We start from the raw sequence: 110,751 nt of genomic DNA, 5'->3' as shown, positions 1-110,751 counted from the left end.
CAGAAATAACTTGTCTAAATAACTTTCTATTTCCATCAAAACAAAGTACACTTTTGATGGAAAAAAGCTATATTTATTTAAAAGACATGAAATAACTAGGATGTGTGTTTGTGAGAGTTTATCACTGGCAGTTAACCACTTAATTCACGGTAATGGCTCCTGAGTGGCGCAGCGGTCTAAGGCACTGCATCTCAGTGCTAGATGTGTCACTTCAGACACTGGTTCAACTCCAGACAGTAAAACAACTGGCTGTGATTGGGAGTTCCATAAGGCGGCGCACAATTGGTCCAGCGTTGGCCGGGGTAGGGCGTCATTGTAAAATAAGAATTTGTTCATAACTGGCTTGCCTAATGAAATAAAGGTTCAATTAAAAAATAATAATGGAGACACAATGTGGTTAAGGAGGGGTGAAAGAGAGGGAGAGGGGGGGCATTCCTGAGTAGGTGCCGAAGCCAACCTTATCCCTAGCATTCCCCATCACATGCCGCTGGCTGCTATGGAGATGAGCACAGTGGTGTCATCATGTGAGGTATTTATAACTTGTTCCCCACTTCCTTAGAAAAGCAGAATTTAATATACAGGCAGTGTACATACCTGAGTGGCTAATAAAGTTGCATTCACTCTATTCTATTCTATTACAGTTGAAGTCGGGAAGTTTACATACACCTTAGCCAAATACATTTAAACTCAGTTTTTCACAATTCCTGACATTTAATCCAAGTACAAATTCCCTGTCTTAGGTAAGTTAGGATCACCACTTTATTTTAAGAATGTGAAATGTCAGAATAATAGTAGAGAGAATGATTTATTTCAGCTTTTATTTCTTTCATCACATTACCAGTGGGTCAGAAGTTTACATACACTCAATTAGTATTTGGTAGCATTGCCTTTAAATTGTTTTTAACTTGGGTCAAACGTTTCGGGTAGCCATCAAGAAGCTTCCCACAATAAGTTAGGTGAATTTTGTCCCGTTTCTCCTGATAGATCTGGTGTAACTGAGTCAGGTTTGTAGGTCTCCTTGCTCGGACACGCTTTTTCAGTTCTGCCCACAAATTTTCTATAGGATTGAGGTTTGTGATGGCCACTCCAATACCTTGACTTCGTTGTCCTTAAGCCATTTTGCCACAACTTTGGAAATATGCTTGGGGTCATTGTCTATTTGGAAGACCCATTTGCGACCAAGCTTTAACTTCCTGACTGATGTCTTGAGATGTTGCTTCAATATACCAACATAATTTTCCTTCCTCATGAAGCCATCTATTTTGTGAAGTGCACCAGTCCCTGCTGCAGCAAAGCACCCCCACAACATGATGCTGCCACCCCTGTGCTTCATGGCTGGGATGGTGTTCTTTGTCTTGCAAGCATCCCCCTTTTTCCTCCAAACATAACGATGGTCATTATGGCCAAACAGTTCTATTTTTGTTTCTTCAGACCAGAGGACATTTCTCCAAAAAGTACGATCTTTTTCCCCATGTGCAGTTGCAAACCGTAGTCTAGCTTTTTTTATGGCGGTTTTGGAGCAGTGGCTTCTTCCTTGCTGAGCGGCCTTTCAGGTTATGTCAATATAGGACTTGTTTTACTGTGGATATAGATAATTTTGTACCTGTTTCCTCCAGCATCTTCACAAGTTCCTTTGCTGTTGTTCTGGGATTGATTTGCACTTTTCTCACCAAAGTACGTTCATCTCTAGGAGACAGAACGTGTCTCCTTCCTGAGCGGTATGACGGCTGTGTGGTCCCATGGTGTTTATACTTGCGTACTATTGTTTGTACAGATGAACGTGGTACCTTCAGACATTTGGAAATTGCTCCCAAGGATGAAACAGACTTGTGGAGATCTACAATTTATTTTATGATGTGCTGGCTGATTTCTTTTGATTTTCCCATGATGTCAAGCAAAGAGGCACTGAGTTTGAAGGTAAGCCTTGAAATACATTAACAGGTACACCTCCAATTGACGTCAATTAGCCTATCAGAAGTTTCTAAAGCCATGACATAATATTCTGGAATTTTCAAGCTGTTTAAAGGCACAGTCAACTTAGTGTATGTAAACTTCTGACCCACTTTAATTGTGATGCAGTGAATTATAAGTGAAATAATCTGTCTGTAAACAATTGTTGAAAAAATTACTTGTCATGCACAAAGTAGATGTCCTAACCGACTTGCCAAAACTATAGTTTGTTAACAAGAAATTTGTGGAGTGGTTGAAAAATGAGTTTCAATGACTCCAACCTAAGTGTATGTAAACTTCCCACTTCAACAGTATATTCTAGGGAACAATCCATCAGACAGTTCAGCCTATGTAAGTTGTCCCTTACTGTCTGTTTCATATCCAAATGACAGTTTAATTTTATTATTTTACCTTTATTTAACTAGGCAGGTCAGTTAGGAACAAATTCTTATTTTCAATGACAGCCTAGGAACAGTGGGTTAACTGCCTTGTTTAGGGGCAGAATGACAGATTTGTACCTTGTCAGCTCAGGGATTTGAACTTGCAACCTTGCAATTGCTAGTCCAACACTCTACCCTGCTATCTAGCATTTCATGTGAGAAAATGCCTTTTATAATTGCTATGCCTGACTAGTTTACCGTGTTACACAATGATAATAACTCATGATTGAACATGACTCTGTAGCCTCCTCCATTCTGAAACAATAGCCAACGGCTCTGTTTCTTCTTCTCAACTCAAAGAAAACATTCAGTACTGCTAACATGTGACACAGAGAGAGAGAGAGAGAGAGAGAGAGAGAGAGAGAGAGAGAGAGAGAGAGAGAGAGAGAGAGAGAGAGAGAGAGAACTCTTATTCCTAAGTTTCTATTGCACTGTCTTTCCATCTGTTATTATTATCTCTTCTATGTACCTACCTGATAGTCGGTGGTGGAAAAAGTACTCAATTGTCATACTTAGGTAAAAGTAAAGATACCTACACCCCAACACTCATCATTTACAAATGAAGCATTTTATGTTTAGTGAGTCTGCCAGATCAGAGACAATAGGGATGACCAGGGATGTTCTCTTGATAAGTGTGTGAATTTGACTATTGTCCTGTCAAAATGTAACGAGTACTTTTGGGTGTCAGGCTAAATGTATGGGGTAAAAAGTAAATTATTTTCTTTAGGAATGTAGTGAAGTAAAAGTAAAAGTTGTCAAAAATATAAATAGTAAAGTAAAGTACAGATACCCCCAAAAACGACTTAAGTAGTACTTTAAAGTATTTTTACTTAAGTACTTTACACCACTGCTGATAGTTTATTTTTTTATTTATTTATTTATTTATTTAACCAGGTAGGCTAGTTGAGAACAAGTTCTCATTTACAACTACGACCAGGCCAAGATAAAGCAAAGCAGTGCGACACAAACAACAACACAGAGTTACACATGGAATAAACAAGCGTACAGTCAATAACACAGTAGAAATAAAGAAAGTCTATATACAGTGTGTGCAAATGGCGTGAGGATGTAGGCAATAAATAGGCCATAGTAGCAAAGTAATTACAATTTAGCAGATTAACACTGGAGTGATAAATGAGCAGATGATGATGTGCAAGTAGTGATACTGGTGTGGAAAAGAGCAGAAAAGTAAATAAAAACAATATGGGGATGAGGTAGGTAGATTGGGTGGGCTATTTACAGATGGACTATGTACAGCTGCAGCGATCGGTTAGCTGCTCAGATAGCTGATGTTTAAAGTTAGTGAGGGAAATGTAAGTAAGTCTCCAGCGATCATGACCCATTTTATTGCTCCCCTGCTATAGGCAAAATCTAAAACAGGAAACGCCCGTGCTCAGGTCCATCCAACGCTGGTCCGACCAATCGGATTCCACGCTTCAAGATTGCTTCGATCACACGGACTGGCACATGTTCTGCATAGCCTTGGACAATAATGTTGATGTATACACTGACTCGGTGAGTGAGTTTATTAGCAAGTGTATCGGAGATGTGGTACCCACTGTGACTATTAAAACATTTCCTAACCAGAAACTGTGGATTGATGGCAGCATTTGCGCTAAACTGAAAGTGTGAACCACTGCTTTTAAACATGGCAAGGCGACAGGAAACATGACTGAACACAAACAGTGTAGCTATTCCCTCCGCAAGGCAATCAAACAAGCAAAGCGTCAGTATAGAGACAAAGTAGAGTCGCAATTCAACAGCTCAGACACGAGACGTATGTGGCAAGGTCTACAGTCAATCACGGATCACAAAAAGATTGAAATGATCCACCCACACAGACAGCTAACCATGTGCTAACCATCTGCTAACCATGTGTATGTGACCAATAACATTTGATTTGATAGTACTAACCCCCCCATCTCTTGCTGTTTCCCCCAGATGCCTTTACCTTAAATATTACCCTACCCTGCTGTTTCCCCCAGATACCTGACCATACATACCACCCTACCCTGCTGTTTCCCCCAGATACCTGACCATACATACCACCCTACCCTGCTGTTTCCCCCAGATACCTGACCATACATATCACCCTACCCTGCTGTTTCCCCCAGATACCTGACCATACATACCACCCTACCCCGCTGTTTCCCCCAGATGCCTTTACCTTAAATATACCCTACCCTGCTGTTTCCCCCAGATACCTGACCATACATATGACCCTACCCTGCTGTTTCCCCCAGATACCTGACCATACATACGACCCTACCCTGCTGTTTCCCCCAGATACCTGACCATACATACCACCCTACCCTGCTGTTTCCCCCAGATGCCTTTACCTTAAATATCACCCTACCCTGCTGTTTCCCCCAGATACCTGACCATACATACCACCCTACCCCGCTGTTTCCCCCAGATGCCTTTACCTTAAATATACCCTACCCTGCTGTTTCCCCCAGATACCTGACCATACATACGACCCTACCCTGCTGTTTCCCCCAGATACCTGACCATACATACCACCCTACCCCGCTGTTTCCCCCAGATGCCTTTACCTTAAATATACCCTACCCTGCTGTTTCCCCCAGATACCTGACCATACATATGACCCTACCCTGCTGTTTCCCCCAGATACCTGACCATACATATCACCCTACCCTGCTGTTTCCCCCAGATACCTGACCATACATAATACCCTACCCTGCTGTTTCCCCCAGACACCTTTACCATAAATTTCACCCTACTCTGAATTTTTTTCTGACCATGTCTCCTTCAAATGCTCAGATAAAAAAAAATTGCGCTTCTTACGCCACATGGGGATGAAACTAAAAACTCTCCCTGTCTCCCCCCCTTTCTCTCCCACCTCTCTTTCGTCCCCCTCTCTCTCTCTCTCTTTCGTCCCCCTCTCTCTCTTTCGTCCCCCTCTCTCTCTTTCATCCCCCCCCTCTCTCTCTCTCTCTCTCTCTCTCTCTCTCTCTCTCTCTCTCTCTCCCTCTCCCTCTCCCTCTCCCCCTCTCTCACTCTCCCCCCCCTCTCACTCTCCCCCCCCTCTCACTCTCCCCCCCCTCTCTCTCTCGCTTTCTTTTCTAAATCTAGGATCTCTGAGCTGCATGTGCAAACACATTTAAAGATTGACACGCAAAGACGCAAGGACACACACACACGTACCCTAGTCCATGCTGGTCTGATCAGGTCCAACTCAGGGTGTGTGTTTACCTGAATGACACCTGAATCACCACACTTGAGTCCAGACAGGTGTGTACAAGACTGGTGATCACACACACCTGTGGCACACCTTACCTGGCCTTGTGGGGTTTCCAGTGGGTCTGGTATTGAACTGAGTGGTGTTTGCGCTCTTCCTAAACTCTGTGTGTCAGATAACAGCACAGCCACTATTCACCCGAGTACACACACACACACACACACACACACACACACACACACACACACACACACACGTCCTTACACGTGCCAATATCACGTTACTGTACAGAAAACTGTGTCAGTGTGAAGGACACGTCAGTGTGAAGGACATGCCAGTGTCAGCAACGAAAGTATTTCACCAAACCAGTCATTCTTCATCACTTCCTCCCCACTCATCCTCAGACAGTTCAAAATGTTATTTCACTGTCCGTCTACCTGAGCTGGCGTAACCATGGCGGTGTTAACACCATCAGGTAAGTAACACGGTAGCAGCCAGTAATGTTACTGGTTTGGAGAGAGGATAAGGATGATATGTACCACTGCTCTGACCCAGCTGGGATGGGTCCCTCTGGAAGACCGTGTGCATCCCTGATTAGAATGAAACTACAATGATTCAAGGTTGGATGAATTGTGTGCGTGAGAGTGACTGACCAATGTTGCAATACCAAGACTGACTCTTGTCTATCCCTTTCTCTCTCTGACTCTAGAACAGTGGTCAGCGACCCACTTCCTGGAAAGCTATCGTGTGGCTTTCTCTACTTTTCTAGTATAGAACGCTAATTACCTGCTGTGCCATGCTAAATTGTGACTTAACTAAATAGAAGATGCAGAAGGGAAGAGAATGAAGCCCAATGGATTAAAACAAAACATGCGGTATTATTTCTACACCTTAACAGTTTATATAGGCATGTACTTCATTCACAAAATAGGAACATAACATAATCAGACTAGAGAAATAGATAGGAACATGAAAACGTAATCAGACTAGAGAAATAGATAGGAACATGAAAACATAATCAGACTAGAGAAATAGATAGGAACATGAAAACATAATCAGACTAGAGAAATACATAGGAACATGAAAACATAATCAGACTAGAGAAATAGATAGGAACATGAAAACATAATCAGACTAGAGAAATAGATAGGAACATAACATAATCAGACTAGAGAAATAGATAGGAACATGAAAACATAATCAGACAAGAGAAATAGATAGGAACATGAAAACGTAATCAGACTAGAGAAATAGATAGGAACATGAAAACATAATCAGACTACAGAAATACATAGGAACATGAAAACATAATCAGACTAGAGAAATAGATAGGAACATGAAAACGTAATCAGACTAGAGAAATAGATAGGAACATGAAAACATAATCAGACTAGAGAAATAGATAGGAACATGAAAACATAATCAGACTAGAGAAATAGATAGGAACATGAAAACGTAATCAGACTAGAGAAATAGATAGGAACATGAAAACGTAATCAGACTAGAGAAATAGATAGGAACATGAAAACATAATCAGACTAGAGAAATAGATAGGAACATGAAAACATAATCAGACTAGAGAAATAGATAGGAACATGAAAACATAATCAGACTAGAGAAATAGATAGGAACATGAAAACATAATCAGACAAGAGAAATAGATAGGAACATGAAAACATAATCAGACTAGAGAAATAGATAGGAACATGAAAACATAATCAGACTAGAGAAATAGATAGGAACATGAAAACATAATCAGACTAGAGAAATAGATAGGAACATGAAAACGTAATCAGACTAGAGAAATAGATAGGAACATAAACATAATCAGACTAGAGAAATAGATAGGAACATGAAAACATAATCAGACTAGAGAAATAGATAGGAACATGAAAACGTAATCAGACAAGAGAAATAGATAGGAACATAACATAATCAGACTAGAGAAATAGATAGGAACATGAAAACATAATCAGACTAGAGAAATAGATAGGAACATGAAAACATAATCAGACTAGAGAAATAGATAGGAACATGAAAACATAATCAGACTAGAGAAATAGATAGGAACATGAAAACATAATCAGACTAGAGAAATAGATAGGAACATGAAAACGTAATCAGACTAGAGAAATAGATAGGAACATGAAAACGTAATCAGACTAGAGAAATAGATAGGAACATGAAAACATAATCAGACTAGAGAAATAGATAGGAACATGAAAACATAATCAGACTAGAGAAATAGATAGGAACATGAAAACGTAATCAGACAAGAGAAATAGATAGGAACATAACATAATCAGACTAGAGAAATAGATAGGAACATGAAAACATAATCAGACTAGAGAAATAGATAGGAACATGAAAACATAATCAGACAAGAGAAATAGATAGGAACATGAAAACATAATCAGACTAGAGAAATAGATAGGAACATGAAAACATAATCAGACAAGAGAAATAGATAGGTGGACATATTCTGAATTTGATTACATTATCAATATAGTATATAGTGTAGGCCAGCATCCCGGAGTCACCTCTTCACTGTTGACGTTGAGACTGTTTTTTTGCGGGTAGAATTTAATTAAGCTGCCAGTTGAGGAATTATGAGGCGTCTGTTTCTAAAACTAGACACTCTAATGTACTTGTCCTCTTTCTCAGTTGTGCACCGGGGCCTCCCACTACTCTTTCTATTCTGGTTAGAGCCAGTTTGCGCTGATCTATGAAGGGAGTAGTACACAGCATTGTACGAGATCTTCAGTTTCTTGGCAATTTCTCACATGGAATTTCCTTCATTTCTCAGAACAAGAATAGACTGATGAGTTTCAGAAGAAAGGTCTTTGTTTCTGGCCATTTTGAACCTGTAATCGAACCTACAAATACTGACGCTCCAGATACTCAACTAGTCTAAAGAAGGCCAGTTTTATTGCTTCTTTAATCAGAACAGCAGTTTTCAGCTGTGCTAACATAATTGCAAAAGGGTTTTAGAATGATCAATTAGCCTTTTAAAATGCTAAACTTGGATTAGCTAACACAACGTGCCATTGGAACACAAGAGTGATGGTTGCTGATAATGGGCCTCTGTACATCTATGTAGATATTCCATTAAAAATCAGCCGTTTCCAGCTGCAATAGTAATTTACAGTATTAACAATGTCTACACTGTATTTCTGATCAATTTGATGTTATTTTAATGGACAAAAAAATTGCTTTTCTTTCAAAAACATGGACATTTCGAAGTAACCCCAAACTTTTGAACGGTGGTGTATGTATAAATATATATGTATATATACAGTTGAAGACAGGAAGTTTACATACACCTTAGCCAAATACAGTTAAACTCTGTGTTTCACAATTCCTGATATTTAATCTTAGGAAAAATGTCCTGTCTTAGGTCAGTTAGGATCACCACTTTATTTTAAGAATGTGAAATGTCAGAATAATAGTAGAGAGAATTATTTATTTCAGCTTATATTTCTTTCATCACATTCCCAGTGGGTCAGAAGTTTACATGCACTCAATTAGTATTTGGTAGCATTGCCTTTAAATTGTTTAACTTGGGTCAAACGTTTCGAGTAGCCTTCCACAAGCTTCCCACAATAAGTTGGGTGAATTTTGGCCCATTCTTCCTGAAAGAGCTGGTGTAACTGAGTTAGGATTGTAGGCCTCCTTGCTCGCACACGTTTTTTTCAGTTCTGCTAACAAATTCTCTATGGGATTGAGGTCAGGGCTTTGGGATGGCCACTCCAATACCTTACATTTTACATTTTACATTTTAGTCATTTAGCAGACGCTCTTATCCAGAGCGACTTACAGTAGTTGTCCTTAAGCCATTTTGCCACAACTTTGGAAGTATGCTTGGGGTTATTGTCCATTTGGAAGACCCATTTGCGACCGAGCTTTAACTTCCTGTCTTAAGATGTTGCTTCAATATATCCACATAATTTCCCTCCCTCATGATGCCATCTATTTTGTGAAGTGCACCAGCCCCTCCTGCAGCAAAGCAACCCCACAACATGATGCTGCCACCACCGTGCTTCACGGTTGGGATGGTGTTCTTCGGCTTGCAAGCCTCCCCCCTTTTCCTCCAAACATAACGATGGTCATTATGGCCAAACAGTTCTATTTTTGTTTCATCAGACCAGAGGAAATTTCTCCAAAAACAATATTTTCCCCCATGTGCAGTTGCAAACCGTAGTCTGGCTTTTTATGGCAGTTTTGGAGCAGTGGCTTCTTCCTTGCTGAGCGGCCTTTCAGGTTATGTCGATATAGGACTCGTTTTACTGTGGATATAGATACTTTTGTAGCTGTTTCCTCCAGCATCTTCACAAGGCCCTTTGCTGTTGTTCTGGGATTGATTTGCACTTTTCTCACCAAAGTACGTTCATCTCTAGGAGACAGAACGCATCTCCTTCCTGAGCGGTATGACGGCTGTGTGGTCCCATGGTGTTTATACTTGTGTACTATTGTTTGTACAGATGCACGTGGTACCTTCAGGCGTTTGGAAATTGCTCCCAAGAATGAACCAGACCTGTGGAGGTCTACAGTTTTCTTTCTCAGGTCTTGGCTGATTTCTTTTGATTTTCCCATGATGTCAAGCAAAGAGGCACTGAGTTTGAAGGTAGGCCTTGAAATACATCCACAGGTACACCTCCAATTGAATCAAATGATGTCAATTAGCCTATCAGAAGCTTCTAAAGCCATGACATAATTCTGTTTAAAGGCATAGTCAATTTAGTGTATGTAATCTTCTGACCCACTGGAATTGTGATACAGTGAATTATAAGTGAAATAATCTGTCTGTAAACAATTGTTGAAAAAATAACTGGTGTCATGCACAAAGTAGATGTCCTATCCGACTTGACAAAACTATAGTTTGTTAACAAGAAATTTGTGGAGTGGTTGAAAAACTAGTTTTAATGACTCCAACCTAAGTGTATGTAAACTTCCGACTTCAACTGTATATATATATAAAATCCTGCTTATCTTAATGTCCATAATAAACTATTAATATTTGTAATAATGTAGGTAGTTTATGCAAATGATTGTTACCTCTTACCAGTATTGCCATTACAAAAATTACATAAAGGCAAGCAATTATTATTTTAGCAAACAATTGTGATTCATCCTATATTGTCCCTAACATCTTTCCTCCCTAGCAACATACACACACACACACACACACACACACACACACACACACACACACACACACACACACACACACACACACACACACACACACACACACACAGACACACACACACACACGCACACACACACACACACACACAATATCACTCAACCTATCAGGAATCAAGGTAAGAGCCAAGTGTAGACTGTGTGAAGTAACAATGTTTATTGTAACAGGGGCAGGCAAACGACAAGGCAGGCAGGGGTCGATAATCCAGAGTAGAAGAAAATGTACAGGACGGCAGGCAGGCAGGCTCAGGGAAAGGCAGAGTAGTCAGGCAGGCGGGTACAGGGTCAAGACAGGCAAAGGACAAAAACCAGGAGGCTGAGAAAATTAGAGGTTGAGAAAGGACAGGAGCTGACAGGACAAATGCTGGTAAGCTTGACAAACAAGACGAACTGGCACAGACAGACAGACAGACAACACAGGTATAAATACCCAGAGGACACCTGGAGGGGGTGGAGACAAGCACAAGAACAGGTGAAACAGATCAGGATGTGACACAACCCCTTTCCCCCACAAACAACCATACACTCAGATGCTCAACAGTTGTTCCATCCCAGAGCCCAACTCAAGAAAGGCCTTGATTATGAATGCATATACAGTTGCAGCTGTATGAGAAGACCTGCAAATTTAGCAAAAATTGGTGAAAATGGGGAGATTTGATTAACCACTGTCACGTCCTAGGTGATGGAGATCAGATATACCCCCTTCCTCTGAAACACCCACACGCGGTCCCCCGTTGACCATATTCCAAAGTATCTCTGCAGTCAGACCTTTGATGATTTAGTGCCACCAGGGCCACAATAATATGCTCCTTCTCAGAATGTCTGAGTGTGACCCCTTCCCCATGGGTCACTGCAGCCAGCATTGCCACTGCCTGGGTGGGGCCCCCCCACCGGAATCCCCACCGGCTAGGTACAAGGTCATCAAGGTTCTCATTAGCAGCTTTGAGAATTTCCTTGTATATTATGCTCTCCCATCAAAGCCAAAGCATAAAGGCTTTGGCTTTGTAGGACCAACCCTGCCAGGCAGGCTCAGAATCTTAATGCTGCTGCGGTGCTGCTTTAGTAGGTCTCTGATCACATTCATATTTCTGATTTGGCTGCTTATTCGCTACTTACAATAGGCCCATAAAACAGATAATGACTTCTCCTTAGTGGATGGGTCTTTCAGGTGGGTGTCTAGAGTATAGGGTTGGGGACCATTCCATCATAAAAAAAAACAATAAATAAATACATATTAATAATATATTTTAAGTATATCCCATATCTGCACAAAATTGAAAGCTCTCTCTCATAACCCAAACACACATGGACTCTGGGATTTGCAACCATTATCCTTTTTCATTCACTTAACTCCACACTTTTCCAAAAACAAAAACACACACCCCACTTTCCATCACAATACATGCGCACACACCCACATACTGTGCCTTCTATGTCCTCCATGTTTTATCTCCACCATTTTGGTTGAGCACTATTGTGTTCCAGTTCCTTATATTTGAAGATATATTATTTTGCTAATTATTCTTTCTTCTAATGCTGTCTTATTAATTGATGAAATACTATACATGGAAAGCCTAAACAAATACTTTTTCAACATTCCCTATCTAGAACGGCATAGTGTAGTTGTAGTTAATTTTTTTTAACAATTGTTGTATTTTATTGCTTTTCTATATATTTTTTTACTACAATCCCTACCATGTCCAGTATTGTGTGTTCTATTATTCGACTCCTCTATGTGAACTTTGTAATATTTACAATAGCCATGGAGTGGTCTTTGTGTCTCTGAGCATTTGGTTGTCAATATGCAGTTTATCGACTACTAGAGCTACACGCTTCCCTTTCATTCTATTTTCCTTGAAGATTGGATATAGAACTTTGAGCCGTTCTACAATTACCTTTGGGAACTGATCATTCATGTCTATTTTCGTACCAGCAAGTTTTTTACCCAGGCTTTTAACCATTATTAAGAAAGCAAATGTCTTCTTAAGACATTGGTTCCCAGAAGTATTGCGATGTCGCGCCTCTGGGTTTAGAATCTATATGATAATTGTTTGGTTAGCTAGCTAACTAAGCTAGCTACTGTCATCAGCCAGATTAGCATCTGAATTTGAATTATTTGGAGTGTAATGCAGTTGTGTTGGGACAATGGTATGAACATACACTGAGTACACAAAATATTAGGAACACTCTACTAATATTGAGTTGCACCCCCTTTTAATGTCAGAACAGCCTCAATTCGTTGGGTCATGGACTCCACAAGGTGTCGAAAACGTTCCACAGGGACGCTGGCCCATGTTGACTCCAATGCTTCCCACATCTGTGTCAAGTTGGCTCGATGTTCTTTGGGCTGTGGACCATTCTTGATGGGAAACTGTTGAGCGTGAAAAACCCAGCAGCATTATAGTTCTTGACACACTCAAACCGGTGCGCCTGGCACCTACTACTGTAACCCATTCAAAGGCACTTAAATCTTTTGTCTTGACCATTCACCCTCTGAATGGCACACATAAACAATCCATGTCTCAAGGCTTAAAAATCATTATTTAACCTGTCTCCTCCCCTTAATCTACACTGATTGAAGTGGATTTAACAGGTGACATCAATAGATGGGTTAGCTGACAACATCACGCGTGCTTCATTGGGGCAGAAGTCCGTGTGTTGTTGTGATTCTGGATGGCCAGATGGCTAATAACAATTACAAAGAATCTGCCATGTGGGGAATCGTAAGTGGTTTGTTTCAGCTAGTTTAATCTTGTTCTTGATTTTGAGGTGTTTTGACTGATTTCATGTCAATGATAATATGGCAAAAATTCGCTAGCTAGCTAACCAACAACTGTAATTATGTATTTGAGAGACAAGTGCTCATTGTGCAAATGTATTTATGTTTTCAATAAACATTGGAGACCAAATATATGTTGTCAACATTCTAAGCCAACCGTGTCTGTCTTGCCCCACATGTAGGTTTTGTTGATAAAAAAAATCAACCAGTCTATATGGGATCATAGCTTTCACCTGGATTCACCAGGTCATGGAAAAAGAATTGGTGTTCCTAATGTTTTGTTCACTCAGTTTTGTAATCACGGTGCTTGCTTAGCAAGTACCACTAGTTTTTAATAGCAATAAGGCACCTCGGTGGTTTGTGGTATATGACCAATATACCACATTGAGGGCTGTTGCATTGTGCCTAAGAACAGCCCTTAGCTGTCGTTTATTGGCCATATACCACATCCCCTCATGCTTTATTGCTTAATTATGTGGTGGAATTTTTAACACTTGACCTCAGAATGCAATTAGCTGCACTTGTATGACGTAAACGCTGTGGTGGTATTGTATTTGGTAAGCTTGTGTTCCACACACTTCAAAACTAGTTTAGTGTAATTTACAAAGACTGAGCGGGATTTTTTTATTGCTGTATCATAGCCTACTGATTCAATATTTCTTTCAAAGTGCACACACTAATTATACATTTATTCAATGCGATGCTTAGAGTATTCATTATTATGTATAGCTTATTGTTTTCTATAGCCCATTGAATGCAATTAGCTGTGTTTGTATGATATGTTGATCAGAAGTAACAAAGTGTACATTGGCTCATCAGGCTAGGTTCACCAAGTGTCCAGTAGCTACAACAGGAATCCACTGAGGTGAAGCGTCCTGGCTACACAACTCATGAAGCCAATGCAGTAAATGACACTAATCTGATCCTGTCAATTCATTTTACCACATCCACAAAGTTTTTAATGCTTATCAATTTGCACAAAGTATCAAAATACTAAAATACTACACAGGACTCTTAAAGAATTTCTTTAAAATGTTAATTGTGTTTTTTTGATCACAGAAACAATGAGGAAAATATAGAAAAATAATGAAATGTTAATTATATAAAGCATCCCGTGTAATCATCTGCCAGAGAGCAGCCATAATCAGCCCGAGTCCCAAGTAATACATTTGGGCCAGATAAGTCTCACCGGAATCGGCCCGAGGTCCATCCCCGCATCCTAGCCATAAGTAATAGTGCCGAAGGCGGCCCAGACTCGGGCCACATGACGTCGGCCGAGTCTGACTCTCAGCCGAGTACCATTCCTCTTGATTCGTCCCATACCTGACGCAAACTCAGGACCTCTGCTTTGCTAGCACACGTGACCACCCTCCTGAGGCATCTTACCAGTCGGTGCCACGCGAAAAGCAAGCTGTTCGCTGGCGCAAGTGGGGACACTTCAGGCTGAGGAGTGTGCTACACTAGCTAGTTAGTACACGATAGCTAGCACAACACTATCTAGCTAGCAACACAACACTGTGCACCACACTCCACGCACCCTAGTCTGCGGTCCACAGATAGCCCCTACTCAGCTAGCCTAGTTATCTGTATTCCAGTCTGTCTATGTAGCCAGTTGGCACTTTGCTATGTTAAATGCGTTATTTGTTCTAATGAATATCTCCAATTCATGAATGTTGAATGTCAAAACTTAATCTGATAAAGCACTGAAAGGGCAGTTACCCACTCAATTCAACATGTATTTTCCCTCACTAAAGTGGTTTATCTTTATGACTAGCTAGCCCACTATAATATCTGCAGACTGCAGTAACGACACGCTGCTCCCACTATAAGTTGCACTCACTACAGTCCGTGTCCAGTGCCATTGAAATGAACAGTAAGACATGTGTTGACTCATACTGCAGTTTTTTTTATTATTCCTTTCCATGAGAGAACTGGATGAATGCCACACACCACAAACTCAAGTGAAAGAGGTGGCTGCAGCTATGGTCTACAACAGTCTCCACCATGACAAGAAAAGGCACGCACTGCTGTGAGGGATCCTGCCCAACCCAAATGCTTCAAAAGGCATAATTACACAAGAGGCTGTCTGTTTTGACAGGTGTTTATCAAACAGAAACCACCAGAACATTAACCCTCACGAGATAGACTAAAAAGTGAATAAAAAGTGATTTTGTTTGATTGAAAATGTTTTCTCATAAACTAATGATTCATTACATGTTGGCTACATATTTTGTTTCCTGATATGATTGAATAAATCCTGACTGCTGTCTCTATACCAGTCTTGTTTTGCACATGCATTGCCAATACCGCTCCAAATACACTGCCATTTCCATGCTGTAATATAATGTTTTTATTTTTATCACATTTTTTATATAACCTTTATTTAACTAGGCAAGTCATTATGTATCTCATTAATCATTCACATAAACGTCTGTGTGTGCTACATTGTTATATGTTTTCCTGCGTTGACAGTTGCAATGGTCAAAATAACAAGTGTTACAAATGTTTTTTCTTTGATTTTGGTCTTGGTGCCAGTTCCACAAGATGTGCACTTTGCAGGGTTTTCTATCGATATAATATTACCGTAATTTCCGGACTATTGAGCGCACCTGAATATAAGCCGCACCCACTGAATTTAAAAAAAAATATTATTTTGAACATAAATAAACCGCACATGTCTATAAGCCGCAGGTGCCTACCGGTACATTGAAACAAATGAACTTTACACAGGCGTTAACGAAACACGGCTTGTAACAAAAATAAATAGGCTTTAACGAAACACGGCGTGTAACAAAAATAAATAGGCTTTAACGAAACACGGCTTGTAACAAAAATAAATAGACTAACGAAACACGGCTTGTAACAAAAAATGTAAAATTAGCAGTAAGCTTTAGTTGTCTTTTTGCACTGAGTCAATTCCTCACGCTGCTGTTTCCAACGTCTTATCATCGACTCATTAAGACCAAGCTCCCTTGCAGCAGCTCTATTTCCTTTTCCAACAGCCAGATCAATCGCCTTCAACTTGAAAGCTGCATCATATGCATTTCTCCATGTCTTTGCCATGATGAGGGTGACAAAATGACTACCGTAATCAGAATGATGGGAAGTTTGAGAGCGCTCGATTTAATCTAAACAGTAAACAAAAAAGTTGTTTGACCTTAACCCGTTCGGCAATTTCATTGGTCTAATGAAAGCTTCATGCCGCCAAAAAACTGAGCACTTCACATAATGTGTTTTTTTGAAAAAAAAAATTGAAAGCGGGAAAAATCCATATATTAGCCGCGTCATTTTTTAAGCCGCGAGGTTCAAAACGGCTTATAGTCCGGAAATTACGGTACTTGTTGATGAAAAGAAAATCATATCATGTAATATAAATACACACACACACACACACACACACACACACACACACACACACACACACACTCACACACACATAGTTGTAGTGTGTTGATGATCTATGCCACCCCAGGTTTAAACAAGAGCATGGGGAGCTCTGCCTAGTAATACAGCACAATACAGATTATTAGAAGCGGTTTCAGTTGGGTAGGGCAGCTAGCTCAAGACCAAAAATGTACAAGTAGGCTAGAAAAAATGGACAAAAATCATTCCAATCTCGATTAAAATACAACGGCTGTTTAGTGTAAAGGAAATAATGGCTCTAGGACCATGCGGAGTGTCACTCAGAGAGGCTGCCAGCCTGTTCGCTTTGTCAGTCAGCCGTTTAGGCAGTGCGTGTTGCTTTGAATTGATGTTGACATTTGAACTCGGCCTTGAAAGCCTCACTGCCAGCTGTTTTATGCACTGGTTACTTTAACATTGATGTCGGCATCGGCGGCGAGAAGAAAATAAGCTTCACCTAAAGTAAATTGAATTAAATTTGCGCATCAAATTGCCTACCAAATAGCTGATTGTTGAGTTGCAACGGTCAGTGAAAAGCACTTAAATAGGTATTTTGCATTACTTCAAACCACAATCTTTGGAAAAACATAGTTCAGAAAACAAATGGCTAATGCTGAATAGAGAAGACAAAGAAAAAAACGAATATGTTTCTAGTTATCAAAATGCTCAACTCCAAATTAAGCGAACAGTACCCTATCTTATTGGTACCAGAAGACATCATCAGTCAAACCCCTGGTGAGAAATTCAATGTCTTTATCATTGGATCAGTACCACTAACCACGTTTCCATCAACAGTTTTTGAGTAAAGTCATACCATATAAAAAAAAAAATCAAGACTGCTGTGATGGAAACAGGAAGTTATGGTATATGTAGCGCATATAGCTAAAAGTTTGTGTTCCTTGCTCCAACAGTGCAGTAGTAGGGTAGTAGGGGTTAGCTAGCCCCCTGGGGTAAGTGATGCTTACCTTCATGTTGATGATTACCTGGCACATAAGAAAAGTCACAACCAGGCTGATGGAAACATGAAATGCTGGTATAATTTTAAATGCCAACAGACAATTTGTTTGTTCAACATGGTGAGATCTTTTTGTGTTTTTTAAATTAATTTTGTGAGAAATGGCTGTGGAAACATACAGAAGAGTATTAAGGCCAAGAGAGGAGAAATAAAATGGAGTGGTCGTGGTATTTGTGGCAATATTTAGAGAATAAAATGGCAAAATAATAAAGACACCATTTTGACAATGACGTTGCAGTTATATTTCAAGATGAATGTAGGTTGCATGTCTCCTTGGCTCCCTGTTACTGTGCCCACCACTGTTGAAATGCCTGAGTTAGATGACCTGGTGAAAGTATACTTTAGAATTGGCTTTAGTAACAAGGAAATCCTTGCTCTTTTAGCACATATAAGTATTAGGATCAGGAAGAGGTTGTGCCACAGATTATTTTCAGATAGAGGGACCGTGGTTACATATAGGTAGAGATGGGTGGCTTGTGTGTGTATGCAGGTGTGTGTGGAGGCGGTAACAAGTAAGGGCAAAACAAAAGAATGGCCATCAATCTAATGATCTGATACACTAGTTCAAACAGGCGTCACTGCGCAGTGTGCACTCACGATTATCAATCATCTAATCAGGGGTGCAACTTTGGTTTTTAGAAGTGGGGGGGACATAATTGTATTATTCTTAATTTTTTTCTCCAGTTGGATAAACTCTCCAAACAGCCCACTCAACTGCTCAGAGGTGTCCACATGGTCCTAAAGCACACCGTTACCTAATTTTGTATGACATTCCAATGATAAGACTGGGGACAAAAATGCAATTTCAGAATGTGTGTGGGGGGGACATGTCCCCAGTGAAATTTACACCCCTGCATCTAATGACTCTCTCTCTCACACACACACACACACACACACACACACACACACACACACACACACACACACACACACACACACACACACACACACACACACACACACACACACACACACACACCAAGCTCCCCCCGGCAATTTCAGACTATAGACATACACGTCCATGGTGCGTTATGAGCACCAACAAAAAAACGTTCTTGGCACGGTCATTGAATGCGAAAAGAACTGGGGTTGAGTCCCTGTCAGTCTGCCCTCCGAATTCGCTCTACAACGCTCTGTTGCGTAGCCTAGGGGTAAACACCTTGCAAAAACATGTCTGCATAATGGCATCTATTAACAACCTTATCCATGATGCTTTACTAACAGCAGTGATTCCCCCTTAAGGAAACTATCCTTCTAACGACTATAGGCTATTAGGCTACGGGAGTACATTGTCTTGGGATCCTGGTGGAGACCTGTGGCTCTGCCCATGTGTCTCCAACACAACACTGTCCCAAGTCAAGTTGCTCTCCAAATTCGCTAAAACACCACGATTTTTCAGTCTGTTAGAAACCTATAGTGATATTTCAGTCCGTTAGAAACCTATAGGGATATTTCAGTCTGTTAGAAACCTATAGGGATATTTCAGTCCGTTAGAAACCTATAGGGATATTTCAGTCTGTTAGAAACCTATAGGGATATTTCAGTCTGTTAGAAACCTATAGGGATTTTTCAGTCTGTTAGAAACCTATAGTGATATTTCAGTCTGTTAGAAACCTATAGGGATATTTCAGTCTGTTAGAAACCTATAGGGATATTTCAGTCTGTTAGAAACCTATAGTGATTTTTCAGTCCGTTAGAAACCTATAGGGATATTTCAGTCAGTTAGAAACCTATAGGGATATTTCAGGCCGTTAGAAACCTATAGGGATTTTTCAGTCTGTTAGAAACCTATAGGGATATTTCAGGCCGTTAGAAACCTATAGCGGCCCACTGAGACCTATAGCTGCCCACCCGTAGGCTAATTTGACGTTACAATGGGCAAGTGAAAGTAAACTATTGTAATGTCACTCTCCATCTCCACCCCTGACGTGGAAATGCGGTACCCTAGGAAGGAGACGGACTGTTGGAAGAACAGACATTTCTCAGCCTTGACGTACAGGTCATGCTCCAACAGTCAACCAAGCACCATGCGCACCAGGGACACATGCTCGGCGCGTGTAGCGGAGTATATCAGAATGTCATCAATATACACCACTACACCCTGCCCGTGCAGGTCCCGGAAAATCTCGTCAACAAAGGCCTGGAAGACTGATGGAGCATTTATCAACCCGTACGGCATGACGAGGTACTCATAGTGCCCTGAGGTGGTACTAAATGCCGTCTTCCACTCGTCCCCCTCCTGGATACGCATCAGGTTGTAAGCGCTCCTGAGATCCAATTTTTGTGAAGAAGCGCTCCCCGTGCATTGACTCGATTGCACTGGCGATGAGAGGCAGCGGGTAGCTGTACCTCACCGTGATCTGATTGAGCCCACGATAGTCAATACACGGGCGCAGACCTCCATCCTTCTTCTTCACAAAAAAGAAACTCGAGGAGGCAGGTGAAGTGGAGGGCCGAATGTACCCCTGCCCCAGGGATTCGGAGACATATGTTTCCATAGCCGCCGTCTCCTCCTGTGACAGAGGATACACGTGACTCCTGGGAAGTGCTGCGTCTACCAGGAGATTTATCGCACAATCCCCCCGTCGATGGGGTGGTAATTGAGTCGCCTTCTTCTTACAGAGGCGAGAGCCAAATCGGCATATTCTGAGGGGATGCGCACGGTGGAGACCTGGTCTGGACTTTCCCCCGTAGTCGCACCGATGAAAACCCCTACACACCTCCCTGAGCACTTTCGTGACCACTCCTTGAGAGCCCTCTGTTGCCACAAAATAGTGGGGTCATGACAGGCCAACCAGGGTAGGCCCAGCGCCACGGGAAACGCAGGAGAATCAATAAGGAAGAGACTGATTCTGTCCTTGTGACCCTCCTGCGTAACCATGTCTAGTGGAGCGGTGGCCTCCCTAATCAGCCCTGACCCTAATGGTCAACTATCTAGGGCGTGCACAGGGAAGGGCATATCCACAGGAACAAGGGGGATCCCTAAACTATGGGAAAATGAACGGTCAATAAAATTCCCAGCTGCGCCTGAATCTACGAGCGCCTTATGCTGGGAATGCAGGGAAAATACAGGAAATGTAATAAACACATACATGTGAGCAACAGGGGGCTCTGGGTGAGCCTGGTGCCGACTGACCTGGGGTGACACGATAGTGCCCTGCCTGCTGCCTCGACTCCCTGAGGAACCTCCCCAGCACCGACCAGCAGTGTGCCCTCACTCCAGCCACCCTAGTCATAGACTGTTCTTTCTGCAACCGCACGACAAGCGGTATCGGTGCGCCAAGTCTAGGTCCAAAAGGCTTATTGTCAGCTTCAACCCCCAAGCCAAAAGACTCCCGAACAGCTAATCAAATGGCTACCCGGACTATTTGCATTGACCCCCCCCTCTTTTTTTTACTCTGCTGATACTCGCTGTTTATTATCTATGCATAGTCACTTTATCCCTACCTACATGTACAGCTCAATTACCTCGACTAACCTGTACCCGGCACACTGACTCTACCGGTACCCCCTCTATATAGCCTCCTTATTGTTATTTTATACTTTAGTTTATTGTGTAAATTTTTTCTTAACTCTTATTTTTCTTAAAAGTGCATTGTTGGTTAAGGACTTGTAAGTAAGCATGTCACAGTAAGGTCTACATCTGTTGTATAGGCTCATGTGACAAATAAAATTTGATTTGATGATGGCAATTGCTAACCAACACTTCAGACTAAACTTTTTCAATACCTGATTCGTATACCCATTGTTGCCTTAGTTAGCATTTACTGCTAGATATTATCAGCTAAAATGTCTTTCCTACCCTACAGGCTAATTATTCTGTGAGCTGATCCATGTCAAAACCAGTTGAGAGCTGCATACTCTTGCTGCCGGCATATTCTGCTGAAACTAGTCTGTGTGCTGCGCCCATTTGAATATATTTCACATGCTTTGTGATTGTTAAGGCTACTTTGTGTACTTTCTCTATTGTACTACATAACAGATAAGTCATATACCTCCACTACACTACTTAGATACACATCAGTAGGGATTAAGAAGTCAGTAAGCAAAGCCCACGGAAAAAGTGGGTAAACAGCTTATACCTGCCCTCCACTACACCACTGGCCCTTTGTGTTTTACAAAAAGTGCACTCTCTTATATGAGTGCACAGGTATTACGGTTGCTGTCCTTTCAGAATCCCCAACCTGTCTAACTAAGTTTGACAATGAGCAAACATGCCTATGAAATATATAAAGGCTGTTAAGATATTGTTTCAAGAAAGGAGTGTATATATTTGGCCTGGCGAAGCGGTTTTAGGCGCTGACTGAATGGAAACTGATATTTATGAGGTTTTTACTCTGCTGGTCTCAGGAAGAAATGAAAAGTCTCACTGTCCGAGACTGATTCAAGACAGAGCACAAATGTATCCGACACCAAGACACTCAATATGTGGTCTTGGTCTGGACTACTACAACACTGGGGCCAGGGCCCCTAGGCACATACCCTGTGTACCCGGTCGGTAATTTGGTGATGATTAGGCCTTCCACAAGTTTTAGATAGCTGGCTAGAATACCTTACCTAGCAATCAAAAAAATGTTAGCTCACTTGGGCTAATTGAGTGACTGTCAGTGACTGGCATAACAAGTGGATACACTACACCATTTTCTGCTACATATTCGTCGCCAGACCCACTGGCTCCAGGTCATCTATAAGTCTTTGCTAGGTAAAGCTCCGCCTTATCTCAGCTCACTGGTCACCATAACAACACCCACCCGTAGCACACGCTCCAGCAGGTATATCTCACTGGTCATCCCCAAAACCAACACCTCCTTTGGCTGCCTTTCCTTCCAGTTCTCTGCTGCCAATGACTGGAACGAATTGCAAAAATCGCTGAAGTTGGAGACTTATATCTCCCTCACTAACTTTAAGCATCAGCTATCTGAGCAGCTTACCGATCGCTGCAGCTGTACACAGCCCATCTGTAAATACCCCTCCAATTACCTACCTCATCCCCATATTGTTTTTATTTACTTTTTTGCTCTTTTGCACACCAGTATTTCTACTTGCACATCATCATCTGCACATCTATCACTCCAGTGTTAATTTGCTCAATTGTAATTACTTTGCTACTATGGCCTATTTACTGCCTTACCTCCTTACTCCATTTGCACACACTGTATATATACTTTTTCTATTGTGTTATTGACTGTACTTTTGTTTATTCCACGTGTAACTCTGTGTTGTTGTTTGTGTTGCACTGCTTTGCTTTATCTTGGCCAGGTCGCAGTTGTAAATGAGAACTTGTTCTCAACTGGCCTACCTGGTTAAATAAAGGTGAAATAAAAACAAATATTTTTTATTTTATTTTAAATAACACCTCACCATCAAAGGTCACACAAGCTGAGCCCCGCATACTTTAACATCACAGGGAATCTTACTGCATAGGACACATACTGGTCCACTATAGACCTTAACTGTGAGGCACCTCATTTTCGAGGAAGAACAAGTACTGTACAACAGAAAGAAGGTAGCTAGACAGGCTGGGAAGTTTCACCACCTGCTGGCCAGCACCAGTACTGCAAGGTGGCCCAGACACTGGGAACACACAGGTAAACCTTAAACATCAAGTCACTTGGTTTCCATGACACTGGCCAATGATGTGAAAGCATTAAGGTATCAAGCATAGAATAAGAATGACTACAATACTACAAGACATTCCCTTTCAATGGTCTATGATTAAGATTTTATGGGATCGCGCACGTGCTGGAAACACTTCCAGTTCAGAGGTCGGAGCAGATGATTGGTCAGCCCTTTATTTGGCAACCAACGGTGACCTCAGACTGATCCCAATTCACACCCTATTCCCCAGCCTGCACACTACTTTAACCCCTAACACCTATGTGGCTCTGGTAGTGCACTATATTGAGAAATAGGGTGTATTTTGAGACACAACCTTCGTAAAAGGTCATGTTCAAGCAAGGTTGTGGTCAATTCCATTTCAATTCCAGTCAAATTAAAACAATCATTGATCAACGTGTAATAAACCTCTGTCCATGAGGTAGAACTGGTTGAGGAGGAGCTTGAGGCTATACTTACTGTATACTCTCACATGACATGACCTTCAGGGTCGACAAGCAGCTTATGAATGCATGTAAGCCAAACTATCTATTCACCCTTCACTAAAACGTAAAGCTGGTCCTTGTATGCTGTCAGGTACAGCAAGCACCTGCCTTCCTGCACACACTATGTCTCTGTCCTAACAATTCTGCCCACATGCATGCAGGCAAACAGACTTTCTTTCTCTTATCAAATCTGACAAAACACACCTTCTTAAGACAAACTGTACCTTTCTTAAATCTATGTTTTTGGACATCAAGAATACAGCACATAATGTGATGGACATTAAAATGTAATATTGAAAGTGCAACCGTGCCATCTTGTGCTATGACATTATCAACACCCGGTAGGAGTCCCCCCCATTTCACTCCAGCAATGGTTTAGTCCAGCATCCCCTCGATTGGGTCTTCTTTGCACAGTCCACCCATCCAACAATCCAAACACTCTTCTAAATGATGTGTTAACAAAATAATGTTTCTTCCATGTAGTCTTGGTGATATCTTCCAGATTCATACCATCCATTTTATAAATGTTGGGTGAAAAATCTGTACAAAACCATTATGTTCCAGTAGGTCCCAGCTCAGATATAGTCTTTTCCCAGTTCAGGTCCTTCCTCAGCCCTGGTCCATGTAACACTCAGCTTTTAGCACAGTTAAATAGCCACTCTGTGTGAACCACTCTATGTGGTTCTTCCGTGCAACTGCATGTATGGTTGTGTGTGTGCGTGTGTAACTTGCTGATGATTAAAAGACCAGGCTGGAGGGTGCGACTACGGAGATGAGTGACAGGAGTGTGTTTACATGGTTATGCTGTGGGCCGTTTCTATAGCTACAGGTATGCATTGGGATGCTGTTAAACAAAAGTGTGATGTTGCTTAAGGCATCATATAAGATGGCTGGTTTCTTCTCCTGAGACAATACTGAGTTTATGAAATCTAGTCACATAGAAGACAGCTCTAAACAGGTGCAGAAATCTGCTTGGCTCACCTCGTTATGACTCATTCTCCAACAGAGACAAAGGGTCAGGGGTTAAAAGTGCCTGAGCAGAATGTACATTCGCATTTTAGTCATTTAGCTGTTATCCAGGGCTACTTACAGTAGTGAATGGATCATTTTATTTTTTAAAACTTTTTCTCATACTGGTCCAACGTGGGAATCAAACCCACAACCCTGGCGTTGCAAGCACCATGCTCTACCCACTGAGCCACTCAGGACGTACCAAATGTCATGGTAAAGATTAATGTTGACCAGACCAGATACCTACCAAAGTTCAGGGTGTCATTCTCCAGGTGTTCTAACACACTGGCGTGTTGTTCGTTGCCTAGGGGACAGTTCTGAGACTCGCTGAGAGGACTGGCCTGAGACGTCTTGGGAATAAAATAATAGATTTACCAACATCTGACTGATTATGCATTACTGAACATATTTAGATAATAATATTTGACGTTTCACTAGATAAAACAGTTTTAATCTCTCACGTTTCAGTTTATTCATCTACATCTGATAACCGTTTGTTGGTACTGTCACATTGATTGACCTTCTGATCGACTGATCAGTTTTGATGACCTTTTATTGGCCTCTGGCTGCAGGTGGATTGTGTGCTGTTCTGGGTCAATATTGACTAGCCGTGCTGGGAACATCAGTCCATCTCCCTGACTGTAATACACCACACAGCACACCATTCATACCACACCACAGCTTAGTACCCCACCACAGAGTACCACACCCCACAGTACGACACCACACCATTGTACCACACCACACAATACCACACCACACCACAGTACCACACCACATCCCACACCACAGTACCACACCACAGTACCACACCACACAGTACCACACCACCCCACAGTACCACACCACCCCACAGTACCACACCACACAGTACCACACCACCCCACAGTACCACACCACACAGTACCACACCACACCACAGTACCACACCACAGTACCACACCACAGTACCACACCACACCACACCACAGTATCACACCACAGTACCACACCACACCACAGTACCACACCACACAGTACCACACCACACCACAGTACCACACCACACAGTACCATACCACACAGTACCATACCACACAGTACCACACCACACAGTACCACACCACAGTACCACACAACACAGTACCACACCACACAGTACCACACCACAGTACCACACCACAGTACCACACCACACCACAGTACCACACCACACCACAGTACCACACCACCCCACAGTACCACACCACACCACACCACAGTACCACACCACACAGTACCACACCACAGTACCACACCACACCACACAGTACCACACCACAGTACCACACCACAGTACCACACCACACCACAGTACCACACCACACAGTACCACACCACACAGTACCACACCACACAGTACCACACCACACAGTACCACACCACAGTACCACCCCACACAGTACCACACCACATCACACAGTACCACAGTACCACACCACACAGTACCACACCCCACAGTACCACACCACAGTACCACACCACATCACACCACACCGGCAGAGAGAAGACACTCTGGTCTAGAGACTGGTTGTTACAAGTAGTGCACATCCATACATCTGATTCAGATTTCATCCCTCCCACCATCTCCTCCCTCCCTCCAACCTGGTGAAGATGGGTAGCTGCCAAAAGTTCTTCCTGTGGAGCTTTGAATGCCACTGAGGAAGGGGGAGAGAGAGGGAGGGGGAGAGAAAGAGAGGGAAGGAGGGGGAGAGAGAGGTAGGGAGAGAGAGAGAGGGAGGGGAGAGAGAGGGAAGGAGGGGGAGAGAGAGGGAGGGAGTGAGAGAGGGAGGGAGAGAGAGTGTAGAGGAGGGAGAGGAGGGAGGGAGAGAGAGAGAGGGAGGGGGAGAGAGAGGGAAGGAGGGGGAGAGAGAGGGAGGGAGGGGGAGAGAGAGGGAGGGAGTGAGGGAGAGAGAGAGAGGGAGGGGGAGAGTGAAGAGGAGGGAGGGGTGGAGAGAGAGGGAGGGTGGGTGGGTGGTAGGATAGGGGAGAGAGACGTAGGGTAGAGAGAGAGAGGGAGGGTGGGTGGTAGGATAGGGGAGAGAGACGTAGGGTAGAGAGAGAGAGAGGAGGGTGGGTGGTAGGATAGGGAGAGAGACGTAGGGTAGAGAGAGAGAGAGGGAGGGGAGAGAGTGGAGAGGAGGGAGGGAGGGAGAGAGGGAGGGAGAGAGAGAGTGAGGGAGGGATGGAGAGAGGGAGGGTGGGTGGTAGGATAGGAGAGAGAGAGAGACATAGGGTAGCGAGAGAGAGGGAGGGTGGGTGGTAGGATAGGAGAGAGAGAGACGTAGGGTAGAGAGAGAGAGAGGGAGGGTGGGTGGGTGGTAGGATAGGGGAGAGAGACGTAGGGTAGAGAGAGAGGGAGGGTGGGTGGTAGGATAGGGGAGAGAGACGTAGGGTAGAGAGAGAGGGAGGGTGGGTGGTAGGATAGGGGAGAGAGAAGTAGGGTAGAGAGAGAGAGGGAGGGTGGGTGGTAGGATAGGGGAGAGAGACGTAGGGTAGAGAGAGAGAGAGAGAGGGAGGGAGAGGAGGGAGGGAGGGAGGGAGAGAGGGAGGGTGGGTGGTAGGATAGGGGAGAGAGACGTAGGGTAGAGAGAGAGAGAGGGAGGGTGGGTGGTAGGATAGGGGGAGAGAGACGTAGGGTAGAGAGAGAGAGGGAGGGTGGGTGGTAGGATAGGGGAGAGAGACGTAGGGTAGAGAGAGAGAGAGAGAGGGAGGGAGAGGAGGGAGGGAGGGAGGGAGAGAGGGAGGGTGGGTGGTAGGATAGGGGAGAGAGACGTAGGGTAGAGAGAGGGAGGGTGGGTGGGTGGTAGGATAGGGGAGAGAGACGTAGGGTAGAGAGAGAGAGAGGGAGGGTGGGTGGTAGGATAGGGGAGAGAGACGTAGGGTAGAGAGAGAGAGAGGGAGGGGGAGAGAGTGGAGAGGAGGGAGGGAGGGAGAGAGGGAGGGAGAGAGAGAGTGAGGGAGGGATGGAGAGAGGGAGGGTGGGTGGTAGGATAGGAGAGAGAGAGAGACATAGGGTAGCGAGAGAGAGGGAGGGTGGGTGGTAGGATAGGAGAGAGAGACGTAGGGTAGAGAGAGAGAGAGGGAGGGTGGGTGGTAGGATAGGGGAGACGTAGGGTAGAGAGAGAGAGGGAGGGTGGGTGGTAGGATAGGGGAGAGAGACGTAGGGTAGAGAGAGAGAGAGAGAGGGAGGGAGAGGAGGGAGGGAGGGAGGGAGAGAGGGAGGGTGGGTGGTAGGATAGGGGAGAGAGACGTAGGGTAGAGAGAGAGAGAGAGAGAGAGGGAGGGAGAGGAGGGAGGGAGGGAGAGAGGGAGGGTGGGTGGTAGGATAGGGGAGAGAGACGTAGGGTAGAGAGAGAGAGAGGGAGGGTGGGTGGTAGGATAGGGGAGAGAGACGTAGGGTAGAGAGAGAGAGAGAGAGAGGGAGGGAGAGGAGGGAGGGAGGGAGAGAGGGAGGGTGGGTGGTAGGATAGGAGAGAGAGACGTAGGGTAGAGAGAGAGAGAGGGAGGGTGGGTGGTAGGATAGGGGAGACGTAGGGTAGAGAGAGAGAGAGAGAGAGGGAGGGAGAGGAGGGAGGGAGGGAGAGAGGGAGGGTGGGTGGTAGGATAGGGGAGAGAGACGTAGGGTAGAGAGAGAGAGAGAGAGAGGGAGGGAGAGGAGGGAGGGAGGGAGAGAGGGAGGGTGGGTGGTAGGATAGGGGAGAGAGACGTAGGGTAGAGAGAGAGAGAGAGAGGGAGGGAGAGGAGGGAGGGAGGGAGAGAGGGAGGGTGGGTGGTAGGATAGGGGAGAGAGACGTAGGGTAGAGAGAGAGAGCGAGCGAATGAGAGGGGGAAAGGTTGGAATTTGTTAGATTACTTGTTAGATATTACTGCATGGTCGGAATTAGAAGCACAATCATTTCGCTACACTCGCAATATCATCTGCTAACCATGTGTATGTGAGGGGGTGAAAGAGAGAACGTGTGTTAACCCTGTCAGTCCTGAGACCCCTGCAAAAATGACAGACTTTTTCTGCATGTCCAGCCCTACAATTAGGTATTTTAAAGAAATGATTACCATTCGGACTCCACATTCAAGATCTGCCCTTGTCTCACAAACACCTCTCTAGCTCAGCCCCCGTTAAACACAGTGTTAAAAGGGGTTAGAAGTCCAAAATGCACTGGCTTCACGGTGGGACTGTAGGTGAGGAGGACAGAGGAGAACAGAGGAGCAGGGAGGTGGCAAAGTCAGGGGTGGTGAGATGCCACAGACAGGAGGGCAGGGTAGAAATGAACAGAGAGGAAGGAGGGGGGACAGGAGGGCATGGTAGAAATGAACAGACAGACCAGAGGACAATAATCATGTCTGTGTGAGAGGGAGAGAGAAAGGGGGGGGGGGTCAAGGGGAGGCAGAATGTGAACAGACTGAGGGATGGAGGAGATGGGAAACCATTACTCACTGTCCAGAACTTGATGAAATACTGCAGTACGTGGCTGCAATGAAGAAACAGAAAAATCCCACACAGTTGTTCACCCTGAAAGAGAGACTTTGATAAATCCAATTTTGATAAACTCTCATATCTATTGAGTGAAATAACACAGTGTGCCATCACAGCAGCAAGATTTGTGACAACCAGTGAAGAACAAACACCACTGTAAATACAACCCATATTTATTTTTATTTATTTTCCCTTTCGTACAATTTTCACATCGTTACAACGCTGTATATAGAGATAATATGAAATGTGAAATGTCTATTCCTTTGAAACTTTTGTGAGTGTAATGTTTACTGTTCATTTGTTATTGTTTATTTCACTTTTGTTTATCTATTTCACTTTCTTTGGCAATGTAAACATGTTTCCCATGGCAATAAAACCCTTAAATTGAATTGAATTAAATTGAAATTGAGAGAGAGAGAGTGTAAACGTGTTTTACATGCCAATAAAGCCTCTTTAGAATTGAAGAGAGAGAGAGAGAGAGAGAGTCAAAAACGAAGTTGAGTTATGACCTTACTTCATCTGAACATTAGAACAGTTTGGAGTACACTTACACGTCATTGTAGATGTTTCAGGGCAGTTATCTAAAGGAAAGGTACCTCTTTGGAGGGGTTGGCAGGACGGGTTAAGATGGTGTTCCAGTAGGACCACACAAACATGATGAAGGACAGCTGGAAGAACACCATGTAGATGACTGCAAGAGCCACACACAGTGACAGTCAGACACACATTGCAGAAAAAACAGTCAAAACATCCAGGACAAGTCTACGAAGGGTTGCATTTTGTAGTAGTTTCTAAATTGACTCTGAACTGAGTGTGTGTGTTTGCGTGTGCCACAGAGGTTCTCCGCACTGCAAAAGCTGAATCTCTCTTCTGTTCTCATCCTCCTAGATCTATCCGCTGCCTTGGACATCGTGAACCATCAGATCCTCCTCTCAACCCTGTCAGGGGCATCTCAGGCTCTGCACGCTTCTAGGACCTCTCCTCTTCTCTCTACACACCAAGTCACTCAGCTCTGTCATATCTTCACACGAACTCTAATATCATCAACATATGACTAGGACGATAAAAACCACAGGTATCCAAGCTAAGCCCTGTTGACAATATCGCAGTATGTGGGTGGGCGCCATCTTTACTCTCCCATCTGAAGGGTTTCCACTAGATAGCACCAGTGCTTAATTTGAGCTGGATCCTGCCAGAACAGGATCCGGCACATCTCAGATTTGACTGTTTGTTCAGGCACGTATTTGCTCAGATCGGGTACCACTCAGATTTGACTTGACCTCTCGCAGCATGATTGATTAATTATTTCACTGTTCGCACTGTTGACATTCTAATAAAAGCGATCAGCGTTAAGGTCCCTACGTAATCACGTCACGTAGCCTAATCAAGTCATCTCCCTACTGAATCTGAAGCGTGGGAAAGCCAAATAAAAAATGTATAAGAAAAGACAATCGAGTTTGACATTTTTCAAGTCAAAAATCCAGAGCAAGATGGTGAATTGAATCCAGAACGAGCCAGAGAACTGTCCGTGCCGGAGGAGCAGAGTGAGGGGCAAACTGTTCCTGATAGCGATGCTAATCCCGCCAGTTCAGCATGACCACTGGCACCTCCACTAGCTAGTAGGCCTGCTAGCGAGTCAGACTCAGCGGGAGAGGGAGACGGGGAGCTGGGGGGAGGGGTGCAGCGCATCCACCGACACAGCAAAAGTATAACCCCTGGCTTGTCATGCAGAATTCAAAGTTGGGCTGTACAACATGCAAAAAGGTATGGCGCTTGGGTCTAGAAACACCTGGAGGGATTAAACTAGCAAAAGAGTGGGTGGAATGTACAGTAAATGAACATCCTACGCATCAGATGTAAAAAAAACCCAACAACAGTAAAAAGATTTTTGAACATGCCTGAACCAAGGCGCATTTTGTGGCAGCAAGCCTTGTAGACAAGGCTAAAGAAGACACCCAGGTTAACACTCAAGACAAAGAAGAAGAAAATAGAAACTACAGCCAAAGTCTTCAGAACAGCCTTAGAAGGAGGCTAAACATCACAGCCACATGTCCGCTCATGGCTTTGAGCAACAAGTTGACTCTCAGAAGTTAAATGGACTTGACATGGGGAGAGTAATTGTGGGTGGTTTTGAAAACTAAGGCAGGACATTTTTTTCCCTTTAACTTGTAATCTGAATATGTGCTTCATATTATCACATAGGCAGGCCTATATATTCGCATATGTGTGTTCTGCTGTAGCCTACATTGATTTATTTCATTTGAAGTTATATTCTGACATTGCGCTATATGTTCTATTGCTACATTGATGTCTTGAAAATTATATGAAATTCGGGTCTTGTAAGCCCCACTGCGGGTGTTCTGCAATGTCTTCTAAAAATGTTGTTGTACATTGATGTCTAGAAAATTAGGCTACATGAAATTCGGACTTGTGTAAGCCCCGCTATACTCAAGTATGTAGGCATACTGCAGTGACGTCTAAAATACTTTGACTTAATTAGCACCTTGGAGAGTGCTGATATTTTATAGTCATTATTAAGAAGGCAAATTGGACGCCAGTTATCGATGAGCAGCTCTTCTTTTTTAGGCTAAGGTATCAGTGTTATTAACCCATGACTCATTGTTGGAGGGAGAAAATTGTTTTTATTACTCTCTAAAAAGACTTCAAATAGGAAGGGAGCTACTTGTTCAGAAAATCATTTGTAAAATTCTGAAGTAATTCCATCAACACCTGGTGATTTATTGCTCTTTAGATGTTTGATAGACTCTATAATCTCTTCAACTTTGATGGGTTCATCACACTGTTTAGATTCTATATCACTGATAGAGTGAACATTATTCAGTGAGTTAAAAAACATATCTGTGGATTCCTGACAGTACGTAGAGCTATACAATTTTCTGTAAAAATTGCTACAGTATTTAGCGATACATTTTTGGTCACCTGTAATAACACCATCAATGTTTAACTTATGGATAGTGTTATTTGTAGAGTGAAATATCTCAAGTCTAAAGAAATAGGATGAATTCTGTTCTCCCTCCTCAATCCATTTTTTCCTAGATCTAATAAAGGTTCCTTCTGATTTTAATCTATATATATTATCCAGTTTATTTAATCTATATGTATTATCCACTTTATTTAATCTATATATATTATTCTTGCAATAAGATTTTTCTTCACAAGCCCTTTCCCAAAAGTCTGAGAGCAGATCTTTAACCTCAAATTTAACTATATCATTATTTAATAATGAGCTATTTAGCTTCCAGTAGGATGCTCTACCAAGGTTAGTGTCAGGGGTAAATATTTTGATATCAATGTAAATGGCCCTATGGTCTGTGAGTGGAGTAGTACAAATATTTGTAGTAACACACTCACTATCAATACATTTGGATATAAGCCAAAAATCTATTCTGGATTGTCTGGAACCTGTTTTGTTTCTCCAAGTGAATGATCTGTCGGCTGGAAACCTCTCTCCATATATCAGTAAGATCAAACTTTTCCATAAAAAGTATTAAACCCAAATTCTGATTGGTTGGCCTACCTGGGGGCCATCTATCAGTTGAATTGTCTATAGTAATGTTAAAGTCCCCTCCTATCAATAATAACAAATTGGGAAATGTAGATAACCAATTAAGTATATGTTTCTCTATAGATTCAAGCAACTCATCATTCTCATGTTTGGTGTTGTACCCGTAGAAGTTTACAGTAATGAGCGTAATGTCATTGTAACTGATCACAAGACAAATAAAGTGACCAAAGGGGTCACATTCCGAATGTAGAATATTACCACCAAAGGTATTTTTCATTGTAGTGACACCAGCGGAGCGTTCAGATCCATGGGAAAGCCAAATATCGTTGCCCCACTGCGACCCCCAGAAGTTGGCATCAGCCGAAATTGAGTGAGACTCTTGAAAAAAGCAAAAATCTGTTCGAAATTGCTTAGCAAATAAAAATAAGGCCTTGCGCTTCACATTGTTTCGTAACCCCCTAGCATTAAGAGAAACTATAGACAAAGACAAAACAACAAAGATTATATAAAAGTATAAACTGTAGGATGAGTCAAAGACGTAGGAGCAGTGAGCGTAAACGATAAGGAACCGAGATCTGCACCATTTAAGTCAATTTAAAGTGAAAATAGCTTATTCCATAATCTTTGAGCTAGACGTTATCCGGCTTTGAAATTCAACTCAACTGAAAAGACCAAACCAAGGGTTCTTGTAGTAAGAGAGACTAAAAACCCTCTTTAGTGTAATCAGGAATTATTCTGAGAAATAAAATACAAAATAATAATTTAAATAAAAGGGTACCTACTATTTTAAGTGCATATGAAAACTGATCATAAAAAAAAATGGAATAAAAAATGTTTTACATATACATGTTCCTAAGACCTTTTTAACTTGGAAATAAGTATTAATAACTAAATAGAACAATACCCATGTAAAGTCAGAGCAGACCTGTATGCCCTTTAAAACAGTATCTTAGTTACTGTGTAATATGAAAAATAAATACAGCTTTCAGTCTTCTTCGTAAGTTTGTAAACAAAATAGGCCTTCTGGTCATACAAGAACAAACTAATAAATTGAAGTACCTGAGTATTCTGAAAAATAGTCATCTGATGCTTGTTAGTTAAACAATACCTGAAAAATGAGAATTCCATGGCTGAAACATTTGAACCTTTTCCTTCTGGTGAGATTTTAGGGAGGAACATGGATTTCTGAACCGTTGATGAAGCCTTGTCCTCTGACGAAGTAAGCAGCCTTTCCCTCATTTAGCCTTACTACTTGCAAAACGAATTAAAGAAGTCCTGGATGCAATCATTGATGAAAGACAGTCTGGCTTCATGAGGAACAGACATATTTCTAACAATGTCAGACTAGTATTAGACATACTTGACTACTCAGACCTAATAACCGAGGATAGCTTCATATTATTTTTAGATTTTTATAAAGCATTTGACACAGTAGAGCATCAGTTCCTCTTCCACTCCCTTGTGAGACTTGGCTTTGGGGATTTTTTCTGTAAGGCTATTAAGACTCTCTATGAAAATGGTAACAGCTCTATCAAATTGAAATATGGCACCTCACCTAGATTTGAGTTAAAGAGAGGAATTAGGCAAGGTTGTCCAATCTCTCCGTACATGTTTTTATTAATCATCCAACTTCTTGCAAATTATTTAAATAATATTCCTGTACAAGGTATTTCCATAGCTGGTAAAGAAATTATTATAAGCCAGCTGGCTGACGATACTACACTTTTTCTGAAAGACGCTAACCAAATTCCCATATTGATCAATGTGATACAATCCTTTTCCAAAGCATCTGGTATATCTTAACATTAATAAATGTGAACTCATAGCTGTCAAAGATTGTGTGACACCTTCATATTATGGTATTCCAGTAAAAGAAGAACTTACATATTTAGGCATATCCATTACAAAGGATCAGATGTCTAGAGGCTTACTAAATATTAACCCTCTTATTAAAAACCCCCAGAAGAAGCTAAATCAATGGCTAAAGAGGGACTTATCTTTAAAAGGTAGAGTCATAATAACCAAGGCTGAAGGTATCTCTAGACTAACATATGGCACTATATCTTTATATCTTGACAGTAAAATAAGCAAGGAGATAGACCAGATGCTTTTCAACTTTCTGTGGAGAAACCGTACCCATTACATTAGGAAAACTGTTGTAATGAACACTTATGAGAATGGTGGGCTGAATTTTCTGGACTTTACTACCTTAAATAATACTTTTAAGATCAAATCAAATGTATTTGTCACATACACATGGTTAGCAGGTGTTAATGCAAGTGTAGCGAAATGCTTGTGCTTCAAGTTCCGACCATGCAGTAATATAGTGCAAAGGAATGAATACGAATATGTACATAAAAATATATGGATGAGTGATGGCCGAACGGCATAGGCAAGATGCAGTAGATGGTACAGGGCACAGTATATACATATGAGATGAGCAATGTAGGGTATGAAAACATTATATGAAGTGGCATTGTTTAAAGTGGCTAGTGATACATTACATCAAGATGGCAAGATGCAGTAGATGGTATAGAGTACAGTATATACATATGAGATGAGTAATGTAGGGTATGAAAACATTATATGAAGTGGCATTGTTTAAAGGGGCTAGCGATACATTTAATTACATCAAGATGGCAAGATGCAGTAGATGGTATAGCGTACAGTATATACATATGAGATGAGTAATGTAGGGTAAGTAAACATTATATAATATAAAGTGGCTAGTGATAAATTGTTTACATAAATTTTTCCATTTTAAAGTGGCTGGAGTTGAGTCAGTATGTTGGCAGCAGCCACTCAATGTTAGTGATGGCTGTTTAACAGTCTGATGGCCTTGAGATAGAAGCTGTTTTTCAGTCTCTCGGTCCCCGCTTTGATGCACCTGTACTGACCTCGCCTTCTGGATGATAGCGGGGTGGACAGGCAGTGGATCGGGTGGTTGTTGTCCTTGATGATCTTTTTGGCCTTCCTGTGACATCGGGTGGTGTAGGTGTCCTGGAGGGCAGGTAGTTTGCACCCGGTGATGTGTTGTGCAGACCACACTACCCTCTGGAGAGCCTTCCGGTTATGGGCGGAGCAGCTGCCGTACCAGGCGGTGATACAGCCCGACAGGATGCTCTCGATTGTGCATCTGTAAAAGTTTGTGAGTGTTTTTGGTGACAAGACAAATTTCTTCAACCTCCTGAGGTTGAAGAGGCGCTGCTGCGCCTTCTTCACCACGCTGTCTGTGTGGGTGGACCATTTCAGTTTGTCTGTGATGTGTACGCCGAGGAACTTAAAACTCTCCACCCTCTCCACTACTGTCCCGTCAATGTAGATAGGGTGCTGCTCCCTCTGCTGTTTCCTGAAGTCCACGATCATCTCCTTTGTTTTGTTGACATTGAGTGTGAGGTTATTTTCCTGAAACCACACTCCGAGGGCCCTCACCTCCTCCCTGTAGGCCGTCTCGTCGTTGTTGTTGATCAAGCCTACCACTGTAGTGTCGTCTGCAAACTTGATGATTGAGTTGGAGGCGTGCAATGCCACGCAGTCGTGGGTGAACAGGCAGTACAGGAGAGGGCTGAGAACGCACCCTTGTGGGGACCCAGTGTTGAGGATCAGCGGGGTGGAGATGTTGTTACCTACCCTCACCACCTGGGGGCGGCCCGTCAGGAAGTCCAGGACCCAGTTGCACAGGGCAGGGTCGAGCCCAGGGTCTCGAGCTTAATGACGTGTTTGGAGGGTACTATGGTGTTAAATGCTGAGCTGTAATCAATGAACAGCATTCTTACATAGGTATTCCTCTTGTCCAGATGGGTTAGGGCAGTGTGCAGTGTGATGGCGATTGCGTCGTCTGTGGACCTATAAGCAAATTGGCGTGGGTCTAGGGTGTCAGGTAGGGTGGAGGTGATATGGTCCTTGACTAGTCTCTCAAAGCACTTCATGATGATGGAAGTGAGTACAATAAACAAAATACTGCATAGTTTCCTAGGAACGCGAAGCGAGGCGGCCATCTCTGTCGGGTGCTGGAAGTGGTCAATTGGATAAAACAATTCCTAAGAAGACCCACTTCTATATGGAATTGTATTCCTCATCATGTCTTCTCTACTTTTGGTGGCCTTAACTTCATCTTGTTTTGCAATTATAATATTGACAAAGTTCCAGTGAAACTTTCTGCTTTTCATCGGCAGGTTTTCTTGTCTTGGTCCTTAATTTATAAACACAATTTTTCTCCACACAGATATTATATATGGAATAATCGGGATATGTTGTATAAAAATACTTATTTGTTTTTAGAATATTGGTTAACGGGTAAATAATATCCTATTGGTGAGCCGACTGGTAAATAATATCCTATTGGTGAGCCGACGGGTAAATAATATCCTATTGGTGAGCCGACTGGTAAATAATATCCTATTGGTGAGCCGACTGGTAAATAATATCCTATTGGTGAGCCGACTGGTAAATAATATCCTATTGGTGAGCCGACTGGTAAATAATATCCTATTGGTGAGCCGACTGGTTAATAATATCCTATTGGTGAGCCGACTGGTAAATAATATCCTATTGGTGAGCCGACTGTTAAATAATATCCTATTGGTGAGCCGACTGGTAAATAATATCCTATTGGTGAGCCGACTGGTAAATAATATCCTATTGGTGAGCCGACTGGTTAATAATATCCTATTGGTGAGCCGACTGGTAAATAATATCCTATTGGTGAGCCGACTGGTAAATAATATCCTATTGGTGAGCCGACTGGTAAATAATATCCTATTGGTGAGCCGACTGGTAAATAATATCCTATTGGTGAGCCGACTGGTAAATAATATCCTATTGGTGAGCCGACTGGTAAATAATATCCTATTGGTGAGCCGACTGGTAAATAATATCCTATTGGTGAGCCGACTGGTAAATAATATCCTATTGGTGAGCCGACTGGTTAATAATATCCTATTGGTGAGCCGACAGGTTAATAATATCCTATTGGTGAGCCGACTGGTTAATAATATCCTATTGGTGAGCCGACTGGTTAATAATATCCTATTGGTGAGCCGACTGGTAAATAATATCCTATTGGTGAGCCGACTGGTAAATAATATCCTATTGGTGAGCCAACTGGTAAATAATATCCTATTGGTGAGCCGACTGGTAAATAATATCCTATTGGTGAGCCGACTGGTTAATAATATCCTATTGGTGAGCCAACTGGTAAATAATATCCTATTGGTGAGCCGACTGGTAAATAATATCCTATTGGTGAGCCGACTGGTTAATAATATCCTATTGGTGAGCCGACTGGTAAATAATATCCTATTGGTGAGCCGACTGGTAAATAATATCTTATTGGTGAGCCGACTGGTAAATAATATCCTATTGGTGAGCCAACTGGTAAATGCAGAGGGTCTTTTACTCAGTTATAAGGAATTCTTATCACTTTACAAGGTCCCTGTAACACCTAAAGATTTTGCCATTGTTTTAGATGCCATTCCCTCAGGTGTTGCTCTGTTATTCAGGAACATGTCAAGACCTGACCCTCAGAGCCTACCTTCCATTGACCCTGTTGACTCATCAGTAGGACAGATTTGTTTCTCTTTTGGTCCATTCAACAACAGAGCGATACGAACCTTGTTTCAGCAGGATGTTGTATCTATCTATACCTTATGTCATGCCTTATTGGAATGGATTTATTGATAATATCTGTTGGAAAAAAGTTTGGATGTTGCCACACACATACCTACTATTCACAAAATGAAGGAAGTTTCCTTTAAAATGATTCATAAATATTATCCTGCCAACCACTATATGAAGAAGTTTAAGGAAAACATCAACTCAAAGTGCTCCTTTTGTAATGACCACCCAGAGACAGTGTTGCATCTTTTTGGGGATTGTATTCATGTAAGAAAACTGGCAAGACATCAGTAGATTTATCATTGAACACATTTATGAAGGTCTTACACTATTGTGGAGAGATGTTACTGCTTGGATTCTTTACCTACGATATGAATAAGATGAAACATTTTTATTTAATTAATTTCATTATTCTTTTGGCCAAATTTCATATTCACAAATGTAAATTTACTAACAAAAAAACACATTTTCTTTCCGTACAAAAAGAAATTGAACTGTATTTTAAGACAATTAAATACTCTACTAACAAAAAAGCTGTTAGAATTATAAGTGTATGTATTAAGGTCTTTGTGTAATGTGATATTGTACCCCCTAGCCCAATTGTCCATTGTATATAATCTATATATACGTGTGTTCCCTCATGTACTCTCTGTATTGATTTGTTGTTAATTAGTAATAAAACCTTGGAGTGTGCTGTCTGTTTCACCACCATAGATAGTAGGTTACTTGGCTGCTACGTTGTTTTGGACACTTTTTTCCTCACTGTGTTCCGGGCCCTCTCGATTTACAAATTAAGCACTACTATATCGTAAAAATGCATGAAATATATATATATATTTTTTTTTTTTGGGGGGGGGGGTCTCAATTTAAGGTTAGCAGTGAGGTTAAAGTTAGTTTAAAATCACATTTGAAAGAGATAGATAGTAGAAATGGTCGGGGATTATAACTTCGTAGCTGTGGTATCTCGTGACGACCCCACCCCATGGGAGACTGCGTGACGTCACCGACCACGCTCCCCTGTGCATTTCCCTTCGTCTCCCGGTAGAGTGTGCAAGTGTCCCACACTTACAGATATATATATATATATATATATATATATATATATATATAGTATATCTGTAAGGTTTACACCTGTTGTATTCCGCGCTAGTATATCTGGGGTGTATTCATTACGCCGATTCTGTTGCAAAATGTTGTCTGTTGCGAAACCGATTACATGCAACGGTAGGTCCCTTTCTGTTTCGCCCTGTTCTCTGTTTGCTTCCGTCTGGTTCTTAAACGATAAACGGTAATGAATAAGCCCTGGCCCGAAAATAAAATAAAAGGAGAAGCTTTGGAGTTCCAACTGTGTTGCATGCTTTTATTAATCTCTTGATTTTTAGTTTAGATTTTGGATGCCTTTGTAAAATTAACCTTAATCAGGTCTCTAGACATATCCTACTAATCTAGGCGTCTATTTTATTAGGATTGTATATTATATTCGTTTTAGACCTGGACCTAGAGTACCTGCTTTATAATCCTTCAGTCTGCTTGGACTATTCCTTCCCAATCACTACTGATTGGTGTCCGCCAGGAGGCAGCGCGTCGGTTTACTAGTGTAACATTAACCTTTGGCAGGACTGAAAGCAAACTGAAAGGAATATCCTCCACACACAGGAACTGCACATTTCGCCTAATCTATTTTCAAAATCCGAGGCATAACATTTCTTCCTATCGACATTTTGTTCTTAAAGATAAAATATTTCGTTCACTTTATACAAAATACGATTAACTTTTCTTTTTTTTTTCGATTAGAAAGTTCTCGATTAGAAATGGATGTTCAGAAGTATTTGCTACGCATTGGGTACGAGGGACCTGCTTTGCCAACGCCGACCTTGGACGCGCTCCAGCGTGTACACCGCTGTCATCTGAGGACTGTCCCGTTCGAGAATCTCACCGTCCACAGCGGGGGGCGCGTACGACTCGACCTCCCGCACCTCTATGATAAAATCGTTAACCACCGCCGCGGAGGGTTCTGCTTCGAGAATAACGGTCTGTTCTCCTGGCTTCTGTCAGAAATGGGATTTGAGGTCAACATCCTAGCGGGACAAGTGAGAAACGCCATCACAGGGTTGTATGGCCCGCCGTTCGACCACTTCATCTCGATGGTGACGCTCGAGGGGCATCGGTGGCTGTGTGACGTGGCATTTGGTGGATCAGGGTTCGAGTTCCCCATGTCCTTAGAGACGGAAGAACCTCAGAAGCAGGGCCACAGAGTGTACAGGATCAGACAAGCGGGAGAGATGCACTTTCTGGAGTGGCAAGATGAAGAGAGAGAAACTGGGCTCTGGACTGAGCTATACAAGTTCACTCTGGACACAAGACACAGAGGAGACTTCATAGAGATGTGTGACTACCATCAGAGCTCCCCTAGCTCCATCTTCTTCTGTAAGTCTCTCTGCTCCATCCTGAAGCCTACCGGGAGGCTCACCTACATAGGCCATAAACTCATCACCACCCAGTTTCCCTCAGATGAAGCTGGGACTGTGACTAAAACCACCAGAGAGCTGACTGATGAAGAGATAGCTGACATACTAAAGGAGGAGTTTGGAATAATGCTGGAATCTCAACTTGTCCCAAAGGATGAAACTATCACACCACCCCTCTACATTTTTTAAAATGTATTTTTTCTTCTTCATGATAAACAACAAGACAGAAACAAATTGTCAGTTTGATTTAATAAATTAATATACATACACTTAAGATGTACAATGGTCATTGCATTAATCCAAATCTGTCCAATTTCAGACAAGTCTGCATCCAAAGTATTTACATATGTACAATCCTCAGGCTGCACTTAACACTTAGCAAGGCATGAACATGACGGGGAGAGGGGGAGAGAGGGAGAGGGGGGGGGGAAAGAGAGAGGAGAGAGAGAGAGAAAGAGAGAGAGAGGGGGGGAGAGAGAGAGAGAGGGGTGGGGAGAGAGAGAGGACACGAGATGGGTGGTTTCCAAAAGTACATTTGACTACTCTGGGATAGAGTTAGGCGGCGGGACAGAGCTGGTTCCCCTAGCCTTGCGTTCGTAGTTGACAAGCCGCTGGCCAACCAGGTACCTGCAGGAAGGCAAAGAGGGCACGGGGGTTAAAAAACAGTCACATGTCAATCACAATACTAGAGCATTTACCTAGTTTGTGTGTCAGCTGCAGATCAAGACCTTGAATAGTTCAAATGAGGTGTGGAAGTGCTGGGCTGGAACAAAAGCCTGCATATCCTGACACTCCCTGGGATCAGGGTTGTACTATCGCTGAACAAGGAGCTTTGAAGGAACAGGCCAGGTATGGAGATAGGGGTGGGTGCTTACTTGTCGTTCTTGATGTGTTCATAAAGGCGTTTGAACTGTCGTATCTGGAAGGAGAGGATGCCGATGATGGACACTACCATCAGGAGGAATGGGTAGATCCTCCTCTGTATCAGAATCTGCATCTCTGGGGTCATACCTGACAGACCTGACAGACCTGCCACACCAGGAGGGGTACAGATCTATTAGTAGAGTTATATCTGGAGTCACAACAGGAGGGGTACAGATCTATTAGTAGAGTTATATCTGGAGTCACACCAGGAGGGGTACAGATCTATTAGTAGAGTTATATCTGGAGTCACACCAGGAGGGGTACAGATCTATTAGTAGAGTTATATCTGGAGTCACACCAGGAGGGTAACAGATCTATTAGTAGAGTTATATCTGGAGTCACACCAGGAGGGTAACAGATCTATTAGTAGAGTTATATCTGGAGTCACACCAGGAGGGGTACAGATCTATTAGTAGAGTTATATCTGGAGTCACACCAGGAGGGTAACAGATCTATTAGTAGAGTTATATCTGGAGTCACACCAGGAGGGGTACAGATCTATTAGTAGAGTTATATCTGGAGTCACACCAGGAGGGGTACAGATCTATTAGTAGAGTTATATCTGGAGTCACACCAGGAGGGTAACAGATCTATTAGTAGAGTTATATCTGGAGTCACACCAGGAGGGGTACAGATCTATTAGTAGAGTTATATCTGGAGTCACACCAGGAGGGTAACAGATCTATTAGTAGAGTTATATCTGGAGTCACACCAGGAGGGGTACAGATCTATTAGTAGAGTTATATCTGGAGTCACACCAGGAGGGTAACAGATCTATTAGTAGAGTTATATCTGGAGTCACACCAGGAGGGGTACAGATCTATTAGTAGAGTTATATCTGGAGTCACACCAGGAGGGGTACAGATCTATTAGTAGAGTTAGAGCTAAACACTTCATACTCACCCACAAGTGTGCATGCAAACACTTCCCATGAATATGCACGCAAACAAACAAACACGTGCACACACACACTGCACACACGCACTGTTGACTGACCTACGGCAGGAACGACCCCGGCTGCTACGACGTAGGGGACACACAGGGACAGCAGCAGCACCGAGATGACAGGGGCAGCCAGCTTACAGATGATGAAATGGAGGTCGATGTTCCTGATGCCGTTAGCATACACCTGACAGGAGGAGAGGTGGCGATGTTACCCCTCGCTGGTCACTTTACACAGGGTCAAAATGTATTGTTCACGTAGGGGGAAAAGGTATTTGTCACAAGTGCTGAATACAACAGGTGTAGTAACCTTACAGTGAAATGCTGAATACAACAGGTGTAGTACCTTACAGTGAAATGCCGAATACAACAGGTGTAGACCTTACAGTGAAGTGCTGAATACAACAGGTGTAGACCTTACAGTGAAATGCCGAATACAACAGGTGTAGACCTTACAGTGAAATGCTGAATACAACAGGTGTATTAGACCTTACAGTGAAATGCCGAATACAACAGGTGTAGTAGACCTTACAGTGAAATGCTGAATACAACAGGTGTAGTAGACCTTACAGTGAAATGCTGAATACAACAGGTGTATTAGACCTTACAGTGAAATGCTGAATACAACAGGTGTAGACCTTACAGTGAAATGTTTACTTACAAGCCCTTATCCAACAATGCAGTTAGGAATATATTTACAAAATAAACTAAAGTGAAAAAAATAAGTAACAGAAGAAAATGTCATAACAATAACGAGGTTATATACAGGGGAACCGGTACAGAGTCAATGTGGAGGCTATATACAGGGTGTTACGGTACAGAGTCAATGTGGAGGCTATATACAGGGGGTACTGGTACAGAGTCAATGTGGAGGCTATATACAGGGTGTTACGGTACAGAGTCAATGTGGAGGTTATATACAGGGTGTTACGGTACAGAGTCAATGTGGAGGCTATATACAGGGGAACCGGTACAGAGTCAATGTGGAGGTTATATACAGGGTGTTACGGTACAGAGTCAATGTGGAGGCTATATACAGGGGGTACTGGTACAGAGTCAATGTGGAGGCTATATACAGGGGGTTACGGTACAGAGTCAATGTGGAGGCTATATACAGGGGGTTACGGTACAGAGTCAATGTGGAGGCTATATACAGGGGAACCGGTACAGAGTCAATGTGGAGGTTATATACAGGGGAACCGGTACAGAGTCAATGTGGAGGTTATATACAGGGGGTACTGGTACAGAGTCAATGTGGAGGCTATATACAGGGGGAACCGGTACAGAGTCAATGTGGAGGCTATATACAGGGGGTACCGGTACAGAGTCAATGTGGAGGTTATATACAGGGGGAACCGGTACAGAGTCAATGTGGAGGCTATATACAGGGGGAACCGGTACAGAGTCAATGTGGAGGTTATATACAGGGGAACCGGTACAGAGTCAATGTGGAGGTTATATACAGGGGAACCGGTACAGAGTCAATGTGGAGGCTATATACAGGGGAACCGGTACAGAGTCAATGTGGAGGCTATATACAGGGGAACCGGTACAGAGTCAATGTGGAGGTTATATACAGGGGAACCGGTACAGAGTCAATGTGGAGGCTATATACAGGGAGTACTGGTACAGAGTCAACGTGGAGGCTATATACAGGGAGTACTGGTACAGAGTCAACGTGGAGGCTATATACAGGGAGTACTGGTACAGAGTCAACGTGGAGACTATATACAGGGGGTACTGGTACAGAGTCAATGTGGAGGTTATATACAGGGGGAACCGGTACAGAGTCAATGTGGAGGTTATATACAGGGGAACCGGTACAGAGTCAATGTGGAGGTTATATACAGGGTGTTACGGTACAGAGTCAATGTGGAGGCTATATACAGGGGGTACTGGTACAGAGTCAATGTGGAGACTCTATACAGGGGGTACTGGTACAGAGTCAATGTGGAGGTTATATACAGGGGAACCGGTACAGAGTCAATGTGGAGGTTATATACAGGGGAACCGGTACAGAGTCAATGTGGAGGCTATATACAGGGGGTACTGGTACAGAGTCAATGTGGAGACTTTATACAGGGGAACCGGTACAGAGTCAATGTGGAGGCTATATACAGGGGGTACTGGTACAGAGTCAATGTGGAGGCTATATACAGGGGGTACTGGTACAGAGTCAATGTGGAGACTATATACAGGGGAACCGGTACAGAGTCAATGTGGAGGCTATATACAGGGGGTACTGGTACAGAGTCAATGTGGAGGCTATATACAGGGGGTACTGGTACAGAGTCAATGTGGAGGCTATATACAGGGGGAACCGGTACAGAGTCAATGTGGAGGCTATATACAGGGGGTACCGGTACAGAGTCAATGTGGAGGCTATATACAGGGGGTACCGGTACAGAGTCAATGTGGAGGCTATATACAGGGGGTACCGGTACAGAGTCAATGTGGAGGCTATATACAGGGGGTACCGGTACAGAGTCAACGTGGAGGCTATATACAGGGGGTACCGGTACAGAGTCAATGTGGAGGCTATATACAGGGGGAACCGGTACAGAGTCAATGTGGAGGCTATATACAGGGGGAACCGGTACAGAGTCAATGTGGAGGTTATATACAGGGGGAACCGGTACAGAGTCAATGTGGAGACTATATACAGGGGGGTACTGGTACAGAGTCAATGTGGAGGCTATATACAGGGGGAACCGGTACAGAGTCAATGTGGAGACTATATACAGGGAGTACTGGTACAGAGTCAATGTGGAGGCTATATACAGGGGGAACCGGTACAGAGTCAATGTGGAGGCTATATACAGGGGGTACCGGTACCGAGTCAATGTGGAGACTATATACAGGGGGTACTGGTACAGAGTCAATGTGGAGACTATATACAGGGAGTACTGGTACAGAGTCAATGTGGAGGTTATATACAGGGGGTACCGGTACCGAGTCAATGTGGAGACTATATACAGGGGGAACCGGTACCGAGTCAATGTGCAGGGGACAGGTTAGTCAAGGTCATTTGTAAAGTGACTATGCATAGATTATGAACAGCGAGTAGCAGCAGTGTACAAACAAATGTAAATAGTCCGGGTGGCCATTTGATTAATTGTTCAGGAGTCTTATGGCTTGGGGGTAGAAGCTGTTAAGGAGCCTCTTGGACCTAGACTTGGGGCTTAGGTACCGCTTGCCGTGGGGTAGCAGAGAGAACAGTCTATGACTAGGGTCACTGGAGTCTTCGAAAAAAGATTGGGCCTTCCTCGACACCGCCTGGTATAGAGGTCCTGGATATCAGGAAGCTTGGCCCCAGTGATGTACTGGGCCCTACGCACTACCCTCTGTAGCACCTTACGGTCAGAGGCCGAACAATTCAATTAGTCACAACGGAAAGAGTTGGTCAAACTTCGTGTGAGATTGATCATTGTATAAGGGATAATGGCGTGGTGTAGGGTAACACACCTGCTCTATGACTGTCTTCAGCCACCACTGTGGACCCATGAGGGTGATGGCAGCGATGATTTTGGCATGGAGCACCCCCAGAGCCCAGTCCTACACACAATATAAAAAAACTGTGACCTTTCCTATCACACACACACCACACACACACAAAAGATACCATATAAAAAAAACTGTGACCTTTCCTATCACACAGACACACAAAAGATACCATATAAAAAAAACAGTGACCTTTACTATTACACACACACAGTACCTGCCAGGGGTAGAAGAGAGGCGTCTGGTCCAGAGGAACACGTAGGGGAGCAACGATGACCAGTTCAAACAGCAGGCCCAGTAGTAGAGGGATAACACCAGCCACCAGCAACGCTACTACCAGGGTCTTCAGAATCTACACACACACACACACACACACACACACACACACACACACACACACCAAAGGTAAGACATGATTGGATGTTGAAATATAAATGATAATGGCATGAAGATCTTGACCCTGGACATACAGCCACCTCCATAACCAGTACAGCCTACTACAGTCCATCTTCCTCTATACATAACTAGTACAGCCCACTACAGTCCATCTTCCTCTATACATAACCAGTACAGCCTACTACAGTCCATCTTCCTCTATACATAACCAGTACAGCCTACTACAGTCCATCTTCCTCTATACATAACTAGTACAGCCTACTACAGTCCATCTTCCTCTATACATAACCAGTACAGCCTACTACAGTCCATCTTCCTCTATACATAACCAGTACAGCCTACTACAGTCCATCTTCCTCTATACATAACCAGTACAGCCTACTACAGTCCATCTTCCTCTATACATAACCAGTACAGCCTACTACAGTCCATCTTCCTCTATACATAACCAGTACAGCCTACTACAGTCCATCTTCCTCTATACATAACCAGTACAGCCTACTACAGTCCATCTTCCTCTATACATAACCAGTACAGCCTACTACAGTCCATCTTCCTCTATACATAACCAGTACAGCCTACTACAGTCCATCTTCCTCTATACATAACCAGTACAGCCTACTACAGTCCATCTTCCTCTATACATAACCAGTACAGCCTACTACAGTCCATCTTCCTCTATACATAACCAGTACAGCCTACTACAGTCCATCTTCCTCTATACATAACCAGTACAGCCTACTACAGTCCATCTTCCTCTATACATAACCAGTACAGCCTACTACAGTCCATCTTCCTCTATACATAACTAGTACAGCCTACTACAGTCCATCTTCCTCTATACATAACCAGTACAGCCTACTACAGTCCATCTTCCTCTATACATAACCAGTACAGCCTACTACAGTCCATCTTCCTCTATACATAACCAGTACAGCCTACTACAGTCCATCTTCCTCTATACATAACTAGTACAGCCTACTACAGTCCATCTTCCTCTATACATAACCAGTACAGCCTACTACAGTCCATCTTCCTCTATACATAACCAGTACAGCCTACTACAGTCCATCTTCCTCTATACATAACTAGTACAGCCTACTACAGTCCATCTTCCTCTATACATAACCAGTACAGCCTACTACAGTCCATCTTCCTCTATACATAACCAGTACAGCCTACTACAGTCCATCTTCCTCTATACATAACCAGTACAGCCTACTACAGTCCATCTTCCTCTATACATAACCAGTACAGCCTACTACAGTCCATCTTCCTCTATACATAACCAGTACAGCCTACTACAGTCCATCTTCCTCTATACACACCTCCAGAAAAGAGGATTTGGTCATTATTAGGATCCCAATTAGCCGCTGCAAAAGCATTCGCTACTCTTCCTGGGGTCCACATGAAACAGGACATGATACATAGTACAGAATATAATTAAAGGACTGAAACACAAATCTAAAAACATCACAGTCTATATATTACTACATACAAACAATATCTAGCTGTAATACATACAGCACTACAGTGCAAATTACAATACAAGATGCATAAAATGGCTGTCTCTCTTCACAGTCCCCTTTGTGCAGTAAGGTGTTCTTTTATCTGGGTTTTTTTAAACTGTTTTTATTACTAGCCTGAGTTACCTGGGTTACCAGAGAGTTCCATGTAGTCATGGCTCTGTTTAATACTGTGTGTTCCCCAGCATCTGTTCTGGACCTGGAGACGGTGAAGAAAACTTTGGTTGCATGTCTGGTGTTGCAGTCCGAACTGTGAGCCAACTGCTTGGACAGACAGGTCGGTACCTTCAACACCTCAACACCTCACACCAAGACCAACTGTGATGCAGTCAATCTCTCCTCATCTTTGAGCTGTAACTTCCCCTCCGTGTACATTAAGTGAGATACGTGCTGCTTTGTTCTGGACCAACTGTAATTTACCTATGTCCTTCTTTGCCGCACATGACCACACAGCTAGGCAGTAGTCCAGGTGTGACAAAACTTAGGCCTGTTGGTCATGTCTGGTCGACTGAGATGTCAAGGCAGAGCAACACCCCATCACGGACAGACCTCCTCCCATTTTAGCAACCATAGAGTCGATCTGTTTTGACCATGACAGCTTGCTATCTAGGGTTACACCTAGCAGTCGTCTCCTCAATGTGCTCAATAGCCACATTATTCAACAATAGGTGTAAACAAGGTTTAGCGTTGAGGAGACGACTGCTAGGTGTCAGTCTGTTACATCTGGAGTATTTCTCTTGTCTTATCCGGTGTCCTGTGTGAATTTAAATATGCTCTCTCTAATTCTTTCTTTCTTTCTTTCTTTCTTTCTTTCTTTCTTTCTTTCTTTCTTTCTTTCTTTCTTTCTTTCTTTCTTTCTTTCTTTCTTTCTCTCTCTTTCTCTCGGAGGACCTGAGCCCTAGGACCATGCCTCAGGACTACCTGGCATGATGACTCCTTGCTGTCCCCAGTCCACCTGGCCGTGCTGCTGCTCCAGTTTCAACTGTTCTGCCTGCGGCTATGGAACCCTGACCTGTTCACCGGACGTGCTTGTTGCACCCTCGACAACTACTATGATTATTATTATTTGACCATGCTGGTCATTTATGAACATTTTAACATCTTGACCATGTTCTGTTATAATATCCACCCGGCACAGCCAGAAGAGGACTGGCCACCCCTCATAGCCTGGTTCCTCTCTAGGTTTCTTCCTAGGTTTTGGCCTTTCTAGGGAGTTTTTCCTATGGAGTTTTTCCTAGCCACCGTGCTTCTTTCACATGCATTGCTTGCTGTTTGGGGTTTTAGGCTGGGTTTCTGTACAGCACTTTGAGATATCAGCTGATGTACGAAGGGCTATATAAATACATTTGATTTGATTTGTCTCCAAAATGATGCTTTTAGTTGAGATATTTAGCGGCAGTCTATTGCTAGATACCCATCCTAAAACTGACTGGAGCTCTCCGTTGTATTTTACTGTTGAGTTGTCAGCGTACATAGACACAGAGTCGACATAGACACAGAGTCGACATAGACACAGAGTCGACATAGACACAGAGTCGACATAGACACACAGGCTTCATTTCAAGGCCGGCTGCCACACTTAACTGAATTTGCACGAGAGAGGAAAACCCTCTGGGGCCACTCTTACCATGAGGCTCCACTCCTGGACTTTGACCATGATGATGGTGCGTCCCTGGGGCATCCAGGCCAACAGCACGGTGGCACCGCGGATGGACAGCCAGCACACGTACAGACCACACGCTGCTGTATACAGCTCATGGATCTTCGAGCTGCCTGTCCAGAACGACATCAGCCATCGGCCCGCAAACACTTCACCACACACATTAAAAACAGAACCATGGCCTTTAGTGTCCTTTCCAAACATTCAGGTTAGTCATTCCAGGTGAGATTCCTTTACAACTACTCCAGTATTTAGATCAAATAAGTCCACTTATTTCCGCGCAGTTCAATTAGATTTAAAACAATACTAAGAAGGTGTGTCGATAGATGAGAGAGATTAGTGTTGGGGATGCTATTCTGAAAATATAGCTTACCAAGCTACCAATTACTTCACACTGGAAGAAGTCAAGCTACCCTTAAGAAAAATATAGTTTACTGAACTAAATGTGAGAGTTCAGTGACCAGTCGGAGGAAGACGATGCGACAGCACCCTCCTCAGGGGATTGGTACTCAGTGTAAAGGGGGATTGGTACTCAGTGTAAAGGGGGATTGGTACTCAGTGTAAAGGGGATTGGTACTCAGTGTAAAGGGGGATTGGTACTCAGTGTAAAGGGGGATTGGTACTCAGTGTAAAGGGGGATTGGTACTCAGTGTAAAGGGGGATTGGTACTCAGTGTAAAGGGGGATTGGTACTCAGTGTAAAGGGGGATTGGTACTCAGTGTAAAGGGGGATTGGTACTCAGTGTAAAGGGGATTGGTACTCAGTGTAAAGGGGATTGGTACACACCTGGGCCCACTAATTGCTTTGCGTTTTCCTCTATATAGGAGTGCCAGGAGAGGAGCTGGGTGAGGACGTCAGTGTTTCCTACCTCAGAGAAAGCATCTGTGACTGGGTACCTGTCTCTCTGTTAACCTAGGCAGGTTTTAGGTAGACAGACGCGTTCCTCCTGTAACTGTTACGTGTAGACGACAGTCTAAGACAGGTTTTAGGTAGACAGACGCGTTCCTCCTGTAACTGTTACGTGTAGACGACAGTCTAAGACAGGTTTTAGGTAGACAGACGCGTTCCTCCTGTAACTGTTATGTGTAGACGACAGTCTAAGACAGGTTTTAGGTAGACAGACGCGTTCCTCCTGTAACTGTTATGTGTAGACGACAGTCTAAGACAGGTTTTAGGTAGACAGACGCGTTCCTCCTGTAACTGTTATGTGTAGACGACAGTCTAAGACAGGTTTTAAGTAGACAGACGCGTTCCTCCTGTAACTGTTACGTGTAGACGACAGTCTAAGACAGGTTTTAGGTAGACAGACGCGTTCCTCCTGTAACTGTTACGTGTAGACGACAGTCTAAGACAGGTTTTAGGTAGACAGACGCGTTCCTCCTGTAACTGTTACGTGTAGACGACAGTCTAAGACAGGTTTTAGGTAGACAGACGCGTTCCTCCTGTAACTGTTACGTGTAGACGACAGTCTAAGACAGGTTTTAGGTAGACAGACGCGTTCCTCCTGTAACTGTTACGTGTAGACGACAGTCTAAGACAGGTTTTAAGTAGACAGACGCGTTCCTCCTGTAACTGTTATGTGTAGACGACAGTCTAAGACAGGTTTTAGGTAGACAGACGCGTTCCTCCTGTAACTGTTATGTGTAGACGACAGTCTAAGACAGGTTTTAGGTAGACAGACGCGTTCCTCCTGTAACTGTTACGTGTAGACGACAGTCTAAGACAGGTTTTAGGTAGACAGACGCGTTCCTCCTGTAACTGTTACGTGTAGACGACAGTCTAAGACAGGAGTAGCCGTCTGTTGTTTTGCATTCCCTTTTCAGCCACGGCCTTTTGGTCGACGGATTAGTTTATGTTTATTTGTTTTGTTACGCTGGTGTTTCAGCGCTGGACGTTACCTGTACTGGAGTTATTTACTCGTTCGAAAGAAGACCCGTTTAGTAAACGATACAAAAGAAAAGGAACCACAAGCACTGCCTCGGGTCTGTTCATGTCATACCTCCCACCGGTTTTAGGGTGCTTCGGACTAGCTGATCTGTTCGAGTTCATTTGAAAACAAGCTACTTTGTGATAGGTTATCATATCTAAACATATCCCTACAGAGTCAGATGTTAACACAATGTGTAATTTAGCCTATTAAACAAACAAAAAAAATAAGTTTCAACTGAGAACTAGGCCAGTCTAATGCTGAAAAAAAACTAAAAACTTGTGTGTAGTTCCAGTAGTTAGCTACATGTAAAAAAATAAGTTATTCATTACTGAAAACACTACCAAGATTTCCGTGGAGGCTGGTGGGAGGAGCTATAGGAGGACGGTGTCATTGTAAAGGCTGGAATGGAATAAATGGAACAGAGTCAAACATGTGGCTTCCATATCTTTGCTGTGTTTGATACCGTTCCATTCAAGCCCTTAGTGACCCCATCCTCCTATAGCTCCTCCCACCAGCCTCTACTGCAAGATTTGAATTTAGTTCAACTTCCCACTGAAAAATATAGTTAAATTACTGGTTGAACTACATGTTGTTCACGACTCCCCCAACAATGACTTAAGGTTGATGTCTCACCTGGTAATATCAGACACACCAGACTGGAAACCAGCAGGGTGACACACATGAACCCGATCAGCAAGACGATCTACAGACAGGAGAGAGACATTCAAGTGGTTACATGTCCTGAAGGGGAAGCGTAGGGGTCGGTGGTAGTGTGTAGTGTAACTGACCCTGAAGGGGAAGCGTAGGGGACGGTGGTAGTGTAACTGACCCTGAAGGGGAAGCGTAGGGGTCGGTGGTAGTGTAACTGACCCTGAAGGGGAAGCGTAGGGGACGGTGGTAGTGTAACTGACCCTGAAGGGGAAGCGTAGGGGTCGGTGGTAGTGTGTAGTGTAACTGACCCTGAAGGGGAAGCGTAGGGGTCGGTGGTAGTGTGTAGTGTAACTGACCCTGAAGGGGAAGCGTAGGGGTCGGTGGTAGTGTGTAGTGTGACTGACCCTGAAGGGGAAGCGTAGGGGACGGTGGTAGTGTAACTGACCCTGAAGGGGAAGCGTAGGGGTCGGTGGTAGTGTAACTGACCCTGAAGGGGAAGCATAGGGGTCGGTGGTAGTGTAACTGACCCTGAAGGGGAAGCGTGAGGGTCGGTGGTAGTGTGTAGTGTAACTGACCCTGAAGGGGAAGCGTGAGGGGTCGGTGGTAGTGTAACTGACCCTGAAGGGGAAGCGTAGGGGTCGGTGGTAGTGTGTAGTGTAACTGACCCTGAAGGGGAAGCGTAGGGGCCGGTGGTAGTGTAACTGACCCTGAAGGGGAAGCGTAGGGGTCGGTGGTAGTGTGTAGTGTAACTGACCCTGAAGGGGAAGCGTAGGGGTCGGTGGTAGTGTAACTGACCCTGAAGGGGAAGCGTAGGGGTCGGTGGTAGTGTAACTGACCCTGAAGGGGAAGCGTAGGGGTCGGTGGTAGTGTGTAGTGTAACTGACCCTGAAGGGGAAGCGTAGGGGTCGGTGGTAGTGTAACTGACCCTGAAGGGGAAGCGTGAGGGTCGGTGGTAGTGTAACTGACCCTGAAGGGGAAGCGTGAGGGTCGGTGGTAGTGTGTAGTGTAACTGACCCTGAAGGGGAAGCGTAGGGGTCGGTGGTAGTGTGTAGTGTAACTGACCCTGAAGGGGAAGCGTAGGGGTCGGTGGTAGTGTGTAGTGTAACTGACCCTGAAGGGGAAGCGTAGGGGTCGGTGGTAGTGTGTAGTGTAACTGACCCTGAAGGGGAAGCGTAGGGGTCGGTGGTAGTGTGTAGTGTAACTGACCCTGAAGGGGAAGCGTAGGGGTCGGTGGTAGTGTAACTGACCCTGAAGGGGAAGCGTAGGGGTCGGTGGTAGTGTAACTGACCCTGAAGGGGAAGCGTAGGGGTCGGTGGTAGTGTAACTGACCCTGAAGGGGAAGCGTAGGGGTCGGTGGTAGTGTGTAGTGTAACTGACCCTGAAGGGGAAGCGTAGGGGTCGGTGGTAGTGTAACTGACCCTGAAGGGGAAGCGTAGGGGTCGGTGGTAGTGTAACTGACCCTGAAGGGGAAGCGTAGGGGACAGTGGTAGTGTGTAGTGTGACTGACCCTGAAGGGGAAGCGTAGGGGTAGGGGTCGGTGGTAGTGTGTAGTGTAACTGACCCTGAAGGGGAAGCGTAGGGGCCGGTGGTAGTGTAACTGACCCTGAAGGGGAAGCGTAGGGGCCGGTGGTAGGGTTGGAAACCGATAGGTCCTCCCTGCTGTAGTATGGCCTGATGGGCTGCATGAAGCCCCTCCCCCACAGCAGGGGCGGGGTTAGCGTTGTTGTTGTTATGGTGACCGGGAGCAGGGTTGTTGTTGACAGGCTGGTTAGCATCATTGTCTTCCTGTTCTCCGAGCAGGTAAGAGTGGAGGTCTCTGAAAGGGGGGAGAGGAGGAGGTGAAAAGGAGAAGGTAGAGAAAGTGACCTAACAAATATATACTTCATGTTACGGGTCTGTAGCTACAATGAAAGAACACTTTGGGAGTGTGTGTATAGGTATAGTGTATAAGTGTAGTGTATAGTGTGTATAGGTGTAGTGTAGAGGTGTAGTGTATAGTGTGTAGTGTATAGTGTGCATAGGTGTAGTGTATAGTGTAAATAGGTATAGTGTATAGTGTGTATAGGTGTAGTGTGTATAGTGTATAGGTGTAGTGTATAGTGTGTATAGGTATAGTGTAGTGTATAGTGTGTATAGGTGTAGTGTATAGTGTGTATAGGTGTAGTGTATAGGTGTAGTGTATAGTGTGTATAGGTGTATAGGTATAGTGTATAAGTGTAGTGTATAGTGTGTAGTGTATAGTGTGTATAGGTATAGTGTATAGTGTGTATAGGTATAGTGTATAAGTGCAGTGTATAGTGTGTATAGGTGCAGTGTAGAGGTGTAGTGTATAGTGTGTAGTGTGTAGTGTATAGTGTGCATAGGTGTAGTGTATAGTGTAAATAGGTATAGTGTATAGTGTGTATAGGTGTATAGGTGTAGTGTATAGTGTGTATAGGTGTAGTGTATAGGTGTACAGGTATAGTGTATAGTGTGTAAAGGTGTAGTGTGTATAGTGTATAGGTGTAGTGTATAGTGTGTATAGGTATAGTGTATAGTGTGTATAGGTATAGTGTATATAGGTATAGTGTAGTGTATAGTGTATAGGTGTAGTGTATAGGTGTAGTGTATAGTGTATAGTGTGTATAGGTGTAGTGTATAGTGTGTATAGGTGTATAGTGTGTATAGGTATAGTGTATAAGTGTAGTGTATAGTGTATAGTGTGTATAGGTATAGTGTATAGTGTGTATAGGTATAGTGTAGTGTATAGGTGTAGTGTATAGTGTGTATAGGTGTAGTGTATAGGTATAGTGTATAGTGTATATAGGTGTAGTGTATAGTGTGTATAGGTGTAGTGTGTATAGGTGTAGTGTATAGGTGTAGTGTATAGTGTGTATAGGTATAGTGTATAGTGTCTATAGGTGTAGTGTATAGGTGTAGTGTATAGTGTGTTTAGGTATAGTGTGTATAGGTGTAGTGTATAGTGTGTATAGGTATAGTGTATATAGGTATAGTGTAGTGTATAGTGTATAGGTGTAGTGTATAGGTGTAGTGTATAGTGTATAGTGTGTATAGGTGTAGTGTATAGTGTGTATAGGTGTATAGTGTGTATAGGTATAGTGTATAAGTGTAGTGTATAGTGTGTAGTGTATAGTGTGTATAGGTATAGTGTATAGTGTGTATAGGTATAGTGTAGTGTATAGGTGTAGTGTATAGTGTGTATAGGTGTAGTGTATAGGTATAGTGTATAGTGTATATAGGTGTAGTGTATAGTGTGTATAGGTGTAGTGTGTATAGGTGTAGTGTATAGGTGTAGTGTATAGTGTGTATAGGTATAGTGTATAGTGTCTATAGGTGTAGTGTATAGGTGTAGTGTATAGTGTGTTTAGGTATAGTGTGTATAGGTGTAGTGTATAGTGTGTATAGGTGTAGTGTATAGTGTGTATAGGTGTAGTGTATAGGTGTAGTGTATATAGGTATAGTGTATAGTGTGTATAGGTATAGTGTAGTGTATAGTGTGTATAGGTGTAGTGTATAGGTATAGTGTATAGTGTGTATAGGTGTAGTGTATAGTGTGTATAGGTGTAGTGTATAGTGTGTAGTGTATAGTGTGTATAGGTGTAGTGTATAGGTGTAGTGTATAGTGGGTATAGTGTATAGTGTGTATAGGTATAGTGTATAAGTGTAGTGTATAGTGTGTATAGGTGTAGTGTATAGGTGTAGTGTATAGTGTGTATAGGTGTAGTGTATAGTGTGTATAGGTGTATAGTGTGTATAGGTATAGTGTATAAGTGTAGTGTATAGTGTGTAGTGTATAGTGTGTATAGGTGTAGTGTATAGTGTGTAGTGTATAGTGTGTATAGGTGTAGTGTATAGGTGTAGTGTATAGTGGGTATAGTGTATAGTGTGTATAGGTATAGTGTATAAGTGTAGTGTATAGTGTGTATAGGTGTAGTGTATAGGTGTAGTGTATAGTGTGTATAGGTGTAGTGTATAGTGTGTATAGGTGTATAGTGTGTATAGGTATACTGTATAAGTGTAGTGTATAGTGTATAGTGTGTATAGGTATAGTGTATATAGGTATAGTGTAGTGTATAGTGTGTATAGGTGTAGTGTATAGGTGTAGTGTATAGGTATAGTGTGTATAGGTATAGTGTATATAGGTGTAGTGTATAGGTGTAGTGTATAGTGTGTATAGGTATAGTGTATAGTGTGTATAGGTGTAGTGTATAGTGTGTATAGGTGGTGTATAGTGTGTATAGGTGTAGTGTATAGTGTGTATAGGTGTAGTGTATAGTGTGTATAGGTGTAGTGTATAGGTGTAGTGTATAGTGTGTATAGGTGTAGTGTATAGTGTGTATAGGTGTATAGTGTGTATAGGTATAGTGTATAAGTGTAGTGTATAGTGTGTAGTGTGTATAGGTATAGTGTATATAGGTATAGTGTAGTGTATAGGTGTAGTGTATAGGTGTAGTGTATAGGTATAGTGTGTATAGGTATAGTGTATATAGGTGTAGTGTATAGGTGTAGTGTATAGTGTGTATAGGTATAGTGTATAGTGTGTATAGGTGTAGTGTATAGTGTGTATAGGTGGTGTATAGTGTGTATAGGTGTAGTGTATAGTGTGTATAGGTGTAGTGTATAGTGTGTATAGGTGTAGTGTATAGGTGTAGTGTATAGTGTGTATAGGTGTAGTGTATAGTGTGTATAGGTATAGTGTATAGTGTGTATAGGTATAGTGTATAAGTGTAGTGTATAGTGTGTATAGGTGTAGTGTATAGGTATAGTGTATAGTGTGTATAGGTGTAGAGTATAGTGTGTATAGGTCTAGTGTATAGTGTGTATAGGTGTAGTGTATAGTGTGTATAGGTGTAGTGTATAGGTGTATAGGTGTAGTGTATAGTGTGTATAGGTGTAGTGTATAGGTGTATAGTGTGTATAGGTGTAGTGTATAGGTGTAGTGTATAGTGTGTATAGGTGTAGTGTATAGGTGTAGTGTATAGGTATAGTGTGTATAGGTGTATAGGTATAGTGTAGTGTATAGTGTGTATAGTGTATAGTGTGTATAGGTGTAGTGTATAGTGTGTATAGGTGTAGTGTATAGTGTGTATAGGTGTAGTGTATAGGTGTATAGGTATAGTGTATAGTGTGTATAGGTGTAGTGTATAGTGTGTATAGGTGTAGTGTATAGTGTGTATAGGTGTAGTGTATAGGCGTAGTGTATAGTGTGTATAGGTGTAGTGTATAGGTGTAGTGTATAGTGTGTATAGGTATAGTGTATAGTGTGTATAGGTATAGTGTGTATAGGTGTAGTGTATAGGTGTAGTGTATAGTGTGTATAGGTGTAGTGTATAGGTGTAGTGTATAGGTGTAGTATATAGTGTTTATAGGTATAGTGTAGTGTATAGGTGTAGTGTATAGGTGTAGTGTATAGTGTGTATAGGTATAGTGTATAGTGTGTATAGGTGTAGTGTATAGTGTGTATAGGTGTAGTGTATAGTGTGTATAGGTGTAGTGTATAGGTGTAGTGTAAAGGTATAGTGTATAGTGTGTATAGATATAGTGTATAGGTGTAGTGTATAGTGTCAATAGGTGTAGTGTATAGTGTGTATAGGTGTAGTGTATAGTGTGTATAGGTGTAGTGTATAGTGTGTATAGGTGTAGTGTATAGGTATAGTGTATAGTGTGTATAGGTGTAGTGTATAGTGTGTATAGGTATAGTGTATATAGGTATAGTGTATAGTGTGTATAGGTATAGTGTATAGTTGTAGTGTATAAGTGTAGTGTATAGTGTGTATAGGTGTAGTGTATAGTGTGTATAGGTATAGTGTATAGGTGTAGTGTATAGTGTGTAGTGTATAGTGTATATAGGTGTAGTGTATAGTGTGTATAGGTATAGTGTAGTGTATAGGTGTAGTGTATGGGGTGTAGTGTATAGTGTGTATAGGTATAGTGTATAGGTGTAGTGTATAGTGAGTATAGGTATAGTGTATAGGTGTAGTGTATAGGTATAGTGTATAGGTGTAGTGTATAGTGTGTATAGGTATAGTGTATAGGTGTAGTGTATAGTGTGTATAGGTGTAGTGTGTATAGGTATAGTGTGTATAGGTGTAGTGTATAGTGTGTATAGGTATAGTGTATAGTGTGTATAGGTATAGTGTATAGGTATAGTGTATAGTGTGTATAGGTATAGTGTATAAGTGTAGTGTATAGTGTGTATAGGTGTAGTGTATAGTGTGTATAGGTATAGTGTATAGGTGTAGTGTATAGTGTGTATAGGTATAGTGTAGTGTATAGGTGTAGTGTATAGTGTGTATAGGTATAGTGTATAGGTGTAGTGTATAGTGTGTATAGGTGTAGTGTATAGGTGTAGTGTGTATAGGTATAGTGTAGTGTATAGGTGTAGTGTATGGGGTGTAGTGTATAAGTATAGTGTAGTGTATAGTGTGTATAGGTATAGTGTATAGAGTGTATAGTGTGTGTATAGGTGTATAGTGTGTATAGGTGTAGTGTAAAGTGTGTATAGGTATAGTGTATATAGGTGTAGTGTATAGTGTGTATAGGTGTAGTGTATAGCTGTAGTGTATAGGTATAGTGTATAGTGTGTATAGGTATAGTGTATAGTGTGTATAGGTGTAGTGTATAGGTGTAGTGTATAGTGGGTAGTGTATAGGTGTAGTGTATAGTGTGTATAGGTGTAGTGTATAGTGTGTATAGGTATAGTGTATAGTGTGTATAGGTATAGTGTATAGTGTGTATAGGTATAGTGTATAGGTGTAGTGTATAGTGTGTATAGGTGTAGTGTATAGTGTGTATAGGTGTAGTGTATAGGTGTAGTGTATAGTGTGTATAGGTATAGTGTATAGCTGTAGTGTATGGGGTGTAGTGTATAGTGTGTATAGGTATAGTGTATAGGTGTAGTGTATAGTGAGTATACGTATAGTGTATAGGTGTAGTGTATAGGTATAGTGTATAGGTGTAGTGTATAGTGTGTATAGGTATAGTGTATATAGGTGTAGTGTATAGTGTGTATAGGTGTAGTGTGTATAGGTATAGTGTGTATAGGTGTAGTGTATAGTGTGTATAGGTATAGTGTATAGTGTGTATAGGTATAGTGTATAGTGTGTATAGGTATAGTGTATAGTGTGTATAGGTGTAGTGTATAGTGTGTATAGGTATAGTGTATAGGTGTAGTGTATAGTGTGTATAGGTATAGTGTAGTGTATAGGTGTAGTGTATAGTGTGTATAGGTATAGTGTATAGGTGTAGTGTATAGTGTGTATAGGTGTAGTGTATAGGTGTAGTGTATAGGTGTAGTGTATGGGTGTAGTGTATAGTGTGTATAGTGTATAGTGTGTATAGGTATAGTGTATAGTGTGTATAGGTGTAGTGTATAGTGTGTATAGGTATAGTGTATAGGTGTAGTGTAAAGTGTGTATAGGTATAGTGTATATAGGTGTAGTGTATAGTGTGTATAGGTGTAGTGTATAGCTGTAGTGTATAGGTATAGTGTATAGTGTGTATAGGTATAGTGTATAGTGTGTATAGGTGTAGTGTATAGGTGTAGTGTATAGTGGGTAGTGTATAGGTGTAGTGTATAGTGTGTATAGGTGTAGTGTATAGTGTGTATAGGTGTAGTGTATAGTGTGTATAGGTATAGTGTATAGTGTGTATAGGTATAGTGTATAGTGTGTATAGGTATAGTGTATAGGTGTAGTGTATAGTGTGTATAGGTGTAGTGTATAGTGTGTATAGGTGTAGTGTATAGGTGTAGTGTATAGTGTGTATAGGTATAGTGTATAGCTGTAGTGTATAGGTATAGTGTATAGTGTGTATAGGTATAGTGTATAGCGTGTATAGGTGTAGTGTATAGGTGTAGTCTATAGTGGGTAGTGTATAGGTGTAGTGTATAGTGTGTATAGGTGTAGTGTATAGTGTGTATAGGTGTAGTGTATAGTGTGTATAGGTGTAGTGTATAGTGTGTATAGGTATAGTGTATAGTGTGTATAGGTATAGTGTATAGTGTGTATAGGTATAGTGTGTATAGGTATAGTGTATAGGTGTAGTGTATAGGTATAGTGTAGTGTATAGTGTGTATAGGTATAGTGTATAGGTGTAGTGTATAGTGTGTATAGGTGTAGTGTATAGTGTGTATAGGTGTAGTGTATAGTGTGTATAGGTGTAGTGTATAGTGTGTATAGGTATAGTGTGTATAGGTGTAGTGTATAGTGTGTATAGGTATAGTGTAGTGTATAGTGTGTATAGGTATAGTGTATAGGTATAGTGTATAGTGTGTATAGGTATAGTGTATAGTGTGTATAGGTATAGTGTATAGTGTATAGGTGTAGTGTATAGTGTGTATAGGTGTAGTGTATAGTGTGTATAGGTATAGTGTATAGTGTGTATAGGTATAGTGTATAGTGTGTATAGCTGTAGTGTATAGGTATAGTGTATAGTGTGTATAGGTGTAGTGTATAGGTGTAGTGTATAGTGGGTAGTGTATAGGTGTAGTGTATAGTGTGTATAGGTGTAGTGTATAGTGTGTATAGGTATAGTGTATAGTGTGTATAGGTATAGTGTATAGTGTGTATAGGTATAGTGTATAGTGTGTATAGGTATAGTGTATAGGTGTAGTGTATAGGTATAGTGTATAGGTATAGTGTATAGGTGTAGTGTATAGTGTGTATAGGTATAGTGTATAGGTGTAGTGTATAGTGTGTATAGGTGTAGTGTATAGTGTGTATAGGTGTAGTGTATAGTGTGTATAGGTATAGTGTGTATAGGTGTAGTGTATAGTGTGTATAGGTATAGTGTATAGTGTGTATAGGTATAGTGTATAGTGTGTATAGGTATAGTGTATAGTGTGTATAGGTATAGTGTATAAGTGTAGTGTATAGTGTGTATAGGTGTAGTGTATAGTGTGTATAGGTATAGTGTATAGGTGTAGTGTATAGTGTGTATAGGTATAGTGTAGTGTATAGGTGTAGTGTATAGTGTGTATAGGTATAGTGTATAGGTGTAGTGTATAGTGTGTATAGGTATAGTGTAGTGTATAGGTGTAGTGTATGGGGTGTAGTGTATAGTGTGTATAGGTATAGTGTAGTGTATAGTGTGTATAGGTATAGTGTATAGTGTGTATAGGTGTAGTGTATAGTGTGTATAGGTATAGTGTATAGGTGTAGTGTATAGTGTGTATAGGTATAGTGTATATAGGTGTAGTGTATAGTGTGTATAGGTGTAGTGTATAGTGTGTATAGGTGTAGTGTATAGCTGTAGTGTATAGGTATAGTGTATAGTGTGTATAGGTATAGTGTATAGTGTGTATAGGTGTAGTGTATAGTGTGTAGTGTATAGGTGTAGTGTATAGTGTATAGGTGTAGTGTATAGTGTGTATAGGTGTAGTGTATAGTGTGTATAGGTATAGTGTATAGTGTGTATAGGTATAGTGTATAGTGTGTATAGGTATAGTGTGTATAGGTGTAGTGTATAGGTGTAGTGTATAGTGTGTATAGGTATAGTGTAGTGTGTATAGGTGTAGTGTATAGTGTGTATAGGTGTAGTATATAGGCGTAGTGTATAGTGTGTATAGGCATAGTGTATAGTGTGTATAGGTGTAGTGTATAGGTATAGTGTATAGTGTGTATAGGTGTAGTGTATAGGTGTAGTGTATAGTGTGTATAGGTGTAGTGTATAGGTATAGTGTGTATAGGTGTAGTGTATAGTGTGTATAGGTGTAGTGTATAGTGTGTATAGGTGTAGTGTATAGTGTAGTGTATAGTGTGTAGTGTATAGTGTGTATAGGTGTAGTGTATAGTGTGTATAGGTGTAGTGTATAGTGTGTATAGGTATAGTGTATAGGTATAGTGTATAGTGTGTATAGGTGTAGTGTATAGTGTGTATAGGTATAGTGTGTATAGGTGTAGTTTATAGTGTGTATAGGTGTAGTGTATAGTGTGTATAGGTATAGTGTATAGTGTGTATAGGTGTAGTGTATAGTGTGTATAGGTGTAGTGTATAGGTGTAGTGTATAGTGTGTATAGGTGTAGTGTATAGTGTAGTGTATAGTGTGTAGTGTATAGTGTGTATAGGTGTAGTGTATAGTGTGTATAGGTGTATAGGTGTAGTGTATAGTGTGTATAGGTGTAGTGTATAGGTGTAGTGTATAGTGTGTATAGGTATAGTGTATAGTGTGTATAGGTGTAGTGTATAGTGTGTATAGGTGTAGTATATAGGCGTAGTGTATAGTGTGTATAGGCATAGTGTATAGTGTGTATAGGTGTAGTGTATAGGTATAGTGTATAGTGTGTATAGGTGTAGTGTATAGGTGTAGTGTATAGTGTGTATAGGTGTAGTGTATAGGTATAGTGTGTATAGGTGTAGTGTATAGTGTGTATAGGTGTAGTGTATAGTGTAGTGTATAGGTGTAGTGTATAGTGTGTATAAGTGTAGTGTATAGTGTAGTGTATAGTGTGTAGTGTATAGTGTGTATAGGTGTAGTGTATAGTGTGTATAGGTGTATAGGTGTAGTGTATAGTGTGTATAGGTGTAGTGTATAGGTGTAGTGTATAGTGTGTATAGGTATAGTGTATAGTGTGTATAGGTGTAGTGTATAGTGTGTATAGGTGTAGTGTATAGTGTGTATAGGTATAGTATATAAGTGTAGTGTATAGTGTGTATAGGTGTAGTGTATAGTGTGTATAGGTATAGTGTATAGTGTGTAGTGTATAGTGTGTATAGGTGTAGTGTATAGTGTGTATAGGTGTAGTGTATAGGTGTAGTGTATAGGCCCTATACTATAGGGTGTATAGGTATAGTGTAGAGTGTGTATAGGTGTATAGGTATAGTGTATAGTGTGTATAGGTATAGTGTATAGTGTGTATAGGTGTAGTGTATAGTGTGTATAGGTGTAGTGTATAGGTGTAGTGTATAGTGTGTATAAGTGTAGTGTATAGGTGTAGTGTATAGTGTGTATAGGTGTAGTGTATAGTGTGTATAGGTGTAGTGTATAGGTGTAGTGTATAGTGTGTATAGGTGTAGTGTATAGTGTAGTGTATAGTGTGTATAAGTGTAGTGTATAGGTATAGTAAATAGGTGTAGTGTATAGTGTGTATAGGTGTAGTGTATAGGTGTAGTGTATAGTGTGTATAGGTGTAGTGTATAGTGTGTATAGGTGTAGTGTATAGTGTGTATAGGTGTAGTGTATAGTGTGTATAAGTGTAGTGTATAGGTATAGTAAATAGGTGTAGTGTATAGTGTGTATAGGTGTAGCGTATAGTGTGTATAGGTGTAGCGTATAGTGTGTATAGGTGTAGTGTATAGTGTGTATAGGTGTAGTGTATAGTGTGTATAGGTATAGTGTATAGTGTGTATAGGTGTAGCGTATAGTGTGTATAGGTGTAGCGTATAGTGTGTATAGGTGTAGCGTGGATAGACCCACAATAGGTATCCAGCGCTGACGGTCCAGGCCCTGACCAAACCTTTGAGCCACTGGCGTGTGTGACCTTGTTCCAGGAGAGCTGGCAAAACCACCTGCAGTAGCAACAGCTCCAGAGACAACTCACTGACTGGAGCATCACTGGAGGAGAGAGGAGGGGGGAGAGGAGAGAGGAGAGGAGAGAGGAGGGGGAGAGGAGAGAGGATAGAGGAGAGAGGAGGGGGAGAGAGGAGAGAGGAGGGGGAGAGAGGAGAGAGGAGGGGGAGAGGAGAGAGGAGGGGGAGAGAGGAGAGAGGAGAGAGGAGAGAGGAGGGGGAGAGAGGAGAGAGGAGGGTGGAGAGAGGAGAGGAGAGAGGATGGGGAGAGAGGAGAGAGGAAGAGAGGAGGGGGAGAGAGGAAGAGAGGAGGGGAGAGGAGAGCGGAGGGGGAGAGAGGGGAGAGGAGGGGGAGAGAGGGTAGAGGAGGGGGAGAGAGGGTAGAGGAGGGGGGGAGAGAGGGTAGAGGAGGGGGAGAGAGGGTAGAGGAGGGGGGAGAGAGGGTAGAGGAGGGGGGAAAGAGGGTAGAGGAGGGGGGAAAGAGGGTAGAGGAGGGGGGAGAGAGGGTAGAGGAGGGGGGGAGAGAGGGTAGAGGAGGGGGGGAGAGAGGGTAGAGGAGGGGGGAGAGAGGATAGAGGAAGGGGGGAAGAGAGGATAGAGGAGGGGGAAGAGAGGGTAGAGGAAGGGGGGAGAGAGGATAGAGGAGGGGGGGAGAGAGGATAGAGGAGGGGGGAAGAGAGGATAGAGGAGGGGGGAGAGGGAGAGAGGTGGGTGAAGGTATATCACTTACCGGGCATACATCTATATCTAGGCATTTTGATGCTGGGCTGGAACAAAAACCTGCACACACAGCAGCTCTCCAGGACCAGGGTTGGTGACATTGCTGGCCACAGTTGAGCCATGTGAGTGTACCTGTAAAGCGTGACAGTGTAGGACAAGAAGGAGTGTACCTGTAAAGCGTGACGTTGTAGGGGAGGAAGGAGTGTACCTGTAAAGCGTGACGTTGTAGGACAGGTAGGAGTGTACCTGTAAAGCGTGACGTTGTAGGACAGGAAGGAGTGTACCTGTAAAGCGTGACGTTGTAGGGGAGGAAGGAGTGTACCTGTAAAGCGTGATGTTGTAAGGGAGGAAGGAGTGTACCTGTAAAGCGTGACGTTGTAGGACAGGAAGGAGCGTACCTGTAAAGCGTGACGTTGTAGGGGAGGAAGGAGTGTACCTGTAAAGCGTGATGTTGTAAGGGAGGAAGGAGTGTACCTGTAAAGAGTGATGTTGTAGGACAGGAAGGAGTGTACCTGTAAAGCGTGACGTTGTAAGGGAGGAAGGAGTGTACCTGTAAAGCGTGACGTTGTAGGGGAGGAAGGAGTGTACCTGTAAAGCGTGACGTTGTAGGACAGGAAGGAGTGTACCTGTAAAGCGTGACGTTGTAGGGGAGGAAGGAGTGTACCTGTAAAGCGTGATGTTGTAGGACAGGAAGGAGTGTACCTGTAAAGCGTGACGTTGTAGGGGAGGAAGGAGTGTACCTGTAAAGCGTGATGTTGTAAGGGAGGAAGGAGTGTACCTGTAAAGCGTGATGTTGTAAGGGAGGAAGGAGTGTACCTGTAAAGCGTGACGTTGTAGGACAGGAAGGAGTGTACCTGTAAAGCGTGACGTTGTAAGGGAGGAAGGAGTGTACCTGTAAAGCGTGACGTTGTAGGACAGGAAGGAGTGTACCTGTAAAGCGTGACGTTGTAGAACAGGAAGGAGTGTACCTGTAAAGCGTGACGTTGTAGGACAGGAAGGAGTGTACCTGTAAAGCGTGACGTTGTAGGACAGGAAGGAGTGTACCTGTAAAGCGTGACGTTGTAGGACAGGAAGGAGTGTACCTGTAAAGCGTGACGTTGTAAGGGAGGAAGGAGTGTACCTGTAAAGCGTGACGTTGTAAGGGTGGAAGGAGTGTACCTGTAAAGCGTGACGTTGTAGGACAGGAAGGAGTGTACCTGTAAAGCGTGACGTTGTAGGACAGGAAGGAGTGTACCTGTAAAGCGTGACGTTGTAGGACAGGAAGGAGTGTACCTGTAAAGCGTGACGTTGTAGGACAGGAAGGAGTGTACCTGTAAAGCGTGACGTTGTAGGGGAGGAAGGAGTGTACCTGTAAAGCGTGACGTTGTAGGACAGGAAGGAGTGTACCTGTAAAGCGTGACGTTGTAGGACAGGAAGGAGTGTACCTGTAAAGCGTGACGTTGTAGGGGAGGAAGGAGTGTACCTGTAAAGCGTGACGTTGTAGGACAGGAAGGAGTGTACCTGTAAAGCGTGACGTTGTAGGACAGGAAGGAGTGTACCTGTAAAGCGTGACGTTGTAGGACAGGAAGGAGTGTACCTGTAAAGCGTGACGTTGTAGGGGAGGAAGGAGTGTACCTGTAAAGCGTGACGTTGTAGGGGAGGAAGGAGTGTACCTGTAAAGCGTGACGTTGTAGGACAGGAAGGAGTGTACCTGTAAAGCGTGACGTTGTAGGACAGGAAGGAGTGTACCTGTAAAGCGTGACGTTGTAGGGGAGGAAGGAGTGTACCTGTAAAGCGTGACGTTGTAGGACAGGAAGGAGTGTACCTGTAAAGCGTGACGTTGTAGGGCAGGAAGGAGTGTACCTGTAAAGCGTGACGTTGTAGGGGAGGAAGGAGTGTACCTGTAAAGCGTGACGTTGTAGGGGAGGAAGGAGTGTACCTGTAAAGCGTGACGTTGTAAGGGAGGAAGGACTGTACCTGTAAAGCGTGACGTTGTAGGGCAGGAAGGAGTGTACCTGTAAAGCGTGACGTTGTAGGGCAGGAAGGAGTGTACCTGTAAAGCGTGACGTTGTAGGGCAGGAAGGAGTGTACCTGTAAAGCGTGACGTTGTAGGACAGGAAGGAGTGTACCAGTAATGCGTGACGTTGTAGGGGAGGAAGGAGTGTACCTGTAAAGCGTGACGTTGTAGGGGAGGAAGGAGTGTACCTGTAAAGCGTGACGTTGTAGGGGAGGAAGGAGTGTACCTGTAAAGCGTGACGTTGTAGGGGAGGAAGGAGTGTACCTGTAATGCGTGACGTTGTAGGGGAGGAAGGAGTGTACCTGTAAAGCGTGACGTTGTAGGGGAGGAAGGAGTGTACCTGTAAAGCGTGACGTTGTAGGGGAGGAAGGAGTGTACCTGTAATGCGTGACGTTGTAGGGGAGGAAGGAGTGTACCTGTAATGCGTGACGTTGTAGGGGAGGAAGGAGTGTACCTGTAATGCGTGACGTTGTAGGGGAGGAAGGAGTGTACCTGTAATGCGTGACGTTGTAGGGGAGGAAGGAGTGTACCTGTAAAGCGTGACGTTGTAGGGGAGGAAGGAGTGTACCTGTAAAGTGTGACGTTGTAGGACAGGAAGGAGTGTACCTGTAATACGTGACGTTGTAGGGGAGGAAGGAGTGTACCTGTAATGCGTGACGTTGTAGGGGAGGAAGGAGTGTACCTGTAATGCGTGACGTTGTAGGGGAGGAAGGAGTGTACCTGTAAAGCGTGACGTTGTAGGGGAGGAAGGCGTGTACCTGTAATGCGTGACGTTGTAGGGGAGGAAGGAGTGTACCTGTAATGCGTGACATTGTAGGACAGGAAGGAGTGTACCTGTAAAGCATGACGTTGTAGGGGAGGAAGGAGTGTACCTGTAAAGCGTGACGTTGTAGGGGAGGAAGGAGTGTACCTGTAAAGCGTGACGTTGTAGGACAGGAAGGAGTGTACCTGTAATACGTGACGTTGTAGGGGAGGAAGGAGTGTACCTGTAATGCGTGACGTTGTAGGGGAGGAAGGAGTGTACCTGTAAAGAGTGACGTTGTAGGGGAGGAAGGAGTGTACCTGTAATGCGTGACGTTGTAGGGGAGGAAGGAGTGTACCTGTAATGCGTGACATTGTAGGATAGGAAGGAGTGTACCTGTAAAGCGTGACGTTGTAGGGGAGGAAGGAGTGTACCTGTAATGCGTGACGTTGTAGGGGAGGAAGGAGTGTACCTGTAAAGCGTGATGTTGTAGGGGAGGAAGGAGTGTACCTGTAAAGCATGACGTTGTAGGGCAGGAAGGAGTGTACCTGTAAAGCGTGATGTTGTAGGGGAGGAAGGAGTGTACCTGTAAAGCATGACGTTGTAGGGCAGGAAGGCAGGGAGGAGGAGCTTGATCATCCTGATGGGCAGCCACAACATCAGGAGAACGATAGAGCCAAACACCACCTAGGAGAGGACAAACATCATACACCTTTAATGATCAGCACACAATCAAAGCAGAACCATAGCTGGATGTGACTACTTTTTACCAACAAATCTGTCTGTAGATGGACGGACCACAGACAGGGTGAACCTGCGGAGGCAGCATTTTTATTTACTGGACATTTAAGAACTTTACAGGACCCATATGCATTGTTTGCGTGTGCTGATTAGGGCGTCCACCCACGGTTGTCAGAATGACTGAAACCACATTTAGTTTATGGTAATTCATCTTAACAGAACATGCCAGTCGGATGAAACGGCGTGCGTCATTCTTACCGAATTCTGCTGAGCAATTTGAAGATGTTAGAATATACAGGTGGTTTATCCATAAGGCTTGGGGAAGCTTTCCTTACAGTAGATTTCATTCAATTGCCAAAATTATATAGCCTAATTAGCTTATTCCTGTCTATACAGAAGAAGAAGAAAAAATCTATATAACCTACTACACCAAACAGCATGTTTTGGCCACAGAATATCATGAACTTGTATAATATGCAGATTGTTTTAAATCGCATAGCCCACAGTCGGAAGGACCTGCAATTTATGCAGAGAGAGCTGTAAATACCAAAAAGATGAGTGATGAGTTTCGACTGTCAGTGAAAAGCAGAGAGACCCAGACAGGCATATCGTAATATTTAAAAATACAAATCGCGGAAAAACAGTTTGGAAAACAATTGGCTATTGCTGTAAAGAGAAGACTCCAATCTGTCTTTTAGTAATCAAAATGATCAACTTAATTGAGCGAAAAGTAGCCTATCCTATTGGCACCAGCGGAGAACATGGGCCGTAACCCCAGTGACTGTGCATATTCACTGTCTTTATCATTGGGTCAGTTTTGGACAGTCATTTCCTCCTCCAGGTTAGATGGGACGTCATATTGAATTTGTGTCTCCTCTTCTCGTAGGCCTAATATATAGATCAGACAACATTGTCTTTATTGATCTGTTTGTCAGAAGAGTAGGCTTCTCTGTCATTTGTCATATTAAAAAATATTCTGCTAATGTCTCCAGTCATATAAAGTGTAGCAGAATTGCATAAAATGTGTTTATTAAAAAGGCCAACATTTTCCTGTACAAAAGAAGATATGTAGCCTAGGCCCACTAAGTCACTACACCCTGCATTCAACAGTATTTTTGCAGCTGTGATTTAGTTATATTATTGTCCTAAATTATGACTATCCAATCTACTCATCACATTATGAATAGTAGGATATCTTACACACGTCTGCAAATGGAGGATGCATGAAATGGTTTATTATAATGGTGCATTTTTATGGTGAAACAGCTTCCCCAAACTTGAAACCCACATGCTGCATATGTTAGAATAACTGGCCACATTTACTTTTCCTCATCCAACAAGTAACGAACAGCAAAATTCCTAGCCTATGTCAATCTACTATCCGCCATAGTAGAAAAGTTGACCTGTTCTATTGGTCAGCTTATCGTTCTGTGCGAGAATGAAATATCCTGCTCCAAAACAGACGCTGGGACAGTTGTGGGACGATAGATCCATAATTCAGACAACCAGTAGTCCTAGGCTACACCCCAAAACGTAAAAAAGCTCATGCAACAGATCAGAACGTTTAGCATAAATGTTGATAAGCTATTATTTCTTCACATTATAAGTGTGGCAATGCACACAAGGCAGTAAGCTATGCACGAATTTTCGCTCCATAATGCAATTAGCGGAAAACACATTTTGTGCAGTTTTATGTGGCAGCAGGTAGCCTAGTGGTTAGAAATGTAGAAAGAGGAGATCTAAAGATGCAACAACTAGCATTGGTTGCTAATATGACTAGGATTGTTCCTTTGGCTACTGGACAATGAAAATCAATAGAACATGAGAGAAACAGACAACTGGTTTCAAGCTTTCCCTCATTCAAATCCAAATCAATTTATAACATTTTTGACGCGTTTTTCTGGATTTTTTTGTTGTTATTCTGTCTCTCACTGTTCAAATAAACCTACCATTAAAATTATAGACTGATCATTTCTTTGTCAGTGGGCAAACGTTCAAAATCAGCAGGGGATGAAATACTTTTTTGCCCTCACTGTACAGTGCATTTGGACCCCTTAACTTTTTCCACATTTTGTTACATTACAGCATTTTTCCAAAATGGGTTAAATAAAAATCTTTGCAAATGTATAAAAACTAAAAAACATTTTACAAGTATTCAGACCCTTTGCTATGAGCTCAGGTGCATCCTGTTTCCATTGAGCATCCTTGAGATGTTTCTACAACTTGATTGGAGTCAACCTGTGGTAAATTCAATTGATTGGACATGATTTGGAAAGGCACACACCTGTCTACATAAGGTCCCACAGTTGACAATGCATGTCATGCAGAGCACAAACCAAGCCATGAGGTCGAAGGAATTGTTTATAGAGCTCCAAGACAGGATTGTGTTGAGGCACAGATCTGGGGAAGGGTACCAAAACATTTCTGCAGCATTGAAGGTCCCCAAGAACTCAGTGGCCTCCATCAATCATTGAATGGAAAAAGTTTGGAACCACCAAGACTCTTCCTAGAGCTGGCCGCCCAGCCAAACTGAGCAATCGGGGGAGAAGGGCCTTGGTCAGGGAGGTGACAAAGAACCCAATCATCAGATTCACAGAGCTCTAGAGTTCCTCTGTGAAGATGGGAGAATCTTCCAGAACGACAACCATCTCTGCAGCACTCCACCAATTATGGAAGAGTGGCCAGACGTAAGGAAGCAACTCCTCAGTAAAAGGCACATGACAGCCCGCTTGGAGTTTGCCAAAAGGCACCTAAAGGACTCTCAGACCATGAGAAACAAGATTCTCTGGTCTGATGAAACCAAAATTGAACTCTTTGGCCTGATGCCAAGCATCCCGTCCGGAGGAAACCTGGCACCATACCTACGATGAAGCATGGTGGTGGCAGCATCATGGTGTGGGGATGTTTTTCAGTGGAGGGGACTGGGAGACTAGTCAGGATCAAGGGAAAGTACAGAGAGATCCTTGATGAAAACCTGCTCCAGAGCACTCAGGACCTCAGACTGGGGCGAAGGTTCTCCTTCCAACAGGACAACGACAGTAAGCACACAGCCAAGACAACGCAGGAGTTGCTTCGGGACAAGTCTCTGAAAGTCCTTGAGTGGCCCAGCAAGAGCCCGGACTTGAACCCGATTGAACATCTCTGGAGAGACCTGAAAATAGCTGTGCAGCGACGCACCCCATCCAACCTGACAGAGCTTGAGAGGATCTGCAGAGAAGAATGGGAGAAACTCCCCAAATACAGGTGTGCCAAGCTTGTAGCGTCATACCCGAGAAGACTCGAGGATGTGATCGCTGCCAAAGGTGCTTCAACAAAGTACTGAGTAAAGGGTCTGAATACTTATGTAAATGTCATATTGTAGTTAAAAATTATTATGGGGTATTATCTGTAGATTCCTTTTTATTTATTTAATCCATTTTAGAATAAGGCTGTAACGTAACAAAATGTGGAAAAAGTCAAGGGGTCTGAATACTTTCCGAATGTACTGTACTTACCACAGACAGGATGAACCTGCGGAGGTGTCTGTAGATGTACGTACCACAGACAGGATGAACCTGCGGAGGTGTCTGTAGATGTACGTACCACAGACAGGATGAACCTGCGGAGGTGTCTGTAGATGTACGTACCACAGACAGGATGAACCTGCGGAGGTGTCTGTAGATGTACGTACCACAGACAGGATGAACCTGCGGAGGTGTCTGTAGATGTACATACCACAGACAGGATGAACCTGCGGAGGTGTCTGTAGATGTACGTACCACAGACAGGATGAACCTGCGGAGGTGTCTGTAGATGTACATACCACAGACAGGATGAACCTGCGGAGGTGTCTGTAGATGTACATACCACAGACAGGATGAACCTGCGGAGGTGTCTGTAGATGTACGTACCACAGACAGGATGAACCTGCGGAGGTGTCTGTAGATGTACGTACCACAGACAGGATGAACCTGCGGAGGTGTCTGTAGATGTATGTACCACAGACAGGATGAACCTGCGGAGGTGTCTGTAGATGTACGTACCACAGACAGGATGAACCTGCGGAGGTGTCTGTAGATGTACGTACCACAGACAGGATGAACCTGCGGAGGTGTCTGTAGATGTACGTACCACAGACAGGATGAACCTGCGGAGGTGTCTGTAGATGGGTAGGTGGATCATTTCCTGGACTGGGTTGAAGTCTGGATCGTTTAGGTTTCTCAGAAACCACAGGACCCCAGGCCTCAGCACCTGATCCAAAACAGCACCACACTATAGTCAGGAATTAATCAACAGTACACTACGACAAACCAGTCAATAGCTACGTTTCCATTCAATTGGTAACAGATTTAAGTGAATATTCTAAAATCCGCATAAAGAAAGTATGCACATTTTCCGGATATTAAGCAGTGCGTGATGACGTATAAGTTAGTTTTTCGCATACATTTTCATGTACCGAATAAAAGCCTAAAGTTGAATGTGTTTCCATCGCATTTCAAACAAAACTGTTGTGTTAAATAGCGAAGGTTTGTGGCACGTGCGCTCTAGCCAACAGCTCACGGATACTGTGCAGATAGGCTGGAGAAGCATCATCACGTCACCAGAATAAGACACTCAGTATTTATTGGAAAGGAGCATCAATGCTCATCGCTGTGCACTTTCACCACATTGTGAAGTTCATCATAACATTTTACCTGTAAACGAATAAACTACATGCTTTCCCGAGTTGTAGTGGGAGGACCACACAACATACACTACATGGCCAATAATATGTGGACACCTCATCCAACATCTCATTCCAAAATTATGGGCATTAATATGGAGTTGGTCCCCCCTTTCCTGCTACAACAGCCTCCACTCTTCTGGGAAGGCTTTCTACTAGATGTTGGAAAATTGCTGCCTGGACTTGCTTCCATTCAACCACAAGAGCATTAGTGAGGATGGGCACTGATGTTGGACGATTAGGCCTGCACGCTTCAGCACTCCCGTTCTGTGAGCTTGTGTGGCCTACCACTTCGAGGCTGAGCCGTTGTTGCTCCTAGATGTTTCCACTTCACAATAACAGAACTTACAGTTGACCGGGGCAGCTCTAGTAAGGCAGAAATGTTACTAGCCACGTTGAAAGTCACTGAGCTGTTCAGTAAGGCCATTCTACTGCCAATATTTGTCTATGGAGATTGCATGGTGGTGCGCTCGATTTTATACACCTGTCAGCAACAGATGTGGCTGAAATAGCTGAATCCACTAATTTGAAGGGGTGTCCACATACTTTTTGTGTGTGTATATACAGTATATAAAGACTAACATGTAAATAATCAAGTTCCTCCCCGGTATATCCAGAGAGAGAACTTCCTTGCAATTGCTTGAATAAACTCAACTGGAAAATGAGCTTTGCTTGATCCTTGGAACAAGTTTTCACTTTACATCTTGCGTTTATATTTTTGTTCAGTGGAACTTTTTGTTAAAAATTCAACAGCAAATACCTTCTACGGTATATTCCTTCTTTAAAGACCAAATAAGCTACTAGCTAAAGAAGAACACACACACCCCGATGGACAAATACACGGACGTTTTTGGCCATGTATTGTATTATCACGTGACTCCATGTTTATTTCAATATGATGGTTATTTTATCAATATTTGCGAATAAAGCAGTTAACGCCATTTCTCACATCATTAATTTGACAGACACAAAAAGATCCCACCATACCGAACAAACAAATTGTCTGTCGACATTTATGAAATTGTACCGACATTTCCCGTTTCCATCAGCTCGGTCCCGTCTTTTCTAATGCATCTGTTAATTCACCCGCATTTCCTGTTTCCATCAGCTCGGTCCCGTCTTTTCTAATGCATCTGTTAATTCCCCCGCATTTCCTGTTTCCATCAGCTCGGTCCCGTCTTTTCTAATGCATCTGTTAATTCACCCGCATTTCCTGTTTCCATCAGCTCGGTCCCGTCTTTTCTAATGCATCTGTTAATTCCCCCGCATTTCCTGTTTCCATCAGCTCGATCCCGTCTTTTCTAATGCATCTGTTAATTCACTCGCATGAATTAGCTGTATGGAAACCTGGTTATAGAACATGTCCCAAATTACACATCATATAGTGCAGTACATTAACTCTACATCCCAAATGGCACCCTATTCCCTATATAGTACACTACTTTTGACCAGGGCCCATAGGTCTCTGGTTAAAAGTAGTGCACTATAAAGGGAATAGGGTGCCATTTGTGTCTCAGCCTAAATGTGATCCTACCTCTCTCAGTAGGAGGATGAAGGATGCGAAGTAGAAGACGTAGACCATTCCCACCAGCCAGTGCAGGAACATGGTGGTGCCTGGTGCAGACTTAAAACTCAGCTCTCTGTCCTTCAGAGACGCATCAAACATCTCCTGCAGAACGGACGGAAGAAAAGGTGGGAACGGTTAAAGAAAAGAAAAAAGACAGGGGTAGGGTGGGGGGAAATGGAGAGCAAGGTTGGAAGAGAAGAGGGGGAGAGAGAGAAAGAGGGATAGAAATAAACGTCTGTACGTACTAAAGAGCAGATGTCGAGCCACCAGCCACAGATGAGGGGGAAAACTCCTATCTCCACGACAACAAGCAGTGAGACCTGGAACACACCACGTTAAACACCATGGACAGACACATGACCTCAGGGACTATGAAGACCCAGGGGAAACTCATGCATTGATATCAATGGGAGATTTACATTTAAAAAAAGTTGACCTTCCGTCATTCATTTAGATTTAATGTTATAGTCAAAGTCGTTCTTCGGGTTTAAAGTAATATGAAAAGCCTAGATTTAAAACCGAAATGTTACCTTGACAACGATGTAGCAGACCCCTAGTAGACGGCGGGACCGCTGGAACCTGACCAGAGCAGCGAACCCCTGAGAGACACAAGTTAAGGACAAACACACACTTTTGTACACAAAAACAGTGGAAAGGTCTCCATGGAAACATTGCATGGTCACAGGAAGGGATCCCGGTCAGTAGGCGGAAGGATACGTGACAGAGGATGAGCGTCATGGCCAGCAGGATGTACCCTACGATGGTTGTGATCAGGCCCTCGAATTGGGAGGCTTGGACCTAGAGGACAAGACAAGAGCATTCAACCATATTTGCTTTGTTGGTGAGGCCAACTTTGTTGAATGCAGAAAGTAAAGACTAGTCTTGACTATATCGATTAAATAATGCAGTCATCTTTGATAATACAATATATTTGTAGTGTATAACATTATGTTTTGCACAGAGTCAGGAGCAATGTATTAGAGAATGTTTCTTACATATTCCTCAAAGCCAAGGCCCATGACAGAGAAGTGACCAATGTGGTATGGACAGAATGCTGGAAGAGAACAGTGATGCATCAAACCTCACAGCTTTCTACTGAGCCCTACCACCATACCTGGCTAGATCATTTTAACAAGGGTACTACTTTAGGGAGAGTTAGTGTTAATTTGTGTACTCACCGAAGACCAGGATGAAGAGAGTGTTCAGAGACACAACCCAGAACACATGCTCCTGTAAGACGACACACAAAGCAAAACGTCACCTCACTACTTCCTAGTGCTACTGCTTATAGAACAGACATCCCCTTCATTGCAATACTACCCCGTACTAAGTGTATAAATACTACACCATACAAAGTGTATGAATACTACACCATACAAAGTGCATAAATACTACCCTATACTAGTGTATAAATACAACCCCATACTAAGGGAATAAATACTAAGCAATACTAGTGTATAAATAATACTCCATACTAAGTGTATAAATACAACCCGACGCTAAGAGTACAAATACTACCCCATAGTAAGTGCATAAATACTACCCCATACTAAGTGTATAAATACTACCCCGTACTAAGTGTATAAATAATACCCCGTACTAAGTGTATAAATAATACCCCGTACTAAGTGTATAAATACGACCCCGTACTAAGTGTATAAATACGACCCCGTACTAAGTGTATAAATACGACCCCGTACTAAGTGTATAAATACGACCCCGTACTAAGTGTATAAATACTACCCCGTACTAAGTGCATAAATACTACCCCGTAATAAGTGTATAAATACTACCCCGTACTAAGTGTATAAATACTACCCCGTAATAAGTGTATAAATACTACCCCGTACTAAGTGTATAAATACTACCCCGTAATACGTGTATAAATACTACCCCGTAATACGTGTATAAATACGACCCCATGAAAAGTGTATAAATACTACCCCGTAGTAAGTGTATAAATATTACCCCGTACTAAGTGTATAAATACTACCCCGTACTAAGTGTATAAATACTACCCCGTACTAAGTGTTTAAATACTACCCTGTAATAAGTGTATAAATACTACCCCGTACTAAGTGTATAAATACTACGCCACAAAGTGTATAAATACTACCCCATACTAAGTGTATAAATACTACCCCATACTAAGTGTATAAATACTACCCCATACTAAGTGTATAAATACACTTAGTATTTATACACTAGATGTATAAATACTACCCCACACTAGATGTATAAATACTACCCCATACTAGATGTAGAAATACTACCCCATACTAGATGTAGAAATACTACCCCACCCTAAGTGTATATATTCAATGCCACACAAGGTGTATAAATACAACTCTAAATTAGGTGTATAAATACTACCCCGTACTAAGTGAATAAATACTACCCCATACTAAGTGTATAAATACTATGTGTATAAATACTACGCCACACTAGATGTATAAATACTACCCCATACTAGATGTATAAATACTACCCCATACTAGATGTATAAATACTACCCCATACTAGATGTATAAACATTACGCCACACTAGGTGTATAAATACTACGCCCTTCTGCGTGTTAATACTACTCCATTCTGCGTGTTAATACTACTCCATTCTGCGTGTTAATACTACTCCATTCTGCGTGTTAATACTACTCCATTCTGCGTGTTAATACTACTCCATTCTGCGTGTTAATACTACTCCATTCTGCGTGTTAATACTACTCCATACTGCGTGTTAATACTACTCCATTCTGCGTGTTAATACTACTCCATACTGCGTGTTAATACTACTCCATACTGCGTGTTAATACTACTCCATACTGCGTGTTAATACTACTCCATTCTGCGTGTTAATACTACTCCATTCTGCGTGTTAATACTACTCCATACTGCGTGTTAATACTACTCCATACTGCGTGTTAATACTACTCCATACTGCGTGTTAATACTACTCCATACTAGGTGTGTAAATAAATACGTACTAAGAACACCAAGGAGCCATCGAGTCCAAGCATCTGAGAGGTAAAGAGAGAGACATTAAGAGGTGATGATATAATCATGGACAGTGCGGTGTCACGTGTTTGATTCAGGACAGATGTGTTGGAGAAACTAAACCAGTCTTACCCTCTCCCATGTGAGCTCCTCTGCTGCTCTGTCCCATTCTAGAGCATTCCAGTTCATATCATCTACAGACAGAGAAAGAGAGAGGGAGAGAGAGAGATAGAGAAATGATAGAGATGTAGAGAGAAAGACAGTGAGAGGAGAAATAAGTGGTAGAGAAAGCGATGTAGAGAGAGAAAGATAGTGAGAGGAGAAATAAGTGGTAGAGCGAGAGATGTAGAGAGAGAAAGATAGTGAGAGGAGAAATAAGTGGTAGAGAGAGAGATGTAGAGAGAGAAAGATAGTGAGAGGAGAAATAAGTGATAGAGAGATGTAGAGAGAGAAAGAGTGAGAGAGGAGAAATAAGAGGGAGAGACAGATCTCATACTATATAACTTTTAGTATTGCTGTTGCAATATGTTAGTCATCTGATGAGGGCTGGTCCTAGTCTCCTACCTTGAGCCCCGTTGTTGGCATCCACATCTTCGGCAGCCGCCCCCTCCTCTTCCTCGTTGTCTAGTTCTGGCTCCTCCCCCTGTTCTGGGGGGCCGTCCGGGGGCTCTGGCTCTGCCTCGTGAGCTGGGGGTCTGGCAGGGGGTTCATCAGCTGCTCCTTGACCGGCAGCCTGCAGGGAGCAATGTGGATGGAGGGGCTGTAAATATGTGTGTGTGTGTGTGTGTGAGTGATGAACGTGTGTGTGTGTGAGTGATGAACGTGTGTGTGTGAGTGATGAACGTGTGTGTGTGTGTGTGTGAGTGATGAACGTGTGTGTGTGAGTGATGAACGTGTGTGTGTGTGTGTGTGAGTGATGAACGTGTGTGTGAGTGATGAACGTGTGTGTGTGTGTGTGTGTGTGTGTGTGTGTGTGTGTGTGTGTGTGTGTGTGTGTGTGTGTGTGTGTGTTACCTCGTTGGGCTGTTGTCCGGCTGCGTTGGGCTGGGGCTGCTGCTGCTGGTGGTGCTCCAGCCACAGGGGGGGACCACCGTGGACTATCTGCTCCCTGAGCCACACCAGACTGATGAACGCACACAGTGTACACGTCACCACGAAACAGCCCTGCAGACAGTCTGCCAGCAGGTTCTCTCTACAGGGAGAGCGGATGTGAAAATGTCAAACATCTACAAAAAAGCACTCACATCTGGTTGCATGTGCTCGGCAAACTGGTAATAAAGACATCTAGAAGCTCTGACCAAGGCCAAGCGGCCAACACGTAAGCTTTAATAAACAATGACATGATCTGATACAGGAAGGAGGTGAGGAGGTAGAGTCTGATTGGCGAAGGAGGAGGATATGATGTCATGACTCACGTGGAGAGCATGTCCAATGGCAGCGTCAGGAGCGAGGTCACAGAGCCGGTAAACAGACACTTGTAGATTCGACCTGAAGAGAGAGAGAGACGGAGAGGAGATATGAGCATCATCTCACCAAGGGAGGACACGCTGAAGAAAGAGGTAGGCCTTCATGAAGGAAGATCTTGGTTAGGACTGAGGACAAATGTGTTTAGGCAGGGGCAGTAATTGAATGCTTAAAGCTGGTATTGTAATCCTCCCTATCCTTATAGCCTTATAGCGTAGACAGTGGACACACAAACCAACACACCAGTAGGATTAACCAAACTGTGAAAATCCCAAAATCCCACTTCTGATCCTATTAAACCATGGACACAACGCTAGTGTACAGGTTCTTATGTGAGTGATTCTGTACTTAAGAGTAAAGTGTTGACGCATTAGTGTGTGTGTGATATATACACATACATATCAGCCTACTCACATGCAGTGAGGGGGACCACCCCCAGCCATGCGAAGGCCACCAGTGTGTAGTGAAACCAGTATCGTATGGCCGTGCCCACACTGGTCAGCAGGCCAGCGCAGATGTCCTGGATGGGCAGCCGGGGGGGCATGTCTGGGGAGTAGACTGGAGCAGAGCAGATAGAGGGACGAGACAATCATTTATGAATAACAGAGCAAAAATAAAGGTTCAGACGTTTTGAAGAACTCTTTTGGGTTCCAGGTAGAACCCTTTTGGGTTTGAAGAACCCTTTTGGGTTCCAGGTAGAACCCTTTTGGGTTTGAAGAACCCTTTTGGGTTCCAGGTAGAACTCTTTTTGGTTTAAAGAACCCTTTTGGGTTCCAGGTAGAACCCTTTTGGGTTCTAGGTAGAACCCTTTTTTTCTAAGAGTGTATTCAATGACAGAGCATCCCAGTCTGAAGTCAACCTCTTGCAACAGCGAACATTTTTGAGACTGACAGGTCAATGCCACGGGACGGGTACTTACTTGGTGTGAAAGCAAATCTGTGCTTGCATAATTCACAGTACTCCTTCCTGCTGTGCTTCAGCCACTGGACCAAACTGTAAACAACAAAGGTAGGAGCGGTGAATGTTAGGTGAGGAACTAACGATAGTGAGAGAACACCCTAAACGACTCTTTCATACCACACAGCAGTCCACTCATTCAGAAGTTTAACACTTCGTAATGCTTTCTTTACTACGCAGTACAACGCTTGCTACTGCAGCCCTGACCTGTCTAGCATTGGTGATTATGTGGTCCTAGTTTGCAATATATTAAGAATGAGATATTACTGTCTCACACACGCCTGGTGAATGAGAACTGGTCCACACAGAGGATCCTAAAACACTGATTTGAATCCTCATGATAGTGTTATTACTGCCAGTTAGGATTACATGTTAATAACACCAAGACAACCCAAGTTACATATTGTTTTATTATTTAACAAGGCAAGTCAGTTAAGAACAAGTTCTTATTTACAATGACGGCCTACCCCGGCCAAACCCAAACCTGGACGACGCTTGGCCAATTGTGCGCCGTCCTATGGGACTCCCAATCACGGCCAGTTATGATACAGCCTGGAATCGAACCAGGATCTGTAGTGACGCCCCTAACACTAAGATGCAGTGCCTTAGACCGCTGCGTCACTCGGGAGCCCCAAGTTCCACGTAACTAACTAGGCCGAGGTTACATGGTTATCTTCCTGTACATCTGAATGAATCGTGTGTGAACCAACAGGGCCCGCTGGAGATCCCTGACATTATGCCAGAGCAGATGGTCCCAGAAATGGAATGATGACACAGCACTCCAATGCACTTCTGTACCCGGATCAGCAGACCACAAATGTGTAACCACACCCGTATTAACCTGAAGGCTTTTATCATGTTTCTGCAGTAGTAAAGCATAGCAGTAAACCACAGAGTAGTTCAATAGTGTTCCGACTGCTTCTCATCACTAGTGCTAGCACAGTAAACGGCAGATCAGAAACTTTCTCTGTCTTTTATCCTTTGCGTTATTTTGGCACACCTGGCTAATTGTTTTTCCTTTGTTAGATCCACATGGCAGAGAAAGCAGCTGCGATAGCAGCGACATAAGTGGGATGATCACTTGGGACACACGTCAACATAATGGCCTCAGGACAGTCTGAGGAAATAGCGAGGCCCTATCCTGTGTCTTTATATCAACATTACTTCCTCCTACTGACTCAAATGAGATTCTCCTATGGCCATTATATCAGAGGAGTGAGGAGGTTTCTCTATGGCTGGTACTGGGAGCTGGTGTGGGGGGCTAGGCTATAGTTCCACTAGAAATACTAGTACACTATATAATACAGTAAAGGTAAAAAATATATATAAAAACAGTATACAGTTGACTTCTGATAATAAGTGCACTAAAGTGTAAAACAATCTTGAGGTCGCAATTCAATGACAATCTTTGTAATTGTTCCTGATGACCGCATGTTCCCAAGCTGTGTCAATCATTCATCAGGACAGGAGTTGACAGTGATTCAGACAGACAGAGAGAGAGACAGAGAGAGAGACAGAGAGACAGAGAGAGAGACAGAGAGAGAGACAGAGAGAGAGAGACAGAGAGAGAGAGAGACAGAGAGAGAGAGAGACAGAGAGAGAGACAGAGAGAGAGAGACAGAGAGAGACACTCACCATTCCTGGTGGATGAACTTGATGCTGCCAGTGCAGACACAGGGGTGGTACAAGGGTTTGTCTGGGGTCCCCTCTGAACGACACACGCGACATATGTCCCCTACACAGAGAATATGTTTTTTCCATTGGTTCAGAGAGACAGACAAAACGACACACCGCCTACACGTAGGAAGAACAACCTTCTGTAGTAGCAATCGATTTGAAGCTACCTAATGAATTGTTCCAGTGCTTAATCAAACAATATTGTAGTTAGCCTTACACTGACAAGATAGATGGCAACATCAGCCATGAGAGCAGACATCAGTTAATAAATAGCTAGCTAGCTATGGAGTTAGCGACGTTTCATTGATTACCTTGCTACATTACGTTAGCTTAACTAACTAACTAACAAACATGCCAGTGCTAGCAGCCGCATCAATATCTGTACTGGGGAAATGTGCTAGATTATATAACTAACTAACCGGTCTAGCTAGCTAGCTACTAGCCCGTTGATGATCGATTGCTTCGAGCCAGGCCCTACCTGGTGTCACTGTTTGGGTGTCAGTGGACGAAAAATGTGCTACAAACTGACGTTGGAAAGGTAACGTTAGTTAGAGTCCACCTTTGCCTTGGAGACTGCGTACAGAGTAACTAGCTAGTTCAACTAAGCTAACTTAGCTAGCCAACGTTGTAAAATGACATTTACCTTCGTCTGCAATGTCCATATTCATAGATGAGGCTCTGCCCCTCTTTTGGAGTTATACAGTAACGTTAGTTTGCTATCGCACACCCATCCACAACGTGAATTTCACCGTTTTTAGCCGATTTGGATCAGACTATCCTTGAAGTCAGATACATTGACTATCCTAAAATGGTGTCCACTTTGAACACCAGAATCCCTCCTGTTTCGTGACACGCTCGGACCATGTATTTTGGACCGGTAGCGATTGTCAAACCGAGATCGCTAGCAGACCTCTTCCTTGCAAATGCAAAACGATGGAGGAGACGAATAAGACATTTACCCGACACAAGTGACACCTTGCGACAGTGTGCGCCGTTTTCCGTCAGCGGTCACAGCTTCCGGATTCTGCGTCACATGGTACCATTTTGTGGTTTCTGGCACGTGTAGATAGTGACATCCTGTGGTATTTAGCCGGTACTACATCACACCGATATATCTGTGACTGAATCCCATTTCTTTAAATTGATGTCTGATCCACCGCTTTACCCCGTTATGGTATTTACAATGAATCTCGGGAATGTAATTGGAAACTGCACACAGCTAACTTTACAACAAATGCTCACATTACCAAAGCAAGGTCAAGTATTGTTAATATCTTTAACGCACACGGCATCAGCGGCGCTGTGGCTTAGTTGGTTAAAGCGCCTGTCTAGTAAACAGGAGATCCTGAGTTCGAATCTCAGCAGTGCCTTTTTGAGACGGTAGGTTTGTACAGTTCGAAATTATCCCAGTTAAAACTCGACTAAGGCGAATTGAATGATTATTACACGTTTACATTTTCTACACTCACGTTGCAGATTATAAAATGATACATTTTGGTGGGTTTGGACTTCGGACTGGGAACGGCGCTCACGCTGTCGAAGAGGGCGTTCCTTGCAGTCAGCCATTCACATAATTCTTTTCACTTTTCCACCGCGGAAGAAAACTAAACTCTAACGGGAAGGGGGCAAATACACTATTTTTTAGAGTCAGTGTGCGGGGGTACAGGTTAGTTGAGGTAATTTGTACATGTAGGTAGGGGTGAAGTGACTCTGCATAGATGATAAACAGCGAGTAGCAGCAGTGTACAAAACAAATGGGGGGGTCAATGTAAATAGTCCGGTGGCCATTTGATTAATTGTTCAGGAGTCTTATGGCTTGGGGGTGGAAGCTGTTAAGGAGCCTTTTGGACCTAGACTTGGCGCTCCGAGACCGCTTGCCGTGGGGTAGCAGAGAAAACAGTCTATGACTTGGGTGACTGGAGTCTGACGATTTTATGGGCTCTCCATTGTATGTGGAAATAACTAAGGCTTGTAGGCTATAACGTTGCCATCTAGTGCAGAGTCAGCATGACGCACTTAGTAATGAGTAGGAACATTTTAATTACCGACTTATGTCCAAGGATTCCGTATCGCTGTATCGATTAATAAAAATCCATGTGTTTCAGTGTAGCAGTATGCTGTCTCTATACATGTTTGTATGGTTATGTGTGTGATTCTCAATGTTATCTCTTTCCAGATGGCCAATGAGGCGAAGCCTTGTCCATGTGACATGGGATACATGATGGAGTACGGCGGTGTTGGCCAGGAGGTCCAGATAGAACACATCAAGGCCTACCTGGTCAAGCCTCCCTCTGATTCAGACAAGGCCATCATCATCATTCAGGACATCTATGGCTGGCAGCTACCCAACACCAGATACATGGCTGACATGCTGGCCTCCAATGGATACATGTATGTAACAATGCATACTTAAAACCTCTCTGGGGTATGTGGGATGCTAGCGTCCCACCCGCCAGACAACAGCCAGTGAAATAGCAGGGCGGCAAATTCAAAACAAACATACAACTATTATACCCCATTTTAAAGATACACTTCTCGTTAATCCAACCACATTGTCCGATTTCAAAAAGGCTTTACGGCGAAAGCATAACATTAGATTATGTTAGGACAGCGCCTAAACAAGAAAAACCACAGCCATTTTCCAAGCAAGGAGAGGCGTCACAAAAACCAGAAATACAGCAAAAATGAATCACTAACCTTTGATGATCTTCATCAGATGACACTCCCAGGACTCAATGTTACACAATACATGTATGTTTTGTTCGATAAAGTTCATATTTATATCCATAAACCCCATTTTACATTGGCGCGTGATGTTCAGAAAATGTATTGTCTCCAAAACTCCCGGTGAATGAGCACATCAATTTACAAAAATACTCATCATAAACATTGAGAAAATTTACAACAGTTATTAAAAGAATTATAGATACACTTCTCCTTAATGCAACCGCTGCGTCAGATTTTAAAATAGCTTTACGGCGAAGCACATTGTTCAATATTCTGAGTACAGAGCTCAGCCATCAAAGCAAGCTATACAGTTACCCGCCAAGTTCTGGAGTCAACAAAACTCAGAAATAGTATTATAAATCTTCACTTACCTTTGCTGATCTTCGTCGGAATGCACTCCCAGGACTCCCACAAGAGATGTTCGTTTTGTTCGATAAAATCCATATTTATGTCCAAATACCTCCGTCTTTGTTCGCGCTTTGAAATCACTAATCCAAAGGCATAATGCACGAGCGCAAAACCCGAGACAAAAAGTCAAATAGTTCCATTACCGTTCGTAGAAACATGTCAAACGATGTTTACAATCAAGCCTTAGGGTCTTTTTAACATAAATCTTCGATAATATTCCAACCGGACAATAGCGTATTCATTACAGAGGAAAAAGAAGGAACGGTGTGCCTGCGCAGTAAACAACTCACTGGTCCCAGGCTTGAGACAGCTCTTATTCTCTCCCCAGTAACAGTAGAAGCATGAAACAAGGTTCTAAAGACTGTTGACATTTAGTGGAAGCCTTAGGAAGTGCAAAATGACCACACAGATACTGTAGTTTGGAAAGGCAATCAATTGAAGGACTACAAACCACTTCCTGGTTGGATTTTTTCTCAGGTTTTTGCGTGCCATATTAGTTCTGTTATACTCACAGACATCATTCAAACAGTTAGAAATTTCAGAGTGTTTTCTATCCAAATCTACTAATGCATATCCTACCTTCTGGGCCCGAGTAGCAGGCAGTTTAATTTGGGCACGTTATTCATCTGAATTTCCGAATACTGCCCCCTGTCACCAAGAAGTTAACAATGTTGTTACTTACCATGTACTGTAATTCACCAGTAAATGCCAGGTATATTACCAGTATTGTCATGCTGGCTGTCTATCTCCCCCCAGTGCAGTGTGCCCTGACTTCTACATTGGAAAGGAGCCATGGAGTCCATCACATGATTGGTCTACCTTTCAGCAGTGGTTGGAGGACAAGAAGCCCACCAATATCAACAAGTAATGCAAACATTCCCATTGGCCAGAGAGTTGTCGCAGAAAGCCAGACTTCACTCCATAATCTCACATCTGTATACAGTATTAATCTCTATCAGCACACATCCACTGTTGGCCAGCAGAGGGTGCCATCACGAAGCCAGACTTGTTAGTCTTATATTCTGTCAATAGAATATAACTTTATTCGAAAATAACTTTATCCCTCTGTTAACTTACAAGTAAAATGTGTGTGCCCTGTGCTCCCCCAGTAACCCAACCTCTTCCTCCCCTCTCCCCCTGCTGTCTGTCTGTCTGTCTGTCTGTCTGTCTGTCTGTCTGTCTGTCTGTCTGTCCGTCCGTCCGTCCGTCCGTCCGTCCATCCAGGGAGGTGGACGCAGTCCTGAGGTTTCTGAAGAGCCAGTGTGGGGCCCAGCGTATTGGGGCAGTGGGCTTCTGCTGGGGGGGGGTGGCCACCCACTACCTGGCTCTGCAGTACCCTGAGGTCAGGGCAGGGGTATCTGTCTATGGTAAGGGTAGGGTTCAGAGGCCTGTCCAATCAGAATACAGTAATAACCATGAGGTAGAGTGTCTACCAACAGTCGCAATCTAGGCTGATTACATTGCATACGCCTGCCAGATCTCGTAAGGTCTAGCTAACCACATCATATGATGTGGTCCCGTGTAGCTCAGTTGGTAGATCTCGTAAGGTCTAGCTAACCACATCATATGATGTGGTCCCGTGTAGCTCAGTTGGTAGATCTCGTAAGGTCTAGCTAACCACATCATATGATGTGGTCCCGTGTAGCTCAGTTGGTAGATCTCGTAAGGCCTAGCTAACCACATCATATGATGTGGTCCTGTGTAGCTCAGTTGGTAGAGCTTGGCGCTTGTACCGCAGTACAAAAAAGGTCTAAAAATATATGCACTCACTACTGTAAGTCACTCTGGATAAGAGTATCTGCTAAATGACAAAAATGTAAAAAATTAAAATAAATGATTTAGCAGCCTGATTCCCGACTGCACAGTCGATAATATCAAACACAACCATTGGTTGATGCAGTGCAACAGCTGCAATGTAGTCGGTCTGGAACACAACCATTGGTTGATGCAGTGCAACAGCTGCAATGTAGTCGGTCTGGAACACAACCATTGGTTGATGCAGTGCAACAGCTGCAATGTAGTCGGTCTGGAACGCAACCATTGCGCTTGCCTAGCAGGCTAGTAATGCTAATGCTATGCTGTTTGGATGTGACTGCGTGTCTGCAGGAATCATCAGGGAGAGGGAGGACAGGTATGAACTGAAGAGCCCGACACTGTTTATCTTCGGAGAGAAGGATGACGTCATCCCACTGGACCAGGTCTGGTATTATTAAATACTACACAGTACTACATTTTAAAAAGAAAAAAGTCAATGTAGATCATACATATATTGAAAACTATATTGAGCACCATCTATTGCAAGCCAGAGTGATCTCTTGAGTGAAATGAACCTTCACCATCAGCATCTCTGTCGGTTACTGGCCTTATACCACAATTTAGTGTCATCCAATCAAATGCTTTGAGTTGTGTTTCAACCATCCTATCACCAGTTCATTAATTCCCTGTTGTTTCCTTCCAGGTGAGTGTCCTGGAGAAGAACCTGCAGGAGAAGTGTACAGGTGTAGACTACCATGTGAAGGTCTTCCCAGGTCAGACTCATGGCTTTGTTCACCGGAAGAGAGAGGACATCAACACCACAGACCAGCCCTGCATCCAGGAGGCCAGGACAGACATGCTCAACTGGTTACAGAAATACATGTAGAATATCTACAGTGCAGTTGTCTATCATCTGCCGTCCATGGTAGAGTGAACAGAAAGGATAAAAACACAAATCCAATTTCTCTACACCACTAAGCTTATTAAAAATAAATAGCTAATGTAATTGATCATCAGCTCTGAGGTAATTTCCACGTATGTCCTTTCTGAATAGCAGCCTATCTGGTGATTATCATGCCCATTGTATTTATCATGATCAAATTCAAGCTGTGTTTTAATGTGGAATCTGCAGTTGCCATATTTGTAGTATACTTTAGTTTTGTACCTTTTTCTTGCAGTAGATTGTATACATGATCTCTTCATTGTATACATGATCTCTTCATTGTATACATGATCTCTTCATTGTATACATGATCTCTTCCTTGTATACATGATCTCTTCATTGTATACATGATCTCTTCCTTGTATACATGATCTCTTCCTTGTATACATGATCTCTTCCTTGTATACATGATCTCTTCCTTGTATACATGATCTCTTCATTGTATACAAGATCTCTTCCTTGTATACATGATCTCTTCCTTGTATACAAGATCTCTTCATTGTATACATGATCTCTTCATTGTATACATGATCTCTTCATTGTATACATGATCTCTTCCTTGTATACATGATCTCTTCATTGTATACAATCTGTACGTTTTGCATACATAATCTGTTCATTTTGTATGCATTGTACACATTACCTCTTCATTGTATACATTATCTGTACATTTCGTATACATTATCAAACCAGGCATTACTTTTAACTGCAAAGTGTAAATGTCATATAAATGCAAGTATATTTTATTTCTGATTTGATGTTTGTGTATAATATCATGTAATACCCAATGATATCAATAAAGATATTATGATTCATGTTAATGTATCATTGTAATCTCATGTGCACATCTTATCCTGTATTCAGACTGGCTCAATCTGCTCTCCAGCCACAGCTGTTGTAGAGGTGTTTACTTTGGCTGACCACAAACAATAACACAGGCTGAGCAGGAAGGGAGAGATCTTCAACTAATGCACAGGTTTACTTTTCCCACAGTCTGAGAGAACATCAGACAGTCTTTGGCACTTGATGTTTTTTCTTTTTTTCTGTCAGAAACATGTTAAATTTCCGTCTAATTAGGGCTGACCCCATTTAGTGGACTGGACGACTGTTTGGTCGGAAGGCTGGTGGTCGACCGATAATATTTTAGTAGGGCAGTTGCAAAACAAATACTACATTTATGGCACGTCTTGATTGATGGCACACCAGTAGTACATTTACCATTAATTCCCATCATTTCTAATCTACCAGTGGAGGCTCCTCAGAGGAAGAAGGGGAGGACCACCCTGCTCAGTGAATTTCAGAACAATTAAAATTGTAAAACAAAGTTATTTTTAGATAAAACTATACTAAATATAATCACATCACCAAACAATTGATTAAAACACTATTTTGCAAAGGTCTACAGTAGCCTCTACAGCACTCTGTAGGGTAGCACCATGGTGTAGCCAGAGGACAGCCAGCTTCTGTCCTCCTCTGGGTACATTGACTTCAATACACAACCTAGGAGGTTCATGGTTCTCACCCCCTTCCATAGACTTACACAGTCATTATGACAACATCCGGAGGACATCCTCCAGTCTATCAGAGCTCTTGCAGCATGAACTGACATGTATAAGCTACAGCTAGCTAGCACTGCAGTGTATAAAATGTGGTGAGTAGTTGAAGGAGAGAAAATAGTTGAACAGTTTTAACCAAATACATTTCTTCCAAAATGAAGGAGAAGCAAGAGAGAAATAGTGTCTTTTTTTAAAACTTTGTTACTGCTAGCAAATGCAGCTCGTTAGATTAGTCAACTGAAACACCCTTCTCAAACAGAGGGATGCTACAGTGGCTTGAGAAAGTATTCAGCCTTACAACCTGGAATGAAAATATTTTTTTGGGGTGGGGGTTGTATCATTTGATTTACACAACATGCCTACCACTTTGAAGATGCAAAATATATTTTATTGAGAAACAAACAAGAAAGAATAAAAAACATTCAACTTGAGCGTGCGTAACTATTCATCCCCCCCAAAGTCAATACTTTGTGAGCGACCTTTTGCAGCAATTACAGCTGCAAGACTCTTGGGGAATGTCTCTATAAGCTTGGCACATCTAGCCACTGGGATTTCTGCCCATTCTTCTTGGCAAAACTGCTCCAGCTCCTTCAAGTTGGATGGGTTCCGCTGGTGTGCAGAAATATTTAAAAGTCATACCACAGATTCTCAATTGGATTGAGGTCTGGGCTTTGACTAGGCCATTCCAAGACATTTAAATGTTTCCCCTTAAACCACTCGATTGTTGCTTTAGCAGTATGCTTAGGGTCATTGTCCTGATGGAAGGTGAACCTCCGTCCCAGTCTCAAATCTCTGGAAGACTGAAACCGGTTTCCCCCAAGAATTTCTCTGTATTTAGCGCCATCCATCATTCCTTCAATTCTGACCAGTTTCACAGTCCCTGCCGATGAAAAATATCCCCACAGCATGATGCTGGGGGATGGCGGTGTTGGTGTTGGGATGGGGTTCTCGGGGTGATGAGAGGTGTTGGGTTTGCGCCAGACATAGAATTATCCTTGATGGCCAAAAAGCTCAATTTTAGTCTTATCTGACCAGAGTACCTTCTTCCATATGTTTGTGGAATCTCCCACATGCCTTTTGGCGAACACCATACGTGTTTGCTTATTTTTTTCTTTAAGCAATGGATTTTTTTCTGGCCCAGCTCTGTGGAGTGTGCAGCTTAGAGTGGTCCTATGGACAGATACTCAAATCTCCACTGTGGAGCTTTGCAGCTCCGTGAGTTTTGGTGGGCATCCCTCTCTTGGCAGGTTTGTTGTGGTGCCATATTCTTAAATTTTTTTATAATGGATTTAATGGTGCTCCATGGGATGTTCAAAGTTTCAGACATTTTTTTTTAACCCAACCCTGGTCTGTACTTCTCCACAACTTCCCCTGGTCACAAACAGCTGATGTGTTGTGCATTGAAGTCCACAAGCGAAGGGACAAGGTGAGAGTAGGAGAGCGCATAGAAGGAATACAACGTGGATGATATGAAAGTGAACTGTGTTTCCACGTGATCAGGGGTGTATTCCTTCCACCCATTCTGTTGAATTTTTTTTTTTTTTTAAGCGGAAGCAAACGGGGAAAAAAACCAGGGATAAATGTACCTGAATTTGTCCAATAGAAACTCTAGTTTGCAACTGTTGGACTAATGATGTCACCCTATATCAGCTAGATTCAGTCAATAGTGTGTAAGGCGGTATTGAATGTCACTGTCCATGTGTCACTGTCTGCCGACCTGTGTGCACCTACGTTGTACATTTTCATTCGTAGGCTAGGTTGTAGAAACCTCATGATGGGTACAAGGGAAAATTAGTGTATCATGTAGTTGCCCAAACCTATCGCTGTTAATTATTTTTTCATGAGCATGGCCTTATTTATATTACAGCATATTGGATGACTCTCATTCATATGTCATTCACCTAGTTCAATGTGTCCTCATCTTAAACGACACTGACTGCCGCTGTAATCTACAATGTTTGTTTGGATGACGTCATTTCTGTTAATGCATTCAATACATTATTATTAGTATTTTACAGTTCTCATTGTCAGAGTGGACAAGTTGTTTGCAGAGCACACAACCTAGTCTATAGTTGTGAGAAACACGTTTTAGTTTTTTCCTTCCATGTACGAGTTGTCAATTTATTAATTGTGCTTTGTTTGGAGTGCTCCTGTCAATGTTGATTAAGAACGCGCACCTGATTATGCATAGAAGTAGGCCAAGGCTACTTGGCCAGTGTGCAAATGTAGACTTATAAATGTGCCCATTTGGGGATCTGATAGTATTTCTGATTGTCTTAACTCGCCACTAATGAGCTGTGGAGCTTCTCAAAGTATTTTTTTCTTCACCTCAAACAGCAAGTAAACAAAGTCTATTTTTACATCTATTGACAATGAAAATAGTTCCTCAATGTAGCCTATTTTAAAAATCTTTCCAGCTCTCTCCCTTTTGATAATCACTTAGCATGAAAGGGGAAAAATGTCATGCTCTAATCTACAGTTGAAGTCAGAAGTTGACATACACTTAGGTTGGAGTCATTAAAACTCGCTTTTCAACCACCACAAATTTATTTTTAACAAACGATAGTTTTGGCAAGTCGGTTAGGACATCTACTTTGTGCATGACACAAATCATTTTTCCAAAAATTGTTTATACAGATTATTTCACTATCACAATTCCAATGGGTCAGAAGTTTACATACACTAAGTCGACTGTGCCTTTAAACAGCTTGAAAATTCCAGAAAATTATGTCATGGCTTTAGAAGCTTCTGATAAGCTAATTGACGTCAATTGGAGGTATACCTGTGGATGTACTTCAAGGCCTAAACTCAGTGCCTCTGCATGACATCATGGGAAAATCAAAAGAAATCAGCCAAGACCTCAGAAAAAGAATTGTAGACCTCCACAAGTCTGGTTCATCCTTGGGAGCAATTTCCAAACGCCTGAAGGTACCACGTTCATCTGTACAAACAATAGTACGCAAGTATAAACACCATGGGACCACGCAGCTGTCATACCGCTCCTGCTTTGCTGCAGGAGGGACTGGTGCACTTCACAAAATAGATGGCATCATGAGGGAGGAAAATTATGTGGATATATTGAAGCAACATCTCAAGAGAGCGTGTGCGAGCCTGGAGGCATACGAACCTGACTCAGTTACACCAGCTGTCAGGAGGAATGGGCCAAAATGCACCTAACTTATTGTGGGAAGCTTGTGGAAGGCTACCCGAAACGTTTGACCCAAGTTAAACAATTTAAGGGCAATGCTACCAAATACTAATTGGAGTGCATGCAAACTTCTGACCCACTGGGAATGTGATGAAAGAAATAAAAGCTGAAATAAATCATTCTCTCTGCTATTATTCGGACATTTCACATTCTTCAAATAAAGAGGTGATCCTAAAACAGGGAATTGTTACTAGGATAACATGTCAGGAATTGTGAAAAACTGAGTTTAAATGTATTTGGCTAAGGTGTATGTAAACTTCCGACTTGAACGGTAGGTCATAAAATAGGCCCACCTGATTACTTCTTATCCCTTGCACAAATAGCCTACAGCTGTGTCTGTCCGGGACTCACTGGTGCAGGAAACATGCAGGTTTGATTGTATCAACATCGTTCAGCCTGAAGGTTGCACTATGTTTTAAGTTCCTTGCAGACAAGCCATGCATAGACAACGTGATTTATTTTTAAATCAGGATATTTTCTACCTGCAGGCTGCAATGTTTTTATTTGTTGGCTTTATGTAGGCATTTTTTTTATATTTTTTTTTTACATAGAGTAGTTGGCAATGGAAGTTAATTTTAGATTTTGCCCAATTTTCATTTTGGTTTAGATATCATTTTGAGATACGTAGATTTTATTATAAAATACATGAAACTGTTCCACGAAAATGTGCATATAAAAATCACAACTGGCATGCAGATTGATAGAACTGGTCATTTAAATTGGCATTCCAAACGGAAAAGGTTGCCAACTCCGGGTGGAGCCTGTTACTGGCAACTTCGGGAGCTTAATGGCAGAATCTCCAAAGGCCATCAGAAGGTGGTGATTCCGGAAGAGTTTATTTTCTTCTGGTTAGGCCATCTTGATCTCTGCCTCCCTCGAGTCATCTGTGTCTTAATTATTTACATCACAGTGTGCTTAAAGCATCAGACAAGCTCAGTAGTCAACATATTGTTTTTATAAAAAATAAACACGTTTTAAAATTTCAATCAGTCGAAAGAACAGAAGACTCTTGGTCACCAAGATTTCAAGCTCACTACGTTCTGAGTGTACAGTATATACTGTAGAGAAGGGACTGAGCCTCATCGACTACATCATTTCTGAAGAGGTTCCATTTCAGAATGAGGGGTGCTGAAACTCTGCCGGTGTTGCTGCTCTGTCTTTCTGGGGCATGGGCTCAGGGAGAGAGCGGAGGGGTCAGAGAGAATGTCATCACTCAACAGGGTCACAGTGGAGGAGACCACCACCACACCTGATGATATCTGGACGGAGCTGAGAGACATGGTGGTGGAACAGGGAGTGGAGCTGACTGTCACTGAACTGCAGCGTCAGAAGAACAAGGTGGAGACAGAACACATGTTATGTTAACACCAGAACAATTTATTCTTAGCTATATTCTAGATTTTAAAACACAGCCAGTGAGAGTGAGGTGAAGGAGCTAGAAAGAGAGAACAGTATTTACTGTGTGATCACCCTCTAGTTGTTCTGTGTTGAGCTAAAATGAAGAGTCAGGAAGTTAGGGCTTCCTCGGTGTGCAAATCTACTTCTCACAACCTTAATTAAGCCATTACAAAAGGCTTAATGTCTGTCGGTCATTAACTTCCTATTTACATTCAGATGCTAGCATTAAACAACAGTAACTATAACAGCTGCTTCCTGATAAAGGTTGAGCGGACAGCACACTGCTAGGTCTTATCCAATCAGTTGTAACCAGGGGTAACTCCTGCACTGTCTGCTAGCTGGAGGCATAAGGGGAGTATGGTGCAAAATAATGTCCTTGGCATTATTCCAGAACTTTCACTGAGACTCAGCCTTATAAAAATGACATCCTTTCTGAAGAGTTATCATTTCACAATGAAGGTTGCTGCAGCTCCATAGAAACAAGGTGGAGGAGCTGGAGAGAGTTAACAGCTAATAAACCAAACCAAAATAAACCAATCAGATAGTTTACACAGGTAATAAAGTAATCAGATAGATAATGTGTTCATTCTGTTGGAACCCATATTTGAGTTTTGTACGTGGTTGTTACGGCTGTGAATCTCTTCCTGTGATTTCAGCCCTGGATGGTAGAGTGACAGCTGGTTACACAGGGGAGACAGGTAATGTCTCCAAGAAACATTATCCTAAGGTTAAGGTTCAGTTGAATCTATAGCTTTCTGTAATACTGTGTTGGAGGCCAGATTGAGTGCCAGTGAGAAGGAGGTGGAGGTTCTGAAGAGAGAGACTGCAGGTAACACAGACATGACCAACTGGGCACAGACGACAGTTCAACGTCTAGTTTTCAACTAAACGGGACTTCAACATGATTACTTTTTTCAAATTCAATCCGTTTTCCATGTTGATTCAACGTCATCACATGGATTTTGGGGGTTGAAATTAATGTGGAAACAATGTTGATTCTACCAGTTTTTGCCCAGTGGTGAACTAGTAAATTGGTTTTATGAACACTGCTAATGTAACTTTCTAAATGCACTGCATTAATATGTTGTCTTGTGTTTTTCTGTGTTAACAGACATACCAAAGGTGGCCTTCTCGGTTGGTTTGACTGACTCAGGACCCATCAATACACTAATCACACTGCCAGTCCAGCAGAATCGTCACAACCCAACTAATGTTACTAGTCAACACACACTGAATCCATCTACAGTCCATCTAACATACAGTCCAGTGTCTATGAGTGACAGACAGTGCTGATTTCTTCCTGCTTCTCCTCTGATGCAGGTATCTTCACAGCACCAGTGGGAGGAGTCTACTACTTCAGATTCACTGCCAGTCCACAATGGATTGGTGTATAACTTTACCAAAATGACCTGTATGTTATGTATAATAGGTAACAATGCCGGCGAAGTTGATGCGTACATATCTAATGGTTTGTCTCTAGGTGGTCTACATGAGTCTCCACCAAGACGTGGGTCAAGATGCCACAGCACCTTCAGTGGGTTCCTGCTCTTCCCTATTTGAGGGCAGCATCATTTTTGTTTATTTTATTTAACTAGGCAAGTCAGTTAAGAACAAATGCATATTTACAATGACGGCCTACCGGGGAACAGTGGGTTAATTTCCTTGTTCAGGGTCCGAACGACAGATTTTTACCTCGTCAGCACGGGGATTCGATCCAGCAAAATTTTGGTTACTGGCCCAACGCTCTAACCACTAGGCTACCTGCCGCCCCACCATGCTATAATGAACTCAGCTTTTTGATGTGAGCAGTTCTGGTGTTAAAGAACCCCGATCTTTTTAGCCAATAAACTGCATTCTAAAAATACCAGACTTTCTTTTATACTTCCTATTTGTCCTGCTTTGGATTTGTAAATGCACATCCTTGTGTGGACAGTCCCCATTCATACATGGGTCATTCATTCAACCAATTGGGTGCCTTTTGAGTAGCGTAACTTTGTAAAAAAATAAAAATAATAATTAAAACACGGTTGATTTTTACCTTACTTTAACATTGTGATAAAGAGCACATGTTCAACTTAAACATGTTTTCATTAAGAGTTATTGGTTGTTTAGCAACAAAACCAAGGCTTGGGAAACTATTGGGCGAAACAGACAGGGTTGGCTTAGAATGTTTACTGAAAACGTAAATATATTTGCACTATGAGCACTTGCCTCTCAAATACATTCTTCGTTGTTGGTTTGCAAGCTAGCGAATTTTAGCCATATTTGCATTGGCATGAAATCCATCAAAACAAGACATGGTATCATGAACAAGATGAATCGAGCTTAAACAAGCCACTTACGATTACTCACATGGAAGTTTCTCCTCATTTTTGCTAGCAATGGCCATCCAGAAACACAACAACAGGCTGACTTCTGCCCCATGGAAGCACGCACATCGTTTTGGTCACGTTGTCAGCTAACCCATCTATTAAGTGCAAATAAAGTCACAGGGTTGACTGTTTACTGGGTTATATCCATCCTCTTGTGACAGAGGGAATGGAAGTTTGTTGTGTGCAACAGGGAAGGGCAATTGAAAGTAACCTTCACAAAAACATTGTAATTATTCAAACATTTCTAGGTTGTCCATCTATGGGTAACAGGACTGACACGTTACTTTTGACCCACTAGGTTTTCCACAACAAAACATAAAATGGCCAGAGTAGAACCAGCTCATCTGCTTCTAGACTATGATTTGACAGACGTTACATGTTCCTTTAGATTTTTCTTTTTGTTTAAGGAATAGTTACATCACATAATGAGGGTTCAGTTCACCTAACACAGTTGACCTTAAAATGAGGTACAGATGTAAATCAATCACATGAAATAAATATGAATCTTCAGAATGACAGTAAATTTGTCCACAAGAGGGAGTCCCTGTCCATGAATAACCTCCGTCCAGTCACCCCCCAACGATCCACAGTCACCCCCCAACGATCCACAGTCACCCCCCAACGATCCACAGTCACCCCCCAACGATCCACAGTCACCCCCCAACGATCCACAGTCACCCCCCAACGATCCACAGTCACCTCCCAACGATCCACAGTCACCTCCCAACGATCCACAGTCACCTCCCAACGATCCACAGTCACCTCCCAACGATCCACAGTCACCTCCCAACGATCCACAGTCACCTCCCAACGATCCACAGTCACCTCCCAACGATCCAGTCACCTCCCAACGATCCACAGTCACCTCCCAACGATCCACAGTCACCTCCCAACGATCCACAGTCACATCCCAACAATTCATAGTCACTTCTCAATTATGGTCTTTATTTGTATATCCAAAACAAACAAATCAACAAATGGCCTGCAGCCAGCATGTCAGTCTCACCATCAAAACTAGTGCTCTTGTTAGTAGGTTAATAAATAAATAAATACACAAATACATATGGAAAACACTACATGTAGAGTTCATACAGCTAGTAGGCTTTCATTATAAACAGCATTGGACTGTACCACTAGGATTGGACTGTACCACTAGGATTGGACTGTGCTATGTAGCATTTAGGCCCGGTTTCGTTATTAGAGAATATCTGACCAACTTTGAATTTAGGGTGAACTATCCCTCTAAGCATCCTTTAGTGAAAACGGATGAATAGCTCATTTGATAGAACACAGACATCACTCATTACACCTGGTGCAGTGAGTGAGACATCAGGACATGACCATGGGACAGCACACACACATGCTGATCAGCCACACACTGTGGAGGGGACATCAGTTAGCAGCGTAGGCCACAGAAGAAACAACCTGTTGGAGAAGTGAAATTAACGGCCATGTTTCAGCGTCAGTGTCTCCAATTATCATATCATGGCAATATTTATATATATATGATGTTTTAGTTTCCAACAGCCTGCATTTCCAGGTCTCTGGTAAAATAGATTCTCAATCTCAGGATATCTCCTGGTTAAATGAAGGTTCAATCATTTAGAGAGTAAAAGGGGGTTGTTGTTCCTGTAAGGATGTCCACATGATTGACAGGGGGCCCGGGCCAATGGCATCAGGGCAGAGAAGAAAGAGCAGGAGTCCGTGTCCAACCACTGTTCATTGTTCTGAGCGACAGTCCTGTGTTAAGGATGGTAACCATAGTGAATCCCCATGGGTGGTTAGGGAAGTTCCCCTTCCTCTGTTGAAAACTTCTTTGGTCATGTACAAATCACCTTAATTGGCTACCTTTCCTCGTTTCCTTTCCTTTAGGAAGGACCATTGAAGGGTCAATGGACTAGGTAGGATAAAACAATATTGCTTTCATCAGCCACACCATATTAATCCAACTCCGTTACTTCCCTTATACAAACTTCTGGGAGAAAGAGGAGAATCGGAAACGGCTTGTTTTAATTTCAGCTTCCGTTGTTTAGAAGGAAAGGAGGCAAGGAAAGGAAGCTTTTTAAGACTGTTGGGACGAGGACCAGCACAGAGGACTCAGTGTGCTGTGACTGCCTAGGTAATGCCAACAACTCATGTTATTGGCTCAGAGCAGAGTTCTGAGAGCGGGTTGGGAAGCTCTACTGGCCGGTAGTAGGTAGAAGGTCTACAGTTCACAGATCAGTAGTTTGGAAAAAGAGCAGCAGTTTTGGTCCAGTTCTGGATCGTCTGCTAGCTCCCCTACTCTTTACCTCCCTCTTCTGGTTGGGATGAAGACTCCGACGGGGTCTTGCTCTTTTCAGCATCCTCTCTTTCACCTGAGAGAGAGAAGAGAGCAGAAGGGCAATTGAGTCAGTGTGTGTGTGCGTGCGCATGTCTACGTGTGTGCCGGTGTGAATATATGTGTGTGTCCAATGCTCTGACCTGATTTGTTGATGTTGAGCTGTGCCAGGTCCTGTGATAGGTCGCTGGGTCCCTGTGCCTCAGGGGATTGTGGGATATCGTGTACGGCGTTCCGTCGGCCGGTCCGCCGCGAAGCGATGAAGTCTTCATACGTCGCCTCCACATCAGTCATAGCTGACACACCTCAACATAGCAGGGCCTGGGAGACAGGGGAACACACAGTATAAATACAAATACACCCTCTCGGTGTGTGTGTGTGTGTGTTCACTTTAAAATGGAAGCCAAACAAAAACCATTGATTTAAAAGTTTAATGACTACTTTGAACAATTTACACAGATAGTAAGAATACATAAAAATAAAAAATAAATCCTGCAGATGCAAAGTTAGGTAACAGAATTAAAGTAAAAATCTCAGTTTTATTCTGTTACCAAACTTTGTATCTGCATAGTTTTTCCTGTAAATGTGTTTTTGTACAATTTTCAGTGGACATTTTTAAAGTAGTCCTTGTGCATGTGTATGCTTGTTTAAGTTGGTTTTTGTTTGGTATACAAAACTGAGTATCAGTGTAATTCCGTTACCATGGAGTTGTCCTAGACCAGGGATCATCAACTAGATTCAGCCCCGGGACAATTTGTTCTTAAATGGATGGTTGGGTGTTTTTTTAGTCTTATGTCCAACAATTAAAATGTTTTTTTGGGGGGGGCGTGGGGGAAAATAAAAACATCAGCGTGCCGCCCGTTGGGAAACCCTGCCCTACAACAGCCATCTGCTGAGGGGAGCCAGATAGTAGTGTGTAGTCATAGATGCCAAGGGAAACCAAGCTTCCCCCCAAAAAATGACCAAGAAAACAAAAATATATACAAAATAATGAATGTATATGTTTTCTGTGTTTTATAAATGTCCTTCAATTCGCAAGAGGTTGAATGTATCTCACCAGAGAAAGCAGCCAAGTGAACGAAACGACGCCCCTCTGTCTCTGTATGTGGAGCCCATATATGGGGTCTGGTCAAAAATAATATGACATCGTTGCCACCCATAGTATTGAATGCAAGGGAAGCCAGTGAGCAGTTGGCCTCCCTTGATTAAAATAATAGCCAATCAGCATTGAGCGAAACAGTGAGCTCAGCTGTGAATGGTCCTGGCACACCAAAAAAATAAGTGTCAAGGGAAGCCAGTTTGGATTTGGCTTCACACCAATCACAGTAAAAAACCAAACATCATTGACAGAAAAAACTTGAATTGTTGCATCTCGTTGTGTCGTTGTCCTCCGGTGGCTAGCTAAAAATCATCCCTTTCCTAAATTAGCCATGAATGGAGATAGGGATTTGGACTTGAGGTTTTACTTAAAAGTCCATACTGGCCAATGATTATAATGGCGATTCTGATCCAACCATTAATTCATACATTGTTGTGCCCCTGGCCTGAGAGGACAGAAGTTCAACATGTAGCTAGATGTAGTTGGCTGGCTAATGTTAACTAGCTGGCCTGGCACATCGTTGCCCATGGAAGGAAGTTAGGCGAGCGAGCAAGCATTTTAGCCAGGTAGCCTAGGACAACAAAAACCGAGTCAGACTGTTAAGGCAACATGAGAGAGGAGGATGGCATTGGCGTTTCTCTACAAGTAGGGTGAGTCAACATGTTTTTTCTATTTGCACGCACACAGAAATAAGTACCATGGAGAGACAGCATATTTAGCTTCCATTGAATGGAATTAAAAAGGACCACAACAGAAGTAATACTCAGACTTTGTGTGTTTTATCCTCCATGATTTTACTGAAGTGCATCTTTCAGTTGTCACTGTATTAGACGAAGCATAGGTGATTAGATGTTCAAATGTTGACATTGAATAAATAGTTGTTTAGTAGTCCGAAAAGGTCGGAAACTAACTTGCTTGACCATGCTGTAGGTCATATAACTGTTTGTTACACGCTATATGCTTTGTGGACTTCACCGGACAGAGGTTGCTCTCCGGTTTTGTGATGAAACAAAGGTGTGGTTGAATTTATTCTGCCACTGTGTGTTCTTATTTTCTCAGCTTTAGGCCTATATATCATGGTGTCAAGGCATATGAACTAACAGGTTATAGAGAAAACAACAATTATCACAACACATAGGTTGTAAGATGGCTTTTTACTGTGGTTGGCTTCCCCAGTGATTTTATCCATGCACCACTGCTGGAGCCAGAGGAAAAGGCTCACTGGTCAGCACCCAGAGAACCCAGTCCCTACAAACACACTCAGGCAGTGACATCACCATCATCACCTTACCTTATGAACAGTTTTACATTTCTTTCTGCATTCAGAACCGTCATTGTATCTACAGTTGAAGTCGGAAGTTTACGTACACCTTAGCCAAATACATTTAAACTCAGTTTTTCACAATTCCAGACATTAAATCCAAGTAAAAATTCCCCGTCTTTAGGTCAGTTAGGATCACCACTTGATTTTAAGAATGTGAAATGTCAGAATAATAGTAGAATTACTTATTTCAGCTTTTATTTCTTTCATCACATTCCCACTGAGTCAGAAGTTTACATACACTCAGTATTTGGTAGCATTACCTTTAAATTGTTTAACTTGGTTCAAACGTTTCAGGTAGCCTTCCACAAGCTTTCCACAATAAGTTTGGTGAATTTTGTCCCACTCTTCCTGCCAGAGCTGGTGTGACTGAGTCAGGTTAGTAGGCCTCCTTGCTCGCACACACATTTTCAGTTCTGCCCACAAATTTTCAATGGGATTGAGGTCAGGGCTTTGTGATGGCCACTCCAATACCTTGACTTTATTGTCCTTAAGCTATTTTGCCACAACTTTGGAAGTATGCTTGGAAGACCCATTTGCCACCAAGCTTTAACTTCCTGACTGATGTCTTGAGATGTTGCTTCAATATATCCACAATTTTCCTCCCCCATGATGCCATCTATTTTGTAAAGTGCACCAGTCCCTCCTGCAGCAAAGCACCCCCACAACATGATGCTGCCATCCCTGTGCTTCATGGTTGGGATGGTGTTCTTTGGCTTGCAAGCATCCCCCTTTTTCCTCCAAACATAACGATGGTCATTATGGCCAAACAGTTCAACAGTTTTGTTTCATCAGACCAGAGGACATTTCTCCAAAAAGTACAATCTTTGTCCCAGACTACAGTTTGCAGTTGCAAACTGTAGTCTGGCTTTTTTATGGCGGTTTTGGAGCAGTGGCTTCTTCCTTGCTGAGCGACCTTTCAGGTTATGTCGATATAGGACTCGTTTTACTGTGGATATAGATACTTTTGGACCTGTTTCCTCCAGCATCTTCACAAGGTCCTTTGCTGTTGTTCTGGGATTGAGTTGCACTTTTCGCACCAAAGTACGTTCATCTCTAGGAGACAGAACGTGTCTCCTTCCTGCTCCCAAGGATGAAACAGACTTGTGGAGGTCTACAATTATTTTTCTGAGGTCTTGGCTGATTTCTTTTGATTTTCCCATGATGTCAAGCAAAGAGGCACTGAGTTTGAAGGTAGGCCTTGAAATACATCCACAGGTACACCTCCAACTGACTCAAATTATGTCAATTAGCCTATCAGAAACTTCTAAAGCCATGACATCATTTTCTTGAATTTTCCAAGCTGTTTAAAGGCACAGTCAACTTAGTGTATGCAAACTTCTGACCCACTGGAATTGTGATAGTGAATAAGTGAAATAATCTGTCTGTAAACAATTGTTGGAAAAATTACTTGTGTCGTGCACAAAGTAGATGTCCTAACAGACTTGCCAAAACTATAGTTTGTTAACAGGAAGTTTGTGGAGTGGTTGTTTTAATGACTCCAACTTAAGTGCATGTAAACTTCCGACTTCAACTGTATATTCTAGAATTCTTACCCAAATGAAGGACACACTGTTAAGTATTAGTATGCATTGGCTGAAATCCAAATTCTTCTTAAAAAAAAAGAAAAGAGTAAACAGCTTTTGGACTAGGGTCATTCCCTACTAATGAGGACCCCAGTCACTCCACACTGGTCATACACTGGGGTTCCTTTGGATTGGTTGTTACGCCAACAATCCCACAGGGCCTTTTTGTCAGACATAATCGAGAATACGGTTAAAAAGGCAGGAAATAAACAGTTGTTACTGAACAAAACAGAGTATGAGTGTTTACAGTATACAGACAACTCCTTTACATGTTTAAATGTCCATGTGATCCACATCAATATCCTTATCTTTGTGTCAGAAGCACAAAATCAGGAAATGGATGGGAACTGAGAGGATAGACTGATATACAGAACCTATTACTCTAACTAGGCTTGCTGGCTCATCACTGGTGTGGCGAACACACTTGTGGAGTGAAATATCAGCCTCATACTGTACTTTTCTTAGCTGTGAGATTTAAATGTGGCGTGTAGGCTACAGGGCTGGTTGTAGTGGTGGGACTGTAATGACAGCCTAGTACAGTTTGTACCAAATCAGCCCTCATATCCCTCTGAAATATTTATGTTTTACATAATTTACAGACACACACAAGAAGCTAAGATCAGCATAAACTTGTTAAGATGGCACCGACAGACATGGCAGCTCTACTTCCAGCTCCTAAGTAGCTTTTCAGTATATTTTTTTTTTTTTGTGTGTCATTTCTTATTTGCCCAGAACATTTTTTTTGTGTAATTACATAGTTGCCAGCATTATAACCAGAAAAACAACTTTCCCAAATTGGATCCTTAGTTTGTACCCCCCCGAGGTAATTGAAATCCCTGAGGCTGCTCCAAGACACCGCCGTTGGAGAAGAGGTATTCAGAGTGGACTTCTAGTCGGTCTCAGTAGGCGTGCAAACCATCCACCACTTCATAGTACATTTCCCACTAATGTTCGGTCCTTGGACAATAAAGTAGACAAACTCAGGGCAAGGATCTCCTTCCAGAGAGACATCAGGGACTGTAACATACATATTTCACAGAATTATGGCTCTCTCCGGATGTACTGACCCCATCCATACAGCCAGCTGGGTTCTCAGTACATCAGGAATAAAGAACTCTCCGGGAAGAAGGCAGGCACAGGTGGATGTTTCATGACTAACTACTCATGGAGTCATAACGTACAGGAACTCAAGTCCTTTTGTTCACCCGACCTAGAATACCTCACAATCAAATGCCGACCGTATTACCTCCCAAGATAATTGTTTTCAGTTATAGTCACAGGCGTGCATCTTCCCCTTCAAGCCGATACCCCGACGGCCCGCAATGAACTACACTGGACTTTGCGTAAACTGGAAACCACATATCCTGAGTAGAGGTCGGCCGATTAATTAGGGCTGATTTCAAGTTTTCATAAATCGGTAATCGGCATTTTTGGACGCCAATTATGGCTGATTACTTTGCAATCCATGAGGAGACTGCATGGCAGGCTGACCACCTGTTACGCGAGTGCAGCAAGGAGCCAAGGTAAGTTGCTAGCTAGCATTAAACTTATCTTATAAAAAAAAAAACAATCTTAACATAATCACTAGTTAACCTCTCTGGGCTAGGTGGGACACTTGCGTCCCACCTACTCAACAGCCAGTTGAATCCCGTGGCGCGTTATTCAAATACCTTAGAAATGCTATTACTTCAATTTCTCAAACATATGACTATTTTACAGCATTTTAAAGACAAGACTCTCCTTAATCTAACCACACTGTCCGATTTCAAAAAGGCTTTACAACGAAAGCAAAACATTAGATTATGTCAGCAGAGTACCCAGCCAGAAATAATCAGACACCCATTTTTCAAGCTAGCATATAATGTCACAAAAACCCAAACCACAGCTAAATGCAGCACTAACCTTTGATGATCTTCATCAGATGACAATCTTAGGACATTATGTTATACAATACATGCATGTCTGTTCAATCAAGTTCATATTTATATCAAAAACCAGCTTTTTACATTAGCAGGTGACTAGCATTCCCACCGAACACTTCCGGTGAATTTACTAAATTACTCACGATAAACGTTCACAAAAAACATAATTATTTTAAGAATTATAGATACAGAACTCCTCTATGCACTCGATATGTCCGATTTTAAAATAGCTTTTCGGTGAAAGCACATTTTGCAATAGTCTAAGTAGATAGCTAGCCCTGTGATGCCGGGCTATTTCTCACCAAAGTCAGATTTACTATAAGAAAAATGTTATTACCTTTGCTGTTCTTCATCAGAATGCACTCCCAGGACCCCTACTTCAATAATAAATGTTGGTTTGGTCCCAAATAATCCATTGTTATATCCAAATAGCGGCGTTTTGGTCATGCGTTCAAGACACTATCCGAAAGGGTAAATAAGGGTGACGAGCACGATGCGTTTCGTGACAAAAAAAAATGTAAATATTCCATTACCGTACTTCGAAGCATGTCAACCGCTGTTTAAAATCAATTTTTATGCCATTTTTCTCATAAAAAAGCGATAATATTCCGACCGGGAAATCATTTTTTAATACAAAGAGAGTGAAAGTAAAAGCATGCTATCCCCTCATGCACGAGCCTCAGTCTGATGGCCCTCTGATAGAGCACTTGCCAAACGCGCTAATGTGTTTCAGCCTGGGGATGGAATTACATCGTTCAGCTTTTTCCCGCCTTCTGAGAGCCCATGGGAGCCGTAGGAAGTGTCACGTCATGCCAGAGATCCCGTTTTTGTTAGAGATGATCAAGGAGGTCAAGAAATGGTCAGACAGGCCACTTCCTGTAAGGAATCTTCTCAGGTTTTTGCCTGCCATATGAGTTCTGTTATACTCACAGACACCATTCAAACAGTTTTAGAAACTTTAGGGTGTTTTCTATCCAAAGGCAATAATTATATGCATATTCTAGTTACTGGGCAGGAGTAGTAACCAGATTAAATCGGGTACGTTTTTTATCCGGCCGTGCAAATACTGCCCCCTATCCCCAACAGGTTAACTACACATGGTTGATGATATTACTAGTTTAACTAGCTTGTCCTGCGTTGCATATAATCAATGTGGTGCCGGTTAATTTATAATCGAATCACAAACAGGTGATGATTTAACAAAAGCGCATTCGCGAAAAAAGCACTATCGTTACCCAATGTACCTAACCATAAACATCAATGCCTTTTTTTAAATCAATAGACAAGTAGTTTTTTTTTTTAAACCTGCAAATTTAGTTAAAAGAAATTCATGTTAGCAGGCAATATTAACTAGGGAAATTGTGTCACTTCTCTTGCGTTCAGTGCAACAGGGTCAGGGTATACGTAGCAATTTGGGTCGCCTGGCTCATGCGAACTGCATAAAGACCATTTCTTCCTAACAAAGACCGTAATTAAATTGGCCCGAATTTTACGTAATTAATTGGCCCGAATTTTACATAATTATGACATAACATTGAAGGTTGTGCAATGTAACAGCAATATTTAGACTTAGGGTTGCCACCCATTCAATAAAATACGGAACGGTTCCGTATTTCACTGAAAGAATAAACGTTTTGTTTTCTAAATGATAGTTTCCAGGTTTTGACCATAGTAATGACCAAAGGCCCGTATTTCTGTATTATAATTAAGTCTATGATTTGATAGAGCAGTCTGCCTGAGCGGTGGTAGACAGCAGCAGGCTCATAAGCATTCATTCAAAACAGCACTTTCCTGCATTTGCCAGCAGCTCTTCGCAATGCTTGAAGCACAGCGCTGTTAATGACTTCAAGCCTATCAACTCCCAAGATTAGGCTGGCAATACTAAAGTGCCTATAAGAACATCCAATAGTCAAAAGGTATATGAAATACAAACGGTATAGAGAGAAATAGTCCTATAATTCCTATAATAATTACAACCTAAAACTTCTTACCTGGGAATATTGAAGACTCATGTTAAAAGGAACCACCAGCTTTCATATGTTCTCATGTTCTGAGCAAGGAACTTGAACGTTAGCTTTTTTACATGGCACATATTGCACTTTTACTTTCTTCTCCAACACTGTTTTTGCATTATTTAAACCAAATTGAACATGTTTCATTATTTATTTGAGACTAAATTGATTTTATTTATGGATTATATTGTTAAAATAAAAAAATAAAAGTGTTCATTCAGTATTGTTGTAATTGTCATTACAAATAAATAAATAAATAATATATATATAGATATATTAAAAAAAACGAATATTCGGACGATTAATCAGTATCTGCTTTTTTTGGACTTCCAATAAAGTCGGTATCAGCGTTGAAAAATCATAATCAGTCTACCTCTAATCCCGAGGCCGCATTTATTGTAGCTGGGGACTTGAACAAAGCAAATATGAGGAAAACGCTACCAAAATTCTGTCAACACATTGCCTGTAGTACTCGTGCTTCAAAGACACTCGACCATTGTTACTCTCCTTTCCGGGATGGCTACAAGGCCCTCCCTTCGGCAAATCAGATCACGACTGCATTCTGCTCCCCCCTTCCTATAGGCAAAAACTCAAACAGGAAGTACCGTGCTAAGTTCTATTCAACGCTCGTCTGACCCAACGGACTACAAAGAGAAAACCAGCCATGTCACGGACACCGACGTCTTGCTCCGGACAAGCTAAACACCTTCGCCCGCTTTGAGGATAACACAGTGCTAGCGTGGTGGGCCGCTCCAGAGGACTGTGTGGTCTCATTCTCTGTGGTCGACACGAGTAAGACATGCAAGCGTGTTAACCCTCGCAAGGCTGCCGGCCAAGACTGCATCCCTAGCCGCATCCTCAGAGCATGTGCAGACCAGCTAGCTGGAGTGTTTATGAACATATTCAATCTCTCACTATCCCAGTCTGCTGTCCCCACTTGCTTCAAGATGTCCACCATTGTTCCTGTACCCAAGAAGGCTAACTGAACTAAATACCTATAGCCTCAGTGCACTCATGTCTGTCATAATGTAGTGCTTTGAGAGGTTAGTTAAGGATCATATCACCTCCACCTTACCTGACACCTAGACCCACTTCAATTTGCATAGATCCACAGACGATGCAATCGCCATCGCAATGCACACGGCCCTATCCCATCTGGAGAAGAGGAATACCTACGTAAGAATGCTGTTCATTGACTACAGCTCAGACTTCAACACCATAGTACCCTCCAAGCTCATCATTAAGCTCAGGCCCTGGGTCTTAACCCCACCCTGTGCAACCCCCAGGTGGTGAAGGTAGGAAACAACACCACTACATTGATCCTCAACAGGGGCCCCACAAGGGTGCATGCTCAGCCCCTTCCTCACAAGGGTGCATGCTCAGCCCCTTCCTGTACTCCCTATTCACCCATGCATGCCTCCAACTCAATTATCAAGATTGCAGGCAACACAAAAGTAGTAGGTCTGATTACCAACAATGACAAGAGGGAGGTGGTGAGGGCCCTGGCGTAGCGGAGAAGGTGAACAACCTCAAGGTCCCCTGCGTACACATCACTGGCAATCTGAAATGGTCCACCTACACAGACAGAGTAGTGAAGGTGGTGCAAAAGTGCCTCTTCAACTTCAGGAGGCTGAAGAAATTCCCGAAGGCCCTCACAAACAGATGCACCATCGAGAGCATCATGTCAGGCTGTATCACCGCCTGGTACGGCAACTACACCGCCCACAACCACAGGGCTCTCCAGAGGGTGGTGCAGTCTGCCCAAAGCATCACCGGGGGCACACGGCCTGCCCTCCAGGATACCTGCAGCACCCGATGTCACAGGAAGGCCAAAAAGATCATCAACCACCTGAGCCACTACCTGTTCACACCGCTACCATCCAGAAGGCGAGGTCAGTACTGATGCATCAAAGCTGGGACTGAGACAGACAGAAGCAGTTTTTCAATCTCAAGGCCATCAGACTTAAATAGCCATCCCTAACCGTCCTTCACCCAGTACCCTGAACCTTAGTCACCGTCACTAGAAGGCTACCATCCCGTTACTAAACCCTGCACCTTGGAGTCTACGGGCCCTATGGATTCACTGGTCAGTTCAATAATGGAGCACTGGTCACATTAATAATGTTTACATACTGTTTTACTAATTTCATATGTATATATTGTATTCTATTCACTGACATCCTATTCAACTATTGCTTTATACACACACACACACACACACACACACACACAGGGAAGTACTCAGACCCCTTGACTTTTTCCACATTTTGTTAGATTACAGCCTTATTCTAAAATGGATTACAAAAAAAAAAAAATGTCCTCAATCTACACACAATACCCCATAATGACAAAGCAAAAACAGGTTTAGAATTTTTCTAAATTTATTACAAATAAAAAAACAAATATTACATAAGCATTCAGACCTGTTACTCAGTACTTTGTTGAAGCACCTTTGGCAGAGATTACAGCCTCAAGTCTTCTTGGGTATGATGCTACAAGCTTGGCACACCTGTATTTGGGGAGTTTCTCCCATTCTTCTCTGCAGATCCTCTCAAGCTATGTCAGGTTGGATGGGGAGCGTTGCTGCATAACTATTTTCAGGTTCAGGTTTAAGTCCGGCCTCTAATGGACATTCAGAGACTTATCACGAAGCCACTCCTGCGTTGTCTTGGCTGTGTGCTTACATGCTGACCACACTACTCGCAAAATAAATGTACACAATCAATCATTGCGCTCGCGCGCATCAACAAGCGTTTGCGTAGCCAGGCGCCAAATTAGAACTTGGTTTTATTTGTGACGCTTGATGCGCTGCAAGTCCCATCTCCTCATTGGTTTTTAGGAGCATATTCCCACGTGGGTGATTGAAAGATGAACTGAGGTTCACACTCCTGTCCAGTTGGTGGTGGTAATGCACCTTAAAGTTGGTTGCCAACCGCCATATATAGTCCAAAGAAGAAGAAGCCTGAAGGAGGAGAGATGACTAGAATCAAACTTGGTTTATCCTTCCATCTGTGGATTAATTGTCGGAGTAGAGAACCTTGTGCATTTCATGTAAAATAACAACCCAATGTTTATATCTCAGGACAAATTAGCAAGCAACAGCAAGCAGGCCATCTAAATTACCATAAATGTTTAATGCTTTTTGAGCTGTCCCCAAATTAATATAGTTGGTTGAGTTTGTTTTGATATTTCAACCTGCATGTCCTGATCGAGTCTGGTGTGGGTGGACAAAAATCAACATGCACATGCAGTCTGGTCAGCATGTTATGGTTGCTGTCCTGTTGGAAGGTGAACCATCGCCCCAGTCTAAGGTCCTGAGAGCTATGGAGTAGGTTTTCATCAAGGATCTCTGTACTTTGCTCCGTTCATCTTTGCCTCGATCCTGACTAGTCTCCCAGTCCCTGCCGCTAAAAAAAAAATCCCCACAGCATGATTCTGCCACCACCATTCTTCATCGTAGGGATGGTGCCAGGTTTCCTCCAGATGTGATGCTTGGCATTCATGCCAAAGAGTTCAATCTTGGTTTCATCAGACCAAAGACTTGTTTCTCATGGTCTCAGGTGCCTTTTGGCAAACTCCAAGCTACCTGTCATGTGCCTTTTACTGAGGAGTAGCTTCCGTCTGGCCAATCTACCATAAAGGCCTGATTGGTAGAATGCTGCAGAGATGGTTGTCCTTCTGGAAGGTTCTTTCATCTCCACAGAGGAACTCTGGAGCTCTGTCAGAGTGACTATCGGATTCTTGGTCACCTCCCGGACCAAGGCCCTTCTCCCCTGATTGCTCTCTTTGGCCCTGCGACCAGCTCTAGGGAGTGTCTCAGTGGTTCCAAACTTCTTCCATATAGGTATGATGGAGGCCACTGTGCTTTTTGGGACCTTCAACGCTGCAGAAATGTTTTAGTACCCTTCCCCAGATCTGCGTTTCGACACAATCCTGTCTCGACGATCTACGGACAATGATTTCAACCTCATGGCTTGGTTTTTGCTCTGACATGCACTGTCAACTGTGGGACCTTATATAGACAGGTGTGTGCCTTTCCAAATGATGCCCAATCAATTGAATTTACCAATCAAGTTGTAGAAACATATCAAGGATGATCAATGGAAACAGGATGCACCGGAGCTCAATTTCGAGTATCATAGCAAAGGGTCTGAATACTTATTTATGTAAGGTCTTTTGGTTTTTAAAACGTTAATAAATTAGCTAAATTTTCTAAAAACCTGTTTTCACTTTGACATTATGGGGTAGATTGCTGAGGATTTTTATTTAATCCATTTTAGAAAGACTAACGTAACTACATGTGGAAAAAGTCAAGG

General features: G+C 42.7%; 3 protein-coding genes and 1 non-coding gene across 8 annotated transcripts; 3 read left to right on the top strand and 1 right to left on the bottom strand.

Annotated features, from left to right (window-relative positions):
• Nucleotides 1–40,338: 40,338 nt before the first annotated feature.
• On the top strand, nt 40,339–41,484 carry LOC106590589 (arylamine N-acetyltransferase, pineal gland isozyme NAT-10). Its single transcript, XM_014181701.2, has one exon. The coding sequence runs from the start codon at nt 40,554–40,556 to the stop codon at nt 41,397–41,399; it is 846 nt and encodes a 281-aa protein (XP_014037176.1). The 5' UTR covers nt 40,339–40,553; the 3' UTR covers nt 41,400–41,484.
• Nucleotides 41,441–82,812, bottom strand: LOC106590587 (E3 ubiquitin-protein ligase MARCHF6). 2 transcript variants are annotated; one of them, XM_045710984.1, is made up of 26 exons: nt 82,452–82,811; nt 81,767–81,866; nt 80,094–80,167; nt 79,589–79,732; nt 79,126–79,198; nt 78,725–78,902; nt 78,275–78,443; nt 77,843–77,904; nt 77,701–77,733; nt 75,895–75,946; nt 75,712–75,770; nt 75,434–75,514; nt 75,247–75,315; nt 74,962–75,036; nt 74,684–74,818; nt 72,558–72,677; nt 68,293–68,393; nt 64,157–64,294; nt 54,343–54,556; nt 52,723–52,792; nt 50,127–50,308; nt 46,795–46,929; nt 46,542–46,631; nt 43,131–43,263; nt 42,086–42,239; nt 41,441–41,837 (listed from the first exon to the last, which is right to left on the bottom strand). In XM_045710984.1, the coding sequence occupies exons 1-26, from the start codon at nt 82,474–82,476 to the stop codon at nt 41,750–41,752; spliced, it is 2,754 nt and encodes a 917-aa protein (XP_045566940.1). In that variant the 5' UTR covers nt 82,477–82,811; the 3' UTR covers nt 41,441–41,749. The 2 variants fall into 2 exon arrangements, with proteins under 2 accessions (XP_045566940.1, XP_045566942.1); XM_045710986.1 differs by lacking the exon at nt 64,157–64,294 and having other exon boundaries at nt 82,452–82,812.
• Nucleotides 82,813–82,950: 138 nt separating this feature from the next.
• Nucleotides 82,951–88,456, top strand: cmbl (carboxymethylenebutenolidase homolog (Pseudomonas)). 4 transcript variants are annotated; one of them, XM_045710990.1, is made up of 6 exons: nt 82,951–83,188; nt 83,985–84,199; nt 85,700–85,807; nt 86,168–86,310; nt 87,050–87,141; nt 87,402–88,456. In XM_045710990.1, the coding sequence occupies exons 2-6, from the start codon at nt 83,985–83,987 to the stop codon at nt 87,582–87,584; spliced, it is 741 nt and encodes a 246-aa protein (XP_045566946.1). In that variant the 5' UTR covers nt 82,951–83,188; the 3' UTR covers nt 87,585–88,456. The 4 variants fall into 4 exon arrangements, with proteins under 4 accessions (XP_045566946.1, XP_045566943.1, XP_045566944.1 ...); XM_045710987.1 differs by lacking the exon at nt 82,951–83,188 and adding an exon at nt 83,317–83,484; XM_045710988.1 differs by lacking the exon at nt 82,951–83,188 and adding an exon at nt 83,337–83,474.
• Nucleotides 83,105–83,178, top strand: trnat-agu (transfer RNA threonine (anticodon AGU)). Its single transcript has one exon. It is a non-coding gene; the product is annotated as a tRNA-Thr (tRNA).
• Nucleotides 88,457–110,751: the final 22,295 nt, after the last annotated feature.

This window comes from Salmo salar, chromosome ssa29 (assembly GCF_905237065.1).
Source record: "Salmo salar chromosome ssa29, Ssal_v3.1, whole genome shotgun sequence".
Taxonomy (NCBI): domain Eukaryota; kingdom Metazoa; phylum Chordata; class Actinopteri; order Salmoniformes; family Salmonidae; genus Salmo; species Salmo salar.
This window is presented reverse-complemented; position numbering and strand designations above follow the sequence as displayed.

Excerpts from the sequence above, each read along its gene's own strand:
- LOC106590587 (XM_045710984.1), bottom strand. The coding sequence starts at position 82,476 with ATGAATATGGACATTGCAGACGAAG. Across the intron at positions 80,168-81,766 it reads AAGTTCATCCACCAGGAATG|TTTGGTCCAGTGGCTGAAGC; the intron begins GTGAGTGTCTCT and ends TGTTGTTTACAG. Across the intron at positions 79,733-80,093 it reads CAGATTTGCTTTCACACCAA|TCTACTCCCCAGACATGCCC; the intron begins GTAAGTACCCGT and ends GCTCTGCTCCAG.
- cmbl (XM_045710990.1), top strand. The coding sequence starts at position 83,985 with ATGGCCAATGAGGCGAAGCCTTGTCCATGTGACATGGGATACATGATG. Across the intron at positions 86,311-87,049 it reads GGCAGGGGTATCTGTCTATG|GAATCATCAGGGAGAGGGAG; the intron begins GTAAGGGTAGGG and ends GCGTGTCTGCAG. Across the intron at positions 87,142-87,401 it reads ACGTCATCCCACTGGACCAG|GTGAGTGTCCTGGAGAAGAA; the intron begins GTCTGGTATTAT and ends GTTTCCTTCCAG.
- LOC106590589 (XM_014181701.2), top strand. The coding sequence starts at position 40,554 with ATGGATGTTCAGAAGTATTTGCTACGCATTGGGTACGAGGGACCTGCT.